We start from the raw sequence: 143,202 nt of genomic DNA, 5'->3' as shown, positions 1-143,202 counted from the left end.
CAAAGCAGTAACAACGCTGCCGGGAGTCGCTATGGCAACCGGAGCGGCATCAGCAGCGTGGACTCCTGCCCGACAACTTTGCAGCTCCTCGGTGTTGGCCGGAAGTGATTTGTTGTGCAAACTATGCAAAAGAGCCAGTGGTCTTCCTTTCCTCACTTGCTCGCTCGCTCACACTCTCTCGCTCCCTCTCTCCATATTTCACTTCAACTTCCTGGGAAACGCAACCTCTTTCCGACTTTCCTCAATTCACTTCCATCCAAGAAATTTGGAAGCTTTCTCCTTCAAATGAACAATTTATTGATGCATTTTTTTTTTGCGGGCATGTCAACAGCTCGCTCTCCTTGTTGACCCCCCCCCCCCCCATGACATTGGCGCACACAAACGCTTACACAGGAAGTCAGCACAGAGGTGGGGCGGGGGGTGAGGACTACAAAACCTTAACACGCTGTAGTCGTCATTGCTGTCGGCGAGAGCGGGGTCCTCGTGCATCCAAACATTTCAGAGCAGTAATAATTCCACATATGCAGTGCGTATAAAAAGTCAACACACCCGTTGAAGTGCCAGGTCTGTGATGTAAATAATAAGACCAAGAAAACACATCTTTTTCAAAATTGTCTCTAGTCAAATCAAAAATTCTTCACAAGATTGGGGGGGTGTCACTTCTCCGGAGGCTGCCCTGTTTGTTATAGCTATGGACAATGGTAAATGCAGCACCTGCAGCACCTCCTGCTGTCCATAATGAAAAAAACTGTCAAATCTTACACAGTGTCCCTTTAATGCAATTGATAACCTGTACTGATTTTCTTTTTTGTAATCTATATGATTAAGTGTACTGGTTACAGATGATAATGGTGCACACGTTTAGACGAAGTTAATCCTGGTGTCATTTTTTAAAGACAAAAACCTGGCATTTGAAGCGTGTTGACTTTTTATATCCAATGGGAAACACTGTTTTGTAAGTAGGCCTCTGTGTCATTTTATGGATTTCTAAACGTCAATTAGAATGTTAAAAGGATGAAATGACACAGCCCCACTCACTGATTGTTTTAAAGACCCTTTCAGTCAGAACGTCGACACAAAACACTTTTTCTTTTACTTCTACTGTTGTTTCTTGATACAGTCAGTTCTAACAAAGCAAAAATAAAGAAAGCATGGGGGAAAACACAAGTTAGTATTTGTTATTGTGAGAGCACAAATGTAACTCACACTTCTTTCGAGCGCTCATCTGCGTTTACCAAGACAATAATACTGGTAATAATAATAATAATAATAACAACAACAACAATAATAATAATAAGCGCTTGCTTGGGATCATTGCCATAGTGGCGCAGGTCAATTTGACCCATTTTAAAGAATGCAGTTTTTTTTAACATGATAAAAAATGTTGACTCTTCCCTTGAGGCATTAGAGTAAAGGGCATCCGAGCCTTTCTAATGATGTCTCATGTGTTTTTGGTGGGATGGAATTAACTTTGCTGTCTTGCAAAGACAAATTGGACACAGCAGTGTACGCAAACAAATAGGTTGAGTCTCAGGAGGTTATAACTGAAATTGCGTTGTGACCTTAACTTTAAGCGATTGCAATTATTCATTAAAGATGAACAATTGCATGCGGCTCAGTATCACTATTTTACATACATCTTTTGGAAAAAAAAGATACAAAAACAAATACAGAGCCATAAACCCTGGACACATTTTTTTTAACCTTTTTTCTTCAGGAAAAACAATAGTCTAAAAACATTACTAGTTTGGAATTTAGCCTTATGAGTAGTTTGACTACAGCAAAAAAAAAGTTCATATTACTCAAATATGTACCAATGCTGCATTTTATATATATATATATATATATATATATATATATATATATATATATATATATTTTTTTTTTTTTTTAAGAAATGTATACTGTGTACCAATAAACCAAACCGCAGCTGCTGGTCCCACCCTTTCTTGTTCCATTATGCTAAAATAAGAAATACTTACACAACATACTGTACAGTATTTGGAGCTTACAAACCAGACTGGCGTAAAAATTATGACTTGACTTTTGCCTTAGCATAGCTTAGTGTGAAGACAACAGTGTGTTGCCACTTGGACTCCCGTTATTACAATCTTGGTAAAAGCAGACGTGCAGAAGCGAGTGCTCAGAATTCTTGAGGCCTTCTGGCTGCCGTCCAACATTAAAATTGCACACGAAAAATGTTTGTCGATGTTTGAACAGGGAAAAAAAAAAAAAAAAAAAAAAAAAAAATCGACCAAGAAATACCAGAAGGTCAAACATGTCACAACTTTGCCCCAGTGCGCCTCCTGCCATCCTCTGTGTGTGATTACACAGCAAGGTTAAAAACAAAAAGGATAAAGCGGCGCCGTGGGGAGAAGCAACATGACAAGAATGACTGTTGACTTGTCTTCATGTCTTTTTGTTATTAACTGAACTTAAGAAGTGAAGTCTGTGCATACATTTGCATCTAGCCATCTCTCATAAGGGAATTAAAATAACACTGTCCCTTTTGTGTGGAGCAGTAGACACAGTAACAACCTCAAACCCAACCTATTCGGTTTGAGTGCACTGAAGTGGGCATCTGTTTTTGGTCTTTACCTTTTGACCCATCCGATCTACCGTACTAAGTCTGGGTGTGCTCAGTAAAGAACTTTCAGGCCTTTTACAAATGCCTCGCGTGTTTGTATGAGATCCAATCAATTTTGCTTTCTTGCTGAGGCAAAATGGACACAACAGGGGACACAGATAAAAAGAGCGGGTCTGAGGATACTAACAGGTACAGGCAAAGGTCGCTAAACAATGTTGACTTGGTTCTTTGCAAAGAATTTGTCAAGTTGTCTACACGTCACTTGTTTTTACCCTCCGATTACTTCTCTGAAACATTAATTGTGTCGATTGTTTGAAATGACTGAGGCCCATTTAAAAACTTGCAGCTGGGGAAAAGAGCCGCCGGCGATTGTAGTGGATAACATGGCAACAAACAACATCCAAGAACCATACTAGTGTAGCCCAAAATGCAAAACACACGGCATGCAATGGTTACTGAAATACAGCTGGTTTTTTTTTGTTTTTTTTTAAACACTCTGACTCAGTAATTGTTTGTTTTAAGATGCGCCTCGCACAACAATCATGACCAAATAGTCCTCTTCGCTTTTGGCCAGAGCTTTGGCAGAGGAATCCAGGAACTGCTGGGAGAAATCACAGGGAGGGAAAGCATGGAGGACGCCTGTGGTCTCCTTATCCCGGCTCCCGCCCACGGGCAGGCCGATGACGCCGGCCGCCTGCTTTTGGTTGAGGTAGGACACCAGGTTGCGGAGCGGCCGCTGGGTGGAGGCGGCCGGGTCGGATGAGTCCTCGGCAGCTCCGGGAACGGCCAAGAGAACGGCGTAGCCGCCGGGGCCCGCCGCCTTGATGCGCCGGGAGACCTCGTCCAGCTTGGGCTGATCCAGGCGGAGACGCTGAGTGATCTTGAGCTCGCACACCTGCTTGCCGGTGGTCCCGTCGGCGAGCAGCTCGCTGGCCACGCCGTGGTCGCCTTGCAGCAAGTGCATGTTGGCTGGGAAGTTGCTGTTCTTCAGCAGCAGCATTCCCCGCCAGGCCAGAGTCAGCTTGTCCGATTTGGATGGCGGCGCGCTTCTGGAGGAACCCTCGGATCGTTCTCTCTTTGCCGGCACTTTGCCGCCATCGCCGGCTTTACGTTTACGATCGCCGGCCAGCATAACGTTGCCCCCCGACAAGCCCTTGTCAGAAAGGCCCTTGAGTCTCCGCTCCGCCCCGCCCTGCTCCAGGCTGCCGTGGCGCTCCCGTGCGGGGGAGGGTCTGTCGCCCCGCAGGGGGCGCTCCGAATCGCTAAATCGTCCCCCGTCCCGACTGCTGCCTCCGGGGCTGCCGTCCGGAGAGGGGCGCCGACGCCGCACTGTCCTGTCGGAGGTGTCGGGCGAGTGGTCGAGGTGGCGCCCGTCCTCCATGAGGCGCCGCTTGCGCGCAGGCTCTCGCCCATGCACCTCCCGCTCAAGAGACCAGGGCTCGCGGGCCCGCCGTTCACGTTCCAAGTGTTCCAGGGGCTCAAAGGCGGAGGCCCGCACCCGGTCTCTGAGAGCCGGGGGATTGGGCCACTCCGCGCCAGGGAAGAGCTCCCTGTCCCTGAAGTGGAGCGGCGGGGGAGTCCGTTCCCGGACCCTGAGGGGCTCTGGCGCGGCACGATGAACAAACGACTCGGCCACCATGTCAAAGGGGGCGATGGGAAGAGGTTGCAAGAACTGCTGCTGGTAACGATGCTCCGTGTCAGCAAAGTCCACTCGGAGTCTCCTATCGGGCCCCCCCAGGGGGAAGCCCCGCATGTGCGTGCAGGCCGCCTGAGCTGCGTCCAAACTTTCGTACTGAATGTAGGCCCAGGTGTCCCCCTTCCTGTAGTCTATTGACCTGATGGTGCCAAAGCGATCAAATTCTCTGGCGAGGGCGGCCAGTGGCACCCAGTGTCCGAGGCCGCCCACCCACAAACGCGTGGCGGGTGTGGCTTTCCCGTACCCTATCTTGATGGGTTTGCAGCCCACTATTTTCCCAGACATGCTGAGTTTTGCCCGGTGAGCCATGTCCAGGTTCTCAAATTTCAAAAAGCCGTACGTGCTGGTCTGGTCCCGTACGGGCCTCTTGATGTCCACCTCGGTAATGACGCCGAACCTTTCAAAGGCTCGCCTTATGTCAGCCTCTGTGATCTCTGTGTCCAGGTTGCCAAGAAACAAGGTACGGTTGGCTCTTTGGTCGTCCTCGGGCGATATAAAATCCTCCTCGCGGAAGGCGGCTCGCTCGGCGATGAAAGCGGGCCGGGTCCGGGCCTCAAACAGGGCGAAGTCCCGGTCCCGCTCCAGCTCTCGGGGCAGAGGAGGCGGGGGTGGAGGGGGCAGCCGACCCAAGGCCAGCTGCTGCAGCCGGTAGTCTCTGTATCCCAGGCCGGTGGGCGACAGGGGCCTCTGCAAGTGTCTGTGGCTCGGCGCGGAGGCATAGAGGTCTCTCTCGACCGGCGAGCGGCTCCTCCTGCGGTTAATATAGACCGCCTCGATTTTCAGCGGCCTGTCGTACAGTACCAGGCGGCCCCTGGCGTGCTTGGCCGCCCGGGCGTCCTCCGGCTTCCGAAAGTTGACGAAGGCGATGCGCTCGTCGTTGCTGCGGCTCAGCTTGACGCTCACGTCCCCGAATTTCTTGAATTCGTGAAAAAGGCCGTCCTCGACCTCCTCGTCACTCAGCTGGCTGCCCAGGTCGCTGATTTTCAGGGTTTTGTACTCACCCTCGGCGCCGAGAGCAGGCAGCCGCTGGTCCCCGCGCGACGCGCTCCTCGCCGCGGCCGCGGCCAAGTCTAGCGAGAGGCTCAGGCTGCTGTGGTTCTTGCTCACGGAGCCCACGGCGCCGAGCTGACAGCTGTGGTTGTTTCCGAGGCGAGCGTGTCCGTCGAAGTCGCGGTCCCGTTTGTCGCCGAGCAGGCTCCTCCTCGCCGAGCTGCCGTCACTTTTGCCATTATTATTACTCCCGCCGGACAGGGACAGCGCGCCCATTTTCTTGCTGCTCGGGTGGCATCCTCCCCGATCGCGAATATCGTCCAAGGCCCGGGAGCGTTTCTTCAGCGGCGACCGCTCTTTACCTTTCATTTCGGTCCACGCGGAGCCGGCCCCGGGACGCCTGGGGGGGGTTGGGTGCGGCAATTCTGCGCGCGACCGCAGAATTTCGGCGACACAAATTCGTGTTGTTTACTGAGCCTGCGGCAAAACAACAACGGTCGCCATTTTGTCAAGAGTGCATTCCTATCCCGCCCCCGACACGCGATTGGTTGGAAAAGTGGGCGGAAGACGTGAACGTGCACGTCAATCAAAAGCCAAACGCACACCGTAATAATGAAGAGCAAGAGGTGAATTTTTCATCAATGTAAAATTACGTCAAGGAAAAAAGATGTTGCCAATCGTAGATAGACAATAGCTTAGATAGACAAATGGCAACTCCATGGCCTCAGCTAAACTAAGATAGCTGTCACGTTTACTGTACGTTCTTGCCTGTGACCCCCCTTTGAAAAGAAAAGTCTACTTAGTTCCATACAAGTACATTTTGCAGCATTTCTTAAAAGAGCACTTTTCCTGTCACATCCTCACAAAACAAAGGACCATTTTTCGCCGGTGATGTTTTTCAGTCAGACAAGGCTGCAATTCAAAAACACAACACATAGTTCCTGTACATTGCTAAAGAGTTGCGACACAGTAGTGGAAATTAACCTTTATTGTTATCTAAAATCACACATGTTGGCTTTTCCGAGAATCCCGTGGAAAAATAAATCTGACTCCTGCATTTGCTGTTTCTCTAGCTTTTCTTCAAGCGGCCATTTTCTCAATCCCAAATTAACCCCATTGACAAGTCCTTTTATCTCGTCCACTCAGTCTGGGATTTAATCAGAAAGCACAGAGGGGCCTAACATAGCTGTAGTTAAGTGCTGCCGCCCTGTTACCTGCCAGGGCCCACAGGAAGAACATTTCAATTGGAAACACATGTTAATGTTGGAGTAACTGGGGAACGTGGCTGCAAACGCACATTGGCATCATGGCTGCCACTGTCGTCTAATAAGGAAATAACTAACTGCACGTTTTGTTTCTAAAGCCAGGTACGCATGTTGTGCATTCACGGCGAGGAAGGCCAGCGCAGCGGAACTCAACATCAGACTGGCCTAATTTGAAACTTATATGAAATACTGATAATTTGATTTCAACAGTTATGGGTCATTCCACAATAAGGGGTATTTCGGCTTCACAATTTTTGAAAAGTAACCTTAACTTCTCTGATTTTCTACTACATACTGTATTTATCAATAATAGGTAATCAACTACCATAGTACAGTACATACAATGGTACGGGTTTTATTTCATGTTTTAATAAATGAATAAACAATTTACTATGATCATATGAGTTGCAAATCTGTGCTAATGTCAGCTTTCTCTCAGGAGTAGAAACTATCTATTTAGCTAGCTATTAAGGCTAACCAAGAGGACAAACTTACTTATGTAAAAAAGAAAGAAAAAAAACGGTCTAATTCGTATTGTATGCATAACAGGGTTGCATGAGATGGAGTGAGACATTAGAGTAAGGGTAATTCATTTATAAAAATATGAACAAAAGAAGAGAGGACATGCCTTTGCTATACCCATTTTTCTAGAAAACGGATTATATAAAGACCAGTCCAGTCCGTCTCTGATATTTTCTTCTTCTACCATTCTAAAAATGTTATGCTAACAGGTTAGCATGCTTGTTACGGGACACGTTCCATGAATAATCAAAATTGTTATTTGAAGTTTTCTGTTTATTAAGACATCTTTTGAGATTCAGTTTGGTTGTTACAGTGTGTGGTACAAGAGAAAAATATCAGAGCAGTGGTCCCCAACCTTTTTATCACCACGGATCGGTCAACGCCTTAAGATTTTAAAAACCACATCATCCTTCTCACTCTGTATGTAATATCATCAGCGGCCAGAGGCGGCGCCAAAAAAAAACAAAGCTCATTCACAAACATATGAACTGTTAAACTAAATCATCTCCAAAACATTCGGGTGCAGCCTACGCGGCCCGGTACCAGTTGATCCACGGACTGATACCGGTCCACGGACTGGTGGTTGGGGACCTCTGATTTAGAGGGTACTCCAGACATTGCATGTCACAATTAATGAAGTTAGAAAGACATCCATTCTTGTCATATGTATATGTTTGTGTAACTAATAGTTGTATGGGTGGTTTCTAATAGTTGAATGGGTGTCATATTTAACAGATAAATGCTTCATTTTTGTAAACTATGACTTAAGGTTGTGTGTAAATTAATGACACCCAGGTCAATTCCTTGCACAACTCCCTTGCCTAATTGCTTGTAAAAATTCAGATTTATTGTGAATGACAGGTACAAAGAATGACCTCATCAGCAAATTTCATGATATATTATTCGAGGATACATGGTTATGGCATGGATCTGTGCGCAATAAATACTGACGTTAATGTTACTTGTATTCAACTGCAGTAAACGGTCAACTTACAGGACATACAATAAAGATAAAAAAGTTAAAATAAGTGGCAAATGTCAGCCATTTGAAAGATTAATTTTGGTCGATGTTAGAAGGGCCATTCGGTTGCAATAATGAGCTGCGCAATTAATCCGTCAGGTCTTGGTTCAACAGACTTTCAGTATAGTTGTCGACTCCTGCTCTAGTGGTACAGGAAATGTATTTCAATAATTGATGAAAGAGGAGCAATTGTCATTTTCACAGGCTGCAACTTAAGGACACACATGCCAGCATTTCTGTTGAATTTTTCTTGAAATCCAATCATCTTGTAAGTGGAGTTTTAAATGATATAAAATAGTTTTATGTTTCGCCACTCGCTTTTGCCAGTTCTGTCAGTGGACGCCGCAGGGATGATGCGTTGATCGTCAGGCAGCATGACTGTCATGTTGGCCACGAAAGAATGCTGCCTGGCTCTTTGGCTTTCATCCGCAGCGCCATCAGGCCCGTTGGCTTGTAGTCGTTCTCTGGAGCCTCCATGCCGGGAAAGCTGTGGAGGGAGTACAGGCCGTTGATAGCCGGGTGGTGAGGCGGGTGGTGGTGCTGGTGGTGGGGGTGGCTGGTTGATGAGGGGATGCCCATGAAGCCCTGTAGGTTGCTGTGGGGGTGAGTGTAAGCGCCCATGCAGGAGGAAGGTAAGGATTCGGGTCCGAGGACACAGGCGGTAGCTGATGCGCCGCCGACGACCCCGGAAGCCCCTGGCCACAGATTGCCCTGCATCTGGGTATCGGACATGCACACAATTATTTGCGAGCTTGTTCTTATATTTTGTATCTTTGAAAATCTATCTTCTGGAGTTGCTGAATAAAACATGACTAGATATGCTAGGTATTGTCGTGGGTGTGGAGGTTGTGGACACAAAAGCAGGTTAGCCATGAGGCATGGTTTGCACAAAAATAACCATTTAATAAAGCAATGAGCAGCAAAATAAACAGTCAACCAATGTAACCAAAGCAACAACTCCAAAAGCAGGAATACAGGACTACACAAAAACTTGGAAAACCTTCAGGAAAGCGACCAAGTCTGACCAAACAAGACCCAACAAGAGCTGAAAGGAAACAGGAAACCAAATACACTAATAACTGACGAGACAACAAGGAACACCTGGGATAAGACAGAATTAGAGGAGGGAGCTGACTGGTAGACAGGACGGAAGCAGGTTGACAAGGACAGGTGGACAAAATCACATTAACAAGACGCCGAGAAAGGGACCAGAACCACAAAAAATGAGAAACAACACAAACTGATACCCGAGACATGAAAAAGATGAACCCCCCCCCGACAACTAACAATACAGTGGTACCTCGGTACTCGACCATAATCCGTTCTGAGGTGGTGGTCGAGCACCGATTTGTTCGAACACCGAAAGCAATTTTCCCATAAGAAAAAATGGAAAGTATGTGTGCACAAGTAAATGTGCACAAGCAGTACATGATAAAGATAAATAAAGCATTATAAACCATTTTGTATAATTTACTTACGTTTTGGAGAGTGGTTGATGGCATACAGGAATGGATGTGGAGAGGACGGGAGGGAGTTACTCCTTCCATGATGACGCTAGCTAACTGCGACGCGAGGTACACCGCGTTCATATTTTGCTATAATTTCCTTCTTCGGTTCAATAGTGGTCCTCATTGTTTTCCTCTTTGCCTTCCGAGTTGAACTGGCGCTTACCCGCTGGCCGAGAAGGGCCGAGGAGCGCGTTCGGCTCGGCTCGGCTCGGCTCGGCTAGGCTCGGCTAGTCGAGCACCGAAAATCTGATCAAGGTCCGATGCATTACCTACTTGATTTTTTTGGTCGAGCACCGATTTGGTCGAGTATAGAGGCGGTCGAGTACCGAGGTACCACTGTATTCCCAAAACATAAAAAGATATGCCCTCCAAATATAGTTCCAAAGTTGAATACATCAGAAATGGCTGGCACAGCATTTTTAAGTCTTTTTTTGCCATCCAAAAATGCATTGCACTGGTTGGAGGTAACTTGGCTGAAAAAATATTTCACAGGGGATCACTGAAAAAAGGTTCTGAACCGCTGTTCTATGGTTTGCCAATTGTGTATGTGTTCTGTGTACACCGACGTGTCCATTTAAGATGCACTCACATTTTCTCGGGGTGCTCTTGAAATGATTGTAAAATGCATTAAAACAAAGCAAATGATTGGCGCCCTACCTGATAGGTGTCATGTCGGGGGAGTAGGGAAATATCGTAGGTCGTGGTGAAGTGGTTGCGGACCTCTTGGATCTTTCCGTAGCGTTCCCGCTTCCTCCACTTGGCCCTACGGTTCTGAAACCAAACCTTCATGTACAAGCATTATTATGTAGAAGAGTAAACATTCCATACACAGTTGCATAAAATAACAGTAACCTTATTTGTACCTTTATGACTGCAGTCATTCAAACGTGACTGTGAACTCTGCAACGATATTAGTAGTAGCATATTTGTAAATGTATTTTAAAAGGATACTTCACGTATTTAGCCATTTTCAGCGGTACAAAGTTCAGATATTGTCTATAGTTAATTTGATGGCAAAATTATTGTTTGTGTACAATTTAAATACACGTTTTGCCACTTGTTGTCAAGGGAAAATGGCATCACCCAATTTACCGTATTTTCTGCACTACAAGGCGCAGCTAAAAGCCTTAATTTTTTAAAAAAGCTGATGGTGCGCCTTATAATCAGGTGCGCCTTATATATGGATCAAGATTGAGATTGGGATCCGTAGATGGGGAATGAAGCGACAAAGTAAGCTTTACCTGTTTCTTTTGTGTGTTTACAGTTGAACAAGGCTGGTCATATTGACATTGAGTTACTATGCTATTGAGAGTTTAGATTTATGATTTGAGTTATTATTGTTATTACTTTGAGTATTACTATATTGTGATTAAAAAAGTTCTAAAATATGTCATTAATTGAGGGTGCACCTTATAATCCGCTGTGCCTTATAGTGTGGAAAATTCTATTCTATTCTATTCTATGTGTTCATGTTGATTGGTGGTAACCAATCAACGTAGAATGATATACGTGAATTCGATTTTTATTGGCCGATAGTTGACCAATATCACTATACAGATTCATTTCCCACTCAGCGATGACATGAATGTGATTCTGACAGATTGTTGTCAAGTTTGATTGGTCTCATTGACTGACTGAGTGATGACCAGTCAGCTGAGACACCTACCAGCATACAGCAGCGTTGTGAATGGACAGATTTCTTTTTAACCAAGAGCTAATTTTTTTCAAAGCAGTAATACTGTATTTGTGTATTTACAGGCTGTAATGAGTTGGAAAATGACAAATTCCCCCAGTCTTACTTGCAGTAGTTCACAAGTAGTGACCGAATTCAACCAAGATGCAAGACCAAATGTAAGCCAATGCATGTAAAATTGGACTGTAACAAAAGGTAGAAAGACCAAACGATGTGTGTAAGCTGATTCCTTTGTGCCAGTAAATGCAGTCATTGCATGTGGTTTGCCGAGTTCCTGTGCGCTAGGGTCGGTCAATTAATCGATTTTAAAGCCATTATTCAATTACTGCATTCGTCAGGACAATTTCCTTTCTCTCTTTTTTTAATAGTTTTTTTTTTTTTTTTTCGCGGTCGAAAGCAAGTCCAACAACATCGGGGCAAATAGAGAATGGCTAGTTTTCAAAATCATACTCAGTGCTGACAAATGAGTATTTTTTTTCCAATGGCTCTTTGTAATTTCAAAAAACAAACAAAACTGTGGCTTTAATTCCCGCAAAGAACGTAGAGCATTAGCTGACTCGTTTCCATATTTTTCTGTATGACAAGAAAGAAGAAATCATAGAGTCAAAGAGTGAACATTTGGAAAAACAAGGTGCTCGTTAAAATGTTGCAAAGGAGTCATTCATCAATATGGGAACCTTTTAACTCGAGGTGTTGGTTTCCTTTACAGAAAAAAAGTGAGAAGGAGCTGGAGAAGGCGATACTTATGGACAACCAACATTAAAAAAAATAAAAATAAAAAATCTTGTCCCCTCTCTGTGAGTTTTTACATGGTTAATGTGTCTAGCCTTCATTTTACTCTTCCCTGCCTCGGTGAAAGGAGAAGCGATGAGTACTGCAAGCTTACTGTAAGTAAGCGGACTCAATCAGACTCTGTCTTTCACTGCGATTGGATGAATCTACAGACGTGAATGACACAGCCCAGATGTGCATTTTTATTCATATTTTGTCAACTAAACAGTGATATCGCAAAATATTGTACAGTGATATCACTACAAAAGACGTGCTATTTATTTATTATATTGGCGCTGAGCATACTACAAAAGCTGTGATGATTTAAATGTCTCACAGTCACAACATTATGTTGACTTGCAAAGTAAAGCAGCAACGCCCTTATTCATCGGTCCCAGGAGTAAATTTTTGTGATGTCATTTTAAGGTAGAAGTGCAAACTGAAATGCAGTTATAGCGTCTCCCTTGCATGCAGAGACTACAATCTCGTTTGAAAAAGTTTCCCACCCTAAAAAGAAACTGTCGTGTTTTTCATTCTCATTCTAACAATGAAGTTTATCAGTAGAACAAGAAATGTTCTCATTAGAACCAGAAAGTTCTTGTCCGAACAAGAAACATATCTACTCCCCACCCCAAAGACAAATACACACACGCACACGGGCACGCACACACACACATCCACAAATTGATACAAAGTATATGCCAATAGAAACTGAAATACAAAAGTTGTATGTATGAAGAGTCGGTCAATTTGTTTTTTCCCAAATGACGCGCACCTGTACACGGGCCTCTGTGAGCTCGGTCTTCAGAGCCAGCTGCTCACGAGCGTAGACATCTGGGTAGTGCGTCTTCTGGAAGACCTTCTCCAGCTCCTCCAGTTGGAATGTGCTGAAGGTTGTGCGATTGCGCCGCTTCTTGTTCTTGCCCGACAGGTCGATGGAGTCAGCGATGGAGTCGCCGCCTGGCAAGCCTCCACCCGCCTCCTTCAGCTTGCTGAAGCAGTCGGCGCTCATGCCGGAGTAGCTCAGGCTTTTGAGGGCTCCTTTGTCACCGACAAGGAAAAATTCATCAGTCGTTATTTTTGAAAATTAAAAATAATAATTAAAAAAAAACAGGTCCAAATGGTTCTCCTCATTTAACCCTTGCGCACACACTTTGCAAACTATGCACATTGCATTCATTTTCCTAATTTTGGAAATGCCTTTAAAAGTATAATAAAGTTATTTATAAATATTTCTTTTCCTTCAACCACTCAAATTGTTCAGTGGCATCAATTCTATCCATACATATGTAGTTTAAATGTATTAAATCCCCCAAAACTGGAAAAAAGGTATTTTTTGCCTTTGTAGCTTGCGATGTGATGATGACAATTTAAGACAAAGCCATTAACTGGTCTCGACCGCCATTTACAATTTTGAGGTAAAATATAAGTCAACAAAGAATGTTCTATTTGCTAACATAGTTTGACTGCCGCTCAACGGAATGTTGCAAAAATCGCAGGAAATCAATGTAATAAATCCTATTAAAATGCATCTAAAAAATTGCAATTATAATGGTTTTTATATGGTCCAAAATTTGGACAATGCTCATTTTTGTACACAAAATCTTGCATGTCCAACTGCAATCACATAGAAAAGTCAGAATTGTTGGATTTTTCAATTTTACATGTTTTAATCATCTACTGGAAATTTCAGCTACCAAGTGTTTTTTTCCCATTAATTATTTTATGATATCCAAAAAAAACAAAAAAACCCCAAAGGAATTTCCATAATTTGTAACATAATGCCACTAGGGTTAAAAAGGCACATAAATGGGTTGAACACTTGCATAATAGGTCCGTTTACGCTTAAATTTCCTCTCAATAATAACTCAGAAATTATCCAAACTGTTTTTTTTGTGTCAGACTGCAAAAAATTCTGGGACAGAAGAATAGGCTCCAGCACTCCTGCGAAGCCAGTGAGGATCAGCGGTTGAAAAGATGGATGAAAGGACATTCCTACTCTTCCCCATTTCAATTTATGATTGTAAAAAGACCAACACAAAATTTGGGATACATTTTTAAAAATAAATACGAGCTCAGCTGAGGAAGAGACGCAAAACGCAAAAATGCTGCAAAATTTTGCCTTGCCTTACAAAGATGAGAAAAGGGTGTGAGAGAGCTGGAAGGGCTGCAGCACTACTTTTAGCAAAGAGCCATGAAGGTTCACAGCATACTTTATGATGGTAAATTGATAAACATGTTTGGATACATTTTCTGTCTAGGGAGAATTGTAAAAGCACTTACTAATACTTTTAAAGGAACTAAAAAACAAAAACACAATTTTTGCAAAATTTTAGGCAAGAAGAAAGAAGAAGAAAATGAAGAAATGAAGGAAAACCCCAGTGGTGGGACAAAACTAAAGACAATTTCCATAGCTTTGTTTTGAATCACATCATTGCCATTTGCTTTATCTGAGGTCATATCTTGTAACCCAGCCTTGGAAAACGCAATTTTCTGACCCGCTCCGTAAACCTGTTGTCCAAATTAATTTCCCCAAACTGCAAAACAAAATCCGTCAGCATTCGTCTGCAGGCTGTCCTCTACTCAAGCTCGTTTCTTAATTCAATTTCACTGCAGCCTTCATTTGCAACCTCATGTTGCACTTAACGTCAAAAATATTTTCCTCCCGTTGAGCTCATGTGATTTCACAAGCATTTAAGCCGACGTGCGTAGCAGTAAGAATATTTGTACAAAGCTTCACTCAAATTCTAAGGTCATCATGAAATCTTCATTAAAAAAAAAAAAAAAATTAAACAGATGTATATATGTATGTATGTATGTATGTATGTATGTATGTATGTATGTATGTATGTGTGTATGTGTGTATGTGTGTATGTATGTATGTATGTATGTATCTCCATTAGAAATAATAATCATATGATAATTTTAAAATTACGCATGATTGACTACCAAGTATCTGGATCAGGCCGACAGCTGTGCCTATTATAAGTTGTTATGGCAGCCGATTCAACTTTAGGGTGCTCCTTGGAAAGGTTTTATGATCATGAACTATGAATGACAAATTAGAAGAATAGAAAATTGCCATTATTTTACATTTTTTTTAGGGAAATGCTATATTGGAATACATAGGTATTTCTATAAAATGATCTGCCATTGTTTGTTGGGGAACATTTTGTGTGTCAAAAGTATTCATGTTATCTGTACTTGGTACTGGTGATTACTCAAGGGTTCAGTACTCGTACTGGTATTTGTCTGAAAAAAATGTACGTTTGATTTTTACATTATATTTTGTATTAGTTTTAATTCATGCTCATCTCATCTTTCAGTTTCCTGGTGAGGAAATGTGTGTTGTCTTATTTTAGCAATACTACTAAAAAAACACATCAAGTACATGTCGCACATTTATTTTGATTGATAACACAAGAGTAGACAAAACAGGAATGAAATCTTGTCAAAACACAGTCTACTTCATATATGCTGTTATCGACAGTAAGTGGTGACATCAATATAAAAATAAAATTAAACCTCATATTTTTTTCTGAAAAAACTCAAATGTATTTGCTTTTTGTTTTTTTCCTTTACAATGTAAAAAGAAAGTGCCTTTTCCTTGTACATGGACCTTTGTTTGTAAACGCAGTCCATGTTCAACATCCCAAAATGAGCATCCCCTTAAACTATTTTACATTCTATTCAGTTGTACGGATGAGACAAAGCAGCCTTGGCAAAATACTCGCTAGTGAGGAACACACACTCTGGGTCAAAGGTTTCCATCTGTGATGAAATGACTGTATTTGCACCATAAAGATGTACAAACACCAAATGCCTTCTAAAACGATGCATTGCAATTGACAGAAGAAATGTGTGCTGGGGGATTTGTGTGTGTGTGTGTGTGTGTTTTATTGTTAATAGAATTGAATGATGCCATTGTGGCCTTGTCCATACATCATGTTTCTTATGTGTCAAACGACTTACAGATATAGGCAGTAAAATCATCAGAATAATAAATATATTCAACATTTTTGGAGAGGAGGGGGTAAGGAAGTGTTATATTTTTACAATTTTTATGTTAAATAAGATTCTTGTCTACATCGTTTATATCCGAAGAGAAACAAGGGGGAAACAAACCAATCACATGAATAAGGTCATAGTGTAATGAGAGCAAAGTCGAGTTTATTTGGGGTAAAATGGTGGGGAATAATAATATATAGTAAATAATAATAATAAATAAAAAGGTCATATTTAGAGTCTCAACTTCAGATCTGAATCAAAGGCGATCAAATGAAAAAAACGCTCTTACTCATCATGTGAAAATGGGTGGATGAAAATGAAATATTTTGCCTTTGATTTGAATTGCTGCAGCATTTAATCCCGAGAACATGTTTATACATTCTAAAAATGTGGAGTTTTTAAAATTACGGTTAAAAGGGACACACACGAGTTAAGTCATTTATATTATTGGAATGACTAATAATATACTTTTGCAATTAAAAAACAAAAACAAAAACAAACGTACGGCTAACTTACTTGGGTCGTAGAATTGGGCCTTAGCGGCCTTTTGCTCCTGGTTTTCCCCCTCCAAGAACTTGTCATGTTTCTCCTGCGGCGAGGGCGGAGGATTCGACGAGAAGTCCCCAAAGTTGCGGTGCAGTGCGGGGGCGTAGGGGTCCCCCCCGCCGCGCAGCGCAGGACCCAAGCGGTGAGCTGCACCGACTTTGCGCAGCTCATCGCACGGCAGGAAGGAGCCCGGCGACCGGGAGCTGCTGCTCGCGCTCGGCGCAGTACAAGTTGGTGGCGTTCGCCTGAAAGACAAACACGGCTCTGTCTCCATCTTGCATCCAACGAATGCAACTCGCTCGGAAGGAGGCCGAGGACGCAGAGCCGGAGCGAGTCCTACTTTTTTTTTTTTTTTTTTTTGCTCTCTGAAATCTTTGAGGGACGGAATGGGTGGGTGGGATTTAACCGATCACTCTAAAAGCCGTGAAACTGTAAGGGTGAGCTCGTGTGTATGATATAATCCACCAAATATTCAATCACACGTGTGTCCCGTTCCTCCAATTTAGCATTTAATTCCCGATTCAGATGACGTTATGAGCGTGGTCTCCCAAACGAGAGATGACAACAGTGGACTTTAAGCAAAGAACAAGGAAAATCTTTTAACATAGCAATTTCTTAATGAGTTTTTCTTCTAATAATCTAGAATGAAAATTAGCCAGTTTATCCTTGCAGGGTGTTTCTTCCCCCATTGTTGTTTTTGCGCATGTGTGATTGTTGATTGTTGCTAGTTGTATTGCGACGATGTTTGTATATTTTGTTTCGGTACAACTCCAACCCGTGATAATGATTTGGGAAACAAACAAACAAACGAACGCTTTTGGCTACTATAGCGTCTGTTTTAAAACACAGCAATGTGTTTTATTTTGAAAAGGATGCGGCATTTAAATGCTGACATGCATTTACATTTTTGGAGTCCTATACCTTTTCCTCACAACAATTTAGTAAATGAGTAATTCAACAAAAATGGTATCCATCTTTCCTAGTACAACTACAAACTGCCCAGATATTTTAGGAGATATCTTAAGAACTAAATTTTGTCATTCGATCCTCATCCCTAAATTCCCACTGTTTCAATATTCCACGTTGCGTGACAAACATTCCTAAAAATACATTTTACACACTGACCTCCACTTTCCACAATTTTCAATCCTTCATAAAATCACTATATAAAACTAGTCGTTTACACAGCGAAAGTATATATTCTCAAGGTTACGTAACTCCCACCTTTTTACAAAAAAGATTAAAATGTTTACCCCACGCACGCTTCCACATTATTGACCTACAAGAAGCATCCCAACTTCGTCAAAATAATGACATAAAAATCCTATTAAAAATGCATTCGCATTATTATTATTATTATTGCAAACAGCTTTATAATTTAATTTTTATTTCTTTTTATTTTTTGATTCATGTAGCCTTTCAAAGAATCCATCTTAGGTGCTTGACTTTTAATATTGTCGTGTTTAATTTTTCTGTGTTTACATGAAATTTTCTATATCCTATTGGTGCATATATACGTATACACGCGTGAAACCTTGTAAACAAAGCCACAATAATATGAATAAATATTAAAATATTAATATAATATATAATAATAAATTATTATTATTATTTAAACAATACTTTGAAAATGTGCTTCAAACACATCCTTTGGATTTTTGACTTAAGTGACACAAGTGACTTAAAGATCCAATTTAAATGAATTAATGAATAAAAGTAACAACAATAAAAAACAGCAACGATAGCTATAAGTCACATTTGTTTTTATTTCCTATACACTTTCAAACATGTTGTCTTGCAAAATAAACATATAAAGGACATTTTTACAGCTGGTTTTGTTTCATTTAAACAGTTCCTGCTCCTGACTGATGTTGTTTGGATATTTCTTTTTCAATCAAATGTTGAAAATGAAGTATTAGTACTCTCATTAATAACAAAATAAGTCTCATTTACTTTTCATCTTGGGCTGAAGATGCTGAGCATGTTTGCCCCTTAAAAAGTCACTTGATTTTTGTGACCTATTATCTGCAATCTGGACAAAGTTTGCCCTAATTTACTGAACTGGGTCTCCGCACAGTTGGTCTCAGAGAAGTCTCGACATCTTGCCGGATACGAATCCTCGCGCCGCCATGCAGCTGATAGACAAGTGTGTAAACAGGAGGTCCATTTGGGCTGAGAAGCCTCGTAAGCCCCATTTGATTCAATTTGGGAATCCATCGGCGTCTATGTCAAAGATCTGCAGGCGAAAGGGCAACCAAGTGATGTGGAGTTAATGAATGTCGACTTCAAAAAAGAACCTTAAACTACAACTCCTATGTTGCAGAACTATTTGAACATACTATAATAAGATCTTAGTCAAATGGGATTAAAAGATCTCAAATTTTCTTCATTTGAATCGATTTTGCAATTTCACTTGAGGAAAACTCAAATGACAATGACATTACTACAAGGGAGGTTTGCTTTTCTTTAATTTTTTCATCTAGTCTGGGAATTTGGAGGAAATATTCTTTGTATAAGCAGTAAGCACCAATTGTCTTGAATCTACATTTAAGTAAAAATGACTCAGCAAATATTTTTGGAACACACAGTTTGCTCATAGTGCCAACTTGTGCCCTCAAATATACAAGTTTTGTTAATCGCAGTAGACTATTTTTACAGCAAGCCCCTAGTCAAAATAAATGTTTTCTTTACAGATAAAATGAAAACAAGTGTTTCCTCTTGTAAAAACATTCTTCACTCAAAACATGTATGTAAACACTGCCTGGCTCAGGTGGTCCATATGTCTGTTAAAAACAGACTAAATGGACTGTCAATCATGTTGCTTAAGCTGGTTACGTTAACCAGTAGAGTGGTCAAAATTTGACCAGTTCGGCTGGTTATGGGACTACCAATTTTAATGGTAAGTCAAAAAAAACACATGAGCTTGGTTATGCGGTGATTCTCACACAAAAAATACATCAACAAATAAAACATGAACTAAGACATACAGTGTGATAATAATAGTAATAATAACAACAACAACAACAACAATAATAATAACAATACTACTACTATTACTACTACTACTACTACTACTACTACTAATAATAATAATAATAATAAAAATAATAATCACCTTGCTGCCCAGCTGAGACAAAATATTCTCAACCGTGGACACAAATAAATAGGCCAGCTCTCAGGAGGAAAAAAAAAGCAATGAATGAAAAGAAACAAAATAAGACAAAATGACAAAACAAAAATTAAACAATCAACTTCTACACCATGGATTTCACTTACGAGGTTTGGAACGTAATCCCAGCAATAGACGCAGTGAAAGTCATGACTGATGTGGCACAGCAGCTGACTGCTTGACATATTCTCCACCAAAAACTGAGAACCTGGGTTTGAATTTTGGCTACGGAAATCCCTATTAATCAATAGCTGACTGCTTGACATATTCTCTACCAAAAACTGAGAACCTGGGTTTGAATTTTGGCCGCGGAAATCCCCATTAATCAATATCTTGTTCAATCTTGTTTGTATTGGACGGCCCTATCTCAAATATCGATTGGTTGAAAACCACTATTTCACGTTTCTATATCTGCCTTTGTAACATTTGATACAAGTGGGCATCATATCTTTGCAGTCCACCGAAAGCAAGACACATAAACTTGACATAAACACCGAGCCCTAAACCTTCTGCGCATTCCCAGCTACGTCTGTCTTCTGTGCACGTCCTAGGCGTGACCCCGCACAGGAAATCAGTTCGGTCTGTTGAGCGTCCCGGCGTGGACACCCCCCACGCTCTGGGCACAGGCAGCGTGGCGAAAGGTGACCCTGCAGCACCTCACAGGCGGGCCCTTTCTGACTACATCCTCTGCAAGACAACCAGTCCATCTGTGGGACATCCTCTCTCCAAAACAAGGATTTGTTTACCCCGATTGTAAGGCTTACATGTAAGAAGAGAAATCATTACCGAGATCATATGTGTTTTTATACAGCTAAAATACAGTATCGCAAATTGTTTTTCGAATTACGACCGGCGTCGTACCAAGAAAACGATGAAATGTTGCACGTGCATTTGAATGCATTTGAACTGCAAAAGTGCAAAGGCATGCAGATAATAAATATTAAGTATTCTATCACAGTTTTCTTCCGATATATTATTACAGAAAACATTACAAATTAATTACCGCCAAATATTGCAGAAACAAAAAATCCATTATTTAATAGAGGGTGTCAGATTAACAGACTCTTGTGATCAATTAATTGCAGTCATAGTCAAATCATTATTGTTTTAAAATTTAAAATTTCAAGTGTAACTTTCTGCTTTCTGTATCATCAGGTTTCTTGAGCTTGAGTGTTTGAGGGTTGGAAAACAAAGATCAATCATTTACCCTGTAGTGGAACTGATTGGCTGTCATTGTGTTTGGCCAAACCTGATAGGCTCCTGTTATGGGTGGGAGGGCAAGTTCAGATCAGAAGGAAGATATGAAAATTGAAGCGTATGTGGAAGTTGTTGGTCCGATGAATGGTAAATTCAACTTTAAAAAATGGCACCGCTGATGAAGCTAGAGTTATAGGTGTTATTGTGAGAAAGATCTTGCTGAACACTGAAGCAGCAAAAGTTTAGCCTACCACATCAATGAGAAGCACCCATCTAACAACAGCAACAAAGACACTAATATAAATGCCGTGGCAAAGCTCTTTGCCAAACTAAACTTGTGCGCAGTCCGCATTTGAACAAGTCAACGAAGGACAAGCTGGATGGTGTTTTATTAAATGTGTAAGGTTCATTTGTAATCATTTGGCAATTGACAAAAAACGGCACCATTCCTCTGCAGCATCTGTTAAAGAAAATACATAACTGAAGCCTGTTGGGTTTGATATGCATGAGTCCACCAGATTTATTCTACTTTTATCAAATTGCATTACATTTGACTATTTTTTTTGTTTGATTACCCTTATGTCACATTTATTCCATTTATTCTATTTCCATGTACATTTAGTCTTATTTTAGGTTTTACTTTGATCTATTTTATGATTTTGCATATGAAATAATGTTTAATCAGTTGAAACAGTGTCTGTTTTTTTTTGTGTAAAGGTTATAAACATGTTTTGGCTGTAGAGGGTCGAGAACTGGAATTGTTTGGTCGTGGATTAAGCTGCTTCAGAAAAATATTCCCAACACTCTCCTAGCATTAGATCAGTTTGAGTACCATAATCCCCCAAATATAAGACGCACATGTTGGTATTTTCTATGTTGCCATGTATATGCACCAACACTTTGGCAAGAATGTAAAAACTATAGTAAAAGAGAATAGTGCAGCATCTGTGTTCCACCAAGTTTATGATTGTGTGTATATACCAAAAGTCCACAATTAATTAACGAGTCAAATGGAAGACCTTTCCGTGTTCTTTAACCGGTGCACACAGCTCTATTCCTTGCCGCTATGCTCTATAACATCATAACCTTTACATGATGATCTCCGTTTCAGTAATATTTCTGTGTGTGATTAAAGATTGACTCGAACGGTGGTTCAGTCCGCTCGCTTCTTTTATCGAAAATAATGCTGTAACAAATTAATCTCTCATTTGTTGTAATCTCGTGACAACAAAATAAATTAGATAGTCAAACATAACTACATTTCAGTCAAACATAACTACATTTGGCCTCACAATTTTACAATGAAAAAAAGAGGATCCATGGAGTGACAGCGATATGATGCATCTTGATCTCTATGTTTTCTCCCACGACTTCCTCTGCCATTGAGTGCAATGAGTACCACCTGCCAGATAAATGCAGCTGTAAGCTTATATGAACAAGATCTGTACACTTGGTACAAGCTGACCCATCTTTGTGCAGCCATCATGGCCCGGGGCTTTTCCTTTCACATATACAGGGTGGCGATTCAACCTGAGGTTTGCATTAGAAAAGCAGAAGGATGGCTAATTGAATTACCCACCATGAATGCACAGAGAGGATCCACTGCGCAGAGCCGGGGGATTCTCTCAAGAGGCCTCGGTCACATCTTCTACTTCGTATCCAGAAGCCGCACAAGTAGACGTGGCACTGATTGACAGCCGCTGACCCCGGGGTTAGTCGGTCGGCGGGGTGCATTCTGGTACGCCCGAGCCGGTTATCGGGGGAGCGGGAGAAACGGCTGTCCCCTGTGTCACCTCGGATGTTGTTGGGTGTCGCGGAGCAGGCGCGTCCAAGGAGCACGTGCTGACGCAAATTCAAACTGGCCCTTCATTTATGTAGACACATGTGGACGAAATAAAATCAACCAAACTAACAATAATCTTTTCCCCTAAACTGTTCAATGCAACTTTACTCTTCAGTACACATTAGTTTGATTGATATTGTGTTTATGGAATTTGAATTGGGCAGAATAATCCACCTGCTTTTTTATCTATTGCAAGGGCAGCCATTTTGCCACTGGCTGGTGACTGAAAATGACATCGCAGGCTCAGGTAACAACAAATAACGGCTCACTTAATAAAAATCACGTGAATAACCGCAAACAACAGGTGTGATGGGATTGGTTATTATCTGAGCACTGACCTCCTGTGTTGTTATTTTCATTTGCGAACAAGTGGCAATACGGGATGGAATAAAAACAGGTGGCTCTTGCTGCTTAAGTCACATTCCACAAATGGAATATTGATCAGAAGGCCATGATGAAACTATGTGGGGCATATAGAGCAAGAACATTTTGGTTGACTTCGCTTTGAAGATTTGATGTATTCAAAAATTAATCCTGTGCAGACGACAATAATGTATACTAATTTGAAATCGGTTTTAATGTAAACAGAAGGTTAACTGCACTGTTTTTTATGTTATTTATTTTATGGCTTATTATTTGTTATTTATTATTGTATGACAATTTCATTTCATGCACAGCACTTTGTTCACAGCAATGGCTCTTTGAAATATTACATGCTCCCGGACAATGTAAATGCTTTGTGTGCCATACAACATAATACACGATTGTGAGGCCATTCTTTGATTTCACAATCACGGCCCAATTTTGACCATAATTGTCATATTTCTTAAAAAACAAAACAAAAAAAAAAACTACTACGCTACTTAACGAAACAAGTAATTAAACTAAGCAGATATAAACTGTGACGTTGTAAAGTAACGTGTCGGCTCACACGGGAGGCGGTATGAAATCCATAACCGACCGGCATATTGTTGCAGGAGTCCTGCTCCACACGACAACCGACGGAGACGTCAACAGCGGCTGAGAGTAGAATTCACTTCGGTGCGCTGTCTCGAGGAACGTTGACCCGCCCGCATCTGCTCTTTTTCGGAATGTCTCGCTCCTGAAAATCTCCGGGACTGCAAAACACGGATATTTCCAAAACCATCTCAAAACAAATAACGCTCATGTCAGTCCAAGACGCCCTACCCGGAATAGTTGCCTGATAACAGCCTTATTATTTCGTGACAAATTTCGCTTTAGTTTTAGCTTACATTACATTAAAAAGTCACTAATTTTTGTCAAGGTCATAGTGTCTTGAAAACATGATTTAACTGGCATGAAATCAGTAGGACGAAATAAATAATATTAATAATTTACACGAATTATTTCTAGAAATACATAAACTCATATAGGCTCAAATTAACTTCCATTACATGAAAAAATTGTCAATAAATAACGTTTCATGTTGTTCATAACACACCTATCAATACACTTACCTGTTCACTAACGTTTTGGGGATTTTTTTTTTATATTACCTACATTCTTAAAAATATGAAAACATAAATAAAAACAATGATACAGCAAACACTTTGAATTTAAACTTGATTGTGTAACACGCAATTTAGACAAAACTTAGAAGTATGAAATTAACATCTGTCAACATTATTGATGGAGGCTAAAGAATATAAAATTTTGTACATTTATTTTCTCTGTGGTTGTCCTGATACAATATTGATATCGATTTCGGTTCAATATCAGAAAAAAAGTATCAGATAATATCAGTCTACACCAAAATCTCTGATATTACTGGTTATTAATGGTTCTGAAAGTAGAAAAGTAAACTGGAATTGTTATTTTGCAAATCAATGGATGTAATTTGTTTTTATTGACTTTAATAAGGTTATTCCCCAGGGTCCTTTAACTTATTTTGTATTCATTTTATTCAAGTAAAGTACATTGTCATGTCTGAGGTTGAAATGACATAATTTTCAATTTCCATACTCAAAAAATAAATAAAAGCAAGTGTCATTTCTGCCGATATCAGTGTCGAACATCGATCGGTATCGAATTGGTTGGGAAAACGTTGTATTGGGGTACAAATAGTTTTCATTTATGTTTCTACTTCAGAGCAAGGTTGTATTACTAGGTTAACTTATTTTTTGTTTATCTTGCAGGAGTAAAAAAAAGAAAATAAAAAGTGCAGTATTTTCAAATGATTCAGTCTTAATGACCAAAATTTGAAAACTATATAATATAGTGCCCGCGGCACTCAGGGACCATATGAGTCGCCCAGTCCGTCAAAAAAATAACTTAGCAGCGGAGGGGCATTGTGATTTCCTAGAAATGATGCATAGGAGATCAGTGAACATTTGATAATACTGTATTATCACTTAAAGAGAGTCATGGAATAAAGTCTAAGATATTATTATACATCTGATTTTTTTTTATAATTTATTTTGAATTGATGACAATTATTGTCAGAAATAAATGATATGATTGGTGTCAGGGGTGTCCAACTCTGGGGCCGCTAAACTTCATGTTGCCTTCACCAGCACGCCTGTTTCAAAAGTTTAGTTTGCCGGTGAGTTCTGCAAAAGCCTGATAAAAACCTTGATCTTTTGAATAAAGTTTGTTGAAAGAGGGAACCATATAAAATTGGCAGGAATGATAGATAGATAGATAGATAGATAGATAGATAGATAGATAGATAGATAGATAGATAGATAGATAGATAGATAGATAGATAGATAGATAGATAGATAGATAGATAGATAGATAGATAGATAGATAGATAGATAGATAGATAGACAGACACTCAGTGCAAAAGTTTGTTCCACTCAAATATGATACAGCTGTACAAGCCAAACCCCATGGGTGGTAGATATTTGGAGTCATCCTCCCAGCGGATGCTGGAGTTCATCCTGCTACTGGTGGGTGCCCCGAGGGCCCGGGCATACAGGGCGTGACCCCACCTCGCCTCCCAACAGCCACCCAGACTTTGTTGATAATATTCCACTTCACCCAGCGTGACTGCGAATAACAGGGTGGATCTTTTCCAGTTCATATGCCAGATGGATAAGTGTGACTTGTTTCGTATGTATTAATTCAAGTGACTTCCACACTCCTAACTCTTTTATGCATCTGAGTGCAAGTGGCACATCTCCGCTGAGGAATAACAGATCAGCATAAGAAATTAAAGTGCAGTTTCACCGAGAAAGAACATGAAAGAATTACTGCTGTTTATGAGAAGGAAAAAGCAAAGGACCTTGGGGCTAGAGTGAATGGATAGAAAATAAACTGTTTGGAAGGACATTGAGCGATAGAAAGCAGCTGCGGATACAGTATGTGAATGTAGTCTGTTGGTTTCTTGAGGGAAAAAACTTACAGAAAAACTTACATTGAACACTGTAGTCGTTTAGTGTACCTCAAACATTTTAAACAGTCTTCCAGTTGAGAGCTAGCCAATGTAGTTTGAATATTTGGCTCTTGCGTACTTGGGTGGAGCTATCGCGTTCTCCCTGCTTGCTTAGTTTTCTAGAGACTGAATGCCGGTTGTAATTTCAATTTGAACACGGCTGATACAGGATGTTGACTTAAAAATTAATGTGGTCGAAGTGATGGCTGGCTAATTCATATTTTTTGTTGCTCAGCTTAGAGGGACAGTGTAAGATTTAGACCATTTTTCCTTAAGAAGGAATACATGAATTGATTGCATATTTCAAAAACTTGCAAATGAATGTGTTCATAATGACCAACAGTGTGTTTTAAATATAATCATAGGTCTGGTTGTCATTAAATTATATTATATGGGGGTGGCACTTCTCCTGAGGCGGCCATGTTTTATTATAGCTACGGACATTGGTAAATGCAGCACCTCTAGCACCTCCTGCTGTCCGTAATGAAAAATGGTCTAAATCTTACACACTATCCCTTTAAGGGCACAGATGTACACTTTTGAAGCTGAAACTGATGACGGTTGATGGACTCAAAAATGACTGCAGAGGCAAAGCAAACAAGATTTTTGTTCTTGTTTGCTTTGCCTCTGCGCCAAACTAAAACAAAACAAAGCAAAACAGACTTGACTCATCGTGATTATACCAGAGGGCCAGCTACACACTCACTGCGTCAGTTAGACAGTGACCCCACATGAACTGAAAGGAAACAGGAAAGTAAATACACTCGCAACTAACGAGACAACATGGAACACCTGGACAAACAAACAAACAAACAAACAAACAAACTGGAAGAGGGAGCTGGCAGACGGGTGGACACAATCACACTGACGAGGACAAAACCCTAACCCTAACCCTAACTTACCCACGTAGGGAACAAAAAACCCACAACTCAAAAACACAATCAAAACCCCAGAAAAAGTCAAAAGCAGAAAAGAACAGAAAAACCCTGATACGTACCCACCAACAGGACATGACATCAAATTTTAGAACCCTTCATGGTCCTTTAGTCAAAAGGTTTGCCCACCCCTGCAACAACCCAACATTGGCAGTTTGGCTCCCAGTCTGTTCCCTTAGTGATCTGATTTGAATAGATCAGATCCTTATTATATGTAATATCTTGAGTTTTTGAGGTTTCAGTGTCATACACGTGATTTTGTTTTCTTGAAAGGTTTTTGTCCACTCAATGAAATCCATGCAGTGCTCAGGTAATCCACTAGAGAGCAGCAATTCATTCACATGGCTGATAGTGAGGAGGGCCTGACCTCCAGGGGTCTCCCGGCATCACGTGATCTTCACAATGGAAACTTATTTCTCAATATGGGACAATGTGTTGTCTATTGAGACATCTCTTGAGTTTTTTTTAATTTTCATTTTGCCTTTTCCCGATAACTATGTTCGGGGGATGCTGTTGTGAATTCTTGATGTTTTCTATGATATGTTTTCCACTTTGAGACCCCGTACAAATAAATTTGACTTGTTTCATAGTATTTGTTCAGATGCACTAGCAGACTAGCTCTAAAGGATCAACCTTGTCTGTCAAATATTTATTTATTTATTTGTACAGGATTGAAGAAATCATAAATAAATAAAACCACATTCAATTATTTTTATTAGCTTCATATCCAAGTGTCATGACCTTGTTGGCTGGAAGTGACTAGCGTGCCCTTGATTTGAAGACCTGACAGTGAACTCTAGAGAGCAGACTGGGTTGACCCCCGCCCATTGACAGCCTCCATTATACAGCCATAGCCCGGGGACAATTCACCCCGGTTGCCCTCACCGTCCCTCCCTTTTCTCTTTCCTCCTAGTCTTTCCCCGCCTGCCTCCTCCGAGCATCTCATGCGGGTTCTTGTCTCTTGTGGACTCCATACTTTCAGCACTCTCCATGTAACCAGACTGATTAAAACAAATACCTAGCCTATTTAGATATATAATCCAATTGTGCTCTTTTTCTTCTCACCAGCCCTGGAGCACGCAAAGTATTAGGTGTCCTGGGAGACACTGCAACATCTCCAGATTTCCCCACCCTTTCATTCCCTACTCTGCGTCTTATATTTCAAATGCTCAGGACTGTCACATATGGTGGGCTATGAAAAAAAAAAAAATCAAAACATCACTTTCCTCTTTCTTATGTGGAATTGAGTACATATCTGGAAATCTTCTTGTCCAGCAGTGACTCCAAGATGGACTGCAAATATTCAATTGGATAGCCCCAACAGTCACCATAAAAACATGAATTCACTGAGCACACGGTTCAGTTATGCACAAACTTGTGGTGATTCTAGCACTAATAAATGGACAGAAATCCCCAGAACTGGAATGTATTAACTTCAGATTGGTGTTGTGGCTTGCTGCTTAGTCCCTTTTAAGCCCTGCCCGACTTTTACTTGATACTCTAAAATTTATTTATAAATGATTTTCTAAGGGCCTATGTGAATCGGTCAAGCCCTCCTGAAGAAAAAAAGAATTCCAGAGGGGCCGTCCCTGAGCACCACAATTACGTCACAGCAGCTGACGACTAACGAGTGAGGTGATAATAATCTGATTCTCGCCGACAGGACATATTGTCCAATCTATTTAATGCAGCGTCCCCAGACTCCTCACATATATTGAAGCTCGTCATTTATTTGTGATCCACCATACACAAATTCCACCACAGTATTAATGTTTGTTCCGTGGAAGCTGACTCTAGGTCATTTGCTGAAAATGTCATTTGCCTGAGCCGCATGTTTTCGTGTCCTTTCCGTAATACCCTAAGATAGGGGTCAGCAACCTAAAATTTCTAAAGAGGCATAATAAACCAAAAAAACAAAAACTAAATCTGTCTGGAGCAGCAAGAAAAACCTTGTTGTTGTTTATTGTCCCTCAAATGCACCCAGAAGAGAATGGCACACCACGTGACTACTCTCCTGTACAATACCTGTTTTCTGACATCACTGAGCAGCTTCTCAACATCGAACATGCAAGATGTTTTTGTTAGTTGCCAGTTTCTCATTACAAACAATGCAGGCAATCATTTGATAAGAGCAACGTTCCATATGCTGCCTCAGATGCGGACAGGGTTAAAAAGCGGCAAAAAAATCTACATTCTTATCACTTACAGCATAACTTAACATTTTATGATAACATCGGCTTGGCATACATGTTGAGCTGCACGAAACGTGCGTCACAGGCCATGACACGATATCTTGATTGACAGAAATCTTGACATTAAATATTCATTCTACTCATTTTTTCTCATTTATTCTACTCACCTGTGGTGTGTTGGGGGTGCCACACTTAATGACCGAGGTGCAAGTCAGTCTCCAAATGAGCATGTCGCATGTATCAGATCTCTCAGATCCCACTGATTGAAGTTCTGCTTCCCCTGCTCTGATTTTGATGGCAATGAGGGAAGCTGCTTTAATTGGCTTGGGAGATGAAAACACGCCATTGTGCTTAATTCTACCAAAATCTGGGAAAATATCAAAACTCAGACTGTGCTTTACGCAAGGCACAAAGTTTGAGGCATCCTTATTTTTTCTCTTGTGGAACTTAACTGTATTTATTCACAGAAAAAAACAGATTCGTTGCGCTTTTCTGAATCACCCTAAGATGCCACAAGATGGTGTCATAGCCCTTGCTTGTAGGGAAATAGGGCAGCACAAGATGTCAAGGAAGTATTGTTGAAGCAATACACATTTCAAATGGGAAATCTTGGTACGTTCGGGAGAAGCTAAATTTACCCTGGCTTGTTAGACTCATGTTCAAGTATCCATCACTTCCTGTGCATTTAAAAACAAAAAAAATATAATCATCTATAAGTGTTTTGTTACGCTACTTAGATTAGTTTGAAATGCTAGCAAGGTTTTGCGTGACCTCGCTCTCAAACGAGAAGACGAGAGCAAGCAGAGCTCAGCTGCGTGCAGACGCCCCCTGGGAAGTGGATCAGGTTTTGGCTCGCAGGTGCTCATCAGCTTGTTTAATTTGTGACCCGGCAACCTGCCTTTGCAAAGGGAGACTATAGCACAGGTGGCGAACTCCATTCCTCGAGGGCCGCTATCCTGCATGTTTTCCTCTCTCTCAAACACATCCGATTCAAATGATTAGGATCATTTTCAGGCTCCTGAAGAGCTTGCTAATAAGCTAATCATATGAATCAAGTTTGTTGGGGAGAGAAAACCGGAAAACATGCTGGAAGCCGGCCCTCGAGGACTGCAGTTTGACACTTGTGCATATTCTCATCATGAGAATTGAGAAAACACTGCACACATACAGCGGCGGTAAGTAGTACAATGCAATACTTCATTATTGTACCACTAAGTAGATTTTTCAAGTATTTTTTTTTTCCCGATGGCATACTGTATATCTGCGCTTTCTTCTCCTTATTTTGCCATATAGGTTCATCACATTTTTTAGCCTCCCCAAACAATGACAGGATGTGAAAAGTCTGTTAAACTTGGTTTGTGCTTGACGCGTGAACGCGCCACCTGGAAATGTGACGCGTAGGATCCAGCCGGGACGCGTTTTGCAGCGCTTTATACTCGGTACGGCTTGCTCCCTCAGTCAGCCGATATTCTCCCATACTATAGGTGGCCGTGAATAGCGTCTACAGCATACAAACAACACTACTCTTGAATTTTCTTTTTTACTTTTCCAATACATGCTTAAAGGAATGGTCACAGAAGTCAAGGCTGCCAGATTCAAAGCTAACATTTTGATGTTATAGTGGTTATAGTGAATGATTGCATCATTTGAAACAAGAAAGAAACCAGATAAAATGACCTGGCACAGTGACCCCTTTTTAGCCAAGAGGTGCATGTGTGACAGTGAAGGGGAATGAACAAAAAGAATCACACACACACATACACATACAAAGGGTACATAATCATCATATGATCTGTGGTTGCCATGGAAACTGATCCCAGCAGTCAGCCCTTGGAAAATGAGTCACATGAGTGGATTGAGGGAGACAGGAAACACACTGCGCATACTTGTTGTAGGATGACGCAGTGTGTGTGTGTGTGTGTGTATATGCTTGTGTGTGTGAAAGCAAATGTAACACAATGTCCTCACCATTTGATTGATGGAATTTAATATCAAGCCACTCTGAAAATCACAAAAAAATCCCAATGAATCATACTGGAACAGTCAAGATGTAGATGGATATCATGTGTGACAAGCAGTCAATTTGCATATTTAAATGCTCCAATTATGCCATCAATACAAATAACTGCACAGTCAGAGTTGCAACTCGTGTAATAGACCTCATTTGAGCAGAGCTGCAAAGGATCGACATCTTATGTTTGACATAAAGCAGCACTGAGCAAGAAGCTTTTCTAAACATCTTTATTTCTGTTTGTTTTTGTCATTTTAAACGAATGAATTAACTTGCACTTTTAAATGTATAATGACTGATAATGTTAAAATGTGACTTAAAACATTAACATAACAGGTAACAAAAGTAACATCATTGTGATATTTGGACATTTTTTTACTCATGAATATCCTTTTTGATGGAGTGTTTATTTTTTTGCATGTACAACTTCAGTACACCTAGTGGAAATGTATGTACATCAGGACTTCCAAGTGCAAAACACTTAGTAGTGTCACCCAAAAGAAAGTTGAACAAATAGCCCAGTTTAACCAGTCAAAACTGGAATGAAAGTCTTTAATGATGACAGCATGCATGAAAATGTCTGAAGCACTCATGCGTGAGATTTTATGGCCATTTTGGTTTGAAGCAATCATCTTGAGTAAGGATGGGCAAATAGAGTCTGTAAAAATATTCGTGTTGAACATTTCTTATTTTGGGTGCTTGTTACTGTAGATTCACTGCATCATCATCATGTCCAACGCAGGCTGAAGATAGATGGACCATGTTGTTAAATTTGATAATTACCGAATAATTCTTAAGGAGTTGCACAAAAAATGTATCCATCTATCTATCAATCTATCAATCAATCAATCAATCAATCAATCAATCAATCAATCAATCAATCAATCAATCAATCAATCAATCAATCAATCAATCAATCTATCTATCTATCTATGTATCTATCTATCTATCTATCTATCTATCTATCTATCTATCTATCTATCTATCTATCTATCTATCTATCTATCTATCTATCTATCTATCTATCCATCCTTCCTGTGTGTCTGTCCATTCATCCAAAGTATTACTGATCTTACTGTGACGCACTAGAGAAATTGGAATGAGTGAAAAGATATCGGCCAATAACAAATGTCCGCTAACGTGGACGCAAATGAACAGGCTGGGTCTCAGGAGAGTATGACAACATCTATATTTAGGGGTTATGCTGACTGTAGTTTATAGAATAAAACAAAAATAATTTGCACAAAGGTATACTTATAAATGGCGAAAATTACATGCTTGCAGCCTCTTTATTTTGTTTGTTATGCTACGTGTATTTGTTGTTCATCTCCCCTGCTGACGCGAGCATACTGGCGGATGAGTCAAACCTGCGTCACACATGGTCGTGACTTGCCATAGTAATGTTTTTTTCTTCTTCTTCGTCTGGGTCCGTCCTGTCGAGGGGGAATTTGCGCTGCGCACCATCACAAGCACGTGGAAAGCGAAAAGCTCAGTAGTCAACGGGGACGCAGCGACACCTTTTCGATGCTATTGTAGAGGATCCACGCGCACTTTTGGTGTATAGTGCGCCCACCCGTGAGCGTGGCAAGGATGCTGCACACGGACGCCGCTTCGCCTCACCCATGAAGAGCCTCCGCGTCGCGTCGTAAAACCCCGAAAACTCACTCAAGGTACGTGCGCCACCTTTCCATTTTGCCGTCGTCGTATCTCACCTCGACACGTTTTTTTTTTTTTTAACACCTGGCGCGCGTCTCGTTTGGGATCGCCTCAATGTTTCCTCCTTGCCTGGAAAAAGGGAGTAGGCACCTTTTACCGTGCTTTGTTGACTCATGCGTATGACCTTCTCACGTCAGTAAAGGTCATATAGACAGCAGATGACCTTGCGATATTGTATGGAAGGATGGTAAAGATGCTGCATCGTGTGTGCATGTTTTACGTGCACACGTGAACAGTGGTGTACCTTGACTTACGACATAAATTACTCAGTGAACTCAGTTTACTCTTATCAATCAATCAATCAATCAATCAATCAATCAATCAATCAATCAATCAATCAATCAATCAATCAATCAATCAATCAATCAATCAATCAATCAATCAATCATTATGGGGAAATTCCACAAATCTGCTCCAATCTGCCCAAGACCACCAGAATCTTTTATTGGCTCATGTGGCATGGGGGTGGGTGCTTAACACAACTCACACTTCCTACATTCAATGTTTAAATCTTGCCTGCGGTCTTCCCATGCAGCTTTTTGCCATGTACGCTGGCTTAGTCCCATTCTGAAAAAACATGCATGCAAGGTTTTACATTAGAGCTTTTCCCTCTTGGTTTGGGTCATTTTTTAAATAGAATTTTTTATGATTTCTTTTTTTATTATAAACAAACTGGGGCTTGAAGTTGCATGTAAAATTCTTTGCGCAACTTTCCTGCCTAATTACTGCTTGTAAAAATTGAGATTTGTTTTGTTTTGCATGACCGAGTTTAGCAACAAATTGAACAATATATAATTAAGGATATAATTCTGGTGTGAATTTTTGAATAAAAGCATACCAATATCAGAGTTGCTTGCATACAAATGATGTAAGTGGTTGGAGTACATAAAGGTAAAATGTACATGCAAATATCGTCTATTTTGCCGTTATTTGAATTGTCATAATCCGCTGATTGAATTGGCCAGCCCTACTTGTTAAATTCTACAAAAAATGTTGAGAGTAGCTGAGTTTGGTACTGGCAAAACCAGCAGAGCATCCCTTGAAATGTGTCACATTCCCTTTGCTGGCTGCTTTGCTTGAGTGTCATCACGACAGGCAGCCCAACAATCACCTCCGCCTCTGCACCCCCCCTCAAGCCAGATTTTCAGCTATCCCTTCAAGTGGGTGTCAGGTCTGTTTCCCATGGCAAGAGGAGAAACAGGTGAGCAGAGAGGCTGTGTCTCCATTTCGCAGGATGAGCCATTGCCTAGCAACCAGACTAAAAGGAAGTCCAGCAGATATTGTCTGTGAGCGGAACCGTCAACCTTTGCTGTGTTGCTTTGGTCTGACTATGCAGTGGAACACAGTACATGTTGCTTCTGCAAACGTCACCTAATTTTCTACCATGTGACAATAGCACTGTCAGTAGAAGTGCTGTTGTCACATGTTTTTAACAGCATTTGCAAAACTGTTTTGGAATACCTCAAGGCCATCTTGCCTGTGATAGCTCACCCTCGAAAAGCCGCGCCTGCTGCTGTCACATGTTTTTGACCATGTGACAAAAATGATACAAAATAAATGTTAAATGACAAAATCCACAAAGCCTCCAATCCAAAGAATCACTTCTATTGGATGAAACTGAAAACGCATACAGAGAAAGCGTGAAGACGAGAGCAAGCTTGTTGTTTTAATCAAGACTCAAATGGATGCCAATTATTAGCAGTCAAGGAGGCTGATAACTGATATATGGCATCAAAATAAAAAATAATCTAACTCCATCTCTTAACTCTTTTTTTATATATACATGGCTGAAACAAATGATTATTTTATAATCAAATACTCGGTTAATGTTATCACTCAAGATGATTTTAGATCAGATTTTAAAGCACGTTTTAATTTCCGTCTCCTTTAAAAAAAGATTTTTCATTTAAGTTTCAATTGCAGTTTTTCTTTCTTTCTTGATTTAGTTGCTGGTTTGTGTGTAGGATATCCGAAATAGGCAAAACTGCTTTCCAAGATAAAAACAAAAGTATGTTAATTCAACACAATGAATTGACCTATCATTGGTTAATAGGTTTTATTAGTCAGCATTTTGGTGCATATAATAGGTCGGTCTATAATCACTATAACATCAGTACTGATATTTTGATCAATCTGGCCACCACTTTGACTCACATGCATCAGAATGAGCAGCGTGACAAAAAGCATCGTTCTGATTGTTTTTTTTCCCCCAATTCTTTTCCTGCGTAAACTCTTGTTACGTTCGGAACCAGGCACCACTCACTAACTGGACCCCAAACAGACTTACAGCTCATTAAATGTCCAAAATTGTTTATTCAACACAAAGTGTACGTACCACCTGGAACAAAATACACAAAAATGCAAAGTACAACTCAAATGCGACCTAAGGCCAAAGTTAAACAAAAACAGACATAGAGGGGAATTGCCTATGCAAGGAATACACAGCAAAATGAGGGAAATGGAGCTAACAAGAAAACGACTGGAAACTAACAACCAAAAATAAGCAACCATTAAAAAAAAAAGAACAAAACTCGGAAGGCAGGACAAGTAGCAATGTAAAAATCGTCAAGACATTCGAATACCATACATTCAGAGGGTGGACACTCAGGATAGCACAACTGGCGGCGTCGAATAATCCCGGTCGTTCTCCTATTCCGGCCTCATTTAAGAAGGTGATCAATGAGAAGCAGGTGTGCGGCGGGTGGCTCCACCCACTCATCAAGGAATCTGTGTGTCAAAATCTCCTCCTCGTATTCAAAAAACGCTGCTCGCCATTGACCTCTGTATAGCGCTAGGAAATTGTGCAGTATTGCTATGGTGTAGCCCAGTGTTTTTCAACCACTGTTGTGCCGCGAGATATTGTCAGGTGTGCCGTGGGAAATTGTCCAATCTGTGTGCTTGTGCGGTCTAGCGCCTGGCAGCGTACTCATGTAGTACTATTCCATATCGTGTACAGCAAGCTCGCTCCACTCCACTCCCCGCTCCTCGCGCGATTAAAAAAAAAGTGGACAAAAACTACAACAGCGACAGAAAGCCCCCCAGTCCGCAGTCTAAATTGAAGGCGTTGACCGTGCCGCCGGTCCGCAATATAAATCGAAACTAGTTTTTAATTGAACTGTGGTTGGGAAACTCTAATAAATGACACGTGTGGCTGTGTATATTAACAATAAAAATGGGGAGTTTAACAGACGGCCCCATTAAAATCTTTGCTCCCTGACCTTTAAGTCTGAAGAGTGACTTGGCCATTCTAAAGCCTTCCACGCTTGATGAATGCCCAATTAGGCGCACACATCTTACTTATTTCTTACAGCATTCAGATAGATAAGTAAAAGGAAAGTATTTTCACAAAATGTATGCGGTTATAAGAGCAGATTTGAGTTTGCGTCAAATTCAGCAGAAATCGTTCCCTGATGTGAAGAAACAAAATAGATCATTCAAATTACTGTATGAAGCACATTGAAGCAAGTGAAATCCATTAGCGTTTAAAGTTGGCTGATCAACTGTTTGTTAGCATCAGTGGGGTGAGGCAATAGAGATCCTGTTCAGTATGCGCCTCCATGTTGTGTGAAAAGGTCAGTCACGCCAGCTGGTGTCGTGACTGAAGGGTTTTATCACCTCTTAAGGAATGCCATGTGGGTGATACCAGCGGGACCTCCCCGGGTGGTTGTCCAGTCTGGTCGGTTAGCTGCAGTGTTGTGCAAAAAATAACTTTTTAATATTCATATGCAAATTTCTGTGTGTCTGGGGTGTTTGCTTTACCCATCACGTGTGAAATTGAAAAAACAAGTCATTCTGAAGTTTATCGGGAAGACGTTCCAGAGTGAAAGAACCACTCTGATTTAGGCATCATCATGGTAGTCTTTCACTTCCCACTTCTTAAAAAAGGCAAAAGGCAAAAAAAAAGACCTTGTGGAGCAGCTGCTGGTGACCGTTTACCCAACGACCAGTTTAGTTTGGTTTAGCGTATTTATTGCTATCGTTAGCAGTGGCTATAATTACAGCTGTGTGCTTTGCATTTATGTGGTAGGCTAAATTTGGGCTGTTTTTGTGGTAAGCAAGCTCCTTCTTACAAAGAATGCATATCACACTACATTATCAAAGGTGCCATTGTGGCTTTTTTCTAAGCTGAATTTACCATTCATTCATGGCTTCCTATCTGGAAGCCTATCATGTTTGGCCAAACACAATGACAGCCAATCAGTGTCCACCTGAGGGTGGGATGGAACATCCCAAACACAAGACTCTTAAACATAAATCTAATCATGAAACAGAAATAATACAATGATGGATTAGAAATTAGATTAACACAATAAAAAATATACTGCTTTCAACATGAGTGTAATTAGATAGATAGATAGATAGATAGATAGATAGATAGATAGATAGATAGATAGATAGATAGATAGATAGATAGATAGATAGATAGATAGATAGATAGATAGATAGATAGATAGATAGATACTTTATTCATCCCCGTAGGGAAATTCACATTTCCAGCAGTATCCTCAAGTCGAGATATAAAATATGAGAAATAAAATACACAAGGATACACATAAGTCCAGTACAGAAGTATACTTAAGGTGCTTGTTAACAGTGTAAACAGAATAGTGTGAATCGTTGGAGTCTAGTGCAAGTATAATTAAGGTGCTTGTATAAAGTGAATAGTGCAGTGCAGAGTATGAGGTTTAGAGTTTAATGTGAGCTTTTACTGCCCCGGGTGGAGTTGAAGAGCCTCATGGCATGGGGGAGGAATGATCTCCTCAGCCTGTCCGTGGAGCAGGACAGTGACAGCAATCTGTCACTGAAGCAGCTCCTCTGTCTGTGGATGATGCTGTGTAGTGGATGTGTTGGATTGTCCATGATTGATAGCAGTTTGTTTAGCGCTCGTCGCTCAGCCACAGTTGTCAGACTGTCCAGCTCTGTGCCCACAACCGAGCCCGCCTTCCTCACCAGTTTATCCAGACGCGAGGCGTCCTTCTTCTTGGTGCTGCCTCCCCAGCACACTACTGCGTAGAGGAGGGCGCTCGCCACAACAGTCTGGTAGAACATCTGCAGGAGCTTTTTGCAGATGTTGAAGTCACCTGGGAACTGTTTAAAATTCTCAAAAGTATTTTGAAAAAACATGTCTTTTATTCAAGTCCGCCTTTTTTATCAAGCCTCGCTTCTATTGAGCGACTTTAGTTCGGATTCTGTGTATTAACATTGGTCCACTATCAAGCTGTGTGATGCATTGTGACTGGAATATTTATCTGAGCCTTTTCCTCAGTGGGCTCATTGTCTCACAATGTTTTCATGTAATGTTTGAGCAGCTCATTGATTGCAGCCATGATGAGTGTTTCTGACAACTCAAATCCTTTCATGGCGAATTGGGTGGCAGCAATGACAACGCACCAGTTCAATCATGTTATTTTTCACCACTTCAGCCTCAGATCGCTGGATGTCATTTCCGACGATATCAAAGGATTTCCTCTATGTGATTTAAAAAAAAAAAACAAACAAAAAACTTTCTAAGGCTTTTTGCATCACATTTTGTTAAATGAAAAAGTACAAGAGTGGCAAAAGAAAAAGAATAACCAAAAAGTTAGGAAGTAAAAAAGAGTGCTTTTTAGTGTTATACTAGTTTGAAGATGGGGGCCTGTAATATAAAATATCAGAAATGCAAAAAAATCGGGGAATTTCCGTAAGTATTGATGAGTGTTTTTTAAAATAAACAAGTATACACCATGTTTTTACATTATATCTTTGGAGATCGGCTCTTTATAATATAGGGGATGAATATAGACAATATAGTATGATCACCACTAAATTAACCTGTCTTCATGCCAATATAACTGTGACAGAAAGGTAAATCAAGTGAAAATGTGCGTGAAATTAAGGTACTGTGTATTGCATGTTGTCAAGGAAAGTTGTTTTGCATGGTTTACGGCAAAACACAAATATCATTTATTTTCATAAATTCTACTAATCCTCATGTAATGTTTCCAACGTGAGTTGCGGTGAACCCAGGGAAACATCTTTGTTTTTGTCATGTCAAGTGGAATTGCAATAAAATAAGAACTTTTGTCTTTTTTTTTTTGTTTCAGCCACTTTGATGCACTTTTTTCTGTTTTAGACTAAGCTGTAACAGGTATACCACTGTAAAAAATAATTAACAGTTGTTAAAAGTTGATTTATATTGGTTTTTCTTTTGTTAATGCTGACACGGTTACAGGTATAGGTATATACTTGTACATTTTTTATAAATAAAGATCTTATTCATAGTCAGCGCATCGAGTGGGGGGGAGGTTGAAACGTTTTCTTTTTCCTGGGGGGGCATTACGCATTTGAGTATCATGTTATGATGAAAAGGAGCAATACATATGTAGAATATTACACATGCTTCTTGCTTTAGATTCCATATATTTATCATTAGGGATGCAATGCCAGCGTTTCGTTAGTTGATTTTATGTTATGTGACGGTTCTGTTCACGTTAACGAGATAGACATTCATTATCTTTGTCCTTTAAAATACATGTATGGGCTTTAGTGGAATCATTTTAGACCAGTTGAGTACTTGCTAGACTGTATTGTTAATAAACACTTTAAAGCCTGAAATTTGGAAAGACATTCAACCTTCAAACTTCTATTCATCCTGTCTTCAAATATCGCACCGCCATTTTCTTGGAATGTTCATCACACAATTACTTGGAGTCTAGCTGCCCGTGACTGTCACATGACTTTGCAACGATAACCGCCACTGAGAGGGCACTGACTGCTGCAATGAAGTGGATTAGTGAAATGCTTCTCTCAGAGCTGCAGCGGTCCTACTCTTTTATTTTACAATCCATTCAAGTGAATAAAATCGTTTTTAAATTGACAAATTTGTCATTAAATTTATTTATGCGGATGTAATATTTTTGATGTATTGATTTTATATACATTTTATGCATAGTGTCTTCTGTGCTTATGATGTATCAGTGTTTTCTTTTGTGATGATGTTAGAATTATATAATTATTATTTTTTGCTAGCAAAAAACCCGAAACATAAGACAAAAAACCCCACCAATTAATTGAATCTCCCAAATATACCAAGATACCAGCAAAACTAAATATTTATTGCTTTAGCCTGATCACAAAAATACATGAAGCAAGTTTTAGAAGGAAAGGTTCCAAAAACAATCTGTGAAGAGATGAATTCACAAACATCAAATGTCTGAGGTTTCTTGAGGAGTTTTTTTGATGCGAAATGATGGCCAGCTCTGACTAAAAGTCCTGACTCCAACCATTTTCCCTTTACAGAAGCACAAGCTCTCTCCACTGCCTCTCAATCTCCCAGTCAGACAGCTCCAAACCTCCTTTTTTGGTTTCGCCTGCCTCCACCTGCTCGCACCTTCCTTGGGTCCAACTCCTACGCCTGTTGCCAGCAATGCCAAACAACACCCGAGTAACCCAGCTGGAGCACAGCAGTGAGCCGGTCACCGAGTCCGTGGCCGACCTGCTGTCTCTGGAACACCCCATGGACTACAAGAGCAGTCAGATGAGTATGGGGCTCAGTCCGGGCTCCACCGCCCCTGTAAGGGCCCTTCTTCCCTCCCCGGACCCCGATGCTGAGGACGGGAGGCCGGCTTGGAACAATAAGCTGGAATACATCCTGGCACAAGTGGGCTTCTCCGTGGGCCTCGGGAACGTCTGGAGGTTCCCGTACCTGTGCCAAAAGAACGGCGGAGGTAGGTGTATCGACTGAATGGGATTTTGGTGAAAACATTTTTGAAATGAAACAACTTTCAAAGAGTCCGAAAAATCACCAGCATTAAATCTCCATAAGCATTACTGGCAAAGTATTAAGTCACGTCTGTCCACCCGTCCATACGTCTGTCTGTTTGTCCTTCCCTCCGTACAGCCATCTATCCATGCATCCATGCATCCATGCATCCATCCATCCATCCATCCATCCATCCATCCATCCATCCATCCATCCATCCATCCATCCATCCATCCATCCATGTTGTTTTACAATAATACAAAACCATATTTGGGTATGGGCCGAGAGGACGAAACCATTTGGTGGAAATGCAACTTTTACAGTAAATTTAAAAACAAGAAGTGATGTCGAAGACGGTGAAGCGGTGTCAGTTTGTTTTTCATGCTTTTTTTCCCGCAAAATTTACTGTTTTGAAGCATGAAATACAGAATAAAACAGGATGTAATGCTGCGAATGTTTGTCTTACATATTTCTGATAATGGGGCTCCTATGAGAAATTTTTTAAGACACCTAAAACATGCACATTTTCACCAAACATAACAACACTAAGACATGTTTACCGTAGGAATTCTGACAAAAAGCGACTGTAATTGTTTTGCCCCTGAGTGTTCCTGTTGCAGAACTTGGAGTGAAAGTCCGCCACCCTGAATTCTTCCCCCTTGTTTTGTAGGTGCCTACCTGGTACCCTACTTCATTCTCCTCCTCCTCATCGGTATCCCACTGTTCTTCCTGGAGTTGGCAGTGGGTCAGAGGATCCGACGTGGCAGCATTGGAGTGTGGAACTACGTGTACCCCCGACTGGGAGGCATTGGGGTTTCTAGTCTGATGGTAACTCTTATACCTTCTTCATTGAATCTATTGTATTTTGTCTAAATACAACATCATACTAATAGAATCTAAAATAACACAACAATAACATTTTATAGGCAACTGTATGCATTTTGCTTGTTCAGATGGTTCATCTTTAATCCAAAATATAGTACTGTATATCTTAGCTGTGTGTATTTCTAGTTTCTTTTTTCTAGTGGCTGTTGGAAAGGACAGAAGATCCATATATACTGTAGATGGAATAGAAATTCAGACATAAATTAAAGCGTACGTCTGGAGTTGCCAAAACAGAGGTCTCTATATGTAGAGCAACGTTTTTGTAAAGTTTGATCATCATCTGGTCATTTTTGTGTCTACTCCTGTATTTGCTAACACAGTTTGCCGAAATCACCTTTCTGTGATCATTTCACATTCTGAATGAATAGGTTTATGCACACAAGAGTCATGCTTATCTTCGTTTCTCCTCTTATTATTGGGACACTCATATGTTTTGCATTGCGCCGTCATAGTGTTTTCATAGACTAGAATCCATTGCGAGCTGTCGTTGCACGTCTTGGTCTCCAGGAGCCATGTGGCTGCTGCCATGGATGCCATTTTTCCTGATGAACCATACTGTACATAGTTTTTCTTCCAGTCTCCAAAGGTAAGCTTTAAAGCCCCGCATTATGGTATGAATAAGGAAAGAAAAAAAAAAGTCTACTTTCTAGGTTCATCATTTTGACTTCCTGCCGGTCACTTGAAGGTGGACAATCACAAATTTAGTGAATGCAGTCAGTTGCCTTGGTGAGAAGGAGAAGTTACAACCAGCACCATTAACACGTCCAGTCGCTTATTCACAGCTTCATTGTTCCCTTCGCTTCCTCTCTGCTGCTAACATTTGGAGTCACGCTTATCTCATTAGTTAGTCTGTTCAATTAGTGACCTTGGGTCATATGATATTGGTGTCTAAGAATAGTTCCTCCATAAAATATTAACATGCACAATGTTTTGGTTTTACCAAGTAGCCATTGTATTTTGATCATTTTTTGTGTCATTGGCATACTCCTGGTAGTGTGATAATGAAGTGGTTGTGCCATTTTAAACTTTGACATGTTGTCACCATCTGGGTGAAATTTCAGCTCCCTAGTGCCTTCTTTCAATGCTTTACCTTAGACGTGAAAAGCCTTTGATTATAAAGATCAAAGGACCAAGGGTTAAATGATTCTTTTCTGACTCGGACTCGTCGGGATAAACAATGCCAGAATTCATTTTTTTCCCCTCAAACCCTAACCCAAAAGCCTCTCTGTCATCCTGACCTATTTCAGATATAGATGTGTAAACATTTCACAGGAAAATCCACACTCACCCAAAATAATCTCAGACAAAAACATCATAAACACCCATGCAAAAATTCACACTTGTATGCACGCACAATCTTCCTCTCTCTCTCTCTCTCTCTCTCTCTCTCTCTCTCTCTCTCTCTCTCTCTCTCTCTCTCTCTCTCTCTCTCTCTCCCTCTCTCTCTCCCTCTGTGAAGATAACAGAAAAATAGGGTTGAACATATTTTGTGTAGTCTTTGCAGCTACTTACCTTGATACATTGCATTGAGAACTTCTGGGCTGTTTCGAAGAGCCTTTTCAGGGTGTGCCCATTGTGATCTAGCTTGGCTAACAGAGGAGACGGCACTGACCAGGCTGGGGGCTGAGGGGGCCGCGTGGCGTTGGCCGGCTATAAATAGCGCCTCACTCAGGACTGCTGAGAGCAAACAGCTCAATAATTCATCGGCACTCAGAATTAATCTGACGTAGGCTCAGCATCTCCTGCCCCTGGAGATTTAATAGGACGACGCTAACTGGCTGCACACACCTTCCCACTCACATACATGCTGTAACACAATGAGCATTTTTATTCATATTTCTTCATTCTTTTTCTTTCATTGTACACCTACGCTGTATGGAGCTTATTTGTGAGGGTGTGTTTGTGAATGTGTGTGTGTTTGTGTGCATTGTGTGCATTTTGCAACCTGGTGGGAACCAAAGCCTGATTTTACTGTTTTTGTGGGGACCTCTTGGACTTGTGGGGATCATTTTGGTGGACCCCACAAGGCCAGGGCTCTTTTTGAGGGTCAAGACTTGCTTTAAGAGTATAGGTTTGAATTGATATTCGGATGAGGTTAGGGTAAGGGTTAAAGTTAGGAAATCATTTCTGATGGTGAAGTTTAGTGGCTAGGGAATTCATTCTGTCAATGAGAAGTCTCCATTATGACAGAAACCCCTCCTGTGTGTATGTGTTTGTGTGTGTCTGCGTGCCCTACTCAATGGAAAATAGTGCTTTTGTAGGGCCAGCAAAATGTCAGGCTAGCTGCCATTAGCATGAGTTCAGGGGCAAGGGACGGATAGGTGGATTTTATGTTAGTATTATTCTTTTTTTTTTTATTTTATGTTGGTGAGAGAGATGTTTTTTCTTGAATGATGTTTCCTTTGAGAGGTTTTTGGTGATCTTGAGAGAGTTTTGCAGAAAACATCTGTGATGTGTTGTAGTTTGGAAATTTCACACCTTGAACTCATGTATAAAATTAGCAAAGCATGATATGAACAAATTCTGAGATTGAAATGAAGTAAGACTTAACACATATTAAGAAAGAAATTAAATAAATACACTTTTTTAAATACAGTATGACTAAGTCAAATTTTTTGATCACTCAGGTTTTTACAGTATTTGTTCTTGTTGATGCTGTTAGGTTACTGCACAAATCCATAAAATTAAGAAATGATCCCATTTATTTCCATGCAACACTTGACATTAATGCGCTGCTGTCTCTTTCGTGGCAGGTTTGCGGTTTCGTGGGCCTCTACTACAACGTGATCATTGGATGGAGCATCTTCTATTTTTTCCAGTCCTTCCAGTACCCGCTCCCGTGGGCTGAATGTCCAGTCCACATCAATGGAACCCAAGCTGGTAAGTGCACCGGAACAAAACGTTTTGATTTGCAATTAATGCAATCCAAGCATGGCTATAGAATATACACTGTACAATAAACCATACTGGCACATAAAAAGCTTTTTTTTAAAAAAAAAAAATATATACTTGAACATGTTAAAACACAACTTTTTCTATATTCTGGAGCAAAACAAAAAAGTACGAGTTATTCTCTTTCTTCTCTCAGCAAAAAATAAATAAAAAAAATCTTATGGGAACTTTTTGGAGCAAGGTGTTTGGCAGTATGCTACACTGATAACGGGTGTTCACTGTGTACAGCATATTACTTCAACAAAAAATCTCTTGGTAACATCCTATCACTTACTGTTGTCACACGATTTGAACAAAAAAGTTGATTGCAGCACTTACAGTATGCAAACACAACTCCAATGAACGTAAAACCTAAAAGTCCTAGACCGGTAGAGTAGATGCCACTGTCATCCATGTTTGTTCGGTTATTGCAGTTGTGGAGCCGGAGTGCGAAAAGAGTTCAGCCACCACTTACTTTTGGTACCGTCAGACACTCAACATCACCAGCAGCATTGACGACACGGGCGGCCTCAACTGGAAGATGACTCTCTCCCTATTGGTGGCTTGGATCTTGGTGTGCTTGGCTGTCATCAAGGGCATCCAGTCATCTGGAAAGGTGTGCTACTAATCACAATTCCTTCTGACTTTTGATTGACTCAAATGGCACAGATGATTTTTTTTTCTTTAAATATTTAGATTAAGCGGTGTGTTTAAGTGAGATAACGTAAATTCAGCATGTTTTCAGCATGCTTTCCATGGCGTTTTTCCTCGAAAAGCAAAAGTACAAAACAACCCTGGACTACTTTAAAGCAAACTCTTTCAATTACATTTAGCCCCCTGTCCCCCACTCCAAAAATATCTTGCAGTATTTTAAAGCAGATTCTTTGAATTACATTTGACCTAAATAAATTAGGCCAATCATAATAATAATCATCATCATCATCATCATTCTGCAGTACTTTACTGCAGGCTCTTTCAATTACATTGGTCCCCTCCCCAGATGAAAACAGGTTAAAAAAAAAAAACAGTACTTTACTGCAATCTTTCAATTGCATTTTGTTTGAAAAAAGATTTGCATATAAAATATATAAGGTTTTGATTAGACATAATTAACTACTGGTTACTCAATCATGTTTTGAGTAACAACGCAAGCACAGATTTGTAAAAATCCTTTGTTTTAAAACTGGTGCGTATCTTTGTATGTGCTTATGGGTATTGTGTCTCCATAGCAACATGGTGACCTCCTTGTCTCCTTCAGGTGATGTACTTCAGCTCGCTATTCCCTTACGTGGTTCTCTTCTGCTTCCTGGTGAGAGGTTTGCTGCTGAGAGGCGCAGTGGATGGCATCGCGCACATGTTCACACCAAAGGTGACTGCACCACGTGTAGGCTAGGAAAAATGAGAACATGAAAATCTATCCCACAAAATACCGCAGTATATTTCTTACCAGGGTAGATTTTAGCATCATTAGTTTAGATCTACTGAGCAAGCCAAAATAAATGTAAGGGTTTTATTTATTTTCATAGAAGTGAAGATTACACAGTATGTTACAAGAAGAAAAAATCTCTTAATTTTTAAGGGTGCTTGGATTCATTTTAGAGGGTGCTTGAGTAGCTCCAAAAATGGGCAAAAAATGCCCATTTTTCTTGAGATGGTAAAATTGTCTCGTTTTAGGGGTGGATTTTTGTCAAGGAGTGCACTGTTTGCTAATGCTTGCAGCTCATTTTAACTTTTGAGTTTGACATGATGGTAGTTGACGGCCTAGCTGATGATGTCACCGACTGAGAAACTGGTTTGTGGGTGTGGTTATCGTGTTAAAGGGAAAATCAAGCCCCAATGTGGTTTTTTTTTTTTTTTGCATGAATATGTTGTAAGCAACCTCAAATGTCTAAACACATTATTATGATGAATGTTGTCCACCTGTTTTTAATCCATCTCGGAGGATGTCCTTTTTACCATTCACCGTCAACTGAAGACGATATCGCAGTTGCTCAGGAGTCAGTTGACAACCACGATCAAAGGTCACATAACCAAACTCAGAAAACAGGTGAGCCGTGATCGGTCATTATCTAAAATCAGGTAGATTTTGCTGTTTAATTTCTATTCCACAAATTCAATATTCATCAGAATGCCATGATGCTAGAAATGAGGGCGCACAGTATTGATCTATTTTAAAAATGTGTCCCACTCAGAACCGTAACCCATCTTCTCTGTTTGCCTCCATTTAAGCGCGATGACCCTTGCGAGGGAACACTTTGACATTTACTTGAAATGGTGTCTAAATTTCCAGCTAACTCACGAACCTTAAGAGGTCCTCCTTAAAGGGGAAGTTATTGTTATTTTGTTATTTTGCCTGAAAATGAAATCACAGTTACCCAGTGTCCAGTAACGAATCAGAGTTCACTTATTTCCTGAATGTAGTCACATGATGGTCGCAAGCTGAGCTGTGAGTGGTCCTGTGATGTCATCTTCACTTGACAGCAAGTACCAAAACGTATGCCCGCTGAGATGGATTAAAAACCGATGGATTTTGCTTCCTTACTTCATATTCATATTCGTACCATTTTAAGGACACATTGAAGATTTTGTATGAGTTTCATTGTGGGAGTTGAATGTTGTAAAAAGGTATGACCTGAAAAGATGTGACCAATGTGCATGTCAGCTGGAGAAGATGCTGGAGCCGCAGGTGTGGCGAGAGGCGGCCACTCAAGTGTTCTTTGCGCTGGGCCTGGGATTTGGCGGCGTCATCGCCTTCTCCAGCTACAACAAGCGAGACAACAACTGCCACTTTGACGCCGCGTTGGTCTCCATCATCAACTTTGTCACCTCCATCCTGGCCACGCTGGTGGTGTTTGCCGTCCTGGGCTTCAAGGCCAACATCATGAACGAGAAGTGTGTCGTGGAGTGAGTATGTCGTCGCCCCTGCCGATCTTTTGCTCTTTTTTTAGAAACTGGTTTGTGTTTGGAGATAATTCCCACCCCCTATAAACTTGCAGGAATGCAGAGAAGATCTTGGTGTACCTCAACACTAGCGTGCTGAGCAAGGAGCTCATCCCTCCTCACATCAACTTCTCACACCTGACTGCGCAAGACTACGCGGAAATGTATGGCGTCATTAAGACAGTCAAGGAGGACAGCTTTGCCCAGTTGGGTCTCGATCCTTGCGTGCTGGAGGATGAACTCAACAAAGTGAGTGACACTTCTCCGAAGGAGACAGCTATTCAGCCATTTTCCCAAGTAGTGGTTCTATACTGTTTTCAGTTTTTTTTTTAGTAGGTTTATTGCTTCGATGCTATTTCTTGCTTCGATGCTGTTTCTTAAATATATTTCAAAATCTCTCACACTCTATGGAGTGCTTTCACATACCTCGAATTGAGAAACACGGTTGCTTAGCCTGGTGCCTTCTTTGTTTTAGAATACGCTGGGGGAAACTGCGGAATACAATATGTGTACTTTTATACGAACACAATTACATAGTAACAGTAGTGGAAGTTTGCCAACATCATTGTCATCATCATCGTGCAGGCTGTGCAAGGAACCGGTCTGGCCTTCATCGCCTTCACAGAAGCCATGACACACTTCCCAGCCAGTCCCTTCTGGTCAGTCATGTTCTTCTTCATGCTCATTAATTTGGGCCTAGGAAGCATGATAGGAACCATGACGGGCATCACCACGCCCATCCTTGATGCCTTCAAGATTCGCAAAGAGATCCTTTGCGGTAAACTTTTTTTTCTTATCCTTTCTCCAACGCGAAATTGGCCGAAGTTCTGACCGCATGTTTGTTGTCCCTCAGTGGCTTGCTGTATTATAGCCTTCCTGTTGGGTCTGCTGTTCGTGCAGCGCTCAGGGAACTACTTTGTCACCATGTTTGATGACTACTCTGCGGGCTTGCCGCTCACAGTGGTGGTGATCCTGGAGAATATCTCTGTGGCTTGGATATATGGAACCAAAAGGTGCCCACTTACTAACAATGACATTTGACTTGGCTTGGATATTTTATTTATTTCTTGGAAATGTGGATGTGCAATCATTAATTGATAAATTGACAACTAACACTGTATTAAATTAAACTTGAAATTATTTCTCATCCAATAACCCTCTAGATATATTTCTGAATAAAAACGCCTCAGAATAGATCAATGAATTTTCTCTAATTTCTATTATTCTCCATGATAGCAGACTGCATTTACGCTTACTTTTCTAAAAATATATATATATATATATATATATATATAATCAAGGTTTTTGCCTATTTTTGAACATGTCATTGACCAAACCAGTAACTGAACAATTCTTTTTATTCTGCAGTGGAAGTGGAAGTTTATGCATTTTCTAAAAATCGGATTCATTGATTAATCAACACACTAGATAACAGAGTATAAAATAATCCACGATTGCAGCCCTTGACTAAAGTGCCCCTAGGGCTGGCAGGCAGGCCACCCCTCATTAAAATGCTGTGTCACCCCTGCAGAAAAAATTCTGGCTCCACCACTACTCATCCAGCAAATCACAAACCAAACATCATCTGAAACAACCTCACTCAACGACTTTTTTGTCCTGATTATAAATTCCTATCAGCAGCTTCTGTATGTTTCTCTGTCTACAACAATTCCATCTCCTGCTTCTCCTTGCAGATTTATGCAGGACCTAGAGGACATGCTGGGCTTCCGGCCATATTCCTTTTACTACTACATGTGGATGTATGTGTCACCTGCCGTTCTGGTGCTGCTTATCGTGGCTACAGTCATCGAAATGGTCATCAGCCCTGCAGGATATAATGCTTGGGTGGAGTCAGAAGTATGTTCTTCAATTTTACATAAAGAGTTATTCCAGGACATCTGCCCACAAAAAGTTTTGAAGTAAATATATAAAGTGAATATCCATGAGCAGTCTTCTCCAACAGTTTTGGAACATGTTCTCCCCTCGCTCGCATACCCCCCCCCCCCCCCCATTCCAAAAACATGCATGTTAGGTGGTTAGGTGTATTGGACACTCTAAGTTGTCCATAAGGGGTAATTGAGTGTATGAATGGTTGTTTGTCCCTGTTTCCCCCGCAATCGCCCGGCAGAGCCAATTTAGGGTGTCCCCCGCATACTGCCCGGAGCCAGCTGGGATAGGCACCAGCAAGCCAGCGACCATAATGAGTATAAGCGGCGATTTGTATTTCGCACCCTCAGTGCTTGGTGGGTTTTTTCCATTAATAATAATTAAAAAAAAGCAATAGTGTGTGCCAAACAGACGAGTTGACTATAATTGTACTCCTCCTAGAGTGGAGCTCGTAGCTGACCAAACATTATAACAGGGAAGTGGAGTTTACACTCGAAATTCCAATTAATTACAGCAGCGCTGTGTTTTGTACAGACTGCCAACTCCTGTCCTTATTGGTCGACGTCACATCGGGAGTCAAACACATATCTCGAAGGTGTGCCTGTGAGCTGATTGACAAGCTGATTGGCCAAGCTGTTGTTATACCTCAGTCTCCAAGTGAAACTCACATGTGAGCGACAACAGAGGGGCGAGGGGTACAATGAAGACAAAACAGAGTGTTGGGAAGATGTTACAAGTTGTAATAAATTGCAATTTTGAGTGTAATCTCTGCTTCCTTGTTATCATATTTGGTCAGCTATGGGCTCTGCTCTTGGTCAACGTCCAAGGGCTGTTACTCCAAGGGCAACTGCGTGTTCCCCGACTACAACCGCGGGGATGGAAATGGGAAGGGATAACAGTACAGTTACTGCATAAGTTTTAATAATTCAACATTTAAAATGTACAACCTACATCTATGAACCAGAGTTGCGTTTTGGAATTAGTGCGCTCATGGTTCTTCCTATGTCTGCCGCTCACAATCTCATCTGTCTTCTCCCCACCTGTTCAGGGTTCTGAGCTTTTCCACAGCTACCCACCCTGGGCTCTAGCCATGGCTTATTCCCTCATCGTGGTGGCCATGTTGCCCTTGCCCGTGGTCTTCATCGCCCGCCACTTTAACCTGGTTTCAGACGGTTCCAACAAGCTGTCCGTGTCCTACCGCAAAGGAATGATGAAGGATATGTCTAACCTGGAGGAGCAGGATGAGCAGCGCTTCATCCTCGGAAGGAACCCCCGGCAGGCGCCCCCCCCCGCGCCCTCCCACCGCGCTTACCTGGGGCCCGGCGGCACGCAGGAGATGACTAACACCAACTACGGCACCAGCACCAAGACGGGGTACCAGAACATCGGCTCGCCGGAGTCAGAGCTATAATGCGCCAAGTTCCCCTTTTCTATTGTTTGTTTTCATCCCACCTTTACCAATCTGATGGATCAGGTCCAGGTATGCCCAGTGCTCCTTCTATTTTTACTTTATCATGGCCAATCCTCTGAATGATCATCAACCTTTGACTCCACCCACATAAGATGGCCTATGTCAAAACCTTTGGTAATTCAGTGTCCTTTATTGGCTTCAATTGGGGCCCTTTTGGGTGAAATAACCTTAGAAGAGTTTAGAGTCAAAAGTTCAGAGTATGAGCCTTGGAGTTCACTCAAAAACAAAATGTCCGCCTTCCTGTTCAAGTCTGGGCGTAAGCCCTTGAGACTTTATGCTGCGTCCCGATTAACGTGCCCACCTAATTTTGTGTCAATTAATTTTTTTCCAAGCTCAGCAACTTTGCGAGTAGCCTTGTTATTGTATTTAGGACCTATAAAAAGCACATTTTGAAAAGGATACATTTGGGAATGCTGCAGGTTTTTCAGGCTCATTGAGGTTTCATAAAAAAATATTTCATTCATCAAAAGAGGAAAAATTATCAGTTACTGTACAGTGGTCCAAGAGGGCAGAACCCAATACAGTGCTGTTGTAATAACTAACAGTAATGTTTGAATAGAGCACAATCTTAGTCACATCTTTTATGGTTAATATATGTTAATTACGGTACAGAAGAATATGCTGAAGAATTATTCAGCTTGCGTCCATACATGGCCTTTCACTGAAATACTCACTGACCAATCACAATTGAGCACAGACAGAGGTCCTACACTTGATCGTTGACCGATAAAGTTGACATTTTTTCATGTTTCAGACTCATATCTGCACGGTTTGGACGTCTACTCAGTTCTATTTTACAGACCCACATTAAAAACAACAAGAGGAACAGTGACACAAGTAAATGAAATCAATCATATAATACTGTAAGACAACTAAACACAACCTAATTTTGAAAACATAAAACAGTAACAGACAAGACGCTAAAAAAGGGCTCAAGCCTCAATCTCTGCTAAATTTCGGCCATGCAATTCAAATTTTATGAGGTTTTATGAGGTCATACCAGACTGTTTGGTACCAAACGGAGTGTTTAAGTAAGGCCAAGCAAGACCATTTTGAGATTTGAAAACAAATAACACAACCTTCATGGACTCAAAAATGCACAAATGGCCAGGTGACGTAAGCCAGGCACACCTTCATATACAGTAATAATAAAATGAGATATTATTCTTCCATGTCTGCTCCAAGATAGATAGATAGATAGATAGATAGATAGATAGATGACCTATCTATCTATCTATCTATCTATCTATCTATCTATCTATCTATCTATCTATCTATCTATCTGTCTGTCTGTCTGTCTGTCTGTGTCTGTCTATCTATCTATCTATCTATCTATCTATCTATCTATCTAATTTTATGTCCACCTCCCCTTTTTTTAAATTAATTTATTGAAGCATGAGAGTTGAGTGTGTTAGATTGGCTGGTGAGGGAATTAGAGGTGCGACTTTTGTCTTTTGTGTGAGAAGCCACGGCGAAACCTCGGTGTGTAAAAATAGAGCCGTGTTGCTCAGGGTGCCACCTTGGTAACGCGGCGTAGAGACTGTGAACATCAAGAGTGTGTTGTCACCTCTTTGCTCAGCAATAGATGAGACGCTTGACTGTTTAGTTAACAACATTCAGCAGTACTAACTCCTTCAATAATAATATGATATGATTGATAATGATAATCATTGATTGGATTTCAACAGCACCTTTGACTAGAGAAGGATTGAAGTTAAAAAAATAATACACATAGAGAACAATCTCCTTGAGCACCACTTGAACCTTCTCTCTGACATCTAAACCCATAAAACTTGTAGAACTGTATTTTCCACTTTCACAATCTTGTAGTGTAATAGCTATATGAAGCGCCTTGATCACCACTTTGAGTTTTGTCCAGGACCTTGCGAGGTACCTCATAGAGGATTTCATTGCAGTCGTCCAGAAGCAGTCAGGGAATGGTTAATTGTTTCTGCTTCCGAAGTTACTCAGAGTCATTGCAGAAAGATGAAAATTTTGGCTCTGGAGCCATGCACACCCCTTAATTAACCCAAATTTGATCTACAGGACTGTTCCTTTTTGGCAAACATTTTGAATTCCTAATGAGCCCGTTTTGATCAAATAGATGAAAAAAAAAATCGAATCAGCCCCACCATTTATGATCATTTGCCACCATTTTTAAATGAAGTATTTTAGTGCTTCTGGCTATTTCTTTTGACAAAATGGATGTTTAAGGGATTTTTTTCATGTTAAAGTCTGAATTTTAACCCCAATTTTGACTCTGTACCACCATTTTGAATTTCTTGAAAAACATAGCATTTGTATTAAATATACCACTACATAGAATGATGTATGACGGCATTTCCCAACACTAATGAAGCAGCCAGTTGTATTTTGCTTTCTAAAGCACTCACAAAACATTCTTACATGAATGCAAATGTTCTTAGAATAGTAGTTTCACTTGCTGTAGTCATCATTATTAGTTTTTAGAACCCTGGATGGTTCAAACATAGTCTCTTATCTATGTCTCTCAAAACCTTAGGATATTGCCTTCAATCTCACATTGTGAAATTTTGCTAAAGGGCTCGCTGAGACATCAGAAATGCTAAAAGTACGGAAAGATTGGAAGCAGCTGTGCATTCAAACATTCATTTGTCAAGTTGTGGTGCGTTCAGTGCTTTACATACGAGTGTCATGGTATATCAACACTTTATCAACACTCAGTTTTAGCTTTGAGCGTATGTGTTAAATTCGGGATATCACACGACGACGTCAATTCCCCCCTCACATTTATTAGAAAAAAAAAGTGCAAGTTAAGTCTGCCAACCCTGTAGAATACAGAATAATATGATTAACATTTCAAATTTACTTACTTGTTTATTTATTTATTTATTTATGTATTTGTGTGCCTTTATCTATCATATATTTTTTTCTGAATTTCATATATATTTTTTCTGAATTAATGCATCGATCTGCTCTTAACCAATGTTCAATTAACCATTCTTCTCTTAAAGCACTGGATGCCTTGAAGATTCATCCTTAAATTTAACTAAAACAAAAAAAACAAAAACGCATACAGTATCTGTAAATTGTAGTGAACACTGTCTTTTGTTACAATACTCAATTTTAACCACTAGATGTCTCTGCTGGCCAGCAAAGCAGCCTTCCCGAGTGGCCAAGTTTGAGAGCGATCAAGGCATCTTGTGGTCTACATCCGATCCTTGAATTTGATCGTGATGATCTAGAACCTTCAGCTGTCTGTCAACGTTTTCAGTACTAGTACTACTGTAAAGTTTGCTGGTCAGGCTGTCTGAATGTCATATTTTGTAAAATAATCAACGTGGATTGAGAGTTTATGGATAATATCTACTTGTACGTTTGCTCTTTTCAGACTCTTGTGATCCACTCTTTTATGATGAGTTCAATTTACATGTTCAATAATGACAATATAATTAGTCGTAATAACTGCCACTTTGCTCAATAGAAATTGAAGTTACAGTAATGCTGCGCTGTAAGTAATGGCCCACAAAGCCCAACTGTTTAAAGGCGACATAGGATGTTAATAATTTTTTGCAATTTAAAAATGTTTTATTGTATCTTCTGCCAAGTCTACGACCCGGTTTTGTCAAAAACCCCAACCCTAGATAGTTATTGTACACTTTAAACACCGACTTTTTTGTAACGCTGCAATTAGTATGTTTTGAGAGGTTGGCCCAGTCTCATGCAAATGAGACAATGCTTAGACCTCCCTATTGTGCATATATTTTGACCGGCATTAACTCTTCGGCTTTAAAAGGGATGATTTTGGCCTAGCTGTCAAGTCTTAAGTTGAGAAACTGTGCAGGCAGTCACTGCAAAATTCAGAAGAGCTTGTTCACAGACACAATTTCAAAGACCGAGTAGAGCTGATGCGACTATTTTAGTGGTTCTGAAGTATCTTACTGCAGCTACCACCTAAAACAATGTGGATCTCAGAGCACCACCAACATTAATATTCACTAGCGTAGTTGGCCTTCATTTTCCTTACGAAACAAGCGGAGGCTAGATTCTGAGAAAGTATATTCAGTATTATTGTAATCCACTGTAACATAAACGGTAAAGCTATGCTTGAATATAGGAGAAATGCACTTCTACAATAGAATTTTATGGCACATGAAAGTTGGATGAAACTTTTACCTAATGTTTACATACAACCAGTTTGTTTTGAAATACGGCCAAAGTGCACTAATGGCATATCGATTCTGCGAACCTTTAATGCGGTACCAAACGCTGAGAATGGTATAATAAGCAAAAGTTTAACATGACATCATCTTAATTGTGAGTCGGAAACAAGCACATTTCTGCAAAAGCACATTTGCCTAAGCACCCTGCTGCCATGAGCTCCAGCATCCGGCGAGCTAAAAATAAGGCCAAGCAATCGGCCGACCAGCAGGCCAGCCAGTCAGAGTGAGTAAGGTAAAGAAATGTACAGAACACCGCATCTGTTCGTCTTGGCTTAAGGAGCGAGGATGAAAGCACATTCACGTAGCTCAAATGCTACCACTGATTTGCTCTGCCCGGTTACCTGTCTATCATTTGTTCTTTCCATTTTAATTAGCTTTTGAAAATAAATAAATAAATAAATACATAAATAAATAAAATAAATCAGATGTCACAACAATCGGTCCGGATTACGACTACAATCCATCAGTGCTGTTGTAATCTGCTTCACCAGAAACATGGTTGACTTGTTGCATGTTCAAATGCGTTGCATAACTTCTTTTATCCACCATGTTTGAATATTTTACCGTTTTTCTGCACAGTTTCTACCTTGGCACAAAATGGGAAAAGGTGCCAGCACTTATATGACGGATGAATTCAATATGGACCTGTCTCAATACTTTTGTCCACGCTTATGTGTATAGTCCCAACTCCAGAGTTTGTTCTGTTCGTCTGGTCTGTTGTGGTGTTTGTGATGAATATATAGATATTTGAGCCATATCTATAGTTTCACTTGAGCTTTCGCTAAGCCACGCCCACTAAAGTCTGGATGGCAAATGATGGCACGGCGCTGAAACGAAAGCCAGGCATATTCCTAGCGGCACTTTCTTGAATTCAGCGACATCATTTTGACTCTTTTTAAAGTTTAGCGTGGTTTTCAAATTGAATGCGGACTTTAGATGAATCTAACATTGCCATTTGAATCCCTCAAAAATCGACAAATTTTTCCGCGCCAAATTCAACAACGCACTTGTTGTAAAATATAATATTTTTGTCATCTTTAGAACCCGCATTCTAACGCTAAGCATCTAACATGAAGCCCAACTGATGCTAGCTGTGGTGCAAAGCTAGCAGAGCTACTGGTTGCAATGTATGCAACAGTTTTTTTGTTTTTGTTTTTTTTTATGATTAGCTCTCTGCATATGTTTTGTGTTCTTTCTTCTGGTATGCCACAGAAATGTCCTGCTCGCGGAGCACAGGCTAGCATCGTCCACTAAATCAGCTGTGAACGGCAATGTGATTTTAAAAGTGGTCCTTAAAAGTCATAAAATGGTTCATTGGAAAGTAATGACTGGTAGTTTTCCCATTAATAGACTTCTACTACAGTTTTTTAAAATCAAATCATCGGGGACTGAATTGACGTATTTTTGACGATAATGGCAAAAGATGACTTTAAAATCATATCACTAATCCCCACAAATAGAGGGTACTCCCCATAAGTGTGTTGCGGGTCTTAGCGAAAGCAAAAATGAATCGACTGGACGGTTCCGTCTTAATGTGAGCAAAGCATAGTTCTATTTATTGTATTTAAACTGTAAATGTTAATGTACATTCCAATCAATTAACAATACGTATAAGAGTTTACTTGAGCTGTAAATAATAATTGTATATTTTTAACTATTTTATGATGTACAGTAGGTCTTTACCTGTCGCTTTGCTGCCTGTTTGAGTGTGTGTGTGCGTGTGGTTGTGTGTCTTTAGAGTAGAGTGTGTCAAATTTGTGTAGGTTTTTGTGGAGTTGAAATGTAGTGTGTGTTCACAAGATGTACACTCGAGGTGTGTAAGCGATCACCGTGTTTAGGTTTCACACTGGCAACGAAAAGAAACTATCGGTGAGGTAGAAGGTTTAGATTTCCTCTCTTTTGGGAGGGTTTAAACTGCTTGACCGCAGATGAAAAATAAAAAGATCGCTTTGAATAAAAAGTTGTTTGTGGACTCTCTTTTTGGAATGTTTTTTTTTTACATGCTGTCAACATTTAGGTTACAGTCAAATATCTGCTTTTCTGGAACATTCTGATACATTTTATTGATATATTTGATTGATTTTTCAGCTTTTCATTTGGTCAAGTGATGTTTGCATGCTGAGCCATGATTGGTCGCCCTGAGCAACCGTGATGTCATTTTCAGTTGACAGCAAGTGGCAAAATGGCCACCCCCTGAGATGGATAAAAACTAATGTTTTTTTTTTTTCTGCTTAATTTATTGTTCAAAAACTCAATGCTAATCAGAATGCGGATTTTAGACTAGGGAAGCTGCACCAAACACATTTTATGGAGAACATTTTGTGGCTGACTTTCTCTTCAATAGAATAATAAATGACGTGAATCTAAAGAATAATAAATGATACACGTCCCTTTGTAAACAATAGGTTGTAATAATTTTCCTTTTGTGCTTTCTTGCTATTGCCCCGGGCAAAGAAATAGCATCAACATGCTGGTTCCCCTCATGGAGGCTGCCACAAGTTATTAAAAGCAATAAGTCTTCTCGTGGTGTTCATTTCTCAGAAACAGCATTACGGTTCAAAGGTCAATTTGACCCAGTGTCTGTTCAATTATTCTAACGTGTCTGAAGACCAGATCCAGCCACAAATTGTGTTTATATCTTATTAACCCCTGTACCAAATATGTTATCAGACCAGGAAAATGTTTCATACTATAAGTTGATTTTTTCTTTAATAAATACGGGGTCAAATTGGGGAAATCGAGAATAAAAAATGAGTAAGTAGTTAGTATTATGTGTGTGTGTTTACGCCAGCTCAGCACTCACACGGTTGCTTAGCCTCGTCTCATTACCCAGTACATGCCTTTTGCGCTCACACGTGCCGAGCAATGGATTTAATCCCATGAGACGTTCCTGTAAGATGTCCTCTAATCGATGAAAGTGTCAAATTGCTCCACAAAGAGCGCTCCGGGTCGTACAGACGGTGAGGACAGCATGGTACTCCTTACTTTTTGGAAATGAGTGTGAAATTATTTAATTTGCGTTTGAAATCAAAATCTTTAGCTGAAGCAAGATGACATCGTGATGTAACCTAAATTGACGGAACGCAAGGTGAGGTAGTGAAAAGCCAGCGAATTATATAAACCTTTCATGATCGTCCCGGGACAACTTATTATCCTGCAAAAACCAAATTGAAACAATAAATATTTCCAAAAGATCAAAACAGATAATAACTGTAATGCAATAAAAAAAAACATATAATAAAACAATAGCAACTAGTCTAAAGTACACCGGAAATGTTTCATTGCACAAGTATAAATCAAATTTAAAGACAACGCTTTCAAACCAGGGTTTCAAACCCGGTTAACGAAGCATAAACTGGGGTTTCAAATGAGGGTTTTGAACGAGTTACGTATGCTCTTAAATCAGGCCTTAAAATAAGGGTTTCAAAACAGGTTTAGGCTTTCAAATTCAGGTACCATTCAGGGTTTAAAAGCAGGGTTAGGGTTTCACCATTAAGGCTTCAAACCAGGGTTAGGAATTAAAATTAGGGTTTCAAACTAGTGTTAGTGTATATAACCAAGGCTAGGATTTTAAACCAATGTTTCAATACGGGTTTCGAAATATGGTTTTTGGGTTCAAATTAGCATTTGAAACGACAGGGTAAGGATTTCAAACTAGTCAACAAGCGTTAAATATTCAAATCAGGGCATCATAGGTTTAGGTTTAAAATTAGGGCTCTAAACCAGATGTAGGGTTCCGAATTAGGCTGTCAAACTGGAGTTATGGTTTCATATTGTGGCTTCAAACAAGCTTTACAATTTCAAATAAGGGTTTCAAACTAGGGTTAGGGTATCGAATGTTGGATTCAATTTAGAGCTGGGGTTAGGTTTCAAACTGGGGTACGGGATTTCAATTTGGTGTTCAAACTAGGGCTATGGTTTCATATTTTGGCTTTAAACTAGAGCTAGGGTTTCAAACTAGGGTTAGGGTATCGAATGTTGGATTCAATTTAGAGCTGGGGTTAGGTTTCAAACTGGGGCACGGGATTTCAATTTTGGTGTTCAAACTAGGGCTATGGTTTCATATTTTGGCTTTAAACTAGAGCTAGGGTTTCAAACCAGGGTTAGAGTTGTAATTTATGCTTTTCAATCCAATGTTAGGGTGCGAATTGGGGTTTCAAACTCAGGTCAAAGTTTTAATTAGGGGTTCAAGCTAGAGTTAGAAATGAAAAATAGGTATGATATGAGGGTTAGGATTTAAATTAGGGTTTCAAGAGTAAGAGTAGGGTATCAAATTACAATTTCAAATGGATTTCAAATTAGGGTTTCAAAATGGCAGTATGGTTTCGTATCATGGCAAACAAGGTTTAGGGTTTTAAATCGTAGGTTCAAAACAGGTTAGCGCTTCAAAAGGGCTATCGTTTTAAACTAGGATTTCATACAAGATCTAGGGTTTTGTTTGGGCTCCAAACGAGGGTAGTGATTCAATTAGGGCATCTCATCAAGTTTAGTTTTTCAAATTAGGCTTTCATACTAGGGATATAGTTTCATATGACCATATTCCAAACAAGGTTTAAGGTTCTACATACGGATATAAAAATGAATGTTTTGATTTAGTTAGGTTCTTGTGTGTTAAGGCTAGCTTTAGAGTTATAGTAGTTTGTTACCGTATTGCATTTTGGAGTGCGATTGGCGAGTATACTTCCATTTAGAATAAATAATACACTTGTAGGTTAGTGTTGGATTAGGGATTTAGTTTGGGAGGAAATTTGTTCCTCAAAATGAACAACTAAACTCATAGCAGCTGCTGACAATCTCCAAAAGTCTTCTTCTGTCCTAAATATGATTCTTAACTGCTCCTTACATGCATGGATGTACATGCAAAGAAACATTCATTTAGTACTGAGAAGAATAAAAAGAAAAGGAAAAATGTTCTTTGTTGCTTTTCAATGAAGAGACAGACGCAGGGAACATTCCAGCAGAGACGGGCCATTGTTGAGATGTGTGAAATGTCATGGAACAAAGTGGGCCGTGTTTTAATGGGGAAAGCTGTGGGAAGACACGTTGTCATTTTCCTTTTCAGTTACACAGACGCCACCATATGGTAAGAAATGATTTCAAATGTTTCAAGACACGCCCAACTGCAGATGGAGGGCTTAGAGCAGCTGAGCTGATCTCATGCACCAATCTAATGTTTGCATTTGCCACACTTTTGTCTTTGTTTTCACTCTTTTGCCACGTCTCCCTATTCTTGGCAACCTGTGACATGGTTACGCCATCATTACGTCATCAATTATATTTTTACCATGATGTGGCTTATGCCACTTCTGACTGTGCCACTGTCACTCCCTCAACTCTATCCGTCACAATTGTAACGTATCTGCATCGATCTCACAAATCTGCCCCACGACCTGACATGGCGCATGGGTGTGTCATAAGAGATCATTGCTCATATCCAATTTCACCTAATTGGTCGGAAAGTTATGACTTATTTACTACTGATGTTCATTTAATCTATGCCAACCAGTAGCAGAACGGTGACATACTCTTAGACTAGAAATCGGTACGTCAATAAGTGTCCTGACATTGACTGATCACCTTATTGTTGTTCGTCTTGATTGCTGGTAGTGTACACTGATTGGTTGGTGACCACTCCTGGCTTATGTGTTGCACAAACGCTCAACCAAGGTTGTAGCCCCACAGGAAAGCTTTTTTTTTCAAGACCAGAGATTGACAGACATTTTTTTTAAATAATAACATGTATTGGAATGTGTTTTTTTCCATGAAAACACCAAAAACGTTTATAGTACTTTTTGTGTTTTTTGAAAGAATGAAAAAAAAAGCCTGAAAAAACCAACAACCGCGTACGATAGCGATAAAAGGCCAAAAAACACAAACGAAAATGACAATGTTTAATTAAAAAAAAATAGTACATATATAGTATATATAATAGTATATATATATATATATATATATATATATATATATATATATATATATATATATATATATATATATATATATATATATATATATATATATATATAAATGACAATGTTTAATTAAAAAAAATAGTACATATATAGTATATATAATAGTATATATATATATATATATATATATATATATATTATACAGTAATATTTATGCCAAAACAAGTTCAGCTATGAAAGGCGCAAGGTTGACAGGCGGTTAGCAGGATTGCACTGCATTTACGAAGCTGTGTTAAATATTTAACAAGAGCATGGTCTCAATAGAGCCGCTGAAGGTAGTACAGTACATCATTCTATGATGAACGACACTGGCTTGGCGCCTGACTGATTGCCCACACACCTGTGGTAAAATGTGGTTGGGCGTGGCAGTGGGTGAGTGGGGGTCTCATTATTAATGCATTAGCAGATTAATGGCCCCATAGATGATTGCACCCAGTGAGCCAAGATAGTGTCACGACAGCTGCAGCGCAAAAACAAAAAACGAAAAACTAAACGGTTGTAGTTTTTGTTTAAACCGACATTGTTTGATTGGACTTCATTAGCATCAACAGGAAAGTTACGTAAATCGTCACTCAGTCAAAAACAAATGATACTACCTACAAGCTTGAAACAACAGAAAAGGAAATTCAATGAAAGCACTGACCAGTCCTTGAGGCAGAATCATCTTAATAGGTGCACATTTTCTAAGAATGTGGGTGCCTTGAGATGTATTTCAGTCAGTCTGTCATCATGCTTGTAAATCAAACCACTTGTTTAAAATCATCTTTCCTGACAGAAATACATGGAAATGCAAATAAAATCTGGCGCGAAATTTTGATTAATCATGCAAATCACGGATGTACTCCTGAGACCCAGCCAATTCATGTGTGTACACTGTCGTGGACATTAGTGTGTGGGCTAATGCATCTGCAGTAATTTACGTATTACATTGACTAAATGTTGACGCACGATTTCTATTCAAACATTGATTTTTCTGTGAGTTATAGCACCACGATACCAATTCTAATCGTTGGCCCGTATAGAGAATTTTGCACTGTGTATTAGCATAAAGCTAGATGCCAAAATGATGCTTGAGTGAACGATTTCACTGCCATCAGCTCGATTATTTTCCGCCTTTTTCAGAGTGTAGAAGAAGAAGGCAGAAGAACATGTCAGGTAAGACCTCTTAGAAATGTTAAGATTTTAAAGTTTTTCGTTTTAAATTTCATCATTTTTAAGTCTCACCTTCTGATACAAAGGAAAACAAAAGTTGATTTATGTAAAAGTTCCATTAGAATTTTTTTTTTTTTTTTTTTAAAGAGTCTATCAGTCTGCAAAAGGTTACAACGCTCTTTCCAAGCGAACAACTGTTAGAGCCATTATCCACAAATGAAGAAAACTGGGAACAGTGGCAAACCTTCCCAGAAGTGGTCGACCAATGAAGATCACTCCAAGAGTGTGACGACTCATCCAGGAGCTCACAAAAGAACAGAGACATTTTTCCAAAGAACTGTAGGCCTCACGACTCCACTGTAAGAAAAACTCTGTCCAAAAATGGCATCCATGAGAGTGTTCCCGGGGAAAAACAATTGCTCTCACAACAGAAAAAAAAATCACAAATGCTTGAACTGAGGAGCATTCTGCTGAATGCTAAGTCAAAAATCAAACTTTTTGGAAAGTGTGAAGCCTGTCACATCTGGTGTAAATATTGATAAGCATTTGATAAAAAGAACAAGGTGCCAGTAGTAAAGCATGGCGAAGGCAGTGTGATGTTCTGGGGCTGCTTTGCATCCTCAGGACAAGGACATTTGCTGTGATCGACGGAAAAATGAATTCTGTTGTTTACCGGAAGATCCTGGAGGATAACAAAAGTGCTCTTGGGTCATGCAACAGGACACAAACATATCAACATACTGTATCTACCCCAGAATGGCTCAAAAAGAACAACATTAATGTTTTCAAGTGGCGGAGGTAAAGTCTGGATTGAAATCCAATTGATTCTATAGTAAAGAGCAGGTCCAGTTTTTTGTGTTTTCTCCAGATTAAGAGGGCTCCTGACGGAAGTAAAAAAGAGCTAATTAATATTCATGAGCTGTTCACGTCTATTATCCATTTTTAATTGGTTCCTTTCAATGTGTCAGGAAGTGAGCGTCTAAATGGACGAGGCACTATTTCAAGGACTTCGGAGGCAGAGGAAAATGTACATGCTAATGGTTGGTTTATTTGTAGGCCGACTCGTAATGGCCAAGCTCTCTGTCTTGCTTTCTCTCCCTCTTGAGACAGAAGGCCATCTCGACGTTTGCTAATACGATCTCGCTATACTGAGGCGAGGAGCTTAACAAAGGCTTTCAAGTAGTCAAAGCTCTCTTGAAAGATTTGGTGACTTTTCATGTTAGCTGTAGCGGTTGAACCACTTTACCTTTTTTCATTTCTGGAATGAACCAACGAGTAATGTTGTTAAATGAAAATGTCAGCCAATCTGTAGCGCACATTGAACAGCGATAGAACCTTGTTAGTGGGGGTAAAATGTTGGTCTGGTTAAGTTTGTGGCATTAGAACCCAAAAAAAAAAAAATGGCATTCAGCTTCTCTGTATAACTGCAGTGTGGTCATTTTTTGAAGCATAGCAGTCATTATCTTTAATAACAGCAAAAGTTACTATTCATTAATTCGAATGTCTAGCACATGTGCCTTCTTTTTATTCAAGGTGCTTCTTTCCTCTCAGGTCTGTCTTTTTTCCGCCCGTACAGATAAAAATGTGACCTAGGAAAACATCCTTGCACGTCAGACAAAATTCCACATCCCATAATCCAGATGTGCATACTTTCCAAATGATTGTGGAATAATCTTTTCATCTCTTCTACTTTTTGTACAACAGAACAGGGCTAGATGGCCAGAGAAATTGGATGGATGGATGGATGGATGAATGGATGATGGATGGATGGATGGATGGATGGATGGATGGATGGATGGATGGATAGATAGATAGATAGATAGATAGATAGATAGATAGATAGATAGATAGATAGATAGATAGATAGATAGATAGATAGATAGATAGATAGATAGATAGATAGATAGATAGATAGATAGATAGATAGATAGATAGAACCCCGGTTCCAATGAAATAATCAATTTGAAAAAATGATTTGCAAAAACTCTTTAACCTATATTCAAATGAATACAACAGAGACCAGATTTTTAATGTTTAAACTGATTCGCTTTATTGTTTTTTTGTTTTTTTTGTTTTATGGCCTACCCTATTATTTTTTTCAATTATGGAATGTAGTCTGCTCAGGCAAGTGAACAGAATAAGAATTTCATTCTGTTACCATTACTATGCATATGACAAATACATTCTTGAATCATGAATGAATTTGGGACAGGCACATGTTCACAACTGTGTTACGTCATCTTTCCTTCTAACAACACTCAATAAGCATTTCGGAACTGAGGACACCTATTCTTGAAGCTTTGTAGGTAGAATTATTTCCCATTCCTGCTTAGTTAGTTCAAATTTCCATTGTTCAACTGTCCAGGGTCTCCATTTTGCACTTCATAACGCAACACGCATTCTCAATGGGAGAGCGGTTTAGACTGCGGACAGGTCTGTCTAGTACCCGACTCTCTCTAAGAAGCCACACTGTTTTAACACATGCACAATGTGGCTTGGAATCCATCCATCCATCCGCTTATACTCACAAGGGTCATAGGTTTGCTGTTGCCTAATATATATAATGTATATTGTGACCAATATTTCCTCCCATGCATGTTTTTGGAGTGTGGGAGAAATTCAGAGTGCCCTGAGAGAATCTACGCGGGCTCGGGGGAGAACATGCAAACCCCACACAATAAGCTCGGTGCTAGGTGGATTTGAACTCCACTGTTCACCAAGCCGCTGTAGCTTGGAAGAATCTTTCTGATAATACTTTCTGATAAACAAGAATGTCCTTGGAAAAGACCTTGCTTGGATGGCAGCATGTGCTACAAAACCACACACAGATGTGTAAGGTGCCCATGCTGTTCCCACCAATGCCATCGGTGGTATCGGTTTTTAATGCGGTACCGCATTACCGGTACCGAACGTCGTGGGCATTCAATTTTGTTTTTTGAAAGTTCTCCATATTTGCCATATCTTTTGACGATAATCTGCATTGTAGATTTTGGAATCCCTAAATTCATTGCAATTAAACATTGAAGTAACATTGCTCTTAAATTGATGGACTATTTTTTTCACGCAGTTGCAGACAAAGTGGCGATCCTCCTTTTATACCCAATCATGACAATACCCAACTAACCTGTTTGCCAGAAGAATGTTTGCTTTGAACATTCAACCTTCCATGTATTTTGTTGCCCCTGTCCCGGATTTTGTGAAACATGTTGCACTCAGACATTTTCAAATGTGCAAAAATTTGCTCAAAAACAATAAAGTTTATCATTTAAAACATTAAATTTGTTGCCTTTGCTCTCAGTTCAGGTGAATATAGATTGAAGATAATTTGCAAATCTTTGCACACTAATCCCTTCGCAGGTAATGGAGCAGAACCCCCCCCCGGGAAAAATAAAAAATGGCGAAGTAGCACCCCCCGCCCCCCCCCCGAAAGTGCCAAAACTCATTGAAACAAACGTATTTAAAAGTGTCTTTAATTTCAATAAATGTTTCATTAAATAAAGTACAATTAATTCATGTACAGTATTTTAATTAATTAATGAAACATTGAATTAATGAGACTTTTTTTCATTGATGAAATATATCATTTAATAAATGGCACCCGATTTTGTATGAAAGAACGTCTCTCTATATCTGCCCACTACCCACCCTTCTCCACATGCATGGTAGGTTCTGCACGTTTGTCATACATAGGTGCGGCCGTGCTAGTATGCTTTTTGCTTGCCGTCCTTATATAGTGCTAGATGTAGAAAAGCAGTGATTTAGTTTGAAGCAAAAAGCAGTGATTTAGTTTGAAGCAAAAGTGCCTTTATTAAACAAGACTGTGTATGAGAGCTGTTGCCTCAGAGAACACGATAGGATTCAGTTCATTATGTGCTGCTTTGAGGTTAGGATCCTTTGAAATAAAAAAAATCAGTGATGCACTGAGGGCACAATAGGAGAGGTGCGAAGTAGCAAGGGACTGCTGTACTGTCTTTCTTTCCTGTTTCACAATAATCGAGGTTGTAGATATAGTCCATCCATCCATCCATCCATCCCATACTGACCTCAAAACAGGACGAGCAGCAGATTACACTCACAAAAGTTTGGCCCCAAATGCTGACGTCAAATCTATCATAGAACGAAGAGACGCACGCACAAAGAGCGTGGTGTCCATTAGCCTTCCGCAGAGAATAGATGCTTTTGTGGTGGTGGTGGTGGGGGGGGACGGGACGAATCCCTTTAGGTGAAACGCTCAGAGAGGAATAATTCTTATGCTCTTCACAGATCGTTACATCTCCATTACTGCTTACAGGGCTTCATTGATTTCTTTTCTTTTTTGATTTTGGCTACAGTTGTTATTATGGTCAGCAGTGGGCTGTTTAGCTCACCGTGAAGTACTTTGGCAAGCTGCTTTGAGCTTATTGTGAACTAAGTATGTTGATATTGTGCGCCTTGCTGGTATTAAACAAGAGTTTGATTACATATTAAGTGGAGAGGTATGTTTGACTAAACCACATCGTTGAAAGAAAGAGATCAATGTCGTAAAGTTGGCCACGAGGAATTGTCATAGATGGGCATCTCATCTATCTATCTATCTATCTATCTATCTATCTATCTATCTATCTATCTATCTATCTATCTATCTATCTATCTATCTATCTATCTATCTATCTATCTATCTATCTATCTATCTATCTATCTATCTATCTATATCTATATCTATATCTATATATATCATTGCTGTGAACTGGCCACTTGGAGAATTAAAAGATCGTGTGCCTGGCCAGTGACCAGTCTTTTGTTTGTGAACTGTCTATTTACCTTGACATTGATTGATTGGCGGCCAGTTTTGTCTTTGTACACTCTTATGTATGAGCCTTGACTGATAGGTGATTAGTCCTTTGAGTGTTTTAATGGAATTGAAAAAAAAGGACGAGTGCTATTATTACAGCTCACTGAAGCCACTGGGGGTGAAAAAAAATATTCCACAAGAAGTCAACATGGTCCATTTTTCACCGGCGGAACACACGGCACCGCGGCTCGGGCTGATCCCCTCACCATGGAAACTGTGTTCCCTATCGTCATGACGACCGTCAACGGAAAAGAAGAGCACATAGTGTGAAAAGAAGGGGAAACAATTTAAGAGGGTAATCAAGTTTGACAGTTCATTTTCTTCTTCTCACATTCCTCTTCCTACTCATATTCCTAAGCTTGTCTGATTTTAAGAATTATATCAGTCATTTGGGTGCAGAACCATCAGCAATCTCTAGGGGTGGATAACTTCTGTTATAATTTAGATAAAATAGCTGCATGATGTCAAACTAATGAAGTCTGGACTGGCTAATCCCAATGCAGCACCAGTCCAAGGTGCACATAAGTGAATGTAGTTTTGTTATTTGTTATTGTTGTTTTCATTCACTTTCGAAAAAAAACACAGACGAATGCAAGGGCTGGATAAAGCTATGTTGTCACATGTACATATAGTCAAGTCCTCAAACAAGTTTGGATGGATGATACCTTGGCAGATAGATAGATTTGAAGATTTGAAGGTGACATAGTGCTGCTCTGGTTGGCTAAACATATTTAATCAAACAGTTGAGAAGTAAAACAAACATAAAAGGGTAATTATCCGTGTGTTAACGTCATCTCAGCTCTTATTCTAATTAGTGAACACAAACGGCACAATCTCCTTCTATGAGCTCTGCAGACAGCTAATGCCATTCATCTCCATTGTAGTCATTGTATTGTATTGTACTGAAGTGCGGACATGCACACGCACACTTGCATTAATTACACCGCCACATGTTGGCAAGAAAACAGATTAGCCGTTCTTTAAACTCAATTAGTGACATTATCAAATTAATTGAGAGGAAATGCATTTTATTGCTGCTTTGTGGTTTCAGGTTTGAAAAGAGACCACGATTTTTCTGTGTGTTCGTCTGTGCACAGCAATTAATGCGGCCTGCTATTACATATCACCATGGCGATGTCCACTGCACACCTTCTATACCTTCATTGCACAATCCGGCATGCACAGAAACTGCATGTTTCACCATCTATTTTTGATATAGTCTCCTTCATAGGTCAATATCAGGGAATGTCTCCACAAACAGCAACTGGTCACAATTTTATGTTAGGACACAGTTCGACAATGGACATCAGTCTGTCATTGCGCATACAGTCAAACAAAGGACCGGTCTCTCGACTCTAGTCAATAGTAAGACACAAAGGCAACTAATTAATTGTATTTCAATTGATTTAAAAGGAAAAGATAATACAATCATCTCAAAGCACCATTGTATCACCAATTTAATTGATGGAATAATTATATATTGATATGTTATCTTATAAAAACACATTGCTTGCACACCTCTTAACCCACTCACTCTCATATACACAAACACACCTATACACATACACACACACCTATACTATAGACATATAGACAAAATAGAAAGCAGAGCAAGAGGCCTGCACTATCGATACCTAGAATAAGAAGACCTAGAAGTTCTAGTAGACTAAGACAAGGAAAGGTTCCATTCCTTAATAAGTGCTACCTAGAAGAAGAAGACCTAGAAGTTCTTGAAGGTTGAGACAAGAAAAGGTTCCAGTCCTGTGTGGTTCCAGTGTATTTATCTGCTGCCAAAAAAACACGCGATTGATTCCATACGGGATGAAAACATTTTTCTTTTTATTTTATGCGACAATGCGCTTAAAGGGGAGTGTATTTAATTCACGTGTGCATAGAAACACAGGACAACTTTATACGCACACAAATGCGGCATATAACAGATGTGCTTCTTTGTCATTATCAAAATAATACATTCTTCATTCATGGTACATACATGTCATATACAGTAGAGAATGCATATATATATATATATATATATATATATATATATATATATATATATATATATATATATATATATATATATATATACACACACATACATTGAAATGTTACAAAACCCAAAAAGATAAAGAACATCTGGCCGCTACATACTGTACAAACAGTACAACTGTGTTTTTCATACACAATGTCTACACATCGATTTGAAGGAATTTGTCATAATTTGTCATAAACATAAGGCCGCAAGGGTAGACTGTAAGGAGGACTACTCTACATATACAATTTGTAATGCAACTGTTAACAACAGCTGCTTTCGACACAGGAAGTAATCAGATTACTTTACAGCACATAGTCCAGCTGCATCACTCGACAGGAGGCTTCAATGGAACGAGCATACGAATGTATGTATATATACGAATGTATATATATATATATATATATATATATATATATATATATATATATATATATATATATATATATATATATATATATATGCCGGCGTCCCTGCGTCCCAGACACTAAGTTTTTGACGGGGACACATACTTTTAAATCAACGTGTTGCCTCTCAGATGCAGTGTTTTTTGGCATCAAAATATTAATCATCAGCCGTCTTACTCTTTGATTCAACAAAACTTGACGACTTTGACAACTTCGTCCGCAATGTTTTTTTGATCTTGCGTGAAAAGAAGAACGTCAATCAAGTAAAAAAAGAACACAACTTTGTTTACATTAATGCTGCTCACGCGTGAGGTAAAGATCGGGATCAAGTAGAGGACAAATAGATCATTGTTAACACCATGTTTCCGAGAGTAACTTCAAAATAAAATCATCCCAATGCCGTTCGTTTCAGCCATTACTTAAAGTCCTTTACAACCAGCTGCGTCGGCAGACAGATTTCACTGGTGCACATGCTACAAAACTAATAGCAGTGCTCTGGTAAAAATGTCACAGATAAAAACAAAGTCTCCTCAGAGCGCACATGCCACATACTAGTTAGTATAGTAATTCATTGCTAGTGTACTCACTCCATATAAACAATGCACATAAGGCTAATTAATATGGTAAGTCATTCACATGGAGCTGATATCACTTCCGTGAGCGCGCAATGAAGAAGCAGGTGATGAGAATCACTGCAAGAAGTCGCTAAGTTTACAACGTGTTAAAAATATTATTTTGAATTGATTTAAAGTCTAACTCTGAGATGGATATCAGAAAGTTATTCGCCAGCGGCAGGGATATAGCAGAAAAGAATGAGGGAGATAAATCAAGTTATAGCTAGCTGGGCAAAATAAGTCTGTCTTAAGTTCATGCTAAGTTAGCTAACGCTATTCTTTGTGTCAAGCAAACCGTATTAGTTTGTTGTACCGGTTGTCGGGGGAATTTGCAGTGGGTTTCATCGGCATGAAACATAATGCTGCTTATGGTCTGTTGGCTCTGTGTCGAGGATAGTTTTAGGTAAGCTTGTGTTACTTGACAGATATGGCCTCTGATTTAGTGGCGTCTGTGGCGGGCCAGTTCTCAAATGGCTTTAATCCGGCCCATGAGATGATTTTGTAAAGCATATAAATGAGCTGAATTTTTTTTACCGGATGGAAAATTGCAAATGTTTATGATCAACAGTAATGTTAATATTGTCTGATTATTAGTAGATTAATAGAGGTTTTTAAATGGTGAAAGAAAAGTGGCCCTTTCTCCTGAAGTACTTTGTTATATCAGTGGTTGCGACATGAATATGACGGATGCTTGCATGACAGTTCATTCTATTTTAATACATTTTACTGTGACATATGTTAATATCTGTTGTTGTTGCTCATGTCTTGTAAATGCAGTTTGAACCTTAAACTTAATTTGTCCTTTTGATTGCACGATTTTTGGGGCTCCAAACTGTTGGGACCCATAGTTTTTTGGTACTGCAAGCCCCGGGTGACCCCACAACATCCTCACAAGGGTCGGAGGCTTGCTGGTGCCTATCCCAGCTGACTTTGGGCAGTAGGAGGGACACGCACCCTAAACTGGTTGCCAGTCAATTGCAGGGCACACAGAGATGAATAACCATTCATGCACCTAATCACACCTAAGAAAAATGTAGTATGTCCAATATACCTTCCATGCATGTTTTTAGCGTGTGGAAGGAAGCTGGAGAACCCATGCAGGCTAAGGGAGAACATGCAAACTCCACACAGGAAGGCCAGAGCCAGTTGGATTTGAACTCACGCCACCACACACACACACACACACGCACGCACACACACACGCACGCACACACACACACACACGCAGGCACACAAACACTGGTAGATGTTTTGAACTATTCGCAATTCCTTTGACGTTGACTAATGCGCCACTTTCAGCTGGAGAAAAACAGCCTCAAAGCGCCAAGTTTCATCGTAAATATGGCATTTTTGTTTTCGTGCCAACCACAGCTTTTGGACTTATGGTCTAAAGGTGCAACTTGTGTTTCATTAGACTCTAACACATTTTCTTACATGTGTTTGGGAAATGTAGTTTGAAAAAAACCCATCATTGACTTATTCAGGTATTAATGACGTATTATGGAAAATGTTTTGAAATGGCTAAGTCTCATCATCACAAAAACCTGGCATTTGAATAGGGTTGTGTAGACTTTTTACACCCACTATATGTAGACCACATTTAATTGTCTATGTTTTCGCTATAGATATAGATTTACGAGTGTAATTATTTGTCTTCATTATCCAACCTGCAGATGGTTGATTCCAATGATAGGACATCCATTTTTTTCCCCCTCCATTTACCCGACCATGATGTAACAGTGCAAAACTTGAAGCATGCAATGTGAATCCAGCCTCGGGAATGCCATTTTCTACCGCGTGAGTTCAAATTTGGTCCTGACTCAACCAGCTTTTTACAGCAAATGTCACAGGCAGACGATATTGCGCCACATATATTATATATATATATATATATATATATATATATATATATATATATATATATATATATATATATATATATATATTTAGAATCACATCAAATCAAAGTGTATGAAGGGTATTCCTTTACAAATGTTGCACTGTGCATGGTGACAAAAGTATTCCTTAGACCTGACAGTATTTATTTCTAGAATCAAATGAAATCAAAGTGTATGAAAGCTATGCCTTTACAAATGTTGCAATATGCATGATACCAAGAGTATTCCCAAGCCCTGACAGTAAATGCTAAAAACAAAATATTTTTTTCGATCTAAACCTAGTTCACAGTTACTGTCACTCTACAAAAACGCCCACTGACCAATCACAGTACAGCACTGAGCAGCGGAACTACATTGAATTCATGACAGTATTGCATTTGATTTATTGTTTGAGTTTTGTCTTGTAGTTGGTGTCAAAGCTAAAGGGCAATTAACAATTACTGTCCAACTGGGTGAAATAGCTGCATAGTTAAAAAAAAAAAAAAGAAAAGAAAAAGGCTGTAAACCAGAGGTAGGCAAACAAAGTTAGCACATCATATTAAATAAAAAAAAAATGCTACAAAAATTATGACCGGCTTATATTACACTCGTACATGCAAAACATGCTTTAAAACATGTGTTATTTACATTTTAAAATCTGCAACTAATATCCAACTTAGTATGTATAGAGGGGAACATCAACCCTAAGAACTGATTCAAGCATCCTTCCTAAAAAGGGGCAAAAAAAAATATGAGTTCATATTTTCCCTCCCCCCATTCCTAGTCAGTCAGCATCCGGTCAGCGGTCCATCTGGTTTAGTGTAGTTTGCAGAAGGCGTAGTCTTGTCTTTACAAATATCTGCGAAGACACACAAAGACACTCTTTAAGAAAGGAAGCTCACAAATGCAGGGCAAACATAATGACATAGCAACATTGTGAAACATGACAATGGAAAATGATATATGTTCCCTTATATTTAGGTTGTTTTTTTTAATGGTTGAAAAACAAAAATACTTGACAGAAAATTGTGATGCTAATGGCTAACAGCATTCTGTCAGTAGTTCTAGCAAAGTTGAGCGTCAATATTCACTCAGTTAGTCATGAGCTACTTGAAACTAATCTTGACCGTGCTGCTAATGTTCAAGAGTGGCAAGGAACAAGGGCACCGACCCAAAGTAAAGTTTCATTGCCAGATTTTTACCTGCAGCAATGCACGGACAACAACTGTGTGCTAACGACAACTTTTTTGCACTTGCGGGGCCCTAGTGAGGGTGGATGGATGTATCGTTTTCATTTGGTCCTTAATATGTATTCATAAGAAAATGGACTAATGGTCTTTTTTCAACAATATGTGTATGCAATGCGCATTGCTGAAATGTAAGTTAATCTGCAAACAAATTGCATGCTTATCTACAGTATATAACATGATAACAGCCTTGGTACAAAAACAGCCAGAGCAGATGGATGATAGTGCCACTTTTTTCTTTTAATTGGGTACTTGATTACGTGACTGTAAATCTATGCTAACAAATATCCAAATCAATCAAAAGAACGAGAAACGAAATAGACAAGATTAATACGGATTTCGCTTTTTGCCCTTTTGCCCCTAGCAGTTTGGAATGGAAGCAAAGAGCGGCGTTTCCACTGCCGTTTCCAAGGGGAGACATTCACTCTCAGTCCTTTCCCTTAATGGAGACCTTTTAGTGGCAATCATGCCAGGGCGGTCGAGGATATGGAAAGTCGTTGACGTTCATGCGGCTCTCTGCATCACTCGGTTGGCCTGGCTGTAATATTGTTTCTGGATATCAAATGTGCTTTGAATATCATTTTCAGACACCATTCTCACAGTTTGAAGATCATTTTGATACATTATCATTGACCAATGTTTTCATTTAGAAAGAATAGATTGCTCGGTCACAAATTATTTTTGCAAGAATAGGTCATTTTGATTTCAGATAATATTATGCAAGTCTTTGTTTAGGCTGTATCCACGTGGACAGCAGCCAGAGTGGAGAACATGATAACAACAATTTGGATAATTGTATAAAATACTGGGCTGAAAGAACGTCATACTGTCTCATCGCCTTGCCAGGTTGAGAAATTAGAGTCCTCAAAAACAAAACGCCCCAGGATATTCTATTCTACTTTAAATGTTAACTTTGCACAATTGGTTAGAAACCATTGATATAAAGTCAACATAGCTATTATTTTCATAAAAAAAAAAAAACAAAACTATGAATTAGTAATTCAAATTCAATTCATTATAATTTGGTACAGCATATTTATTGGGTATTATATTAACATCATTACTTATCACGCCCCAAATGAGAAGACGAAAATGGGCGGCTGAATGGCTGCTACGGTAATGCCATGGTAATTGTGTTACTTTTGTAGCGCGTTACTCTCAACACGAACTATAATGGGCATCATGGATTGAGCGCACGACTCCCAATTGAATTACTCCTCTCCTCCCATCTCTCTCAGATTGAGTTTGGTGAGGTTGTGCTTTTGCTCTGCTTTCTAAGGCTTTTTGCTTGTGAGCATGTTATTTGACAACTACGTTCACAAAAAGGGCCTTTTTCATTCTACAACGGCTGGAGAAACTACGTGACACTCAACACATCTAAGGGCTGCTCTCGGAAGCATTTGCTTGTAATAGGCAATCAGGGTTGGGGAAAAAACATCAAGTAGTCTCGCTGGAGCCAAATTACAGTAAATGGGCAATTGTTGTTGCAGCTTTTAATATTTTAATGATCTTCATCAGGAAAATTATTCGGAAAAACTGTAATTTTTCAGGGCCATTACTTGGCAAATGTCAAGCGGTCCAACTAGAGCTGAGGAAGTGGATGGGTTTCCAAATATAGAGCTTCTTCTCCCATATGGAGTTTTTTTTGGTGCTGATGGGTGTGACGGGGGGTGATACACGCTGCCTATTTATTGGCTACCAATGCGATACATCTAATGATCTAGATGTACAATGTTTATGCACGATGTAATGTTCTTTGCACCTTGATACATTGATACATAATGGTGTGTGAACCATTCATACATTCATTTTGTATAGCCACAATTTTATATTTATATTTATTGTTATGACCCGTGGGTCATATGTAGTTTTTGTATGTGTTCTGCTGTGTTCCCTCCTTTAAAATAAACACATCACATTTATACATGTATGACGATGCAAGTAGCCTTTCTAAGCTTTTACTTTGAAGATGTGCGTCGCAGAGGTGGTGCCGTAGCAGCTGGCGTGACTCGTCCTTGCAACTCTGGCAATAGCGCCGGCTAACTTACGGGCGAAACACATAGCACATTCAAATGACATTTGACATTTCAGAGCCTAAACAGATAGTAAGTCCATCAATGCATTAAACATTACTGACTGAAAATATCGAAACAATGTGGGCTCTTCTAATCTGTATGTCATATATCAAAAGGACTGATGGGGTGAAATCACTTTGCTATTTTACTTAATTACTGTCAATACAATATCTAATAAAACAGCTTCCATCTTCCATTCTAACAGGATGACATGTCAAATAATCCAAGTAGAGAACACATTTAAAGTGAATGAACAGAGTAGCCTCGATTAACTATAATTCATGTCGGCTGTGCTCACTCCCGCAGCGGCGCAGTTCCACTGGCATGCACGCACTTGCACAACTACCAACATCTGGTCTATTCCGCCGCCGCAGAGATACACCGTGTAGGATTTAGGCTGGTCATGAAAATAGAGTTCTACTGCATATGCAATAGTCTATGGGCCTCAAAATGATCCTATTTACACGATATTACCATGGTTTGTCATCCTTTCGAGCAATGATTACCAATCTAAGCCAAGTCACCATTTAATAACTTCTAAAAATCTCATGGCACACCACCAAACAAAAATGTGACAAAAAGTGGATACACATATCAGTTTTATAGCAATATGTAATGTCTGTGCACCCCCAGTGTACATGAATGACAATTTGGTGTGAAATATGAAGGTGATCCTTGTATCATCTCCTAAGCTTTATGCTGTGTGTTGCAATAAGTCACCATAGTGGACGCTGGGCTCTCCGGGGGTGAGCAGGAAGCAGGTGGCTTCTTTCATGGTACGATCTCTCCCCTTAGGGTAGCGTAGGGACCATTTGTCACTGGGGGACAGCGGCTGGGTGAGGCTGCAGCCTTCCTCCTCAGAAAGAGCCACATTTGCGTCGCCGTTCTGTTTGGAGTCTGACGGCAACACACACACACACACACACACACACACACACACAAAAACGCCAGATGAATGCCAACGCTTTTAGCCACTGCCCCCGCAGGGCCTGACAAGTGATTACTGCATGAGACGTGCCTGAGAGCCAGTTTTCTTTCTGCAACAAATTCAGAACGTGGCAGATTTAATGCTCTGCGATCCTCTGATATGATATATTTACTTCTCATTTACCTGGTCGGTGAACATTCCTGTTAGTGCTGAACAGTTAATCGAAGTTAATCAAATTGCCATCACAGTGTATTAAAATTGCAATTTTCAAAATGCAAAGGCTGCAGTTTTGGAGAATAGTACATTACATTACAAAAATAGCGGGTTTTCTGCCTTATTTTTATGATGGTCAAGTCTTAATCAAAACAGAATCCAAATGAAAATCAAAATATTCGATTGCTACAGCCCTAGGACATATAAAGGTACGGTATATTTTGGATTTTTTTTCTTTCTTTCACTTAGTAGGATAAAAGGAGCTCTGAAAATGACAGGCACCTAAAGGGTTAAATCTTCTCGCACACCCCTAGATGGAGAACGGCGGCCTGACCTGCTCGGCTGTCGTCGGCCGCCAGCGGACACGTGTCGCTCTGAGTGCTTTCCCTGCACGAGTTGCTGTCCGACTTGCCGAAGGACGCAGAGTCCGTCTGAGCCTCAGGATTGGGGTTGTGCTTATTCTTCTTCTTGGGCAGCTTCTGCTTGGCCATGGCCAGCGAGTAGTACATGCCGAAGTTGTTGACGATGACCGGCACGGGCATGGCGATGGTCAGCACCCCGGCCAGGGCGCACAAGGCCCCCACCATCATGCCCAGCCACGTCTGCGGGTACATGTCCCCATAGCCTAGTGTGGTCATGGTAACCACGGCCCACCAGAAGCTGATGGGGATGTTCTTGAAGTGTGTGTGGTGGGCCCCCGTGGGGTCGTTGGGGCTGGCTCCGATTCGCTCGGCGTAGTAAATCATGGTGGCGAATATAAGAACTCCCAGAGCCAAAAAGATGATGAGCAGCAGGAACTCGTTGATGCTCGCCCTGAGCGTGTGCCCCAGCACGCGCAGACCCACAAAGTGCCGGGTCAGCTTGAAGATCCGTAGGATGCGCACAAAGCGGACCACCCGCAGGAAGCCCAGGACGTCGTTGGCCGCCTTGGACGACAGGCCGCTCAGACACATCTCCAAGTAGAAGGGCAGAATGGCCACGAAGTCGATGATGTTCAGCGAGTTCTTGACGAATAGCAGCTTGTTTGGGCAGCACGCGATCCGAACGAGGAACTCAAAAGTGAACCACAGCACGCAGACGCCCTCTACCAAGGTGAGCACAGGTTTGGTCACCATCTCCAAGCGCTCCTCGGTCCGCGTCACGTTGCCCACCAGAACAAGCTCCGTACGGTTCTGGAGCTCGTTGAAGGCCTCGTGGGTCTCCAGGCAGAAGGTGGTGATGGACACCAGGATGAAGAAGAGGGACGCCAGCGCCACTCCCTGGTGAGAAAACATCGCACCGGAGCTCAGCAGTATTGTGTCATGCAGGCGGACATCCGAAGAATGTTTGCAAACACAAAAGAGACCCTACAAAAAGGTTATAATGGTTTGGGATTTATTATTGCAGTTCCTTTTTATTTCATTTTGACTTTTGTTTGGGAAATTCCAACTCTTTTTAGTTTCTATTTCTTAAATAAATGCTATGGTTTTGTTTAATTGTATTAGTTTTGGTTTTAGCTCTTTTTTTTTAATACCGAGTAATTGTCAAATGCAAAATTAAAAACGGGTGACTAAATATTGTGTAGTAAAATAGTTGAAGTTGAATTTCCTTCTTCAGTATGGACATACAGCAGTACCAAAACAAATAGCTATAAAACGAGAGTTTGTTTGATATTCAATGAAAAAGACCAAAAGGAAGGAATTTTTCAATATAATTGCTGTGGTTACTTTTAATATATTTCATAAACAAAAGATGTATTATCCATAAATTAACCGATTCTTCTCACATTGTTTCAGCAATTTTTCTGATATTGTGTGAATGCTGAAATCATTTACATGTTTTTCTACCATTCTTTTACCATTATTATGATTAACCATCCATCTATCCATCATCTATCCTGCTTATTCCCATGAGGGTTATAATCGTCATCATCATCATCATTATTATTATTATTATAGCTTTTTATTCCACCATATTGTGGCATTCAACTACATTTACAAGTCTTGACTGATTTAAATCAGTCAAACTTCAGTATATTCTTAAAATTCACACTTCCTGGGCTAATATTTTTCTTTACTTTCTTAGTTTTCAAAGTCATCATTTTTCAGCCTGATTCCTGTTAACACTCGATAGGACATGAAAAAAAAGTGTTCCCATTTGCATTTCTAGATGTTCAACACAGTTATTTCACCTTGTGCTCTATTTTCAACAATCACACAATTCTTAGGTAGCAAATTCTTACGTAGAGATTTTTCCACCATAGATTTGCACTTTTTTCACCACTATTTTTTTTCTTATTGCAATAGTTTTTATCTTTCAATTACTAGTACATTTCTCAACAGTCACTTTTCACCCGAAAAATGCGCACTTTTCCAAATATTCTACGTTTTATACCAATAACATTTCCTTTCATCACAGCGAAAAGGTCTGTTATATGAAGTTACGTTTGAGGGGGTGATTTTTTACACAGTAAACATATGTTAAGTTTGGGGTGTGCTTTTCGACAAGAAATCCTTCATTTTTCAGGTCCCATTACAGAACAGCATCTTGTCTTAAATTGAGCATAGTGATCAATGAAGAGTGTATAACATCATGCAAACAAAGAGGAAAATAGAATCAAAAGCCATTGCGTCCCTTTTTCAATAAAAATATGGCAGTCAGTCAGAAATTTGAATGAACACGTTTGCCTTTACATCATGAGCACCGTGCCTTGATTGTTTACTAAAAGCCTGAACAAATTGTATTGCCCCGGCTAAATAAATAATCCTGCAGCTGGATAAATATGTCTGCCTGTGCGTGTATTTCATGAATGTGTTTACTTATTGTGTAGCAACTCATCTCCCTTTTAGGATGAAACTCTACCACTGCTTTCAAGTCAACTAAGGTAAATGGTGTGTATGTGTGACTTCCTCATTTCTCTATCTCTCGCTTTTCCTCTCACAGTAGTGCTAGTAGGCCCGTTAAAAATGATCATTCTGAATATTGTTACAGTAAGAATTATTGAGCCACAAGGACTGTTGATAGCTTGAGCAACCCGGGACAACTCTGCCGTCTGCTATTGTCCTTTTAACATTCCTACTAGAAAATATCTACGTACTAGGAAGTACAAACATATTTAAAAGCTTTCATACGTATTTGCAAATATGTTCCAAGCCCAATCAAAAATGTTTACTCCACATTGGCAGGTCCAAGGCCCTAAATCGTGTAGCTTGATTACTTTTACAAAAATGTTATGTTTGAACAAAAAGTACCTTAAAAGAAGGTTACATATAGGAAAAAAAAAGTACCTTTTAAACAAGTGACTGGTAGATGATGATGATGTTGAAGTGTAAGAGTCTAAAAGCTCAATAAGCAGTCTGAGCACCTATTGTGTATCATATTTACAACATATATAATTGCCAGGGTCTCTTATGTAGCATATTTACAGTAAGCATATCATGTGACTGTCTTGGATGCAATCTCCACTGCATCTAGATTGCTACATTAGCTTCTCGGGCTACCTACCAAATATGTGTCAGTCATGCTCAAAAGCTGTTGTGTTGTGAATACGATGCGTTGGAGGTGCCTGGGCTAATAAATATGATGTAAACACGTTAGGTTATAGAGTACACAGACCATAAAAAATATGTAAACGTGCTCCATAAGAGGATATGCAGAGAATTTAATGTGGCGACAATTCTTGTTGGTAGCCACACGTTTTTGACTGGCTCCGTATCTGCAATTTGAACAAACTAAGTGCGTGATGAAGCATGTCAGCATCAGATCCATGGACCCAGAGGATAAATAGAAAGGGCTGTGTGTCTGTGTGTGTCTGTGTGGCAGCAATGCGCCTCAGTAGTCATCCTAATAAATCTTTTCCACATGTTTAAAGTTTCCACCAGAGAAGTATGAGCACACTTTCGCTTTCTCTCACACATACACACAGGCACACACCAGTTGTGCAGTTAGAAGGGGGAAAGCCTCGACACAATGCAAACATAAAAACATTAAATAATAATATTAATAATAATAATGACAATAAACCTTCCTTTTTCTAGAGCCACTTATCCTCACAAGGGTCACAGGCTTGCCGGTGCCTTTCCCAGCTGACTTCGGGCAGTAGGCGGGGGACACCCTGAACAGGTTGCTAGCCAATCGGAGGGCACACAGAGACAAACAACGATTCACGCACCCAATCACACCTAAGGGCAATTTAGTATGTCCAATTGGCCTGCCATGCATGTATTTGGAGTGTGGGAGGAAGCCGGAGTGCCCGGAGAGAACCCACACGGGCTCGGGGAGAACATGCAAACTCCACACAGGAAGGCCGGAGCCTAGTATGTATTCTACAAGTATGCTGATTCGATATGACATTTGGATGCACTGGTCCGCTAAAAACTTAGTTCAAACGTACTTGCTGGCTAAATTAAAAACAATTTTTCCCATAGCGCCACTGGATAATGAATTCTCTATGCACATAGACCAAATGCAAAATACTGTATATAATTTTTTTTTATTTGCACAAGTAGAAGTCAATCCCAAGGTATTCTGCCAAATAATGGTATGTTTTAGCATTTAGGGTACAAGTACATTTGAGCACATGTTAAAATAAACTCAAATGGACTTTTCTACTTAACTGTTTGAACATAATTGTAAATATGACAAACTTAATTGCCAATCCCTCTGAATATGTTTGCCAGTTAAAAACACTCCACATTGGAAGTTCCGCGCTTCCGTAAAAGGGCGATGTCTGAAATGTGATCAAGTTTGAGTTTGCTGACAAAGACGAAGTCCACTAAAAGCTGGCTTAGCTCTTCTGCCATTAACGTGTACATTAAATGCTACTTACACATGAATGTATCCACCATAAAAGTGCTACAAGAACTTGGGCCTTTTCTCTGCACGCTAAAAACACTATTTCCTTTTTGCTGATCCCACACAAAAAAATGATGACAGCCAAAGCTCAGCATAAGCTAGCGGTAAATGAGACACACTGTGCATTGTTCTTCTCCATTAAAAAAAAAAAAATCCCACATGTTTGTGACATTTCATCAATCCCTCAAGAATTTAGAATACTAGAACTGGTTTTGTTTTTACCATTTATCCATTTTTGAGAGCATTTACTCTCATTATAGTCACAGGTGAGCTACAGCCTATACCTGCAGACTTTGGGTGGTACCGTGAGAGGACGCGTACACCTGGACTCATCATCTGTCAGTGGCAGGTTTATGATCATTTGAGATTTTTTCATAACAGTTAGTGTTTAAATTTTTCAATTTCTTTTCAAAGTGGTAAAAGATATACCTTTGATTTGTGAACTCAATGACATCGCGCAGAATGAAAAAAAAAGTGTAAAATATACACCCTGGCTAACTAGATGACAGCACAGACATATTAGTAATCACTGCATATTAAATGAAGTAAGCTTAATTACTTATCTTAAAAGTAATTAAAATGGCTATGTAACTTCATTTTTAATAAGACATGTTGCTTGATATGATCCAAAGTTTTGAACAGGCGTCGTGTGACACTGGTCGTGTGGCAACTGCCTGCACAGCTGATGTTGCTTAAAGTGGTCCTCACTGCATTCAGACAGTATGTGTCTCTTTCCAGAACCATAAAAAATTAGAGGGAACATTACTCGTCACCTATAACAGAAAGCCTTGACGTAGCAGCCTTTTAAGATAACATTATATAGATAAAGTGTCAATGTGAATGATTCATGTTTAGTGTTTAATTAGTACTTAAAAAAAACAAACAACAACATGGCCCTTACATTTTTCTATCTTTCTGTTGTAACCCAAATACATAAAAGTAAATATAATCGGCCGTGATCTAATTAATAATAGAGTATCGTAAAAACAATTGTTGGATGCAATTTTACTTTCTATTGTTAGACAGTTTAGCTTCATTGCACATACCTCAGATCAAACTTAAATGCTGTTCCTGTGAAACACAAACTGTTATTAATTTGCATGTTCTCCCCGTGCCCATGTGGGTTTGTTCCGTTCACTCCAGTTTCCTCCCACACTTCAGAAACAAGCAGGGTAGGTAAAGTGGTGACTCTCAATTGCCCCCAAGTGTTATTGAAACGCCAAAGATTGTGTGTCTTTGTGTGCCCTCACTTGGCTGGCAAACAGTTTAGGGTTTCCCAAAGACAGCTGGGATAGGATCCAGCACGTCCCCGACCCTCGTGAGAATAAGCGATCAAGATAACGGACGGATGCAATAGTTAAGCTTGAAGTCAAACCGACTCATTTCAAAAGTGCGATATATTAAGACAATGACTAAATTTTGTCACTGTGCACCTCGGGCCATCCCAAGAGACCAATTAAAGCTACCTGTTGTTGAGCAACATGTGTTGCGCGTCTCTTCCCAAACTCACCCTGGCCGCCTTGGACGAGTAGGGGTCGTCAAAGAGGGCCCAGATTTTGGGCTGCCAAACTTCGCAGCAGCCCCTGGACCTGTCCGGACACTCTTCGATGCCGAAACGGCGCGACGCGTCGCCGTCGTCGTCCTCGTCGTCCGGCTCGGGAGGCTCGAAGGTCTCCAGGGCCTCCTCGGCGTCGCGGTGCTGCCGGTAGGTCATCCAGCAGCACGGCTCCACGTCCGTCTCGTCGATGCCCCAGAAGGCCAGCTCCTCCTCGAAGAGCGGCCCGCACACGTCCGCCGGGCAGTGCAGCTTGCCCGTGCGGTAGTAGTTGAGCACGTAGGCGAAGATACCCGGGTGGCGGTCGAAGAACAACTCCCCGCCGCCGCCGCCGGCGCTGCTGGCACTCGGCGGGGGCAGCGTCGAGTTGCACGACTCCTCCGAGCCCACCTGCGGCTCCGGGTGGGCCAGCCACGCCAGGCGGGTGCCCGGCAAGGTGCGCAGGGTGCTTCTGTACGTCTCGTGCCGGGTGCCGCCCACGTTGATGATGATCTTATCCGAGTCTTCGCCCCTTGACATGTCCTCCTTCAGGCATGTTTTGGACGGAGGCTTGTTGCCTGACTTGCGTCCCCGGTAAGACGAAACGCACACGGAGCTGATCATCGTCAAAACTGCGCGCTGCTCCTCGGGTCAAAACGTCATCGCGGCGAAACCACTTGTTTGCTTGCCAACCAAGAGCGAATCCGGCTCACTTGGCAGTCCTGGCGCCTGCACGCCGCGCTCCTTGCCAAACCTTCGGATGCTGGAACTTTTCTGAAACCCGCGGGAAACATTCAACAGTTGTAGCTGATGTGCGCCGCTCGTCCGGCGGGGAATCGCTGTTGATGCGCCTCGATCATCTCCCAGCGACTCGGTCCGCGCTGCTCGGCAACACACAGGCTCCGCTTTAACTCTTTCACTGCTGGCTCGTCACGTAAACATGCACTCCCTCTCTACAACAGAACAAGCCACGGTGGGCGACATTTTAAACTCGTACTTATTCAGCCATTTGAAGCACTTGGTTCGATAACTATTTTTGTCACTTTTAAAAACCCACTTTGACACTTGCTGTCGACTGAAGACGACGGCACAGGACATAGTAAGAACCAATCACGTTCCAGTTTCCAACTCCACGTGACCAAAGCAGGAAAAAAGGTGAGCCCGGATTGGTCATTACCTGAGCCTTGAACACATGGGATGTCATTTTAGTTGACGGCAAGTCACAAAATGCGTTTTAAATGTGTTAACTATGTGAAAAAAATAATGAAATTAGAAAATTAATTGTGGACAAAATATTACCTTTTCACTGCTGAAAACAGCTAAACATGTCAAGTACTCATTTAGCTATTAAGGCAACATATACTGATTTACATAACTTATAAAAACTCACCTGATTTTAAATGCACCCATTCACCCTTGAAATAGATTAAATTCTGTTTCAGTATGCTACATGTTTTTTTTTCAATTACTGTAAACCTATTGACTTGCTATTCACAGGGATACATATTGAACCCATGCCTCAATGGTTGCAAAAGTGACACATATACCACAATATGGCAGCAAGGCATGAAAATGACACTTTACTTAACATTTCTGTAAAAAGTTCTTAAATTATTCTAATGATTTAAAATTCAATAATTTTACCAAAGATAAGTTGATCCTTTCATTACTTTTTACTTACAGTTAATACCTTTAAAACACATTTTCTCACTTGCTATCTGAAAATAACATCAAACACGCCCATACTTGGTCAGGGCTCAGATAATATCCAATCATGGCCAATACGTTTTCCAGTTTGGTCATGTGACATTTGCAAGGTAAGCCATGATGTAATGACATATGGTATAATTTTCAATCAGTAGTATGGAGCAACTTGTCTTTTGAAAGGTATTAATAATAGAAGAAAAATAGTTCATTTATCATGTTAATCATAGAGGAAATAACAATTTGTTACTACTGACCAGTGGCGGGCCGTCAGGGCCAGCAAGGCCTTCTCTGCTGGCCTAATATAACCTGAAATTATCATAACTATCATAAACTATAATAATTATAATAAATAACATAAAACACAATCCAATCCAACTTTATTTGTTAAGCACTTTAAAACAACCACAGCTGACCAAAGTGCTGTACAGAGAAATAAAAACATCGTGAAAACAGACACAACAGCTCAAGGACATAAAACGCTAAATCTAATAAGACAAATGAGTAAGGGTCAAAAGTAGAATAAAATGAAGGATAAAAAGAATAAAATATATATAATTATGAATAATATATAACATAATTCTCCATATTCTTTTCTTTTTGTGTCATATTATCTCCATATGGTTACACCTCCAAGTGCTACCGTTTTAGTGTAGAGTTGTTAGCCAATTAGAATTCAGCTAACGTGTGTTGCCAGTCAGACTTCCAGTCAGACTTCATGTCTCTATAGATGGGAGGCGCTCGGGCATTCACTTGAACAGTAGGAAGGCTTCTGTGCAGTGTGCAATGATATACTGTGTACGGGCCCATATTTTTGTTCGACAGCTGCACTAGCCAATCGACCCATAAAAACGCCTTCAGGAAACCTCACAAAGAACGTTACGTAAGTGGACGCTCACTTCAGGGCGGCGGTGCTATATTCTTCCATGTTTAACGGTGGAAGTAGTTCAAGAAAAAAACATGTTGCTCAACCAGCTAACGATAGCGTTAGCGTGCATCGAAGCCAGACTCGTGGATGCTTTTGGCTGAAGAAGAGCAAAACGGAAATTGGACTGACACGACTTTCATTTTGTCATTTTATGTCATTCATATTCAGTTGTAATGTTTGTTTGGCTTTTGTTGTGGGGTTTTGTTCAAGTTTCTGTTCCACTCACGTCTGCCCTTATTGTCTGCGTTCTCGTTAGTTTGATTTCGTCCACCTGTCTGGTGAAACTTTGTCCATCCAGTTTTGCTCCTGTTCGGTCCTGCCTCATTTCCTTGTTAAAACTTACTTTTTGAGCCACATATTTCTCAGTTTTCCTACATTTTTGGGGTCCTGTTCCTTCCTCCTTCCAACCCAACTCACCATGCCCATGCTGACGTGACACTAATATAAAATTGCCATTTATAAGTTAGTGTACAATCTTGTTGAAGCATGCTTGCCCTTGGTGGACTTCATAAAACTTTGTGGACAAATAATTTGAAATGATTATGACTTATTCTAAATTTTGGCAAGTATAATGATAAGCTTTAATTGCTGACGCGGGTTTATTGATGTTGAAATGCTCTGAAAAAAAGCCTGTGCATAAGTGGTCCATTCACTTAAGGCCGTCGTGTGAAATGCACAGACCGCCCTGCTACTGATAATGCAAAAAAGTAAAATATTACTTGGTGCTCCTCAACTCACCTCAACATAGGTAACATTGTTGGTTGAATCTACTCATGTTTCTCAAGTGCTTGCAAAAAATAAAATCATAAAAAACAAACAAACAAACAAAAAAAAAACACTAAAAGAGCCCCAAAGCAATACCGTTTTTGGCTAGTGTCATTCTGCTCGGAGACTATGTTAATTGAGCAAAATGAGCAAAAACTTAAGTTTTTAGAGAAAAAAACCCCATGAGATAGCTTCCCCCAAATCATGGTGGCTTTCACTTTTTCTAACCATTCTCACTTGTCTCTCACGTCATTCAGTTTCAATGCATCAAAAGGAAAAAAAAAAGTTGAACTTGTTAGGAGTTCGCTTCTTCCGTTGCCGTTTACTCCTCTACTCTACATAAGATAACGACACACGAACGAAAGTAAACGGTAGCTCTTATCAATGAGGGATCACCGGATGTATTTTATGACCATATCCGGCTACTTTATTGTGTGCGCAACAGCTGTGAGGCGTTTAAGTGTTTGTACACAAAGAATTTCCCAACGCGCCCACCGTCTGATAGGGCCTATCAGACATATATATATATATATACATATATACATATATACAGGTGCAAATACATAACCCATGTCTTTAAGGGAAAATGTTCTATACATTTAGTATTTAATCTACAAGTATGCTGATTCGATAATACATTTGGATGCACTGGTCAGCTATCAGCTATCGCCACTGACTGGGCATTTAATTTGATTGATTTAGGCGAGCAACGTGTTTCAGTAGAATTTGCGGCCACGAAGTGGTTCTCGTAGAAAAGGGGTAAAATGTTTCGCTTTATGTTCCAACATATTATTTGCGTGAGCACCACCAAGTGAACTCATTTGCATCTCTAATTCCATGGAGCCTCGCTCATAACACTTGCACTGTATGTGTCAAGACACAACATTCACTAACACGTATCCAATGATGTGTTTGAATAAGTGTCAGTATGTCTAAAAGGAGTGACGTGATGTGTGATGTTTGGAGGTACAGCACGACAGTTTCGTACACGCTCTTAAATTTGCTCGATTCATGCATACGTTTCTTTATGTTGTTCATTTTCTTGTCTGTTCAAATACAAATGTTTTTGTTTATGTTAGCACAGAGCAAAAAGTGGACAAGCTCGGGTGCCATCTAGCGGCGTACTACAGTGTAGTGGCGATTTGTTTTTGTGAAAATACACTAGTTCTTTTGGGGATGCACTCACCCTTGTATTTTTTTATTTAAAATGCCTATTGTATTTCTGATTTATAATGCAAGAGTCGTTTTTACTTCGTACTGTGCCAACTTGTTTCTGTGAAAGCACTTTTATACAGAACAATCTCCAATGATGTCTAAAGATTCATATTTTGAACGATGAGTCTGTTAGAAGATAATAGGCATTTTATCTGACTTGTATTTTATGGGTTGTGATAACTTACTGAAATACCCAGCATCATTGAATGTGTTAGTAGGTGTTAATGCAAAATAAAAGCTTTTAATTTGTTTACTTTTTTATTGAATTATTAAAATGATGTGAAACACTCATTAAATGAGGGAGCCCAGTTAACTTCTCTTCGGGGCCCCAAAGATCCTACTCATCGGAGTTTCCGCTGCCGTTTCAGCTGTTTATACTGCAATTCATTGTTGTGTGAAAAAGAATTTAAATGCAGAAAGAGATTATGCCACAAGATGGCAATGCAACACGCCTGAGCATATGGGCTAAGAAATAAAGGACAAAGGCGATAAATCTCCTTTAGATTAAAAATAAATATACTAAAAGCTGTTTTAAAGTAGCCCAAGACAAGTTTTGAAGTAGATGCAAACTAGCTTGAAGATCCATTACTACTTAATACTTTACATTTTTACATTAATACTTGGACTTCATATGAATCTTGTAAAGCGCATCAACCTTTGTATGACAAATGTTTGCAACAATATTCATGTTACCTGTTAATATTCAAGTTGGAAAAATGTTGTTGAGCGTTTAATTTCTAAAATAATATGGATAGTAAACTTTAGTATTTGTCGATTGAGCTCTGTAATTTGAAAATGCAGTATAAACTAATGGAAATTGTTTACTGGGAAAATGAAGTACCTCCGCAACTGGTGTCGAGCTGAATCTTTATTGCATTGAAAGGTAAGAAAATACATAAATAATTTAAAGTGAAAGAGCCATGCATTGTAATTCAGTGCAAGTTTTGGCCTCAAAGCCTTAAAAAAAGAAAGACAAGTAAACAAAATAAGATGGCTACATATGACTAAACAATCAAATACTGTTAAAAGTCTGCACCTGTCAGACACTTTCTGTATAAATTATTCAAACAACCTGAAATTGGACCGAAAAAGGTCTTGAATGATTGGCCTTCAATGTTGGCCGTTATTATGATCACATCGAGGATTGTGCTGTTTGAAATGTGTTAAAAGGCCAATGCAATGGCGTGTCACAGCAGTGACGGCCGGCCTACCAATGACCCAGGAAGTCATCGGGCACTCCACGTAAACGCTGATTTACGCTTTCCCTGATTGCAAGCGTGTTTCAATCACATCCCGAGCGAGCGCTTCAAGAATCGGAGCACGGCAGCAGGTCGTATTTGACGTAGCCAACGCGGTCCACCTGCTTGCTGGGCGTCATGCGCCAGTAGAAACGGTCCCAGTAGAAGTAGGTGTAACCTGAAAGAGACATGTTTCATTTGAATGAAGAGAGCAAGGTTTGGAATTCTTCAATCAGTGGTGCAGAAGGTTTAAAAAATTAACACAATTTAAATGCAACAATAGATTAAAAATAGTTTGAGGATACATTTTAAAATATTTTTCAGGTCAAGGTAAGATTTTACCACAGTTCAAAACAAAGACAAATCTAGAGTTAAGCTAAAAAGATTTCTTAATGTTGACAAAATAGTTTCACAGTAAAAGCAGTTTCAAGAAGAGAAAATATTTGAAACTAGATTTGAAACAGTTTCAGATTACAACTTCTTTCAAAGTACAATAAAATTAGTTCCAAAACTGTTTTAAGATTTGTATCAAAGTAGGTTTCAGAGCAGATTAAAACGGTTTTGTTGTGTAAATGCAAGTTTGAAAACAGGTAAAAGATGATCAAGATCATTTTTGAAAGCATATTAAAATAAAGGACATGTTTATAAGTAAATTAAAAAAGTTTGTTTGAGTCTGAACAAGCTGATAAAAAGCAGTTTGAAAATGAGCTATAATAGATTAAATCCGTTTTAAAGAGTTCGAAACAAGTTTGAGAACAGAGTTTTAATAATTTTGAATCCATTCAAATTAGATACATTTTATGACATATTTAAAATCCATTTGAAAGAAGATTGAAGACAGTTTGATAGCTGATCAACACTAGTTTCAAAGTAAATCAAGTCAAATCCAAAACCTGATTAAAAACTACAGCATAGTAAAATGATTTTAAAAAGGCCCATAAACCAGTTACACGTTCTAAAATAGATTAAAACATACAATTATTTCAAATGATAGTAGATTTGTTTAAAATGTGTTCAAGGACAACAGGGCCAACTTGTCAAAATATCTTGAACACTACTTTTAAGCTATTCTAAACATTTGCAGAGCAGTATTCCCTCATTGAACTAACAGACTTGGTAGTCACTACATGCAACACTTGCCACTTTGCCACTGACGTTCATCTACACGTTTAAGTAAGAACGGCATTTACCATTGAACAGGAAGACATCGTTGGGGTCACTGGGTACGCCGCCGAAGGCATTGTGTGTGTATCGCGGGTAGCCCCTTTCAACCATCTGCGTCTTCACATCAAGCCTGTATCGACACAAGAAAAATTATATTAAAGCTGACGTATTGGGATGGCTTCAAGTGGTTTTGTGCATATGAACTGACCTCCAATATTGCTCCCCACTGAAGAGCAGAACTTTGGATCTTCCCCTCTGCAGTGCTCCTTCTATTTTGCTCACACTGGCAGGCAGGCCGAGCTTGTCAATGCTACGTGGGCCCAGGACGCTCTGTCCTGTGTACACCCAGAACTGGCGCCCTGGAAAAAAAAAACAAAAAACAAAAAAAAAACATCAGGCATATTCAACAAATTGGTCTGAAAATGATTTTTTCAATTTTCCTCAGATTATCTATCCAAAACGACGGCATAATAACAGGCAGAACGGTTATATACTCTTCCAGGAGATGGCACAAGATAAAATAATACCAGTTACCAATTATATAACAGCTTTGTACTCAGCTAAAATTAATGACAGACAAGAGTTTCAGTTTTTTTTTTTTTTAATGTATGTATAAATAGTTTGTTAAATTTTTGTCCTGTGATGTGGTCAATATAGAGTGTCAGGGAGCCCATCTCCTATGCACAGTGGTCATTCAATGATTGTCCATGAAACAAATATCAATTGAAATATTAAAAACAAACATATGTATTTGTATGTGAATCACAAGGATAAAATGTATGTATTCTTTATAAATTGTATATAAAGTCCACTAAGCACAACCAGTGAAAATTATCTGTTGCTATCATATGCTAAAACTGCTTGGTGTTTGTTATGGTGTCTGCTGAGCAATACTTATATTCTATATATTCTTACATGAGGTACGTGAAGACACTTTAGGGGGTATGTGAGATTTTAACAATGTTTCTGTAGGTACCAAAACACCTATTTAAATACCTTTTAATGTAACAGGGACAGTAAGTTTTCTTTTCAAATTAAGAGCAAATTATTTATAACATGAATAAACTTAAACCTGAATTGTGTTACAGTGACTCCTTTGAAAAATACTGTATGCCTTTATTTTGTTCAATTTGGTCTGGATGCACATGGTCTTCATTGACACCATTTTGTGGCAGATCAGCCTGTCTTTTTCATCCAAAAATGCTTTGCGCTGGTTGCTGAGTAGTACTTGGCTGAAAAAAATACTTCATCGAGGTCCATCATTGAAAACAGGTTTGAGAACCACTGCTCTGGGAAATGTGGTTTACAGAGAATCGTGTATTGGGGCTACAAAATCCAGTCTAGTTGAAAACAAGTGTCTGCACACTTGCTCAGCTGCTGCTCATTATGATAAGGGAAACATTACTTTTGGGCTTTTGTATGTGCATGTACAACACATGAAGTTTACATACCGGAAAAGAAGTACAGTTTCCTGGTGAGAAGGTCTTCAAAGGCAGCATCAATGACTGTGGGCAGTGCCGGCCAACTTTCAGAAACTCGATATGGGCCCTTGAGCTCGCCGTTATTTCCTCTGCCGGATTTCCTCCAGTAATATCTAATAAGCAAAACGCAAACTGTGAGCATATTGAACTAGCTCAAGACTGATTCAAGTTTCTTTCCTCTTACCCGTCAGTGAAGAAATACAAATTGTTTTTAATGACGGTGATGGTGTCAAATTTGTTGACTTTGCAAATGTCTTTAGTTGTCGGATCCACGGGGTGTGGAGAGGTGGTAGTTGGCTCAGGGACAACTGCGGTGGTAGTGGTGGTGGTGGTGGTCGTAGGTCTAGGAGGTGTGGGCGCCGGGCCTTTCCGTCGGCCTGAAAACAACAGCAGACGTTTCAGTAAACATATCTTACACCACTTTGAATGCTAAACACTTGGACTGTGGTACTGCTTGCCTTACCGTAGAGATATTGAATGCCTGCAATGTCGTCTTTGTGCAGAGAGAAGTTCTCCACATAGGTGTACATGGGGTACATGAGCGCCTGTCGAATACTGGAGTGATCAAGGCCGAGCGCATGTCCAAACTCGTGGGCAGCCACCAGGAACAAGCTGTAACCTGTAAGTGAATTGCACTGTGATGAAGTGCTGCTTTTACCAGCGAAAACTTACAACGCCCTAGTTCTGCCACTGTCTTCGGAGGAAATAACGTACGCCTCCTTTCATTTCTCACCTCTATCGCGACAGAAGCCCCATTTCTTGTCACTGTCGTAGCTGGCGGTGGTGGCGCACCACAGCTTGCCATCACCGCGGCCCTCGCTGGTGCACGCGTCATACTGCTTGTCCATGAAGGTGAACGGGAAGTGGCACGGCTCTCCTTCGGAGTTCCCGCCGGATACGGCAGTATCTATTCAGGTTGAGGTACAAACAAGTGAGATAAGGTTTGGTGATCTGACCTCTTGTGTTCGCTGTTGTGTCCATTTTGTCTCAGCAAGACAGCAAATTGAATTGTATCCCCCCCAAACACATGGTATCAATAGAAAGGCCAGGATGTCTTCTACTGAACACACTAGGGCGTGGTAGGGTAGCCCCCATGAGTCAAAAGATAGAGACCAAAAAGCCCAATACAGTGTACGTAAAAAAAAAAAAAAAAAAAAATCCTAAAATGGACACATACCTCTGTTGGGACAGAATCCGTATTTCTTGTCCTGGTCAAAGTTGTTTGTGGTGGCGCACCAGCGGTAGCTATCTTCACGACCCTCCGTGGTGCAACTGCTGTACTCCTTCCCCTGGAAGATGAAGGGGAAGACGCAGGGAGCGGCGTCGGCGTTCCCTCCAAAAGTGGAAAGAACTGTCGGTTTGAGGTGGAACAAAGTGGGTTAGCGCAACTGTGTTATACATACACAATTTTTTTTATTTTATATATAAATCTTCCTGAGACCCAGCCTATTTAATTCGTGTCTGCTGTTGTGTCCTTTTTATTTCAGCAAGAGAGCAAAGTTAACACAGGAGAAATCATTAGAAAGGCCAGGATGCCCTCTGTTGAGCACATGAGGAAATACTGCGCATTGGGTAGCTCCAGTGAGTCAAAAGATATAGAGCAAAAATAAATGTCCACTGCAGTGCACAAAAATGAATAGGCTGGCTCCAAAACGGGTATAACAGCTTTCAGATTGTCAGACTCACGTTCACTCGGACAGAAGCCATATTTTTTGTCTCGGCCAAAATCAGCGGTTGTGGCGCACCACGGGAGGTTGTCTGTGCGGCCGTCAGTGGTGCACGTCGTGTAGGATTTTCCCTCAAAAGTGAAGGGGAAGCGGCAAAAGGCACCCTCGGCATTCCCAAAGCGAGTCTTTACCACTTTTTGGAGAGAGGAGAGAGTGCAATTCGCACAAGGGTACAGTAGAACAAGGCCAGCGCGGGAAGGGGTCAACTACCTGGTCCTTTTCCCAGCGTCCAGTTTTCATCGTCATCAAAGTGGGCGTCACCCTGGATCCCCTTGCCAGGCGGGTAGGCGTGTGCCAGGAGGCCATCCTTGCCATCAAAGGGGTATGGGTCTCCGTGGTCTGGAACATGACAATGAATTATTTTTTTTTTTTGTCGGCCAAAACCTGGTCATGGGTCAATGTGATCCTTGCATGTTTATAGTGAGTCCTGCTTTGGAAAAGGATTGGGATATTTCACCAGACCACTAGAAATTTTCCTTGAATAAATGAAAAAGAACCCTACATTTTTATGTCATTTTCGATCCTGTGCCACCATTTTGAAATTGGGGATAAAAATCTTTTGATAGTGCAGAGGAAAGTGAAATACAACCATCTGAGCTTCGTTGGAGTTGGGAAACGCCATCATTTTATGCAGTGGTATCTTCCATCGAAATTACGGTTCTCAAGAAATTAAAAATGGCTGTACTTAGTAAAACCTGGTGGGGAAATTTCATGACCATTTTCAGCAAGAAAAAGCTCCTCAACTTTCATTTGTTGCAAAAGAATACACAGAAATGCCAAATAGTAGCCAAGCTATTTGTATATCAAATAGTCATGAATATTTACAGTTTTTTCCAGGAATCAGAATTTTGTCCCTGTTTCCTTTATTTGAGTAAAATGACAAATGGTCTTATAAAGAATTCAAAACATTTGCCAATACGAGAGGACGTAATGTTTAACCATTGAAAAATGTAGCCCTCTAGCCATACTTTGATGACCTCTGATTTGAACAATTAGCATTGTAATGCCCCCAAAGATCAAATCAGTGGCATCGCGTGTCACATACCGCCTTTTCCGAACGACACCATGATGTCCGCCGTCCCTTCATAGAGTCGAGTAAACGTCAGGGGCGTGACATCACTCCAAACCTTGAAAGCTCTGGCGAATGCGTCATCAGTCACGGAGATGTCCAAGTCTGGAGAGTAATTCAAGATTCTGTGGGGGAAGGAAGAGCACCAATTTTTTTCTCATTTTAATGAAAATGGTTAAAAAAACGAAAATGTAATGCTTTGTAAGCCGCGGCAGGAAAAGTGCTTTTCTTTTCAAATTAAGAGAACATTGACTGGAACCTCAATTTACTAACTTATTGCTAAATTGTGCTTTTTAAAATATTGTGTGCCTTTTTTTTTGGTTAACCTCTATACGGATGTCCATTGTCTTTAGTGGTATAATATTCTGGCAGAAGAACTAGAAATGAAAAATTGAGCGACGTCACAAAAACAAAACAAACAGCATGGACGTTCAAGTGATTGTCTCTCCGTTCACCTGTAAGTGATGTCCTGATGGTCCCATTTGAGATCGCCGTCAAATGTTTTGTAGTTGGCCACGTCAGGAAGGCCACAGCGCGGCTGCTTCATGGCCTCCAAGGTGGCCGTGTCCAGCTGACCCGTTTCTTCCAGGCCCATATGTTGCTGCATCTTCTTTAGGGCATTGGTTGTGGACACCATGGACTGGAAGCCGCTGCGCTTCAGCTTCTCCATGTAGCCGAACTTGGTCAGGTAACTCTGTGTGCAGGTGGGCAGAAGACGTTTAATGCAGAATTCAAGCCAACAAATAAGGCTGAGCTGGGCGGATTGTCCGTTTCAGTAGTTAATTACCGTTTTGGGAGGTCAGAAATATCGTGTTTTATTCTTCAGACAGCCAATAACACAGTAACATATCTGCATTTCATACTTGCTTGGGAGTGGTATAAAAAGCAAGAAAACAAAAATAGCACTCTAAAAATAAATGTATACAAAAATACGGTTCTAATATAAGAGAATAATTGGAAAATAAACGTTTTGCCACTTTTTTTGCTTTAATTTAATGGGCACTGTGCTGCTCTTTTCCGCATTGATGCGTTGGCCATCTGGGGGCAGTATACAGTACATGGGCTCCAGTAATATGAACTGTCCAATGCAGAGGATAAAGAATATATGCATATAGATACCGTTATATTATTTTGTATCGAAAATACCAATTTAATTTACATTACAGCAAAGCAAAGCATCACCATAGTAGCAAAAACAAGAAGAAACGCAAAGACTTAAGATTTTGGGAGAGTGAATGCACTCTCGTTTGATTGTTTTGTAACATTTTCATGTAATACTATATTTTATTTTTTCAAGTTTTCTTGAAAACTTTTGAACTTTTGAATTTTCTTGACCCTTTGTAAGTATAAGTAGTATAAGTGCTCTGCTTGTACTAGTGGGACTGCAAACAGAGAGGCGATGGGTGACAAAAAGCACAGTCAGTGTTAATGACTCAGTGGCTTTTCTGACATCTATGGTCGACTATAAAAATAAAAAAAAAAGTTTAATTCCGCTTAAAATTCAAAACAGCATTATTAAAATCATTTTGAGCCTTGAGGAGGACAATCAGTCCAAAGCTCACAACATTGCCAAAGATAAAGTGCTCGTTTTAAAAGTAATTCAATAATTTAAATAAAAAATAAAATCACCTAAAATATGTGCTTGAAAAGTTTGTCATTCACTGCATCATTTAGAAAAAAATCAGAGATAGTATTGCTTCAGCTTATGCCATTTTGTGATTTTAACTGTGTTTCTTTTAGCAGTGTGTCTTTTTAAGGGCAAGACAAACCAAATTAATTTCTTTACAATAATACAACACAATATTCCGATCATTTTTTTATCCTTCTTAGTTAATGACCATTTAACAGCGCAGCTTGTCAACGTCACATGACCAAACATAGTAAACAGGCATGATTTGTTGCTACCAAAGCTTTGAACATCTTTGATGTTATTTTTAGAAGACAGCAAGCGACAAAACAGCTGCCCCTAGAGATGGATATCAACCAAGTGGATCATGTTTTGCAAAAACAATATCAACCAGAATGCTGTGTTTAGACAAGAACAAATTGCAGTAACAATTTGGGGTTTGATTGATTGAGCATGTATAAAGACATTACAAAATACGTTATCACAACACAAAGAAATAAGTTTTGTCAAAATAAACCTAATTACGAGGCATTTTTCCCGTTCATTTTTTATTTTAACAAAATGTTGTATTGATCAAAACACCTTTTGTTGTTGATTTGTGCAAAAGAACTCAGAGAGTTGAGTGTGATTGACCGACATTTATGATTGTTGTTTTTTGATTCATAAGTTATTCATTTTTAATTCAATTGCTTAAAAGGAAAGAAAGAACGTGTTAATGAATATTTCTTTTTTCTTTTTCTATAAGAAAGAGGGGAGGGGATGATTAAAAAAAATCTGAATTCTGAACTCAAAATTGGATTTTTGTAAAAAAAACAAACAAAAAAACCCATCAGAATGGGCGCACCCGGCGCCCGCCAGGTGATTAGTTTCTGCTTCCACTCGGCAGCGCAGCTTGACAGCTTTGTGAAAACCCTCTCATCAAAACAACAGAGACCATCTGCTACTCACTTGCGCCAGCTCCATATCAGTCATGTTTTTGATGATGTCTCCTGGAAAAGTGACTTGGACCGACTTGAGGGGAAGGCTCCATCCTTCCCTCGTCCCGCCGAAGCCGCAGAGTAGACACACCAGCAAAGCGCAGGATCTCATGGCGGCGCCCGTCTGCGTGGGAGCCAAGTTGAACTGTGCAATCCGTCGAGTGGTTCTCTTGTTGGCGTCTCGCCGCTCTTGTGTCCTTGTTTAGATTTGCCGGCCTTTATATGCAACTTTGCTTCTTAGTCACTTCACCTCATTCTCCACCCTTCACTAACCTCAACCCTCCCACTTCAAGCACTCTACACATATCAGTGCAATTGACTCCAGAGGGAATTTCCAAAATATTCACATTTGACTTTGCAACAACAACAACAGAAGTATTTGTCTTTTTTTTTTTTTTTTTTTTTAGAGGGAGTAGGTGGACGCTTGTGGAAAAGTACATTGAAAAATCATATTTGGTTTTTCTTCATGTCAACATGTAAATAGCTGCAAGTAGAGATAGATCAGTATTGGCCTTTCTCTTGTAGGATCTGATGGCAGATTAATCCATTTAAAATAGTTCAATTTAATAAAATAGTTCAATTTTCTGAACTTTGACAACAAAGCTGGATATTGTCTAAAAATGTACTATTATTAAAAAACACGCAAATCTGAAAAGTTACTCACTAAGCATATGTATGCTTAATGAATCTTTAACAAAGTTGGGAAATTGAGTTTATTTATTCTTTTACAACATCAGTATCAGCCCTGAAAAAACCCCCACAATGGTCTATCTCTAGTCGTGAATTAAATGTCTCAGCTTTGTATAATTTTCCACTCATCTTTGGTAGTATTCCCCTTTTTGTTTTCTTTTTTGGTATTGTCAGACTGTTGGAGGACACTTGAACCACGCTTCTAAATCACAAGATTCTAGAAATCCCGATCTTGTGATACATACCTTGTGTTATTATATATATGTGTGTGTGTGTGTGTGTGTGTATATATATATATATATATATATATATATATATATATAAATATATATATATATATATATATATATATATATATATATATATATATATATATATATATATACATACACAACCACACATACACACACAAGACAACACTTTTGGATGTGCTAATGTTTTGCTTATCTTCAGTCTGAAGCATATCTCATGTAATAGTACTTCCTCTTTCTCTGTAATTCATTTGTAATGATGAGCTTCTTCATTGCATTGATGCAACATGTTGCTGAGCTGACTTCATCACCAAAATGACACAAGTCACCACAATAGAGATTTCTACAATATGCGACAGCATAGTGTTTAACATGTGGATTTGCAGTTGGCAGGTTCGGACCCTCCAAGCAAATTTATCATGGGATTTTATAATGTATATGTGTTGGTCCATAAAAGCAAGTTACTGTTCATTGTCTGGTCCATGCTTCATTTCTTTCACAATCCAAGCTGGTTTTGTGATCTTTTCTAAGCTTGTGTACGCAGTATGACTCAACAAAGCTGCAGATGAGATTTGCGTATTGAGAGCACCGCTGACGCCTTTGAGCTCTCTATTTTTTATATTTTTGCAATTGTGTTTAAACATTAACACATTGGCACACGATATTTTTGGAACCAGATAACGGAATGATATTGAAAAGAACTTTGTTGTCACTTTCGAAAATCTGTTTGATTTGTTGCTAGCGGGTAATGTGCATGATACACAAGATTGTCAAAAAAACACCTTGCGGCGCATGACCTGTTCATTGAAATGTAGTAAATGTAGAATGTGACGTTTGGAAAAATGAAATAAGTTTAATTACATTGGGATTGTTTTTTTCTTTTCCCCCAAATTTAAATGGAGAAGCAGAAAAGCTGCGGTAATAGTTGTTTCCACAGAGCAGACAACCTATATTGGTTGGTTGAACATTTTGGTGTTTCAGTAAACAACATTTAAATGTCATTTGTTTGACAGTTAACGTCCCCTAACAGAGTATCAGATTGCTCAAAGGAAGAGCACGCTGTAAAAGATTTAAAATGGATATTTAGGAGTACTTGAGCGAATGTGTTTTTCTGAGTTTAAATGCGTTTATGTTGTGTGGAAGGGATGAAAACTTTTGAAAAATATTTGTATATGGTCTCCTCCCATACTATATCACAGACTTGTAATCAATAAGACAGGGTTTTCTGTGTGACAAAAATGTATACAAAACAGTTAGCATGCTAACATATATCCTAATAGCGTTGCAAGTAATGAAAATGCTCCATGGCTGTTTTACATTCTTGCCCTGCTATACTTCAAATAAGAATTGCTAAAATGCTAAAACTTGGTAAACTAACAGGTTGCATAATGGTACTATAAGTTAGGGGTGTTCAAAATCTTCGAGGGACGGTATCCTGCATGTTTTCTAGGTTTCCGATCAGCTCATCAGCAAGCTCAGCAGAAGCCTGATAACAATAATGATCATTTGAATCAGGTGTTTTGGGGAACGATACCTGGAAAACAAGCAGATACCTTCCCTCGATGACAGTTTAGACGCCTCTGCCCTAAATATTAGGGGTTTTACATTTTCTGTTTTGCTTCAGTACTAATGGAAAACAAAAAAAGCTAGCATTTTTTGCTATACCAACTGTTAGTTTGAATGACAAATGATTAAAAAACAAGTTGATAAAATAAAACAGCAGTATTAAGATGAGAACATGCAAATGGTTATCGCAATTTTTCAATTTTCACTCAATTCCGATATTTTGTCGCCTCTTAGATGGCATTAGAACTCTAAATTGTGCACTCTACTTTTGAAATGTTCCAAAATCAAATTGTGACCTTATATGGTAAACACACGCATACCTGCAATATCCTGTGAGAGGGGAATGCGGTCGGATGACTGTCATATACTTCCTTAAATTTCAATCTCCTGTTGATGCATCTTTCATTTTGACATTTTGCTTGGTCGTCATTCATCAGCATGTCTTAACGATTGTTCGCACATCTGAGAAATGTCATCATCGTCACTTTGTCAGTACTTCTCCAATGTGATTGCTCACCCAGAAAACAAACATTGATGATGACATCTCGTGTTATGATTTGCTTGCATTTAATGCGCTGTTAAGTAGAAATGGTTTCAGCTTGAGCTGAAGCCATGCTTTGCACTGTACGTTCTGGGCCTGCTTGGAAAGGGCTTCGAGAAGTTCAAAAATGATAAGACATTTCCTTTCTCTTTGACGCTCTGAAAATGGTTTATATCTGAACCTATTACTTGAATTTCAATTGTCAGAGCTTGAATCATAACGGACTGAAACGTAAATAATTCTCCTCTGTGACATATTTGGTTCCAGCTGGAGTACTCATTGAATACTCGAGTTTCACTTCCGCATAGACAATTTGAGTTTATATGCGGCTCCATGTAGCATCCACGCAATGCAGGCCTGCTTTAAAAACATCTGTCTTTAATTTGACGCGGCGTCAAAGCCTTAATGAATGCTGCTCCATGTCAACAAAGTCATCTGGATTTTGGCTTTTTAGCTCCCCAAAATACATCTGGAACACAAGCCTAAAAAATACTTTTTTTCTGGGGCATTCTTCCTAAAATTGACTTCAGTCATAACACACGCATACACATAGCGGTAGGCGGCCTACAATGTCATAACAAAGCTGGAAAGCGTCATGGAAGAGGGGTCAGTTCCACAAAAGGCTTATGGGCAGAATTCATGTCATGAAGTTACACTGTAAAATAGGGCCTTGAAATAAAATATTCAGCTTCAGATTTTGATTGGTATTGGTTGCTATTCAAACTTTGACCAAACTTTTACATGTGAAGGCTGCATATTAAAAAAAAAAAAGTGAAAATGTTTAGATTTTCAAAATCTTTAAAATGGGCCATTCCTGCGCTGATCAGTGACCAAATTAGCAAATAAACAAGAGCAGAAGAAGAAATGAGGATCATTAATGTTGATTAAACAGATCCTAACAAATAGCACAAAGTGGAGGAAACCATCTTTTCTATTGTTATTATTTTTGTTGCAAAAGGCAGAAGAATACATAAACAAATTCACCTTGTCATCTTTTGTAACTAACATGGGCTGCTGACAAATGCATGGCGGGCCACAAATGGGCCCCGGGCTTCATTTTGGACACCACTGACTTTTCAAACAGCAAATGTCACTTTTACTGATACACTACATGGATCATCCATTCTAAATAAAATGCATTCCTCTCCTGAGGGAGTCAAGGATTGAACCCATATTGTCCATTACTGGAAAGTAAAATCACTATTTCCTTTTTTGAAAAATGTCTTTGCAAGCACGGGTGCTCAAATGACGGTGTGTGTACACCTGCGGAGTGTGAAGACACTTAAGGAGGTATGTAAGTGTTTAAAAAGGATTTCTGCAGATATCAGCAAATCTAATTCAATGCTTTTAATGCCATTACAGGTACAGCACGTTTGTCTTTTCGAATTAAGAATTAACTAATTGGAATATGAAATAATTTATACTTGTATTGCTTTTTCCATGACTGTTCTGAAAAATGTACTGTATACAGTCCACATTGCATATGCACAATCTCATTCACGACACAATTTTTTGGGCATATGAGCTGGATATAAAACAAAGACGTTACATGAGCAATCCCTCGGAGTTGCTGAAAAAAATGCAACACAAGGACCACTTTAAACATTTTTTCAACTGTAATATGGTAAACAAACTAAAACAGTCAAATAAGCAATTACACTAGGGCTGCCACCATTTAATATTTTTAGAGTTGATTATTTTTTTAAATATTCCATGGCCTCATCAAGTAATCTAACATATTGTTTCCCTATGGTGCATTACAAAATTGTTTTTCCCAAAGAGTTTACACACCAATTATTGCTGTTTATTTATTATTTTTGTGATTAAAAAAATACTAAGGAAATAGGAAAAAATAACTGACATTTAAAAAAGCTTATCTACACTTTTCATAAGCATTTTTGTGCAAGTCATGAGTCAAAAAGCAGTCCAGTAAGTCCAGTCACATACATTTTTAACCAGATTTGTGGGCTGTGTCAAATGGTATTTAATTTTTGCTTATGTCGCAGGCCACTGAATAATGGATGGATGGTGAGCTGTAAATGCCCCCCGGGCCATAGTTTGGACACCTGTGTCTTCGCCATACTGCTACAAATACACTTTCAAAATTTAATGAATCAGATGTGGAAGGCACAGAAATCTCTTTCAAGTCTTTTTTTAATGCAAAATATATGTTTTGCTGGATAGGGAGTACTTGGCTGGAAAATAACAAGATAAAAAAAAAAAAAACAGGGGATATCTATTGACAAACAGTTTGAGCCCAGAAAACTTGAGCCACTGTAGCCCTAGTGTGAAACAACGAAGATGCCTGATAAAGTAAAGAGAAACGCTTCTCGTGCTCACTTCTACTGTGTTCACACTTGGCTGCTAAGTATGTGCGTATTGCTCCGTTGGTATGAAATCGTTTTGCTATTTTCCTATTAAGCACTGAAAAAAGCCAAAGTCACTTCCTGTCGGCCAACATCCTTCCTCAGCAATGCTTTTTTTTCATCATGTTGAATTTGTGGTAGTACACAGGGACAAACACATACGCACACACACGCATATACTTGCATGACTGTGTCTGATGTTGAGCCAATATTAGCCCATTTGGTAATTCACATGCTGACTTTGGGTTCTGGGAAGAGTTTCTTTTCTTGTTGCTTTCTGGTATTCTGTGTCTTAACCTGCTATTATGTTTTTGTTTTGACAAGCGATTGAACCAGTTGACTATTCGACAATTCTAATTCACTCCAAAAAAAAAAAAAAGCTTCACCAATGACTTGGCCTAATTCTGTTGTTTGGTTTCTTTTGTTTTTTTTTTCTAATTCATTTTCCAGCACGGAACAATAAAGGAGAAATATAAAATACGTTTTCGTTCTTGATTAAATCAATCGTAACGAAAGTTTTAGCAATTGACATTTTGCAGCCAAAATCCACAAAGTATAAAGAACAGCAATCATTTCAAATCCACTTGGTCAACTGTTTGAAATCATTCTTTTTTCTAAGCTGGTTCTGTCATACAATAAAGCAGGGGTGTCAAACTCATTTTAGCTTGCAGGCCACGTAGAGGAAAATCTATACCCAAGTGGGCCAGACCAATAAAATCATGGTTTATATTTATACAACTTTAAAACAACAACTTCAGATTTATCATTCTTGGAATACTGTCCATATAGTACAAACACAAATATCACTATTCATCGTAAAACAATAACATTACCATTATTCAAAAAACACGTTTTTTCAATTTCATAAGTCACAAAATCAACTCTCGGGCCGGATTAAACCTGTTTAACAGCCATATGTTTGAAACCCCTGTAATAAAGTGATAAATTGCACTGAGTATCACGACACAAAAAAAGAGCTAACAGAATCGAATTCTCATTGGTGGAGTCATCACTTCATAACCAGGCCACAGATCTATACGCACTATATCTATACGCACTCTATACTCTATTTATGTGGCATGTTTTCAAACACAATAACGCCATTGCCCTCAATTGAACTCTCGTGCAGTGTTTTGTCAAATTCTTTGATCTTTATTTCAAAGGCATTTTGTATCAAAGAGAGAGCATTGAGAGATGCTAGAGAGCTGAAATTTCACCCAGATGGTGACAATATATCAAAGATCAACATTGCATGACCACCTAGTTATTACACTACTAGAAGTGTGCCATTCTTTGGTGAAATACTGCAAGAATGATGTGGTCAATGCATTGGAATTAAGTTGCTACTCAATTGGCTCAGGAGTTCTGATGATTAGAAAACCATCTCACGGTTTCTCTTTCTCTTAGTATCTGACACCGATGCTCTACATAAATCATCTGTTTTCTTTGCGGCTTGGCTGCTGGAAAATTTCATCGCAAATGGCGATGTGAATTGTGTAATTTTTTTTCCAAAATAAAAGCATAGAACGTATTATAAGGGAGTCACAATAACTGAAATTAGCAATACGTTTTCATGTTCCAATTAATTTGCTCTTAATTTGTAAAGAAAATCACTTCTTGTCATGGTATTAAAACCCATTGAAGTAATTTTACTGACACTTGCAAATACTCAGTTTGAAATCTCATGTTCCCCGTGGAGTGCATTCACTAGTTGAGCACCGCTGATCAAGTGACCTTAGTCTTCAAAACCACACTCACTGCCAAAGTTTCATTTGCCAAGACATTGAACACTAATTGCTCCTTATTTTCCCTTAAAATTCAACCTGTTCCCAAGTTGTCATGGCCAACGCTCATACCGCACTGAGTATTTGGTCGTTGAAGGTTTGAGTTTTTGCTTGGCCCAGTGGCCTCTTGGTTGCCGATTTGGGGTCAACTCGATTTCTTAAAAGGTAAACAGATCGTAGACCTCCATTTTGAAGATATCTTCCGATTACTTCTTGAGTGAAAAGTGCTTTGAAAAGATAAAAGACTGCATTGAAATGCTCTTTTGATGGAATTTCAAGCCAAACACTGCCAGGATCACTGTTCACATTGACTGAACACCTGAAACAACTCACATGCCTATACACATGCAAAATGCACAAAAACAACTACCACAGTCCACATCTGCAAAAAATATTTTTGTTTACTCCAGTAAAGTATTTTGTGTATGCTCCCACTCAGAGACAAACAGCAATGAAAACATTTTTTTTGGCTGGGGGCAAGCGGCCATAAATTGGGCGAAAACCACCCCACGCTCTTTAGTATCGCTCGTTCGGCCGACGTTGTGTCATGAGTCATAAATCCTCCGGTTTGACAAGAATAAATCCGTGAGTGAGACGGTTGTCATCGGACTGCAAACTTGTGACTCATGTAGTAAAGCACCAGTGATCAAAACCAAAATACACAATATTGCTTTCAAATCATATGCTGGTATGGAAATAAGACTTATGAGAGTGCCTGAGGCCTTAGTTTTTATGCCCCCAAAAATCATGGACCCTTGCTCAGCTCATGCCAAGGTACTTTAAAGGGATAGTTCAAACAGGATATGAGTCCTGAAGTGTCCTCAATCGCAAAAAAGCTCCTTGTGGAATTTTGGACATGATTCCTGGGCGTCTCAAGAAGCTCGAGGCAAATTTTGCTGCCCATTTTGAATGCTAGTGAAACCTCATGCAAAACTTGTTCCTCTCATGCCAATTTTTTGTAAAAATTCATACGTTGAAAAACAAAAACAAACAAATGTTGGAAATATACACTGAATTGTTAACGTACTTCGACCAGTATTGTTAAACGGGGAGCTACTTTTCAATCACACTGAAGACAATTTATTATGTAAAAATCTTACTAAAGTCTTGTCCTACAACGTTAAAGGGGAAGTCAAGTAAAATATTTACTTGCCAGTAATATGTTCTACAAGTATACATGTGACATTCTGATTAACATCATGTTTATGGAATATGAATTAAGCAGAAAAACATCATGTTAAGCCGTTTATTCACAAAGTGCGGCATGTTCTCAAACCTCAGTTAATGATTAATCACAGCTCAACTTGTTGATGTCACATGACCAAACTCAGAAAATAAGTCAACCCTTATTGGCTATTTCCTTGGCCCTGACCAACTGTGATGTTCCTCTCGGTTGTCAAAATGGCTGCCCCCTGAGATTGATAAAGTGGGTGGATTTTAAATCATATTTCATTAACGCAACATCAATTAAAATGCTGTTTTTGGACCATTATAGTAAAGAAAATGTTTTATTTGATTGCCCTTTTAAAGAGATACTAAACGTTTCCAACTAAAATTTTGTGTCTAATCAATTTGATGGCTAAATAATTATTCATCAACGAGGAATATCTTTGAAAACACATTTTCTCACTTGACGGAAAATGACCAAACATAGCTTACCTGTTTTTCTGGGTTTAATCAGATGTCCTTTTCAATTGATAGCATGTCGCAAAATCTGGTTTAAAGGGACTAATTATTTATTTTTTATCAAATGAAGTTTAAAAGTTTTATGAAGGCAAAAGCCTGGACTCAGCAATAAATGATATCATATAGAATTTATCTCAGTAAGAAATTGCGCTTTGAGAGTTAACCAGATATAAATGTGATCCGTGTCATGGAACAGCTTGTGGCCCCATTTGAGGTAGCGCTTTATTTCAAGAAAGTTGGGGAAACTCCTCATTTCACACCCCCACAAAAACCCCCCGCCATGCGCAACATTACGTACACAGTTGTTGGACTACCACTGAAAACTTAGCATATGGGCGTGTACGTGTGCACATTTACACACCGCTCTGAGCCAAACCCCAGACGCTTGGATTGGTTTGCTATGCTTGGATTGGGCCCAGGAATCAAAGTGTGCTGCGTGCATAGACAGCCATTCATTGGTATGATGTAAAGGGTCATTTTAAATCACACCTTGGTGCCGCCATCGGGCCAATAGCAAAGCCCAAATACAGTACACAAACAATGTACTTGTTGCCAACCAATGGTAAGTCGCGTATAGTCCAACAAAGGCCAGATCTGACTTCTCAGTCAATGGTGGGCGCATATCCTGTTGACAAAACAGACTTCCTGTTATTAATATTATTTTTTATCCATTCACCAAACCAACTGTTGGTTTCACACAATCGTCATAGCGATTCTTATGATAAATCAAATAAAAAGGAATTTAGATGGTTTACTTTTTCATTTGCATTTACTTTATGGTTCTAAAATAATGGGAAATGTCTTCAGATCTTAGCAAGTTGAGCACTTCTGTAAACACAACCTTGGTATGCTTTTGTTTTACTTCAACTTGATAATCATCACCTCCAAGAGATTGAGAAACTCCCGATTCTAAACAGCAAGGTGTTTTTATTGATTAGTTGGTTCCTTTTTGCCTCAGGTGAGGCATAGGGCAAATATTGTTGTGGTTGCTTCTATCACTGTTACCGTCCTGAGAAACTCACAGTATTTAGTATTCCCAGGTTTGTTTGTTTTTTTAATTTTTTTTTTTTTAATGACATTCTTTTTCTTAACTGACTTTTTTTTCCACCCATGTGCGATGTCACGAGGTCGACGAAACTACCTCGGCGGTCGACCGACGCATTGAGCACCCCTGCCCAAGGCTAATCATAAGTTATTGTCAGGCCACAAACAAGCTGGTCACATGCCAGTGTCAAGACATGTATGCAACAATTTATGCCCTCATTAGTGTCTTTGCTTAACATACAGTGAAGCTAACATTGCTGGCATGTTTACAGATCCAGAATAAATATGCAAAATACTGAACAACACTGACTAGCTTGAAAACATCCATGTAGGCTCTGCTGCCTAGTCAGCATGTTAACTTTGTTAAGTACTCCTTTATACAGTATTTGACTCTGTTTACAAAATGTACATGTTGCTATAAATAGCGGCGGGAAGCCGAGTGTGGCTTCGGCTGGCGGCCGCAAGCGCCAAGTACGTCTGCTGTGGCGAGGGCCGCCGTTCATATCAAGTCCAGGCAGGCATGTTGACTTTACGCACGGCCTGTTGTTTGAGGGCTAATTACTGCCAGTCATGAAGGGTAGCCTCACCGAGGCGCGTCACCCCCTTGCATCCAGAGGACAACTACAGGCAGTGACAGCGCCATCCAGGCAACGCTCCATGTATTAAATCATTTTATTGTGTTGAAAACCGAACAACTCCAAATTTCTTTCCACCACACGGAACCAAAAAATAACATACATGAACTTAACAAAGGTTTTCCATGACAACACAATGTGGGAAATTGTCATTATAAAGTGTTCCCTTGCTACTTGGCGCTTGACTTTTCGCGTCGTCGGTGCTTCATGTTTTGTTTTGTTTTTTTCTTCAAAGGACCGTCACTTTACAGCAGTGCATGATACACTGCAATACTCCCACACTCAGTCCAGATGTGGAGTCTGAAGCAATCTAACAGCCCTAATACACAATCTCGTTCAAACGAAGGCACATTTACGGAAACGTAAACCTCTGCTCTGATCTGGAACTATACAAGGGCATTTTGGCAAGAACTACACGACTTCAGGTGCAGGCTCTGTGCCCTTGAACTGTGCGGAGAATTCATGTGGGTTTGGCCAGACTGAACAGAGTGACAACATAGACCGCGTCGGGCTCTTTAAGACCAGTTGAAACGCAATGTGGGAATGGACCTGGGAGTGAAAGGTGTAGCGGTAGTGTTGCTTGCTTCCGGAGTCCTTAGTTAGTGAGCAGGGCTCTCTTTGCACAAGCACACTGTGTCCAAACTTCTACACTTCATTACATTGCTTTCTATGATTCAAAAAAAAAAAAGGAGCAGTTTTGTCATAGCCAATCTCCCCCCAAACAATCCTCAAAGTTTTATGCCACACTCCATTCACTTTTGGAGCAGAACTCATCTGTATAATACAGTACATTTGTTTCTAATTGAGCCTTGTTCAGACAAATTACCAAGAAGCAGTTTGATGAAGCAAAAGGCCTGGAATTCATTCACAATGACAAATTAGAACCAAATTGTCCAACTTCCTGTGTAATTTTAGGCCTGTGTCCTGGAGGCTTTTTTTTGTGTGTGTGTCCTGTTATATTGGACAGATTCACCCCAGTTTTGTATTGATAGAACCGGTGCTGATTTAGTAAAACTTTCCAGAAGGCAATTCTGTTAGAAGTCACCTCAATTAATTGATTTCCACTCGAATGGCTGACTTTCATTTCAGTTTCAATTGTAAGTCCTTAAGCTTTTTGCGTGTCGTAACATGTCAGACGTTCCCATTCAATTTTGTAAAGCTTTCCTAATCAGTGTTGATTATGAGTCCTTGAGACCTTTTGGTGCATGTTAGACATCTCCACCAAATTTGTGGTGATTGTTTATGAACTGATTGGTAAAACAGATGTCTGTTTTGGCTCTTGGAATTTGCCTACATTGGTTGTGTTACACCCAAACGTCCATCGTGCCTTTTATTTTGTTTTTTATGATGGGTCCAAAACACTTTTGTTCGCGTGTGATGCCATGATAAACTTGTCCATCCAAGTGGGTTGTGAAACCGATGTCTGATTTTGAAAAATGTTCTGTTTGAATTTGCCCAAATGTTTTGCTTTAAACTCAGATAGAGGCAATTAGTTTCAATTGACTTTCTGGTGTATTGTGTCAAGATAGCCTTGTCCACCACCCAGCTTTGTATCAACTTTCTATTTGACACTATTGGTGGAATTCTCCCAAATCGGCTGTTCAAACCAACATGGCTGTCTTTTTGTTGCATTGTGTCATGATAGACTTGTCCACTCAATTTCAGTACACAAATAGGACATTTTTTCAAAACTTGAGGCAATTGTTCTTTCTGTTTCTAAAATGACAGTTTCCTGAATTTTGTCCTGAGCCTGGCATTGATATTGTGCTCATTTTCACATCATTAGCAAATGTGTTTGCACAAATTGCCTGAAAGCATCTGGCCTGTTTATTGAGCAAAGGGACAGCTACAATAGCAGTGACCTTGAACAGAGTGAGTCAATTCAGCAGGCTTCTTCGACGCCTTCACAAAATTGGAATAAAGCATGGGAATTTCCCAGTGTTGATCAAGGGCAAACAGCTGATAGCAGAGGGGAAGTGAGTCAGCGGCAGCACTTGTTGAGGCAGGCACTTACTGTTTGCCTCCCACTTATGCGTATTTGACCGCTCTGATGGCAATATGGAGGTCGTGCTGGGAGTTTTGAACTCAAGATAAATGCAAAGTTTCTCCTGTGGTTGGTATCCTGTTATGTATACAGCTTAACATTTTCCTGCATAAACCCTGACATTAGCATTTTTTTTTTTTTTTGCGGTCATTGCCTCGTTTTCAGCCTTCTTTTGCGTGTCACTACGTTGCGAGGAGATGCACGCAAACTGGAGGCAAGCTGGCGGTCCATTAGCCAAACATTTACTGGATTCGTTTTGTTTTTTTGGGAACAAACCAACTTGAGGATATGGTTCAATATAGGTTTGATTGAAAGCACTTTTCAAGGCCGTCGTACTTTCTGTTGGATGCATGTACAGGCCTTGGGGGGTAACATGACTAGATAATAGGTATTGAAATCATAAAATATTATTTGTTTTATGTATAAACTCTCTTGGATATACGTTTAAAGATATTTTAATCACCATGATGTTTCAAAGCATGATTAATTTTCAAGTCGATAAATCAATCAATAAATAAATGTCGCAATTAATATGCCAGGCCCATATTTTAATTGACAAATAATGCATAATATCAAAACTACCCAGGCACCGTTCTTTTTAATTAGCTGTTTTTGATATTCTTGGTCAGCAGGTGGCACTAGCCCCCAAGCACTGGTCCAAAAAGAAAAGCAATCTGGGTAGGAAAAGACTTGAGCACATACTATAAACCCTTTCACATCCAAACTGTGAAAAAACAAAAACAAAACAAAACAAACACAAAAACAAAAACAAAAAAACGGTTGTATGCATGAATTAATGAATAACGAACTAACAAACAAACAAACAAACAAACAAACTAACTAACTAACTAACTAACTAACTAACCAACTAACTAACTAACTAACTAAATACATAAATAAATACATAAATAAATAAATCATATTTCATAAACTCATAACCATCCATTTTCTCTTGTCCTCACCAGATGAGTTTGAACCTATGCCAGCGGACTGCTGAAGAGGAGGGGCATATACTATACAAAAGCAGATGAGACTAGACTAAGTGAGCAACATTTCCTGAAACGTTCCATGTAGAAACTTGTGACACATCAATACTGCTCTGCAAAAAAAACAGACAAACAAAAAAAACACCAACAAAAAAACTCAATACAAATTCAAACGTGTTTTTTTTTAACTAGTTGTCTGTGACATAACCCACTAAAGTCCCGAAACACCAGTTGAGACCCACTGTTTTTAAACAGTGAAGTTCAGTGAGGTTCACAGCTGCAAAGTATGATGCTTCAAAATACCTACCTACCTACCTACCTATCTATATTAGCAGCAATCAGTTGACATTTTACATATTATTAGCATAAGGAGCAAAGCATGTCGTTTAGGGAGCTCTTAATAGCAATTTCTTACAGTATTCAGATGCCACTCATTAAATTACCAAGTGGTGTGTGCAAATATGAATTTCATTAAGTGCTCTCAGGGGCGAACCACTCGGTTTGAAACCAGTGGGTGATTTTTTTCTTACGTGGTTAATGAAGTAGATCCTTGAGCCCTGGGCTTCCTTAAATCATTGGATCTCGTTTGCATTCATTATACTGTAGATCTAGTTTTGTGAATACTTCTAATACATACTTCCAACAATTTAAAATAAAGGGTTGCAAGTTAAATTTAGGTGAAATTGACAAAAAAGCACTCACATTTACACCTATGAACAACTTTGAGTCACTTAAATGACAAATCTTGAATGTATTTGGAGGAAGTCAAAATGGAAAAAAAAAAAAAAAAAAAAAACAGTTCCAGTGAGGTTAAGTGCTCATTATTTGCAATTTTAACAATAAGACAAAAGCTTAATAGGTCGACTTCTCGATATTTTGCCTCTGATGCAAATGTCGCTCTCATTTGTTTTTAACGCTGTTTTTTAATGCTAATCAGCCGTAATCAGCGTAATCAGCGTTAGTACCAGCAAGGTTTTCACACAGGATGAGATACGACAAACAGGCTGTCAGCCACGGTGGCCTCATTTTTTTTTTTTTTTTTTAATCAGCGATTGCTTTTCAGTGGGTTGACATGCAAAATCTATGCCACTCCGGGATTAACTGTCTCAACGCTGACATACATGCGCAGACCCTGGGATACTTAAAAAAAAATGTTTCCCTTTGAGAGCTCTTTGGAATAATACATTGGCAGTCGTCACAAAAGCTTGAAAAGGTATCGTTACTAGCGGCAAGTCTCCTCAAATGCAGAGGTTGTGGGTTTGATTCTGGGGTTTGCAGATTCTCCCCGTGCCTTCATGAGTTTTCCTCTTCATCCCACATTCCCATGGTGGATATATTAGACACTCCAAACTGCCCAAAAGTGCAAGGACGATTGGTAGTTCGTCTGGTATTAGTATCGGCTGCTCTGAAGCAGTTTTACTCAAACTAATTTAGAAGAACACTAAAATACAATTATTATCATTCATTGTAGCTTTTTCTTTAGAATTATATTGTTATTGTTATTCTGTTTTTCAGAATATTTTGTTAATCAAAGTACTATTGGTATCAGTGACTGCTTAAGAGTTGAGTATATATCTGAAAAAAAAACTCATTCACTGCCATTGATATTCAAAAATAATTTCTAATTTAAATAATAATAATAATAAACAATAATAATAATAATAATAATAATAATAATTTCTAATTTAAATTCTTGCTCAATACCTGTTATTCACTCCTATCGACAAGTCCAAATTTGATTGGGCTGGCAGTGAAGACTTAACAGAAGAATGGAAATTAAAATGAGGTCTTTGCAATGCAATGCATACCTTATTCAAACAAAATATTTGGCTGATTATTTGATGATTAAGATAATTTTTAGTATACATCAGTTACACCTGATCAGAAGCTCTGTGTAGGACAAACCACTTGTCCATTTTGAGCATGGACAAACACCTTCACGCAACATAAATTTTGTTGACACACTGGATTCACCTTGGCGATAACAAGACAATTTCATCATGCCAGTATATTGCAAGGTTAGAGGTGATGTACTCAGAAATGTCCGCCCTTGTGTAGGTAAGAAGTACTTACACATTTGCGATCTCGTCAGCCTAAGCAGGAGAGAAGATGGATGTATACATTTATAGAGAACCTGTCAAGGGACTCAAGGACACTTTACAATAACTCAGAGAGGAATACAAAAGATCTATATTAAAGGGTAACCTGCTTTACGAGAGGCCCAAATGACACGATTTCCAGTTACAAACTGAGTCGATTTTGTTCATCCATGTGTGCCCTACGATTGACTGGCAATGGATGTTAAGATGTTGCTGTGATGTGATGCGTTAATTTCTCAGCTTAAATGCCCCAAAGTGTTATTTTCCTTTGCTGACGCATTTTGACAACTTCGTTGCTTATTCTGCGCTCCCGGCATTGGCCGATGAGAAGGTTCTTCTGTTCAACTCATGTCTCCTTGGGATGTCACAGGTAGGAGGAAGATCCTAGTACCACCTCTACACTTCCACCGTATCGCCTGTGCAAGAGTAAATACAGTGGACCCCTGGTTTACGATGTCCCTGCCTTATGTTTTTTTTCACCTTACGACATGGACCGCGACCCCCTTTACGCCATTTTTTATGCGTTAATGCCAGGCCCATGCCAGACATATGATACCGCGCGTCACTGCTTGTGTCACTACAATGCTGGTCTGCTATTGGTCGGCATCACGGCTCCCTAAGATACTGGGCTCCTATTGGTCGACGTCACGGAACTACTGAGATGCTGGTCTGCTAATGGTCGACGTCACTGTCAAAATGCCGGCATGTTAAAGCTGTGTTCTCGTGTGAGTGCTTACAATATCGTATTTACTGAGCATTTTAGTGCATAATTCAAACTTGAATTGGTTATCATGGATCCCAAGATTGCTAGCGATGTTAAAGAGAGAATTAAGAAGATGATTACTATGGAAACGATGCTGGACATAATCAAGAAATAAGAAGAAGGCTCGTTACGTCACTCAAAGGTAAATAAACTCTTGATATATTTTTTATTTATTATGTTATTTAATCGTATACATGTATATTAGATAAAACTAGCACTTACTATACTATTTTCTTACCAATTTTTACTATGTATTTACAATTTTGATATTTTTACCTGGGTTTTTACACAAATTAGGTAATTAACATAGGTTTCTATTGCTCGCCATCTGACAATTTCGCCTCACGATCCAAACTCCCGAACATATGAATTTCCCTGTACACGCGCTTCTTATTCAGGAGACATTCACTGTGAGGCGGACGTGTTATTCACTGATCCACCGAGCTGTCTGTGGATTGGTGAGGATTCAAACTCCAAGGCGGCCAAGTAAACAGCAATGTTTCATTTATTAGTAACAAGGTTTTACTGTAGAAAATGTTCAAGTGATGAAAATGTAAGAATCTAGGATTCCAAAACCTTGTTACGCAAAGCTGGTAATGATAATGGTGTAAAAGTGATGCAGGAAGTATCCTAGGAAATTTGAGGGTATATCACATATAACATGTGGAATTACATGCAACATAAACAAACGGCAGATAAAGGAAAAAATGAATAAATTGTGCACTGGATATATAATGATCCTTCTCAAATAAGCGAACTGGAAATGTGGATATGCCAAAACATTAAGGGAGTTTTTTTTCTTTTCTTTTTTTTTTTTTTTTTAATCCTAAAAGGTCCCTCGGTGTCTTAATGAAAGCTCTCTAGCAAAATCAACAAAGGATGAAAAAAATTAGTGCGCTTAACATCCATTTGCAAATGCCAAATTAAGTTTCGTTACCACAACGACAGGGGTGACGCCAGGACAGGGGTGGGCAAACTTTTTGACCCAATGACCGCATAAGGTTCTAAATTTGACAAAAGAGCTGCTCCAGGAATAGATGGAAGGAGTGTTTTGATCATCCACCTCATAAGAGGAAAAAAAAATTTAGACAACATGTGCTTTCATTTCAATAAAATTAACAAAAATACTCCAACAGTGTTATTCAGTCCCATGCAGTTAACTATTTTTTGAGATGACTCATCGGATAAGTTCAGCTATCACTCTCCTCCACTCTTCTACTTTTCAACTTCAGCAGGGCATGTTAAAAAGTGTCATGTTTCTGTTGTGGATTGGTGTTTTTTTGTTTTGTTTTTTTTTGTTTCAAGTTTTGGGTTTTTTAGTTCTTGTGTCTTGTTCCTATTTGGTTTCCATCTCGTCTGTCCTCGTTAGCATGATTTGTTTCCACCTGTCTGTGTGCCTGCACTTCGTGTCCAATCAGCGTCCTCTGCCTTTTGTTCCTCTCCAGCTGTTTCATCTTTCCTTGTTAAGTGTGGAGTCTATTTAAGGACCAGTTTGTGTTCAGTTAATTGTTGGGTGGTTGTCTAATGTTGTTGTCAAATTTTGCTGTGTCCTGAGAATTCCTTTTCCTCCCTGTTGCTGTTTCTTTGTGAGTTTAGTTTCGGTTTCAAGTTTTGTTTGTTTCTTTGGATCCTGTGCTGTTGGTGTTTGCCTTGTCCATGCGTATAAATAAATCTTTCTTTCAGCAAATCACCTGCAGCCTCCCTGCATTTTTGGATAGAACCTTTCCCTCACCAACATGCCTCATGATCATGACAAAAAGCTTAACGGGCCGCATCAGTGTTATTGAACATAATTTAATGCATTATGATTCAAAACATTACATTCACACAATCAACCATCACCAGTGACACGATGAGGACAAAAGTAATTGATATATGGCTCCTCTTTTCTGGCTTAGGGTTTTTTACTATTCCTTCTAAGAGGTCTACTGCAAACCCTGATTAAGTCAGGACCAGAACATGGCAGACTTGAGGTACTTTTCTTGGGTGCCGATAGAAATGACCACGTGAGAACTAATGAGTCACAATGACAACTCAGTTGTGTTTCAAGGTGTCATTGGGTGTTTCCATCCTGCAATGTAATACAGTGAAGTGCCGCGTATTTTGATATTCATTTTTCTTTAATTTTACGGGCTACAACTTTGTTGGAATTCATGAATTCCAATCAAACATAGGTGGGGGTTCCCCATACCTACATTTTACAAACAGTGGCTCCTTGAGATACAAATTGAAATTGTTCTGGAAACCATGTGCTCAACTCAAACCACTTGTCTATCAAATCGTCTTACCCCATTGAAATGAATGGGAATGCTCTTAATCTACTCTAGTCTCAAATAACACAAACAAAAGATTTTTTTAATGTTTTTATCAGCCCGCTATAATATCGCACTCGATAGAAACAAATCGTAATGGCACAATTAAATAAAGAATAAAATTCACGGTGGTAATATAATACAGGTATGCCAAGGGAAACAAAGTTTCACTTCAACGTGATGCTCTAAGCTGCTACAATATTGTTTTTCCACACAAGATATAGACTATGCGCTCTACATTAGCTTACAGTGTCTGTTTCTGCATAATTTATGTTTAAATATCCATTCAAAAGCCTAAAACCACCACAGGATGCTATTTCTTAGCCAATCTATGGCCTTTTGCAGTTTTTGTCAGCATTAAGCTAAGTGGGTGTCAGGCAAAGATGTAGTTTTAAAAGACTGGTGAGTAATTTTTTTTATTTTATAATTAAGATAAGAGTAAAGTTTATTTTGGAAAACTGCACAAATGTTTCAGGTCAAGGTAAAAATTCACTCCATGAAACTTGTATTTTGAAACCTTCTTTAATGAGGTCATATCCCAAGGCACCACTGTACATATTTTCATCTGTATCTGTTAGCAACTTCCACTACTCCTAAAAGCACCCTGGGCCTTTATAAAGACCGCAGATCACTTGTATTGTCAGGCTGGTTTTGGTTGTGGTGCCAGATGTGTCACTCTTAAGTAAAATTATTCTTATTACATACTCACAGAATAAAGCACTTAAACAAAACCTTTTTAAATCAGTAATGTAAACAACAGCTATGAGCAGTCCTATGCTACAACGTATATCACATGGTGTACCTTCACATACTGTAGGCCTTAAGTTTGGATTGCACGAGGAAAGGTTTGAATGGGGAGTGCATAAATAGAGGCTCGTCCCTGCACACTCATCAGCTTGATCATCTCTGTGAGAAAGGGATGACATGTATCTGCACATACAGCTTTTTATTCAAAATATTGTTCCGTTGTCCCGCTTACTGTGCAATGAACACCTTGAAGACTTGGCGAGATCACAACAAAGCTGCCCTCATATGCTTTTTTACATTAATATTACATTCATATACTGTACAGTATACAGTATACAGTGTATACCAACACAGTGGCAAAACCTGGATTTACATAACAGGTCAGTGTGTTTTAAACTCATCAAAATTTTATAACACAACTACATGAGTCTATTTGTGGCAGCAAGAACATGGAAGTAAACAAGAAAAAAATATACACAGTTCCATTGACTGAAACCCCTAAAAGACTCATAAATTTCACCATTTGAAATTTCACAAAGAAGGATTTGCCGTAAAAGGTAAAAAATGGTTGACACGTACACACTGAAGTACTCTAAAGCAGCCACACCAGCAGGTGGAGGAAATATGCATTTTTCAGTATGAACTATTGCGCCGGATAACTGAAGGTGACGGGAAGGAGGCACTAAAGTTTTTTTTTTTTGTAATGGAGGGAGCATTTCAAGCCCTTTTTAGCCATGCTCAAACTAACATGAGGAAACTTGAAATGGTAAAAAAAAAAAAAACGATTCATGCAATATCTTCACAATTCATTACCATGTTAGAACATGTATTTTCAGCAATGAACTTCAAACATTTACAGTATTATGTACGCAATAACGCACAAATCTCGCAATCCACGTCACAGGGTCTTTACATTACTCAAAACAAATATCGACTGACTGACCCCCCCATCAATTTCCACATTCTACGCAAAATGATGCAACAAAAACTGAAGGTAACAGCTCTAAGTTTAACGTCTTTTTGACAGTAGTTCTCAAACTGGGGGTCTACAAAATAATTTGCAATCATTTATATTGTATCAGAAAAATAGATACTGGCATGCCGAAAAACAAAACAAAACAAAACAAAAAAAAACAATCAATTACTTCTCAATAGATAAACTTCGGATAAAATAAAAGCTCTGATAAGATTGTTGAAACCTAAATACAAGCATTAAATATTTTATATTAAATAAAGTTGATTTTTTAATGGTTTTTCTTTTGAAACGGGCATACTGTATCATTCCATGATGAGACTCCATTCAAGAACAAATGATGAAATTTAAGAGTCTTTGTTCTTAAAAAAATGAATGTATTTCTCATAAAAAAATATAACACAAGGGAGACTTTTTCTGAAAATTGACAAATTTTAAATAAAAAGACAAATAAATAAAAATAAACATCATACGGAAATGTTTAGTTGGAAGGGGTCCTTTGAAAATGTCACCAGACCCCAAAGGCTTGAGAAAACCTGCCTTGCACAGTGTGACTGTCATAATGTGTCGAAATTATTATAAAATTATTGCAGATTTAAGGACCTTTTAATAATGACTGTAAAAGGTGTTGCATTGAATTAACTAAATATCATTTCAAATGAGTGCATGAAGAAAAAGCACCTGATAATTTTTTAAGTCGACTAAATACTTAAAAATAGCATTTGTATGCAGAAGACTTCATCGTGTATAACCAACTGATGAAATAAAATTGGGTGAATACAAAGGACATTTCCCCAATTTTTCAGCGTAGGCGCCAGGGTACTTGCAGATGGCAGAAAAGCGATATCACAGACTTGAAATGAAAGTAATTTAGTTCATAAATTTCATTTTATTATTCTGATTGAAGCAATTTTAATACAATACCAGATAAACCCTCAAGGGTGTATTATGAATGTCATACGACAATGGGAAAAAAAAAAAAAAAAAAAAAAAAACTAATCCAGTGGAAAGCTTGAAGTTAACTCATGTTCATGTAAAAAAATCGTTGCGTTCAAATTTCGGCGGGACTGGCAGATGACACTGTAGCCTCATTGAAAGGGATTGACTTGTATTCAAACCTCGTCAATGGGTTTACAGACTGGGATTTTTGACAACTATGTATATCTTTTTCATTGGATTGCATGAGAGTAAAGTGGCAAAACATCATGTCTAGCTTGCCACCTAATGTCATTTCTGCAGACTGAGCCATTCCCGGCCCAAAAGAGAACTTTGTGCGAGTAATCAGAGCAACAGAAGTCAGTTGGAGAGATCAGTTTTTCATTGATCGTTAAAGCGCCACTAAAGAACTTTTCAACCCTTGTAAAATACTTTCATAACTCCTCTGATGAAAAATTAACTTAGTTGGTGCTTTTGTCATGGCGTGAGGGAGTCTGTATTGCTTTGGTTGGCATTAAGCATTTTCAAAGAGGGTGGCAGGTACCTTGCTACAGAAAAAAACTACAAATGTGCTAACCTCTACATGGCATACACCACTTCCCCCTATCCTCCATCCCTACAAAGAAGGAACTCGATTTGAATGTGTAACTCTTGATTACTGCATGGCAGAAACTGCAAAAAACTACCGAATAAATGAAAAGTTATTTGTGGGAAGACAAAAAAAGAGACTACAAGGATAAAAAGAGAGTCAAGGACAAATATTGGTTAGGCTTTCATTCCCTAAGGAAAAGGGATTTCCAACTGACATTGCCGTGGTTCTGTTTCTGCTAGACTCATAAGTAGCTTTTCGACCCTCCAATCAAAGCGATGATGCTAATGTTGAAAATGCTAATGTGGTAGCCGTAAATAGCCATCAGCTTGCTAGTTTGCAGTTCCTCCCTGACTCGACCAGCCAGCAAGAAGCTCAAAATTACGAAACTGTGTCAATGGAATTAGCTTCATTACCACATTATTTGTCCTTCACACACTCACCAGAAACAGGAGTGCAATTCAGTCCAAATGTAGCAAGTGAGAGATCAGGATTTCAGGACGTTATGCGCGACGGAAAATATAGTCTTCATTGCCTGCTGCATTTGTCCATATGACGCCGCCATAATCAACCAACATTCAAAGTCATTTAGTGCCGCTTAAGCGTTATGTCTTAATTTGTCTATTTTTTAACAGTTGAAATGTAAGGTATTTGCAGCACTCCAAGTCTCCCATCTAGCTCATTCACTGCAATTGAAGACCACCGACGTCAAAGATCCATTTTTACTGGGTGGTTGTCTAAGTCAACCAGTTTACATCACCTTCCCCAATGGCGCTTCACACATTTCAGCTACTCTGACCGAAAAAGAAGACTCGAATCATCAATCAGTCGATTAACCCTGTTTCCACAGATTCCCTGCCTTGCTCAAATGACATGTTTGATATGACATGCTTGTTTACAAGTGGTGCCTTCTGCCACCCAGAAGTACCTCGGAAGCCGATGGTGAAAAGGTCCTTATCAGCAGCACGCTCCTCCTGAGTTAAGACCAATGCTTTTACTGTGGTTTGGAAGGTCCTTCTCAGTCACCTCCACGAAATATTGAAGAGGAGGTGGTGACCCTCGTCAGACCACATTCAGAACCAGGGTTCTTGTGCTTTGAAAGTTGATCCCCAAAGGGATCTATTCCTTGTGCTAAATGGCATTGTGCTCCAATAAGGGCGGGTGTTCTTTCAGCTGCAGGGGTTCACTGCTCTGCGGGGCTTCGGGCCTCGGAGTCTCAAGGTTGACGCTTTGCCACTTCCTGTCACTGGGCTGGATCTCTAGCACCGGCGTGTCCTTGCAACAGAAGTACTGCTGCCAGATCTTGCGGAAGGCCGTGCGGAACTTTTGGATGCGGAAGGCGTAGACGATGGGGTTGACCGCCGAGTTGCCGTGGGTGAGCAGGATGGCGACGTAGAGGAGGACAATGGGTTTCTGGCAGTCGGGGCAGAAGAGCGTCACGCAGTTGATGATGTGAAGGGGAAGCCAGCTGACGGCAAAGAGAAAGAGAACCAGCGCCAAGGACTTGGCCAGATTCAGCTCTTTGTCGTAGTACTTGTTGGGGTCTGTGTGGTTGCAGGTTAGCTTCTTGCTGTTGAGTTGCTTGTGGATCATGTAGAAGATCTCGGCGTAGATCAGGAGCATGAGCACGAGGGGTGGCAGAACCCAGCCGAAAAAGTTGAAGTAAACCATGTAGTCCATGCTAATGACGTTTTCAAACTGGCAGGTGACCACCAAGTCGGCGCCGATGGATCCGTTCTGCTGCAAACGCCAGAGGTTGTTCCAGCCTAGCATGGGGGTCAGACCCACCACGAAAGCCACCGTCCAGCAAACCACCACGGCGGCTCCTGCTCGCCGGGGCGTCACCACCCGCTTGTACCTGCAAGGGACGACAGAGAGGCAGCGTCAGTTTAGTGCTGATATAGAAAAGGGGAGAGTTATTGCCTTGAAGTGTGGTGTCTTGTCAACTGAAACTTCAGTCAAGCGAAATATGCGACATTACAATTACATTAAAAGTCTGTGCGGAAGATATGCTACATTAACAAGGGTGCATGTCGTTTTTTTCGCGGGTTACTCACATGAGTACCGAAAGTAGCGTTTGGTACTCACACTTAATTTCATTAAAAAATCTTCCTCAATGTCATTGTCACTCACACATTAAGCACACTGTCTGTGTGCACACAACGACATCGCGTTATTCAAACCTGCGTCCTCAAAAAGTTTCATAAATCCATCAGTTATGGTTTTCCTGGTTCGTACGGGACCTGCTTTAATTATTGCAAGGAAGTCAAAGGTAAGTCGTACGTCAGTGTAAAGTGACAACATGAGCGATCTCATTCACACTCACGCAGCCCCAACAGCCAGTCCAAGCCGCTTCAGTAAACAAACGCATATCTCAGAATAGGAAGACATGGAATGTGCATCCTTAGCTTTATGAAAGGGGCGGTCAAAACTATTCCCGTGGATTCAACATACTGCATTGCGTTTCCACTGCGCTGTTGTGCATTTTAATGAATGAGACTGGTTCCACATCTGCGTATGGCGTTTCACCGCAGTCCATTAACTCTGCGCAGGATTTGCAAGATCTTCACTGGTGTCATGCGCCATGACCAATTCCTCAGTTCAGAAAGCGCCAAAAAGGAAAATGAAATGCATGCAGTGAAGCACGCAATGTTACGCATCACTAACACGCATGCGTACCATCATATCACTTATGTGCATGCCTGTACATTAGAGCCATACTATATTTAGTCGCTTCACACATCTGGTTGCTTGAATGAATTAATTACATAAGTAATTAATTCATTAATATTATTACATATTCAATTTTAATTTATTCATGTGTTTATTTACAGCATTGGTCTGCAACCTTTTTTTCAGTGATGTACCCTCTGTGAAATAAATAAGGTAAAGTTTAGAAAATAGCTTGCTAACTTTCACACCGCAATGCCAACAGTTTAATGAACTTGACAGTTTGGAGGTCTCATAAGTTAGTAATGGTTTAGAAAATATGAGGATTGCTTGTAATCCGGTCACTGAAAACAATATACAGTGTCTTAAAGGGGCCTTGACCCAGTTATAACAGGGTTGACAGTAATGGTCAAGATGATCACAAAAGTAGAATATAAGATATGGTTGAAAAAAAAAAAAAGGAAGAACACACATTTGTCTTCTGGTATGTGCGCAGATGTAAGACTCTCAAGTTACATTTCCGCTACAGTTTTATGATGACTGAGTGATCCAGATGAGTTGCAAATTGACCCAGATATTATTTCATGTGTTTCCAGAATGCAGGCATAGTCATATGAGATATGTACGGCTGGCTGAAAATGTATTTGAACAAAAGCGGTCTTGGCATAAAATGGTGAGCGGGCACTTGGACCTGAGGTGTAAATCCAGCTTTCCGACATTTGCTCACATCTCCCCTAAAGCGAAAGGAAATGCTGTAATTAGGCTTACTGTAGCTTTCACGCGTTGAATGAGTATTGATCATGATTTTATGTGTTGGGACGGTTATGTCTCTAAATGTATCAAAAGGCCAGTTATTCACACGCTTAGAATTTCATTTTATTCCTAGTTGATTATAATGTATCTGCGATTAATATTGCAAAAGATAGAACAAATTATTAGATTATTGAAACCTTTTATTTGTACATGCACATTTACATTTTTTCCTTTTGTAAATCATAATTGTGATAATCATAATCAAAAGACAAAATGCAGCTGTAGTTTAAGTGAGTCCTAAAATTAATTTTGCGCACCAAGTACTACGTTTTAAATCAACTTTGGATATCAGTTTTTCAACATTCTTTCTTGTTATCGTTTATACATTTGGTTTTATGCCAGTTATTTTGAATAACAGTAATTATGCTTTAAAGGCATATCAGCATGAATGCAGCCCCGTTACTGGAGTATAATCCTTTCAGCCATCTAGAGAAAGAAGGTAAAAAGGAACTACATGACTCAGCAGAAATGACATCACCCAGCTAATTGTTCTGACCAGCTAGACCTTAAATAATGCCATCCGTCATTCCATCCTTCCATCCATCTTCTCTACTGTTTATTCTCACTCCAAAAATGCATCAATAATGTAACTTCCTTGATACAGTCACAACAACTTTCTTTAGGACCTTGGCACCATCTTGTCAGAAATGAGAGAAAGGGCATCAAAAAATGGGACAAGGTGAATTTGCAGAAATCAAAACATAAAACGGTGTAGGTGCCATGCTGCCATTTTTCTTAATCATAAAGTGGTGACTTGAATTACGAGTTAATTTTGTTTGTAACTACACACTGACCTCAAACTAATACTCAAACATTGTTCAGTGATTCACTGCCTGAAAAATATTGTTTCCCCTGACCAGTGCTATCAAACATTAAAATAATAATAATAATAATAATTGTAAAAATAGACTTTAAACAGAGTGCTCTGCCATCTCTATCTATATTAATAAACTTAGATTTACATTTGTAATGGTATCTGTAGGCAAAATTTGTTCAGCAACTCAAACAGATAGCTAATGTAAAACAGTGGTCCCCAACCTTTTGTTCACCACGGACCATTCAACGCCTTAGATTTATATTGCGGACCGGGGAGGGAGGGGGGGGGGGGGGGGGGGGGGGCTGGCTGATCTAAAAAACCACATCGTCCTTCACTATGTATGTAATATCAACAGCGGCCAGAGGCGGCGCCAAAAAACAAAACAAAGAAGCACAAACGTATAAACTGTTAAACTAAACAATCTCCAAAACATTATTTCGGGTGCAGCCCACGCGGTCTGGTACCAGTACCGGTCTGTGGACCAGGGGTTGGGGACCACTGATGTAAAATATCATCTGTTTTATTGGCTCATCTGCAGGAAAAATGAATCACTAATGACAAAGCACATTGATGTAAAACTTATGAAAATAAGGGCATACATTTTGCATAGATTTCACTATAACACAATGTGGCAAATGGTGACGATATTTTCCAATTCATTTGCTCTTCATTTTAAAACAAAAATATACAGTTCATCTCAAGGTACTAAGAAGCAGTATATTAAATTCACTGACAGAAATCCTGTTGAAATCTCACGTACCACCTTGGAGTGCATTCAGCTACCCCCCAGGGGTACTTGTACATTTCAGAACAGGGAAATTACATTGGTCATGAGCATATATACCGAGAGCAAATGATGGAGGGATGGGCAGTTACCAATACTAGGTGGTAGGTATTGGCCGATACGAGGTCTTATTTCTAGGAATCGATACTCACGTAGGTGGCCTCTTGCCAGGGTTATAGAATGATGAACTTGAGAATCTAATATAAAAAAAAACAAGGATGCTATATCGGTCATTATTTAAAATTATTTACAAATTTTTCGAGGGAAATTGTGCCTTATAAGTCCTTTTGGTATGGGAACTTGTATTGGTGGTGACTCAAGAGTTGAGCAGTCATATTTTGTTTGAAAAACAGTGATAATCGAAGGCCCTTCACGTGATGCCTGTCTGCACATGTTGCACCACTATTTGTGTTAAAATACTCCAAATACTAGGAATGTTAGTTATAGTAGCACATTAACGGTATTTGAGATTGTGTGTGAGAATAAGTTCATATAGGTTATCCCAGAGGGTGTGGAGAGGCTGTTTCATCGCAAACTAGAATTGTACTTGTGCAGTCCTTCTCCGCTCTCCTCATGCGTGAGAAAGAAAATATGCCTTTTCTCCTTTTTTGTGGATAGTTTCTCACAAATGTCTAAGACGTGAACCTGACAGTGTGTTAGCACTAAACTAGCTAGCCTATGGTGAAGGTGTTTGTTTGCTTTGAATACACATGGTTGTTGATCTGAATCCATCAAATTAGGGTGATTCATGAAAACATAACAAAAATTCCAATTCCAGCACAAAAGTTTACCCTGCATCTCTGTGGCATTACTTTGTGTCAGTGATGGCACATCAAGTTGCTTCACAGTGGATGTAGCGCACTCCACCCCAAGCGGGGATGATTGTGATCACGTGACATTACCTGGTGGGGATCTTGACTCTCAGGTATCGGTCAATGGCGATGGCGAGCAGTGCCAGGATGGAACTTTGCGTGAGAACCAGGACCGTGCAGGCGACCAGCAAGCAACTGTAGAAGTGTGTCTGCAGCCCGATGCTGATGGTGATGGCAAGCGGGATGACCAGCGCGCCCACCGCGATGTCAGCCAAGGCCAGCGACACGATAAAACAAAAGGTGGTGTCCCGCAAGGATTTGTTAATCCTCACCGCCCATACCACCATCACGTTGCCCACCACGGACGCCACCGCGATCGCCACCTCCATGCCGATGTAGAGGGACCGGGAGGACAGCAGCGTTCCAGGCATCCTTGAAGAGGAAACAAGCTAAGAAAGAAAAAAAAAACCTCTTGAGTTTTTTCTCACTCAGCGTATCCAGGGACAGGTTCGGAGGTTCGTGCGTCCGCGGTGCCTCTGCGCGCTGCTTCCATTTGGCTGCATCTCCTGCAGGAGGAGGAAAAAGGAGAAGAGGAGCATCCTTTTCTCCGTGCATGCGCGCGGGGCAAGAGGATGAGGATAGAGGTGGTGGGTGGGGGCTGGGGAGGGGGGGGGGGGGGGTTCCGCGACCGAACAAAAGAGTAGCAAAAGCCTACGCGAGAACAGGTCCAACCGTTTGCGGGGGAGCGCACGCGTGGCGACCCCGCCTCTTTCCTCCGATCCTCTCGGCTTTCGTGTTACTGCTTCCGAATAGTGGTCTTTTCTTGGGCACACGCTGGGACAAAAGTCTTGATTTAAATGTGTATATTCCTCCATTCGATATTTTTGATTTTGGCAAGAATATCCACATCATAATCGTGTCATCTATATTAAATAATGACCTCCTTTTAAAAGGAATAATAGATTGGCAGCTATTTAAAAACAGATTTGTAATATTTTATCAAATTTCCAAAGAGAAGGGAAAGCAGTTCCTCGATTTACGTGGAGTAAACGCAATAAGACAGTCAGACTATTTTTGTCCTTTCCACCCAGCGATGAACAAACGCCTGACAATTTCACGTGTCATAAGATTGCCCCTTATGTGTTATGTGTGTTGAGGGTGGATTTGTCCTGATGTTTGGAACCAAAGCCTGTCTGGACTGAAACATATATTTCACCAACACAAAGCAATTTTGCATGGAATAAAATATAATAAAAGGATTTCATACAGAGTGCTGGGCCATCCGTTTCTGGAAATACATTTGTCATGAAATCTCTTAGCATATTTTATTCAGCAACACCAGAAGATAGATCATGTAACATTTGTTTTCTTTCTGGCTCGCTTGCCGTAAAATCGCATCAATAATGACCGTGCACATCTGTGAGAATCCTAACAAAATAAAGGCTAACGACATTTTGCAAAGAAGTCACCATGCAGTTGCTTCATTTTCTAATTTATTTGCTCTTAATTTGCAAAGGAAGTTGTTTTGTTCCTGCTCCACGGCATGAAACAGCATTACTTCAGTTTTGCTGATACCTGCAGAAACCATGTTAAAGATTCACATACCCTCCAAAGCGCCATCATGTAACCCCGTTTGATAACCACTGCATTACAACATTGAGACAAAAATAGTGACATTCAAACACCCCCCACTCTTCTGTTGTAGCATCATACAAATACTACAAGACAAAGTACCAGTGTGTTAAAGACACCAAAGTAAAACCTTTTATTCATTTTTTACATCATTGGCCGGATGATCGATTACCCCTATTTTGTTCTGACAAGTATAGGAATCTGCATCAGCCTAAAAAAACAAAACAAAATACATTGGTTGTCCCCGACACCAAATTATGGTGTTTTTGAGGAGCTCTGAATGGAATCTCAGTTAGTATAATTTATAAAAATTGTCTTGTAATACAAGCACACCAGGAGTATATATAAAATGGCTTACCCCAAACGTGTTGTTGGCATAACACAGCAGATTTGTGCTAAACAGAGGGGAGCAATTCCTCAATTATGGCCTCGTTTGTTCCAAGGACGGCACCATCCTGAACACGAGTATGCTGAAACTTGGACCCTGGACTTTTGCAAACGGCATTGATAAGATCTTAAAAGAATAATAAAATACAGTAACTTAGATAAAGACACACCCGTATAACTAATGACAACACACAACAATAAACTGAAAACGCAACAATTCGACTTTAGGCATGCTAATAAAAATTTCTACATTTCTACAAACTGGTGAAAGCGTATGTAGTTTAGTTGTTCCTAACGCCACCACTCAAAAACATTTCTCAGTAGCAAACCTTGGAAAGAAAAAATTCCTGTGCCATAAATCCATACAAAAAAGTCTCAAAGACACATGTATGCCTTGGCCACTGGTGCAGTATCATACAGACAATACATAGAGATGTCCCGACCACGTTGTAAGTTTATGTCTACTTGTGCTACTCCACCGATTGCAGTCAAATATTTGCTGCCTAGATGTATGGTACCCTTTTTCTGGTGTATGTATGGTACCGCTTCAAAGCAGCGTTTTTGGAAGTGTCTTTCCTGTCCTGGGAGGAGCCACTTTATTATGCTTCTGAGTCACGGAGCAGAATTTTCAATGACACACACGCCTCACCTATTGTGTCACATCTACAAAAACACCCAGTGAACCTTGTGCTGCCATTGTCTCAGGTACACTTACGTGTCTTCCACATCTTGTGACGACAGGCTACAAAGTTCAATTGCACCCGATGGCGGGCGGCTACGACCATAACGGGGTCGCCGTTACCTCCTCAAGGCAGGCGTGACCGACGAGCGTGCACGAGGAGGTCCCGGGCGGTGTCCGCTCATGTATTATGGAGCAGTAGCGTGCAGAGCCAAAGTGAAAGCGAAAGCAGCCTTTGCAACCATCAGATGCGCGCGCGCGTGTGTATGTGTGTGTACGTGTGTGTGTGTGTGTGTGTGTGTGTGTGTGCAAGTGTCACTTTTGCCACTCCTGATGAATGCGGCTAAACGTGGCATTCAGAAAGCCACAACAGACTTTTGCTGCAAGAGAAAAAGACAACACAACGTTCAGCATGCAGCATTTGATTCATTGCAATGCCTCCAAGTTTTCACTCAGATATTATGGCCACATTTTGTCTGTTGTGCTTGTGTTGACAGGACAGCGTGAAGTCTGATGACATGGCCCATCTGCGTGATCACGTTGAGTGCTCAGCATGAGCCATGGCGGTCAAGCCAATGGGCTCTGCTGAAGGAAGAAAGTGGCCATATGGTCCTCACAAAAGGAATGGGACACCAACTTACTTGCATCAGAAATCATTTCGTGGAAGAAGTTAGTTACAGTATTGGGCTGAATGATTTAAAGGGATAGTGTGTAAGATTTAAGACATTTTTACGGACTGCAGGAAGTGCTGCATGTGCTGCATTTACCATTGTCCGTACCTATAACAAACATGGCCGCCTCCGGAGAAGTGTAATGTAATATCATTTAATGATAACTAGACCGATGATTAGATTTAAAACATACTTTTGGTCATTAATAACACAATCATTTGCAAGTTTTTGAAGTTTACAATCATTCAATTTATTCCTTTTTAATGAAAAATGGTCTAAATCTTACACAATGTCCCTTGAAGGAAAATATTGAATCGTGACTTTCTGACCTGCGATTTAATTTTTTTGCAATTAACAAATCTAATCAAGCTTCAGGGCAATACATGACAGGAAATCACATCATAACATCAAAACATTTAAAAGCTATTATTTTAAAAACACTCATAACGCAAAGACACTAAAAATGTTTAGTGAGAGAAGAGGTCCTTTTTTAAAAAACATTTCAAGAAAAGACCTACAGTTCTAGCATCATGCCGTATATATAGCTAATATCATAAGAACAATAATAATATATCATATATTACTGTATACTATAATTCTGTGTAATAGTGTATATAAAATATATGGAAAACACAGTTATTTTAGATTATATTTGACAAGGACGAGAAAGTTTGATCATATTACTCCGATTCTAGCTGACCTGCATTGGCTTCCAATACACGTGAGATGTGATTTTAAGGTGTTGTTAATTACTTATAAAATTTTACACGGTTTAGCTCCTTCCTATCTCGTCGACTTAGTATCACCTTATGTTCCGTCCCGACAACTTCGATCACAAAATGCCGGTTTGCTATCGACCCCACGGGCTAAAAAGAAGTCTGCGGGATCAAGGGCATTTTCCATTCGCGCGCCAGTACTATGGAATGCCCTACCTATGGAAGTTCGCGCAGCCACCTCGGTAGAAATCTTTAAATCCCGACTAAAAACACATCTATACTCAAAAGCATTTAGTTAAATTAGCCTGTCTGCAGCCTTCTTCTTTTTTCCTGCCCCCCTCTTCCGGCCGGGAGAGGGGGCTAGCTAGATGGTGAGGGTTGACTTGACCGCCTCCATTGGGTCCTGCGCTGGTCGACCATCACGGGTTAGGAGTCTAGCCGTCTGCGGTCCACCTGGCTGGAATTGCGGGATGGTTCCTGCCCAATGGCTTTGCCTGCTGTCAAGACATCACTGCACTATATAGCACAATATGTTTTCTGTAATTTATATTGTTTCTGTGTTCGGTACATGCAGCATCCACTTCAACCTGTGGGCCTGGAAGGGGGCTCCTCCCACCTGTGGTCCCTTCTGGAGGTTTCTGATTTTCCCCAAATTGGGGTTTTTGAGTTTTTCCTTCCCCTTCTGGGAGCTTTGACAGGGGATGCTGTTGTGTACCTTACATTGAAAAGATGTCTCTGTATGACCTCTTTTCATTCTGTGAAGCCCTTTGAGACTTCGGTGATTTAGGGCTATATAAATAAAATTTGATTGATTGATTTGATTGATTATATGAAAAGTAAAAAGGTGTGTCTTATACTTGGGCAATTAGGGTCATCAACACTAAAAATACACAATAACAATGAACAAATAAACAACAATGAACAATAAAAAGATGTAAAGATAAGTAGTAATTCTGAATGCATTTTTTTAGTTGTAAACAGGTAGATCTTTCCTGTAGAAAAACCTTTGAAATTAACACATTATTCTTCTCTCCGCATTTTTTCATTCAAATTCTTCATTTCACGTGAACATGTCTATTTTTTCTTTAATTGCCTGCGAACAGTGACATCCTCTCTTCGATAGACAGAACATGCCTGCATGTTTTTTCCCAACATATTTACAGAAAATATCCACATCATGGAACGATATTTTCAACATAACATCAACAGAATAATGCAGAGTTGAATAGCAGTTAAAACTCAAAATCAATACCTCCATAGCATCTAGCAGGATTCACTTTGTTTAATGGATACAATTATTATGTGAAAATATGATCACATTGCACATAATTCATATATTCATACAATCATAAATATATAAATACAATTATAAATACTGTATATCCATTTTACACATCACAAATGTTTATATAAAATCTTATTCTATTTATAGATATTTTAAAAATATTTTGAATAATATATTTTTCAAACACTTTTTGAGCCCAGCCATTGATTCACATCTTTTCAGTTCTAATTGACATCACAAAAAAAAAAAAAAAAAAAAATGACGATAAGCCGCAATGGACTATATGTCGCAGGGCTCAAATGATGAGGAAAAAGTCACAGCTTGTAGTCTGAAGAATACAGAACTTTTTGACATATGAAGTCTGTGCTGCTGCAGAGTGAGCTAGCTAAGCGCCTAGGGCGGAAAAATGATTTGAAATGACTTGTTAGCTAACAAGGAACAGACAGGAAGGCCGCAGCGGAGATTCCAAACCGAAATCTCAGAACTGTGAGGCAGACGTGTTTACCACTCATCCAGCACCATGCTGCCTGTGTTGATCTGATAAATGTTTCTTATGTAGTTGGCGCACATTTCAATACAGTACTGGAAAAGTCAAGAATAGCCCAACCGCCCACCGCCCACCTCTCATGCGTGAATTTCACATGTTTACTGACACATTTTCAGCACGTGGGCCTAATTGCAGAAGCGTGCAGGCTGTTTCTTGTCAAAACATCAGCGGGAGTCATCTTCAATGCGCATGTGGGGAGTGTCAATTAGGTACGGGAGCAGAGCTCACTGCTTGTATTTTTATGGATGTGTTGATGGCGGGAAATGCAGCGGAACATTTCAGAGGCTCTGCCTTTTCTGCAAAGTCATCTCTTTCGGGGCTGGTGTTAGATGACGTGGGTGCAGCTGCATGACGGAGTCTGCGGTTTGGCTTTGCTTTCAATTCCCAAGCAGACGACACCAAAAGCCACTGTGGGGAATCACCTTATAAAAAAAATACCCTGTCAAATTTGCCAACATGCCACAATGATCCAATTCCTGTCTTTGTTCTTAAATGCTACATACGAGCATCGCTTTAAATACAGGATAGACCCAAATAATTAATAACCCGATCGAATCCTTTTCAAGGCTGTTGCGGTAGCTATATTCCATAAAAGTGGTTAATATTCCTCTTTTATACGTAATTTTGTCCTTTATACATGTGTTTAGTCAAAACATTGGGTAATGGGTTTGTTGAGCATTACAAAATCGAAAGCAAAGTAAAAGAAAGCATTTTAACAAGGGTGGGCGATCCATCAGTCTGTCACTGACGGACGGCCAGTCCCCTGGTGAATGATGAGAAGTTTTTTTTATCGGTCACTGAAATCATCATTAGCGGGGTCAGTACCCGTGAACCTTCTTGGAGCTCCCTTTTTGCTGACGACAGACAAAAACGCAAAGCGAGTAGTCGAGCAGTAACAAAACAAGATTATCATTTACTTACTGGATCGAACCTGAGCGAATTGTGACCCTAAAATGTGTGTGTTGTGTTTGTCTGTGAGTGTGCATCATGTAGGTCACAGTCAGGCGAGATGTTGTGGTGTTGACATCTGGCATTTGACCGCAATTATTGCAGTTTTTAAAACAATCTGTTACCTTTGACAAGCATTCTGGTCAGCATAAGGATTTCCTGCTTACAAATGACAACAAGTGACTTTCAGTAATGTGCTAAGTCAGGGGTGTCAAACACATTTTCATTGCGGCTTTCAGCGTTCTTGTGGTTTCCCTCAGATGGTCATTATGACAGAGAAAACCATAGAAATGTTTAATCACCTCATCATGTTATAGTTGTTTGTGGTCGCTTTAAGCTCATTTTTTGGAACTATTGGCATTATTGCCAAACCCTTCACACTTATAATGAAACTATTTACCAAATTGCAAAACATTTTATTCTGTTGCAAAAGCAGATAAGCTTTGTTCAACTCTTCAAACCTTTAGTAAAAAGGACAGTGTTTGGATCAAACAATTAACACAAGCCATCGTGTTAACCCTAACCCTAACCCACACAATACAGCAACTACATTCTGATGGGAAGAATGAAAAACACATTTGGCTTTTGCTTTCTCTGTGCACAAGGTAGGCCATGTCGGTTTCAGGTCATACTTTTGTCATAGTTAACATATAAGTGTCAAATTTTAATTTGATGTGCTGTAGTATGTGTAAAACCAATAAAAAACAAAACATAGTTTTTATGTATCCCCACTCCCAAAAGTAAATACATAAATAAAAACTGAGAAATAAATAATAATAATAATAATAAAAAGAAAAACTTAAATTGTCATTCCTCTGGGCTATTTCATGGCCTTTTCAAATTTTCACTCTGCTCACTCTTCCTGCTCTCCCTACTTTACTCCAGATTGACAGTTTACAAGTGTCTTTTTTTCTTATCATACTAAAGATGATTGGGAAGAAAAGTTTTCTCCTGTGAGAATGTAACAGTGGCAGAATAGTGTTAATAACAGCAATAAATGTGTCATTTTCAAAGATTCCGTTATGCTACATGAACAACGTGTAAAGTTTAAGCAATCAGTACAAAAAAAAGTGCATTAGGTTCAAACAATCTGTCAGCTGGGGTTCAAACCCAGTAGCAACCCCACGGTAGCCAGATGTGTTAACCACTCAGTCACCATGCTGTCCAGATTTGATTAGTTTTTTTTCTAAAAAAGGTGTTTTTCTTTTTCGTCAATATTTTTGCTACACCGAGAAGACTACTAACACCAATGCGGCATCTTCCTTTGCCAAATTGCACTGACAAAAATTGTAATTTTATAATATGTTCTCAAGGCCGGTCCGGTGAAACAATGGTTAGCATGTCCACCTCACAGTTCAGGGACCCGAGTTCAAATCCACCTCACTCCGGCCTTCCTGTGTGGAGTTTGCACATTCTCCATGAGTCTGCGTGGGTTCTCTCCGGGCACCCCAGCTTCCTCCCACATCCCAAAAAACATGCAGGGCAGGTGAATTGGAAATACTAAAAAATTGTCCTTAGGTGTTATTGGGTGCGAGGATGGTTGTTTGTCTCTGGACGCCATGCAAGTGGCTGGCAACCTTTCCCCGCCTACTGCCCATAAACAACTGGGATAGGCACCAGCACGCCTGCAACCATAATGAGAATAAGTGGATGAATGGATGGAAAACGTTCACAATATGAAATGTCCTAGTCGCCCCATGGTGGCAAAGTGCTCAAAAGGCCTACAACGTAAGACATCTCTATCCACTGCACGATGAGAGATGAAGCTATTCATTTGAGGTTGTTTCTGTTTGCTGAGTGTCCCTGATGATAACGGTGCAATTCTTCTTCTTGACTGGTCCTGTTTGAGAGGACTGAGCAGTTTCTCTAAAAGGGAGGGGGAGGTATATGTGTAAAATAAATGTGCCTGCCGTCTGGCCTGGATATCCTTGGAGACCGCCGATAAAGTTCATAAATGACCTGGTTTACAAATGACAGGCCGTCATCCTGAAGTGACTCAAAAGACAAAAAAATACAGTGGTGAGGAAGACGATCTTCAATATTTTGTCATTCGATTATGGAGAGGAAACTTTTTGGAAATAATCACAGCAAAACACAGCTGTACAAGCAAATACTTTGTTCAGGGGTGTCCAGATCGTTTGTTTGTTTGTTTGCAACCAAGTCTGAGTCACCTGAGTTTGAGGTTTTGTCCTTACCAAAACCTGAGACAATAACTAAGGAATGAATTGAGGAATACAAAGTGCATCAAAATGGTCTTTTTTGACAAAACTGTCCCAGCACAATATCGTTTATATACTCCCGAGACCAGGCTATTCATTTATGTACACTGATCTGTCCATTTTGTTTCAGCTAAACAGCGAAAAGAATTTCAGCCCCGCCCAACACAACATATGACAATAATTTCAAATGTGCTTGACCATATGACCATATTCACCGTGTATCGTTGCATGAACATATTTCAGACTATTTTCTGCTCAGGGGCAATTACAGCATCTTTGAAGCTTCTAAATCCCTATAGTCAGCACATTCCTGTGAAATATGACTCTTTCTAATGCATGCTTGAGTAACTCTTGAAGGAGAATGAAGGAAGACATGTTGTGTAACAAATTTTGTTATGAAAGGTGTTTTGTTGCCCTCTTTTATACAACCAAACAATCATAGATTACGTTAAACATGGACCATTCTAATAACATCTTTACAAAACAGGTTACTTATCAGTAATGGTCACTCAAAGTGATTTATACTGTGCCCATTTCCAAAAGAGGTTATTTTAAGGAGGTTCATAGGAACTCTCCTCATACACGAAGAGGCCAACCGAGCATTACGTTACCAAGCAATAGGCCGCAGCAAAAAGGAAAATCTCTTGAGGAATAAACCTCCGAGAGTGGGACTGCCATCTGCCTCAGGTGACAGAGGAGAGAGAGTCTGGTGAGAGACAAAGAAAGGGAAGCTTCAAAAATAGATTGATAGAGAGAGAGAAAGAGAGAGAGAAACGAACATTTGAGAGAGGTAGTTAAAGGAACAGCGAGAGAGGGATTCGGGAGAAAGTCAAAGGGAGTAGTAAAAATGAGAGTGGGACAGCGGAGAAATGAGAGCGTGAGAAAGGGAGGGGAGAGCAAGACCGAGAGAAGGGGAGAGAGAGAGAGGTGGAATGTTTGAGAAAAGGGGTGAAAGGGACAGTAGATTGAAGAAGAGTAAATTGGAAGTTAAAGGCAATAATAAAAATGACACAGACAGGTACAACAGAGGAACAGGAGAGGGATGAAAGAGTGAAAGAGAAAGCAAAAGAGAGAGCAAGAGAAAGGAAGAAAGAATGAGAGTGAAAGGGAGAGAGAGGTAATGGGGGATGTGGGGGAGAGAGGCGCAAGATAGTAAAGGAAAGGAGAGAGAGCGAGGAAAGGCAGATTGCGAAAAAGACCATCAGAAGTGTTGAGCAAGAGAGAGCGACATTACGATAGCTCTAGAGAGCAATAAAAAAGGTAAGAAAGGACAGTAGAAAGAAAAACCAAGAGAAATTTAGAGGAGGGTGAGAGATATACAAGGCACAATAAAAAGACCATAGAAAGCACAAAAATAGAGAAAATTAGAAACAGAAAGAGATGGTGACTGAGAGAGAAGAAGAGAGAGAAAGCAAGTGAAGGGGAAAAGAAGAGGGAAAGAAAGGGGGCAGTAGAGAGAAAAAAAGGTAGAGAGAATAATAGCGTGCAAAAAAAGGGTAGAGAGAAAGGATAAAAGGAGAAGAGAGAGCGTGATGGACTGTCGATTGCATCGGTGCTGAGGAAGCAACGTGTCCTGCACTGATTGTATTAACAACAACAACACTGTGATTAGCCATATGAAAGCTATTATTCATACCACGAAATGATTTGTCGCAGACGTCAAAATATTGTCGTCGTTAAGGTAAAGTGGGTCAAAAGAGTGGAAGAGAATCTCCACATTCCATCCTGTACGACTTTGATGTTGCCTGTCGGGTGCTTGACTAGAAAGCATTTCAAATGAACCCGTAAGCAAGAAACGCTTGGCGCCCACACGCTGGCATGCAAAGTTCAAAACAGCTTGTTCCCCTTTGCGCATAACAGCACGTCATTACAATTAAATATGACAAAATGTGGACACATATCCTCCTGAGAGCCAGCCTATTTGTGTCCACCGTTATGTCCGTTTTGTCTCAGCAAGACAGCAAAGTTAATTGCATCCCGCAGAAACACAGCCCATATCATTGGAAAGGCCTGCGGGTCCTCTTCTGTGCGCCCTGGGACTTAGTAGGGTTAGTCAAATGCTATAGAGCAACAACAAATGTCCAGTACAGTGGACACAAATTAACTGGCTGTGTCTCAAGAGGATATAGCAGCCTACTCATCACCCAAAATATTAGGTACTTCTATACATGCTCGAAGGTTATGTTTGCTATGCGGATTGCGACATGGCTTTGCATGTTAATGAGCCATGCATTCAAATAAGTTCCAGCGCTCAGTGTCAGCCTGTTTGGAAAAAAAAAAAAAAAAAACTTTGTTGAAATGTTTTGCTACCCACTCCTTAGTCTTCATCATCCACCACATGCCATGTGGGAAATGCATGTTTCTATGGAAACAGACATCAATGTGCAAACTAATATGCTCCAATTTTTTTCCCGGTGGCGGAAACATGAGTGAGTGATGTGTAGCGATGCGTGAACGCACTTTCGTGGACTGAGCTCAATTCAAATGGCGTGCTTGTGATGTTTGCGGTGCGCGTCGTGCGTGCTTTTGGGGAGAAAACAACCACGCAGCATTTGAAATCAAATTCTCGAGAAAACTTAAATATCTTCTGCACAAGTGGAAAAACAACTCTATCAGAGATGTTTAATTTTTGTTGGGATGAGAAAAGTGATACATTTACTAAAATATGTATTTTTTCAAGTTGAAATATATATTTTCCAGAAAAAATGACGTATTTCGGGAAAAAATTATATATTTTAGACAAAGAACTTGTTTTGAGAATGAAGTTCTGTATTGTTTAATGTCATATTTACATAAAATTCATAGTTAAAAAAAAATGCTTTTACGTCTGGGAAATAATGTAACTCCAGAGTTCCAAAAATATGTTATAAAAAAAAAAAATAGGTATTTAAAAGAAGAAACAAATAAGTTGAGGTCTTTAAAAAATTATTGCATTTAAAATGAGCTATTTGATGTATATGTAATGTTGTGTTTTATTTCTCAAAGAACTCCTCGATGTTCATTTCCAGGAATAGAGGTGTATTTTCAAGGTAAAAGGAAGACATTTCCAGAAAAAAAAAGTTGCAAATTTTGCAAAAAAAGTTGTATATTTTCTAAAAAAGTTGTACTTTTTTTCATGTTTTTGTCATGTTGTGAAACCACATATTTCCAGAATGTTGTATACTTACATGAAAAAAAAGTGTTATTTCCAGAACAAATATTGTATATTTCCCCCAAAGCTCATTAATTATTTTCTAGAAAAAATAATTGTATATTTTCAGAATAAATTAGATTTTCAAAAAATGTCATACAATTCCAGAAAGTTGTACATATTTAAGAAAAAAACCTATACTTCTTAAGTTTTGCATTTATTAAAAATATTTTTATTTTATATATTTTTTAGCTTTTATATTTACAAATAATCATCTATTTCCTGACAAGTCCTACAATTTCAAGAAAAGAACACCATTGAAACCTTGTATATATTGAACTATACATATTCTGGGGAAAAAAAAATATTTGTAGTTAGTTGTATATCTTGGAATGAACTCCTGAAAAAAGTCAATATACATCCAGTATATACATCCAGAAAACAGTTGAGTTGTCACCAGGGTGTTAATTATTTTATAATTAATATTTACATCCACGTTGTCCTCACTAAACAATGACATTTGCGTAGCCTTTTACGTGCATTTTAGGATACATGTAAATATGGTGACAAGAGGTTAATACTGTAGAGATAAAATCATAACTGCACACTCAGACGTCAGTTAAAATTCAGCCAATGAGGAAATAAAGCGTTTTGAAATGAAAGCATCGTTTTTGTTAGCTAAAATTCCTGACGAAATTTGCCTTTTTCTCTGTATTTCCAGTGGCAATTGGAATACTCTTCACTCATTTCCCATTCAGGGCCTTATCAGCTTCCCCTCTTTGATAAAAAATGGACTAGAACACACCCAGGCAGGTCACTCTTGGCTTCAGTGCCAATCACTGTCAACACGCCTGACAGGCTGGACGTTCTCAAAGCTGATGTGCTACGAGAAAAAGCCAGCGGCATTTTCCAGCTCTATTTGCATATTCCTGTGGAAGAAGTGATTTTGTCGGACACAAAGGAAGGGTCACAGCAAAACCTAATGCTTGCTTGTGAGCCGAAGCCATAGATCATTTCACACCAGGTTTACAGGCAGAAAAAGACCCCGGGGGAAATTTGGTACAAAGTGGGAATAAAACAGTCGTGGATGGCAGCATACAAGTGTTATTTCTGTAACCATTAATGCACAGCAGCTCGCAGACACACTAATTGAAATAGGCAGCTAACAAAACATTGACTCAGTCAATTAATTTCACACTCGATCGGTGGGCAAGCATTCGAGTCACACGTATTTAGATACAACACATTCAAAAGTCAATTGTATGCACGGCCTTCTTTTAGACCGATTCTGATCGGATTAATAAGAGTGACCATGCTGCCCCCTACTAAACGCAATGATAGCATATTCATGTGAAGCCAAACGATTTAGCTCAAAATATTGGCTATCGCTGATCTAATATATTGCCTCCGTATTAATGAAGGTTTCAGGAAAGTGAAAGTTTGCAATCTGAAACAATCGTTTTTTTCTATAGCGTTTGTCCTCACTCAAATACAACAAATCTCAAAGGATCGCTTGTATGACGTTGCACCTCGTGGCAGTTGACATGTAAAGGCCTAAGTGGAGATTCCTCCCTGGGGTGGTCGTCTGCTCAGAAACATCGATTTTATAGCAGCTCTGCCGACCATTGGGATCCCACAGAGTAGAATATCAAAACACATAAAACACAAGCGATGCCGTTTTACCGAGCAAGACAGGTAACAAATGTAGCCAAATGAGTCCTTTACAAAACATTTCACGTTTGAAATCCCAAGGCTGCCTTTGATGCGGGGGGAAGGGCATGCTTCAATGCAAAATGTTCTGCAAGAATTTCCCATACAACAATGTTTCGTGATTAATATTTAATAAAAGCATTCAGATTCACATGCGTTGCTCTCAGTTATGAATACAAAAATATGAAGTACGCAGTATTACATATCCATGTAACGAGACCTGCCTATTCATGACCCGTTTTGGCTTCTCTTTACGATTCAGTTATTTAGTACTGGGCTTCATATATGTTATGGCTAAAGCTGGGCCATTTACTGTACATAGTTAGTGTAGGAGTGAAGGATTTTATCAAAAAGAACTATTATCTACTCAGCAATCAGCTGTAATAACAATATTAGCGATCAATGACGTTATTGATTGGTACTGAAACTTACCTGTATATGATGTATGAATGCATGAGAGGCAACATTATGCTGTTTATGTGCAGTAATGTGACTGTTCATTGTATAGATTCTATACAATCTACAGATTCTTGGGAATGTTTGCTGTAGCATCAGTTCATTATTTGCAGTATTAACCCGATGCTTGCGGGAGAAATCATATATTTTTCTTCTTATGTGTTTATTTCGTAACCAGAATAGCATACATTGCAATCCATCTATGCAGTCCTTGTTCATCTCACCACAGTCTTAGATAAAGCTATTGATGCAAGTGTGAACTTGAACTTTCTCCCAGTTGTTGTTTGAGATCAGCGGCGCCCGACTCTGTGCAGTTGGGCTTTTTGTTATGTCTTGTAATGTGCAATGCTTTGCTGAATGAATAAAAAGCGAGGAGGGACGGCAGCTCACTTGACAGACCCTGAAGCGAACACGGACGTGTGACCTTCTGATGTCCCTTGCTGGCAAGAAAAGTCAATCTTGGTTGGTCTAAGCTACTAGTTTGCAGCCTAGCCTGGGCTTGTCATGGTTTTTCATAAATTTTTCTGACAATGCTGTAAAAGGTATATATCACAACATTTTTATTTCTTTCTAATATACTGTATATATATATATATATATATATATATATATATATATATATATATATATATATATATATATATATATATATATATATATATATATATATATATATCACATGTCAAGTGAGTTCGATTCCTCTCCCGATCTTTCTGTGTGGAGTTTGCATGCACTCCCTGTGCCCTTGTGGGTTTTCACCATACGCCCCGGTTTCTTCCCACATTCCCTTTTGTAGATCATTCCATCAATGCCCCTTTCCAAAACATTGGGGTTGAGAAAAGTGGTCTTGTTGTAAACACTTATGAATAATGCAAGCCAAAGGTGGAGGTTCTCTATCAATTTGGTTTAAAGGAGCCTCCAGAGCGTCCTAGCCCTTAAGCAAGGGCAGGACGTCATAATATTGCTTCTATGAATACTGATGACTAACAGTAGATAACCTTTGCAAACAAACCCACTGGGACAAGACAGAGCGGTGAAGGTTTCTCACATGCATGTAGGATAAAATCAATTTAATAAATAAAACCCAGATAAAAGCGGGTAACAACCAATGTCACATAACCAAAACGTGAAAAACTGGTGAACTATGATTGGTTGTTGGCTAAGTCCTGATATATAGTCCTCCATATTGTAACAAAATTGTTTTTGGGGGGTGACTTTTCCTCAACCATTTAAATTTCTACCTCATTTTATGCAGTTTTGTTTTGGTTTTGAAAGGTTTTAACTCATGCACGTGAATAGATCATTAAAAAGATAATATTCATGTTTTATTTCCATACATACATATTTATGTCCTATATTTTAGAAAATTAGGATATTTAGCTCAAAAACTTGGTATTACAGCGAAAAAGTAAGTTCGGATTCCATAACTTTCCATCAAAGCGCAAAATCCTCTTGGGGGGTGGGCAGTCGCTACCACTTTTCTATTTGTAATCTACTTAAATCAGGCCCGTAATGTGCAAATGAAGCAATCGGGGTGGTTCTGCTGTGTCTATGCCATTGTCATCAGGCAGTTGGATTTTTAAAACAATTTTATAAAGCCCAGTTGGCACAATGACATGTACATTTGGAACGCTAGCAGAGCCCAGGATCTTTTATCTCAGGCTGATTCTGCAGCTCAGCCAAATTCTGTGCCAGGACCCATCCTGCAGCACTGATAACAGCTTAAAGATCAACTTTAGTTAGGCCTGGTCACAAAGTTGACTTTCAAATCCCCGGAGACAGAAAAAGACGCTTGGGAAGTGTGAGTACACAGGATGGAATCTGTACGTCTTCCTGTTCAGAAAATTAGCCACCCACATTTTCCTGTGCCGCTACTTCACCAAGTGGATTCCTGGGTAATACAGCCTCATTAACGCCCCGTGTCGCCTCCCGCCCTTGAAATAATCACAAACTTATTGTGCAACTAAGGTTGTGACAACGTGAGCAAGTGATGTAGAACATTTGTCATGTAACATTTGATGTTTGTAGTATGGGGCAGGTGTGTAAAACATTTGTTTTTATGGCTTTTTGATCAAGAGGATCTATTGTAGTGGTTCTCAACACTTTTACAATGAAATGAAATATTTTTTCAGCTAAGTGTAATGTTGCCCCTCTAAACATGCAGATGTCAAATTTGTGGAAGAATCAATGACATTCTCCAAATGATGAATCTACAAATGCTCACCAATTTCGTGTAGAATGGCAATATCGGTCAGTCATGCTGAAGCCAATCAGATCGGAGTAAAGTCTACTAATGACGACGTGTACAAAATCTGTATAAAACGTCACAAAGGTTTCGCTATGGAGTCACTGGAACACTGTGCAATAGGGTGCTTGATGTTTCAATCGTTTTGCTCTTAATTTGAAAAGAGAACAGTACAGTTCCTGCCACGGAAAACAACGAAATTAGAACTTCTGAGACCTGCAAAGACGCTGTGAAAATCTCAAAAACCACCTGAAGGTCCTTCACATACCCTATGAGTATTTATACTCCCATTTGAGAACCGCTGGGCTATTGTATCCAACGGTTTGAATGTAAAAAAATGGCTCATGTCCTCTTCTTGCATTAGGCTGATCGAATGTGCTAATACTTGTCAGCTTTGACAAACAAAACATCAAACGTGTTAATTATTTCAATAATCCACAGGTTGGCAGCCAAATATGTGCAATCAGACAGCCAATGAAAATAGTTCATTAACCATATTTGGATGTCAAATTTCACCATGCAGACCTCATATACAGTATGAGTGAATTGTCCTCCATGAGCCATCAAGAAGTAATGCATTAAATGTTGTTTGACATGATTAATAATTGAATTACGAGTAGCATGCAATCAATGTTTATTGGGATTGTTTTTGTTTCTGACATATGTATCATACCCCTAGGTCAGACTATTTAATTATATTCGCTTCTGTCCTCTATTTTTTGGAACATGAGACAATAAAAAAAAAAAAAAAAACACCTGTAAATTATGTATCTTGCATGCTCATCATTGCACCAGTAAAGATCAGAGGCTACAAGTGCACTTACTGTACTTTTTATTTGATTATTATTAGTTCATTTGGGTGTGTCTTCTTCCTGCATTAAAGGATTATGGTCTGTCAGGCATTGATTTTAGCAACATGATATGCAATACAATAGCCAATATCATGGCCGCCATGTCGACAGCATACTATTTTGAGATCGGCGTGAGCGCTTATAAATTATTCAGCTCATTAAGTGCATTCCGCTGAGATTCGGAATTTGAATGCACGCACCAGAAATAACAATAAAACAATAATCATCATTGAAGTATCAGACCAGAGGTGGACAAAAGAAAGTCACAGACTGTGTGGATGGTTGCTGACCATTCCAGATTATACTCTCTCAACTACCTGATGTTGCCTGAGATAGACTCAAGCTCTCTGTGACCGTAAACAGCATAAGCAATATAGAAAATGGATGGTCGAGTGGGCAAAGTAAAAGCCCGCTGGTTCTTTAATCCGGCCCATCGAGCATTTACATGATCAACAGTCCTCATAATTGGTTGCATTAATTTAGCCATTTTGTGCATTATTCAAACCTACAGGGTAGGCCAGAATTCCTACATAATATTTCACATTATAGCTTCCTGAGACCCAGCCTATTCATTCATGTTCATCCAATTTGTCACAACAAAACAGCAAAGTTCCTCGTGTTCCACCCAAACACATGAGACATAATTGGAAAGAAACCGTGACTTAGTAGGGTATTATGGCTCATATGAGCCAAAAGATATAGTATAGAACAAAAAAACAAATGCCCGCTGTGGCGGACACAAACAAACAGCTGGATTCCAGGTGGAAATCATTATGGCAAACGCCATTAACAGGCATTACACAGCCCAAAGTGTGGGAGTGTTATAACACTGGATGTTGGCAATGGATATTTGAATACAAACAGTGGGGCAACACAGGTAGAAAGCTACTATCATAATTCTAAAGTCATGTATTCTTTGTCCTCTGTGGAAAACAAAATGGCATTATTGCAGCTTATGGTGTAATTGGGAGTTGTAGTGACTTCTTTTCTTTTATGACCGTATTTTGGTGGCTCACAAGCGGCAACGGCGAACACCAGTTTTGAATTGGACAAAAAATTCAAATATAGCAATAAACTGCAA

The 143,202-nt window shown here is 39.6% G+C and overlaps 6 protein-coding genes across 8 annotated transcripts; 1 reads left to right on the top strand and 5 right to left on the bottom strand.

Moving 5' to 3' along the window:
- Window positions 1-350: 350 nt before the first annotated feature.
- rbm15 (RNA binding motif protein 15) lies at window positions 351-5,773 on the bottom strand. The gene has a single exon (XM_088407728.1). The coding sequence runs from the start codon at window positions 5,640-5,642 to the stop codon at window positions 3,105-3,107; it is 2,538 nt and encodes an 845-aa protein (XP_088263854.1). The 5' UTR covers window positions 5,643-5,773; the 3' UTR covers window positions 351-3,104.
- Window positions 5,774-7,765: 1,992 nt separating this feature from the next.
- On the bottom strand, window positions 7,766-16,881 carry alx3 (ALX homeobox 3). Of its 2 annotated transcripts, XM_088407752.1 has the most exons (5): window positions 16,578-16,881; window positions 15,193-15,200; window positions 12,829-13,098; window positions 10,247-10,372; window positions 7,766-8,798 (listed from the first exon to the last, which is right to left on the bottom strand). In XM_088407752.1, the coding sequence occupies exons 1-5, from the start codon at window positions 16,879-16,881 to the stop codon at window positions 8,463-8,465; spliced, it is 1,044 nt and encodes a 347-aa protein (XP_088263878.1). In that variant the 3' UTR covers window positions 7,766-8,462. The 2 variants fall into 2 exon arrangements, with proteins under 2 accessions (XP_088263878.1, XP_088263876.1); XM_088407750.1 differs by lacking the exon at window positions 15,193-15,200 and having other exon boundaries at window positions 12,829-13,106.
- A 15,711-nt stretch (window positions 16,882-32,592) lies between these two features.
- On the top strand, window positions 32,593-52,106 carry slc6a17 (solute carrier family 6 member 17). The gene is made up of 12 exons (XM_088407730.1): window positions 32,593-33,021; window positions 40,346-40,773; window positions 41,479-41,636; window positions 44,447-44,573; window positions 45,059-45,240; window positions 45,883-45,993; window positions 47,287-47,528; window positions 47,621-47,813; window positions 48,150-48,342; window positions 48,418-48,577; window positions 49,259-49,421; window positions 50,500-52,106. Exons 2-12 carry the CDS (start codon window positions 40,473-40,475, stop codon window positions 50,860-50,862), a joined length of 2,193 nt encoding a protein of 730 aa, XP_088263856.1. The 5' UTR covers window positions 32,593-33,021; window positions 40,346-40,472; the 3' UTR covers window positions 50,863-52,106.
- Window positions 52,107-72,102: 19,996 nt separating this feature from the next.
- Window positions 72,103-83,678, bottom strand: kcnc4 (potassium voltage-gated channel, Shaw-related subfamily, member 4). 2 transcript variants are annotated; one of them, XM_088407735.1, is made up of 5 exons: window positions 82,819-83,678; window positions 76,810-77,734; window positions 76,055-76,231; window positions 75,222-75,302; window positions 72,103-72,871 (listed from the first exon to the last, which is right to left on the bottom strand). In XM_088407735.1, the coding sequence occupies exons 1-5, from the start codon at window positions 83,464-83,466 to the stop codon at window positions 72,801-72,803; spliced, it is 1,902 nt and encodes a 633-aa protein (XP_088263861.1). In that variant the 5' UTR covers window positions 83,467-83,678; the 3' UTR covers window positions 72,103-72,800. The 2 variants fall into 2 exon arrangements, with proteins under 2 accessions (XP_088263861.1, XP_088263862.1); XM_088407736.1 differs by lacking the exon at window positions 75,222-75,302.
- A 4,626-nt stretch (window positions 83,679-88,304) lies between these two features.
- Window positions 88,305-96,918, bottom strand: mmp9 (matrix metallopeptidase 9). The gene is made up of 13 exons (XM_088407734.1): window positions 96,709-96,918; window positions 94,589-94,827; window positions 94,110-94,258; window positions 93,275-93,403; window positions 93,024-93,197; window positions 92,515-92,688; window positions 92,071-92,244; window positions 91,801-91,956; window positions 91,522-91,714; window positions 91,308-91,450; window positions 90,065-90,215; window positions 89,883-89,986; window positions 88,305-88,870 (listed from the first exon to the last, which is right to left on the bottom strand). Exons 1-13 carry the CDS (start codon window positions 96,847-96,849, stop codon window positions 88,761-88,763), a joined length of 2,037 nt encoding a protein of 678 aa, XP_088263860.1. The 5' UTR covers window positions 96,850-96,918; the 3' UTR covers window positions 88,305-88,760.
- An 18,048-nt stretch (window positions 96,919-114,966) lies between these two features.
- On the bottom strand, window positions 114,967-125,297 carry adora1b (adenosine A1 receptor b). The gene is made up of 2 exons (XM_088407745.1): window positions 124,736-125,297; window positions 114,967-120,607 (listed from the first exon to the last, which is right to left on the bottom strand). Exons 1-2 carry the CDS (start codon window positions 125,074-125,076, stop codon window positions 119,881-119,883), a joined length of 1,068 nt encoding a protein of 355 aa, XP_088263871.1. The 5' UTR covers window positions 125,077-125,297; the 3' UTR covers window positions 114,967-119,880.
- Between the last annotated feature and the right edge of the window lie 17,905 nt (window positions 125,298-143,202).

Source organism: Hippichthys cyanospilos, chromosome 2 (genome assembly GCF_059441005.1).
Source record: "Hippichthys cyanospilos isolate Australia breed blue-spotted pipefish chromosome 2, RoL_Hcya_1.0, whole genome shotgun sequence".
NCBI classification, from domain to species: Eukaryota; Metazoa; Chordata; class Actinopteri; order Syngnathiformes; family Syngnathidae; genus Hippichthys; species Hippichthys cyanospilos.
The sequence above is the reverse complement of the archived record's forward strand: the minus strand, read 5'-3'. Positions and strand labels throughout refer to the sequence as shown.

Excerpts from the sequence above, each read along its gene's own strand:
- rbm15 (XM_088407728.1), bottom strand. The coding sequence starts at position 5,642 with ATGAAAGGTAAAGAGCGGTCGCCGCTGAAGAAACGCTCCCGGGCCTTG.
- alx3 (XM_088407752.1), bottom strand. The coding sequence starts at position 16,881 with ATGGAGACAGAGCCGTGTTTGTCTTTCAGGCGAACGCCACCAACTTGT. Across the intron at positions 10,373-12,828 it reads TCACAGAGGCCCGTGTACAG|GTTTGGTTTCAGAACCGTAG; the intron begins GTGCGCGTCATT and ends TTGTACATGAAG. Across the intron at positions 8,799-10,246 it reads CCCGACATGACACCTATCAG|ATGCAGGGCAATCTGTGGCC; the intron begins GTAGGGCGCCAA and ends TCCGATACCCAG.
- slc6a17 (XM_088407730.1), top strand. The coding sequence starts at position 40,473 with ATGCCAAACAACACCCGAGTAACCCAGCTGGAGCACAGCAGTGAGCCG. Across the intron at positions 44,574-45,058 it reads CATCAATGGAACCCAAGCTG|TTGTGGAGCCGGAGTGCGAA; the intron begins GTAAGTGCACCG and ends CGGTTATTGCAG. Across the intron at positions 49,422-50,499 it reads ATGCTTGGGTGGAGTCAGAA|GGTTCTGAGCTTTTCCACAG; the intron begins GTATGTTCTTCA and ends CCACCTGTTCAG.
- kcnc4 (XM_088407735.1), bottom strand. The coding sequence starts at position 83,466 with ATGATCAGCTCCGTGTGCGTTTCGTCTTACCGGGGACGCAAGTCAGGC. Across the intron at positions 75,303-76,054 it reads AGAGCCCAGCGTCCACTATG|TTAGCCGGCGCTATTGCCAG; the intron begins GTGACTTATTGC and ends TTCGCCCGTAAG. Across the intron at positions 72,872-75,221 it reads CTGCGACGCACATCTTCAAA|ATATTTGTAAAGACAAGACT; the intron begins GTAAAAGCTTAG and ends GTGTCTTCGCAG.
- mmp9 (XM_088407734.1), bottom strand. The coding sequence starts at position 96,849 with ATGAGATCCTGCGCTTTGCTGGTGTGTCTACTCTGCGGCTTCGGCGGG. Across the intron at positions 92,689-93,023 it reads TGGCTTCTGTCCGAGTGAAC|TTCTTTCCACTTTTGGAGGG; the intron begins GTGAGTCTGACA and ends TCAAACCGACAG. Across the intron at positions 88,871-89,882 it reads CGATGTCTTCCTGTTCAATG|GTTACACCTACTTCTACTGG; the intron begins GTAAATGCCGTT and ends TGTCTCTTTCAG.
- adora1b (XM_088407745.1), bottom strand. The coding sequence starts at position 125,076 with ATGCCTGGAACGCTGCTGTCCTCCCGGTCCCTCTACATCGGCATGGAG. Across the intron at positions 120,608-124,735 it reads AGAGTCAAGATCCCCACCAG|GTACAAGCGGGTGGTGACGC; the intron begins GTAATGTCACGT and ends CGTCCCTTGCAG.